At 49.7% G+C, this 120877-nt stretch overlaps 2 protein-coding genes across 5 annotated transcripts; one reads left to right on the top strand and one right to left on the bottom strand.

The window, feature by feature from the left end:
- Nucleotides 1-16152: 16152 nt before the first annotated feature.
- On the top strand, nucleotides 16153-32517 carry SKP1 (S-phase kinase associated protein 1). The gene is made up of 6 exons (XM_067731755.1): nucleotides 16153-16313; nucleotides 19042-19138; nucleotides 24983-25056; nucleotides 28427-28570; nucleotides 30846-30986; nucleotides 31631-32517. The coding sequence occupies exons 2-6, from the start codon at nucleotides 19042-19044 to the stop codon at nucleotides 31664-31666; spliced, it is 492 nt and encodes a 163-aa protein (XP_067587856.1). The 5' UTR covers nucleotides 16153-16313; the 3' UTR covers nucleotides 31667-32517.
- A 6545-nt stretch (nucleotides 32518-39062) lies between these two features.
- On the bottom strand, nucleotides 39063-71601 carry TCF7 (transcription factor 7). 4 transcript variants are annotated; one of them, XM_067731752.1, is made up of 11 exons: nucleotides 71243-71601; nucleotides 70984-71050; nucleotides 70350-70474; nucleotides 48785-48896; nucleotides 47839-47929; nucleotides 46138-46230; nucleotides 44787-44906; nucleotides 44198-44360; nucleotides 43979-44086; nucleotides 43409-43457; nucleotides 39063-40791 (listed from the first exon to the last, which is right to left on the bottom strand). In XM_067731752.1, the coding sequence occupies exons 1-11, from the start codon at nucleotides 71492-71494 to the stop codon at nucleotides 40769-40771; spliced, it is 1203 nt and encodes a 400-aa protein (XP_067587853.1). In that variant the 5' UTR covers nucleotides 71495-71601; the 3' UTR covers nucleotides 39063-40768. The 4 variants fall into 4 exon arrangements, with proteins under 4 accessions (XP_067587853.1, XP_067587852.1, XP_067587855.1 ...); XM_067731751.1 differs by having other exon boundaries at nucleotides 39063-40768; XM_067731754.1 differs by lacking the exon at nucleotides 46138-46230.
- Nucleotides 71602-120877: the final 49276 nt, after the last annotated feature.

Genomic DNA, 120877 nt, shown 5'->3' with positions numbered 1-120877 from the left:
TAGTGCTATCCAGTAAATAGGTTACAGTGTTCACTTATCAGCTGGTATATAAATTTGAGGGAAGGAAATGGATTACGGATATTTATAATATACAAATTTGTTTGAAAGTTGAACATACAAAGATGATAACTAAGAGTAAGTGGACTGGATGACAAACCCCAGATTCAAGGTTCCTGTCATACCTGGATGAGAATTCCTCTCCCAGGAATTGATAAGGGAGGAGGTTATAGCTCGTGATTGAATGCTGAAAAAAAGGCTGAGGTTGTGTTTTGGTTATTTTTGTTTCATTTTTTCATTTGTTGTTTTTATTTTTTCTTTAGGCAAAACACAGATTTTCATGGCTGCAATTTAATTGTAAGTAGTTTGTATCCTCAACAGGTTTGGGATAAGTGGGTGGGCTGTTAAGTTTTCTCTGCCTAAAATGCTGCTAATGGAGCAGACCACTCCATATGAATACTTAGCCACCTTAGGCCGCTTCAGATAGCCTCAGTCATCCAGATACTGTCATTGGGAAAGTCCATTTAGGCTTTAATGGACAATACCAGGTACATTCTTCCAAGAGATGATTTAGCAGACTTTTTTTTTTTTTTTGGCTGCGCTGAGCGGCTTGTGGAATCTTAGTTCCTCAACCAGGGATTGAATCTGCACCGCCTGAATTGAAACTGCAGAAGTCTTAACCACTGGTCCGCCAGGGAAGTTCTTAGCTGACTTATTAGTGTAGTGGTAGGTTATGGCCACCATCCAGTCTGTTGCCCATTGGTGGAAGTGAAAGACCAGAATTGTGTGATAGAAAAGGAAGTTAAGAGTGCTTGCTCTGCAGACGCTAGGAAGACCAAAGTGAAAGGTCTAATTAAAGCTTTTGGAAATGCCAGAGTCTGTTGAGCACTTCTGCTTCAAGGCTTAGCATGTCTTCTGAGCTGTAAGGAGATTCCATGGTCTATTATGGTTAAGGTTTTTGCAGTAGATCAAACAGCAGTGTTACCTCCAGGGCAGGGGCAAGGACTAGTAGTTAGGTTTTGTAAAGCCTGGTCAAGGGTGGGCCTCATGACTCTAAGGTCAGGTATGTCCAAGAGTGTTTCAGGAAAGAGCCAGTTTACAAGGTGTGGTGAAATATGCCAGATGTAAAAATGTGTGTAGAATTACCCTTGCTGTTAGGTCCAGCTTTCGTTTCAAGGTAAGTCCCTTGCCAGCAGCAGTGAGGATCTGAGTGTGTGTTGAATGTAGCAAGCAAGAGGAATGGGAGGAGAAGCTATATGATGATGTATTTGGTCTTGAGCAATCTTTGTTTCCCATAATCACGTGCAAAAGAAGAGTGATCTCTGCATTGCTTCAAATAAAACTACCTCTTTAATTTTAATCCTTTCAATGACCTGTGATTAAAAGACCACAAAGACAATAAGCCCTAGCTCACTACTCCCTCCCCATAGCTACACCAGAGCTGGTTGTAGAGAAGAGGGCTGGAGGGACTTCCCTGGTGGCGCAGTGGTTAAGAATCTGCCTGCCAATGCAGGGGACATGGGTTCAAGCCCTGGTCTGCGAAGATCCCACATGCTGTGGAGCACCTAAGCCCGTGCGCCACAACTACAGTAGCCCGCACACTCCAGGGCCCGAATGTAGGAACTACTGAAGCCTGCATCCCTAGATCCTGTGCTCCACAACAAGAGAAGTCACCGCAATGAGAAGCCCGTGTGCAGCAATGCAGACCCAATGCAGCCAAGGAAGGAAAGGGAAGGGGGAGGGGAGGGAAGGGATGGAGAGAGGAGGATCAAATATGTATGGACCAAGATCTTTGAGGTGGTAGTGCAGTAGCTCTCGTGTCCTCTGAGAAGCTCAAGGTGATAAGGGATCTGGTGATGGCCTCTTCTGGTGCCACTGCTGCATATTTTGTCCTTTGCTCTGGATTTTTTTTTAATTGATTTACAATATTGCATTAGTTTCAGGTGTTGGATTTCTTCAAGCAGAATCTTAATGATTGCACTGTAGGCCTGTGGGTATTTCCAACTTCACCTCAGATCCTAGGGAAAATGCCCTACTGCAGTAATCAGGAGGCAGGATTTTAAAAGTAGGGCTGGGAACCTGGATAGATGACTTGGGTGAGAGTATCTGTTTAAGCCATCTCTTGGAAGCACTTTGACATTTCCGCTTTCAACCTGAAATGGCAGATGGCCTGCATCATTAGGTATGTTTGAAGAGTGCTGAGTAAGTAGTCTGTGGCTTCTGAAATACATAATTTTGATGCTGCAGTCCTCAGAGCAGTAGCTGATGTTCTGAACTAAGTAAGGGTTCTGGTGTCATTTGTGAATAAGGAGAATAGAGTGCTGAAATGACCATTACTGTAAAGAGGTTAGTTGAATTCAGAGTGGTCAGGAGAGCATTAGGCATTGGCCCTTCAGGCCTTAAAAATGCAGAAATAGCTAATAGTGAGTAATGTCTAACACAGCATTTCCCATGTGTCAGACATTTTACATGGATTATTTTATTGAGTTGTCTCAACAGTTTAGGAGGGGTGGGAAGGTAAAGCTATTCAGGCAGTGTTACCCCAGAGTCCCTGACTTTCAGAAAGTATTGCCAAAATCTTGGCTGTGCAACAATGCCAAACATAAAGAAGGAGACAGTTACGGAGAAAAAAGAAAAAGTGGCTTTATTTCTTTGCCAGGCAGAGAGGGAACACAGTAGGCTAGCGCCCCACTAGTAGGCTAGCTGGAACTGTGCCTCACTCCCTGGGGAATAGGGAGAGGTTATATAATCAGGACTGTGGTCAGAGGTATGTAATAAAGGAATAGGCAGTAACAGTCTTGCATTCTCCTTCTGCAAAGTGTCAGAAGGGTGGGTTGCTGACAAGATTAGGGTGTGTGTGTGGGGGTCTCAGATGGACCCTTTAATCTTGCCTCAGGTGGTTTCTGGCTGCTCCTCCCTTGATTAGCAACTGTTCAGATCTGCCCTTTGGAACTCAGGGAAGGTCCTTTGGAGGCTGGACTCTTGCCTACAAGAAATGGGCAAAAATCCTCCATGCCCAGGAGACCCACAGGGCCCTGCTCGGCATCAAAAGCATTAGAGTTCGCTTTCCTTTGCTGAAATTTGTATTTAGTGGCCTTTGAAGTGTGGGTAAGAGCCTACACAGCTTTTGGGTCTAGAGAAAGTGATGTGTGTGTGTGCCTGACCCTGCTTCAGGTAAGCCAAATATGTGGCAGGCCCTTTGGGAAGCATAGTCAAGGAGGTTTGGCCCTCTTGAGTATTGGCTCAAGTCAAGTATCCTGGTCACTGTGCTCCTGAAGCTTATGGAATGACTTGACTGTGTGTCTCAAAGACACTTATATGGACTAGATTATGAAAGAGCTGAGTCTGATCAAGAAAATTATTTTCGACTCACCACCTGCCACCACAGCCTAATTGTTATTCCTGAGGATAAAGGAACTTTCACAGTGGACTTAGCTTGACAAACATATTAAAAATGAAAAGGAAAACCTATGGTTTATTTTAAGGAGGTATATATGGAGTGGGATATTCCATCCAATTTTTAAGATTTAAAAAACAAATTTTGGGGTTCACAGCAAAATTGAGAAAGTACAGAGGGTTTCCTATATGTCCCCTACCCCCAAATATGCATAACCTCCCCCATTGTCAGCAAGCCCTACCAGAGTGGTACATTTGTTAAAATTGATGAACCTACATTGACATAATCATCTGGAGTCTACATTAGGGTACACTCTGGTGTCCATTCTGTGGTTTTGGACATGTATAATGACATGTATCCACCATTGTATACAGAGTATTCTCACTGCCCTAAAAATCCTCTGCTCCACCTATTCACCACTCCCTCACCCCACCCCAGTCTGTTGCATCTGAGTGAAACAATTCCTCCTTTTCTCCGATAGCCGGAAATGATTTTTGAGTATTTCTGTATGTGAGAAATGCCCCTGGTATTTTACTCTTTGATTAAACATCCGGTATTTTGTATAAGACTTGGAAACTAGTCAGTTGTTTAGGCTTTAACAATGAGAGTAAATGGCACACACTCATCCTTGCTTTCCCCCTTTCTTCCCATTTTTGTCGATTTATTCCTAGCTTTATTCCTAGCTTCTGCTAGCTTTTCATCACCTGATAATCTCCCCACCTTTCTGAAGACCATTAATTTGTCATCTTTGGGAGGAGCCAGAAGCCAAAAGCAAATTACTTTCTTGTCTGGTCTCCTGGTGCCAGTTAACCATCCACAAATTCTGATAGGGAAGACCTGGCTCTACAAATGCTGCCCACCTCTGATCTGTATGGGTGCTCTGGCTTTTTTTTTTTAGTTGATCTTTTATTTTATTATAAAATAATACTTGTAGTAAAGTCAAGCAATAGAGATGTATACAAAAAAATGATCTCCCCCACCTTATGCCTGTGAAGTTCTGTTAATGATTTGTGGATACTTCACAGTCATACATACCAACACATAAAGCATGCCTTTGGTGTGGTGGTCATGCTCTATCATACTTACCTCATGATGATCATGAAAAGTAAATTGCCTCCCTGGGAGCAACCTAGGTTAATTTTACATGTGTCAGCACATAGGTACTCTGTGTGTGTGTTACTCCTGGCCCCTTTACAACAAATGATAGCGACACTGTTCTGTACATGGTTGGCACGGTATCCAGGCATCTTGGATACCATGCCAACCAGTATGAGCTTTTAATTATTTTACAAATAACAGCAGTGAGTTGGCGAAAGTATGCTGGGCCCCTAAAGTAGCTAAATTTTAAACAGGGAGGCAAAACGAAGTTAACTCACAGGGTTGTTTGAGTGTGGTCATAGTTGTGCACAGCTCCAACGTGGGGTGACGATCGTCTCGGCTCGCCAAGTACTTAAGGGTTTCCCAGGAAGCAGAGCTTTCAATTCTCAAACTGGGACAGTTAGTCCCCCCAGCATGGGGTTCTGTGCCTTCCTCTTGTAGGTACAGAAAGCCTTTCCCACCCTCACCAACTTGGCAGAATCGAGGCTCTGCTTTGGCTCTCATCTGAGTTTTTGGTGGAGGAGTGCCCGAGGTGGTAGCTGGATGAATCGATTCACACCTGAGTCCTAAGTCCTTCTGTTGCTTGGACTGGTCAGCAGGAACCAGTCTGCATTGAAAAGCCTATGACTCAGGACTTCCCTGGTGGCGCAGTGTTTAAGAATCCGCCTGCCAATGCAGGGGTCATGGGTTCGATCCCTGGTCCGGGAAGATCCCATATGCCGCGGAGCATCTAAGCCCATGCGCCACAACTACTGAGCCTGTGCTCTAGAGCCCGCGAGCCACAACTACCGAAGGCCGCGTACCTAGAGTCCGTGCTCTGCAACAAGAGAAGCCACCGCAGTGAGAAGCCTGCGCACTGCAAGGAAGAGTAGTCCCTGCTCGCCCCAACTAGAGAAAGCCTGCGTGCAGCAACGAAGACCCAACACAGCCAAAAATAAATAAATTTATATTTTTTTTAAAGTTAAAAAAAAAGCTTATGACTCAATTATTTGTAGTGAGGTGTTTGGACCTAGAATCTGTTGTACAGAGTGAAGTAAGAAAGAAAAACAAATACTGTATGCTAACGCATGTATATGGAATCTAAAAAAACGATACTGGTGAACCTAGTGGCAGGGCAGGGATAAAGATGCAGATGCGGAGATCGGACTTGACACAGTGGGGGGGAAGCGGAAGCTGGGACGAAGTGACAGAGTGGCATGGACATATATACACTACCAAATGTAAAATAGATAGTGGGAAGCAGCCACATAGCACAGGGAGATCAGCTTGGTGCTTTGTGACCACCTAGAGGGGTGGGATAGGGAGGGTGGGAGGGAGATGCAAGACCGAGAGGATATGAGGATATATGTATGCATATAGCTGATTCACTTTGTTGTACAGCAGAAACTAACACAACATTGTAAGGCATTTATACTTCAGTGAAGATGTGGGGGGAAAAAAAAGGCCTGTGACTCTAGGGCTTGCTGACTCCCCAACATTCCAAGCCTTGTGCTTTATTGATGGTCTTGTTTTATAAGAGAATTTCAAGGCTTTCCAAGTCTTGAGGCAAAGGACAGAGATATTTGTCTAAGGGGGAGATCAGAGGTAGGAATAAATCGACAAAAATGGGAAGAAGGGGAAAGCAAGGATGAGTGTGTGCTGTGGGGTGGAATAAGGTATATTGATTCTAGCAAGAGGGTTTCGTTCTCTCAGAGTGTAGTAAGGGGTTGCTGCCATTTGGGGGAGCATAGCAATGGGGAGTGAAACAAAAAGTTGTTGCCGTAGTGTTTGAGTAAAGCTCACGGGGTAGGTAAGCCACTGCCACACACTAGCTGAACTGAGTGGTCTGGTAGAGTGCGGCTAGTGGCTGGTTCAGGTGGTGTACCACAGGTACCTTGGGTGAGACAAGTGACAGGATGGCCTGGGCGGGCTTGGGAGCCATTTTGACTTTGTTACCGCACTGGGCTGTGTCCTATCCTCATAAGACAACTGCATGGTGAAGGAAGTGGAAGGGTATAGTGAGGACCCCGATGCTAGGTGTGTTGTCTTGGGTAACTGCAGCTTTGAAGTTTCTTCATCAGATACTTCTCAGTGTTAGGAGCCTTTTAAAATGGAACAACATTTGAAAGGGCAAGCAGAAGGAAGGAGATTTAAACACTCATTCAGTAATGAGTTCAGTAGTGCTTACATGCCAGGTGTTATTAGGCACTGGGAATAAATACAGTGGTGCACAACACCAAGTGTCTATCCTCGGAAGCTTACACTTAATGAGAGAAATATCAAAGTCAGATAGGATGCGTGTGCTATGAAGAGAAATAAAGGGGACGGGAGGGTAAAAATAGGTGCCCTTTTAGCCAGAGCCTGCATATACTTTTGTGCAGGTTGTCTGTTGCATGACTCAAGTTTATGAATTATGACAGTTTTGTATTAAGACATTTTGATGTGATGGCTTTTAAATTTTTTGATGTAGATAAATTTTCATTAAATTTAACCGCACTGATTGGGCTAGTAATGAGGCTGGTGGTTTCTGAGGAAGTGACTTTGAGCTGAGACCTAAAGGATGGCAGGAACTATCCCTTCTTACCAGTCTGTATTAGACACTATCTCAAGATGACACTTATTTTAAATTAGAAAACTGCAGTGTGGTTTGTAGAGCAGCACTGCCCATGACCTGACAACATCCCCAGAAATTTCTCTCTTCACCTGCTGGGGCGGGGAGGTCGGGGGCAGCAGGAGGGAAGCTGCTGGATGGGAACCTGTTGTAGTCTAGCCTGGGATTTTCTGACCAGAGCCTGGGGCTGCACCTGAGCAGCAGGACATGGCTAGAGAAATGGACACAACTATACTGGTAGGGACCATAGTTGCCACCAGACAATCCCCTTCGCTTCCTGAGATTTTGGTCTCAGCCATCAAAAGGACTCATGCAGATTGCCAGCATCTCCCTTCCTGAACTCTGATGACATTGCCTATTAACACTGCAGAGTCCAGTCAGACAAGATCTCTCTCTTCCTCCTGCTACCACCTCCATCAACCTCTCTGTCTCTCATGTTGATCTCCTCAATTGGATTATTCCCAGCAGCATAAACAAACATGGCTCCAGTATCTTCAATCCTAAAAACAAACTACTTTGACCTCATAGCCCCCTTAAGTGTCTCCCCCTTTTCTGTACTCTTCTTAGCAAAACTCCTTAAAAGAACTGTTCTCTATTCTGTCCACCTTTTCATATTACATTCCCTTCTCAGCACACCACTCCACTGAAATCATTGGCTTTATTAAGATTATTTTCATATTGCCAAGTATAGTAGATATGTTTTGAATATTAAATTCCAGTTTCTAGCATTTGAAGCAATTGACCAAAACAATTTCCTGGAAATAATTTATTCTTCCACCATTACTAGCATAGGGCAAATCTAGTGATTTGCTTGTTTTCCTATATTTTTGCTACTTCCCAGGTTCCTTTGCAATTTCTTCCTGTGCTCTAAACGTTAGGATGATTAAATGCTTAGGTTTCTGTTTCTCCTCTACCTAGGTGATCTTATCTAGTCCCATCTATATGCGGAAGAGCCCTAAATTTATATCCTTAGCCCAACTTCTCCCCTGAGCTCCAGAGTTACATTTCCAATCGCCTCCTTGATGTGACTCAATCTCTAACATACATCTCAAGCTGAATTCCTGATCTCCTCCCACACCAACTCCTGGTGTTCCCTTACCTCAGTAAACAGTACCACCATTCATGCAGCTATCCCTCACATGTACTTCATTAGCTATACCTGCAAATACATCTTTCTCCTCAACTCCATTGCCCCTGCGCTAGTTCAAGCCTGCTAAAAAATCTTACTACTTCCCTTCTTTCCCCCACTACAATCCATCCTCCATATAGTCGCAAGAGTGATCTTTTTGGGGCTTCCCTGGTGGCGCAGTGGTTAAGAATCTGCCTGCCAATGCCGGGGACACGGGTTGGATCGCTGGTCTGGGAAGATCCCACACGCCGCGGAGCAACTGGGCCCGTGCGCCACCAACTACTGAGCCTGCGCTCTAGAGCCCGCGAGCCACAGCTACTGAGCCCACGCGCCTAGAGCCCATGCTCTGCAACAAGAGAAGCCACCGCAATGAGAAGCCTGTGCACTGCAACGAAGAGTAGCCCCTGCTCCCTGCAGCTGGAGAAAGCCCGCGCACAGCAACGAAGACCCAACACAGCCAAAAAAAAAAAGTGATCTTTGTAAACTGTAGATCCCATCGTGCCACTTCCTGCTTACCCTCCCTCCCCTGAGGTTGCTAAATGCAAATAGAAGAAAATCCAACTTTCTTATAATGTCTTCCCTGCAAAGCTCTTCATGTTCTGGCCCTTCTCTGCCTTCATCTCTTTGCACTTTCCCCCCATTCATTAAGCTCCAAGGATGCTGGCCTTGTTGTTCCTGGAATATGCCAAACTCAGTCTTACCTTAGAGCCTTTGCGCATGCTCTACTTGAACACTTCTCCCACTTTTTTCCATAGCTGGTACTTTCTTCAGCGGGTTTCTGCTTAAATGTATCGCTGCCCCCCCTCTCCCCAACTTCAACTCTTATTTTCTTCACAGTACTTATCTATTTAACATTCCCTTATTTGTGTTGGTCACATCTAACCCATTAGAAGAGAAACTCCCTGAGGGCAGAAATCCTTTATCTTTCTTGTTTACCACTGCGTGCTGATGACATGGGGGTGGGGGGGTGGTTGAAGAGAGAGGGTACTAGATAAATACTCATTGATTAATTGACTGACACTGTCCACACACTGGCAGCTTTCTGGGCCAGTTAGTGAGTGGCTCAGTCATTGACTGAGTCAGAGATTCTCCTGGGGAAATCCTTGCTACTCAGTGGCCCCTTGGCTGACTGGCCTTCCTGCCTGGGCACTCAGTAGTCACAAACTGACACTTGCCTTGCAGGACATAATCAAGCTGCACTTGGCTTCACCTCACTGATGTCTCCCTGAGTCTGGCTCCTGGAATGTTCAGCATCTCAGGGCCTGGCCTGGAGCTCCACGGGCAGACAGCTAGCAGGCTAGGCTGCACACCTTTCGGACAGATTACCCTGCCTGGTGGTCTCTGCCCCGGTGTGCTGCCTCCAGATGTGCCACGTTGGTACTGGGGTCTTCTGATCTACGGAGGCAGACAGTGGGAAGACACAGCTGGAGATTACAGGTCATACCTGTCATGGTTTTGTCGTCTGCAAAAGAGCCCTCGATGCACTGCACTGCCCTGCTCCTCACTGAGCCTACTTGACTCCTGCTGTCAGGACTTCCTGTGTGTGAATTCGATTTCACAGAAGGACGCTGTGGCCCACAGGGTTGGAGTCTGCAACCACGGTGTGTGTGAAAAATCTGCACTGGCATTCATTCTCTGATGGCCAGACCAGGGATCTGGACAGGATTCTGGGTCCTGGAGAGGAGAGAGGGCAGCTTCTGGAGGCATCTCAGTGAGAGGGCAGGGCAAAGAGGGCAAACCTGGGAGGGGGAAGGCCTCCTTGGACAGCCATCTGGCCCTCTGGCACCATCTGCTGGCTGAAACCGATCAGTGTTGGTAGTTCTTGGGGATTGGCCAGGACCAGCCTGTAGGGCAACCCCATACCTGTGCCTGCCTTTGCTGGGTCCATCCTGGCCACTCTGAGCCCACAGGGGGCACCCATGTATCTCCATAGACTTTCCCTCTGGGAGAGGGGGTGGAACAGAGAATAGCCCAAGTTCTTCTGGGAAGCTTTGATTCTTCCGTCGGTGACTTTGAGTCGGTCAGATCTAGGTTCAAATCCCACCTCCCCACTTCCCTGCTATGTGGCTGGGGCAGGTTGCATAACCCATCTCCATCTCGTGGGCAGGTCACTCTGGCTTGACAACCCTCCAATCTAGCCTGGGCCCACAGCTGTCTGATGGTGCTGGGTACAGATATGGGTCAGGAAGTTTTCTCCTGCACCGTTTAGGTTGGAGGCCCCTTCTGCCTAGAGCTTCCATGGCAGCTTTCAGAGGGTGGGTCCATAGCCCACCAGGGGTGGGGGGTGCAGTGCACTGGCTGGCTGTGATAGAAGCAAGGAAGCTGATGAGGGGCCCTTTCTGCAGTGTTGTCTAAGGCCTCAGTTAGACTCTTCTTCCCTGAGCAGATAAGGCTCAGGGGCCTTGCAACAATCCCCGCCTTCCCTCCCAATGTCTTTCTTTACTCCTGCAGCCTTGGCTGTGGAGGGTTGGGCAGCCATGTGAAGGAGAGGCTACAGGGGCTCAAAGTTCCTTCTGGAATTGACCCTGGAATCATGCTAATTAACATCCAGTTTTACACTCCCTGCATTTTTTTTTTTTTTTTTTTTTTTTTTGCGGTACGCGGGCCTCTCACTGTTGTGGCCTCTCCCGTTGCGGAGCACAGGCTCCGGACGCGCAGGCTCAGTGGCCATGGCTCACGGGCCTAGCCGCTCCGCAGCATGTGGGATCTTCCCGGACCGGGGCATGAACCCGTGTCCCCTGCATCGGCAGGCGGAATCTCAACCACTGCGCCACCAGGGAAGCCCTACACTCCCTGCTTTTTAAACTGAGTTATGACTTGTAGGCAGTACACAAATGATTATAGCTCAGTGAATTTTTATATGTGCATACACCCGTGAAACTACCACCTGGATCAAGATAGGGAATCGCCAGCATCCCAGAGCTTCCCTCTTTGATACCTGCCTCCCTGGCAAAGGGAACTATTATTCTATCTTCTCTAACCTACACTAGTTTTTGATTTTAATTTCTATGGACTCATAAGTACTCTTGTGTCTACCTTCTTTCACTCAACATTGTGAGATACATCCATGGTCATATCCATAGTTTCCTTTTCATTGCTGTTTAGTATGCCATTGTATGAATATATGACAATTTATTTTTTCATTTTACATTTGATGGATTTGTTACTTCTAGTTTTTTTCTCTTATGAATAAAGTTACTGGGAACATTCTTAAACATATTTTATGGATATGAGGACTTATCCCTGTTGGGGATTAGTCCAGAGTTGGGATTACTGAGCCACTGGGTATATGCATGTTTAGTTTTAGTAGATACTGTCAATTTTCTGAAATACACCAATTTGTACTCCCACTAGCAACATGTGAGAGTTTCAGTTGTTCCACATCCTTGTCAACACTTGGTATTGTCACTCTTAAGTTTAGCCATTCTAGTGATTGAAATAATTTTCACAAAAATCCTGTGAGGTAGGTATTGCTATAAGCCCCATTCTACAGACAAGGAGACTGGGGTTAGAGAGGGGAAGCCACACATCCCACCCAGATCACACAGATGTGAGCAGCAAGTGGGCAGCAGCAGGTCTATATGATTCCTTTGCACCATGGCTGTATGAAATTTTAAAGTCAGAAAATTAGGGTGTGCGAATATTATAGCTCTTTTACTTTCTATAGTACCTATTTCCAGATGATAGCAAAAATATAATCTGGTCACTTCAATCAAGTGGTTGTATGATCACTGTCATTTCAGGGGTACACTCAGTCAAGTTGAGGGTTTTGTCCCTCTTCTGCTATCCAGGGTCAAAACTACAGTCTGAGCTTATATGATCATGGCATGGAGTGGGAGTTGAGGGGGCTGGAGATTGTCTGGCTCTTGGTCATCATCCATCTTCCTCTACTACTCAGGAAGGCAGGTAGACTTGACCCCTGCCAGTTGTGAACTGTCCTCCTTGATTTCTGCTGTGCCCACGGATGTCCGTGTTTGTGCCATAGTCTCTGGCTTGGACTGTCCAGATTCTTCTAGGTTCATTTGATTCCGTTTATTACATCCCACAAGCCCCTTGCTGCTTATCTAGCCCCTCTTTGAGCAACTTCCATGCTGTTTTAGGGTCTCAGGACATACTTCAATGCTCCTCACCAGCCTGAGATGCTCCCAGGCCCACTTGCCTAGGCACACCCAGGTGCCATTTCTGCTTCACTGCTGCCATACTTTCTCATCATGGAAGACTTTAGACCTTACTCACAGACCAAGGCACAGATTCTCTTCACTCTCGGAGCTCCCAAACCTTTCTGGAGGTCCTAATCTCTCCCTATTCCTGGGTAGAGGGGATCAGGGGAGGGAGTGAGAGAGAGTCCCTTCTAAGAGGCCCACCGCAGTAGCTAACTGCAATGCTCACTTTGCCTTGATTTTTTCCCTACCCCCAGTGTTTTAGAAAACTAGCTCTGGTGTCGTCATACCTTCTTCCTCACTATGCTGTTGCTGATGTAAAATTTAAGATATGAGTCCTTCAGCCTCTTGGACTTTCACTGCTCAAAAAAACTTCTTGCATTAAAAATCTTTGGGGGACCTCCCTGGTGGCGCAGTGGTTAAGAATCCGCCTGCCAATGCAATGGACACGGGTTTGATCCCTGGTCTGGGAAGAGCCCACATGCCACGGAGCAACAAAGCCCGTGTGCCACAACTACTGAGCCTGCGCTCTAGAGCCTGCGAACCACAACTACTGAGCCTGTGTGCCACAACTACCGAAGCCCGCGCACCTAGAGCCTGTGCTCCGCAACAAGAGAAGCCACCGCAATGAGAAGCCCATGCACTGCAACGAAGAGTAGCCCCCTCTCGCCACAACTAGAGAAAGTCCGCGTGCAGCAATGAAGACCCAATGCAGCCAAGATAAATAAAATAAATAAATTTATTTAAAAAAAAAAAAAGCTTTGGGTTTCAAGAGAGCATTTTGCTAATCAAGATCCAAGAATTTCACTCTTTATTCTTTGCATTCAGCACTCTCTCCTCTGGAGTAATAGGCAGTCTGATTTTAGATGGAAGGCTTAGAGTTTGACAAAAGGGAAGAAGGAGTGGCTAAGCAGAGGAACGTGAGGCTCAGAGAGGTGAAATAAGTTGCCCAAGATCATATAACAGTCACTGTGCTTACCACTGTATCAGGGGAGAAAGACTGAGAAAGTTGACACAGCAGGAGAGTACAGCCAGGAGATCTCTGACCATGTAGACTGGATTACTTCTTAGCTTACATGCTGTCCTATGGGCTGGAACACACATCCAGAGCCTGAGGTCTTTTCCATGGGTAAGCGCCTGACAAACGGAGTGTGACTGAATTCTGGGCAGCAAAGTTTGATTTTAGATCCACCGAGAGGGCCGGTCCTCATAGGAATGCTCCTGTGAGCCCTTTACATCAGTGAAACTCTATTTACAAAGGGTGATCATCTCTGGAAATGAATTCACCATAAAAACCAGATTTTCCCACCTGGACTGCTTGAATCCCAGGAGTTTAGCTCCCCTGGAGGTAGTATGCTGGGAATAGTTAATCAGAAAATATTCCTGGCATTTGAGGGATGGGGCTAAAATTCAGTATCTCGGCTGTGGTTGCAGAAGCAGAGCTGGGGCTGGAACCTCAGCCCTGCTCTGCAATGGCTTTGTGACACTGGAAAAGTCCCTTCTCTTTGATTTTATTTTCTTCCTCTATAGCACAAGGAGTTTGATCACATGGTGTGTGGAGTGACTGAAGTAAGGATGAGACCTCAGCCTTCTTAGGGCTAGCTCCAGGATCAGTAGAACCACCGCCTCCCCACCCCCTCAAAAAACACACCCACACCCACATACCAAGGGGACTCTGTCGGGGCCAGTCCTTTTTGACCTGGGCTGGTGATTACGGATAAATGAGTGGGGATGCATGTTCCCCAGCCCGCACCCTGCAGTCTTGCAACTGTCTTGTGTCTCCTGAGTGGAGGGTATGGTGGATTCAGAAAGTGTGAATCTAAATGAGTCACCTTTGACAGACACTGCTGGCCCCTTCTTGGCAGTGCTACTATAGTGGTTTCTCAACTTACCCTGGGTTTAAGAATCACTTGGGGGAACCTGTTCAAAGGCAGAAAAGCCTGCCCCCAGGGAGTCTGATTCATTACATCAAGAGCGGGCCCAGGAATCTGTATTTTTCTTGACCTGATGCCAATTTTTTTGAAGTAAAGAAAATTTTGAATAGGTAATACATACATATGGATCAAAATCCAAAAGGTAGAAAGGGTATAAAGTGAAAAATCACCCCAACCCTCTTCTCCAGTCACCTAGTTCCCCTCCCCTGAGGCCAAAAATTACTTGTGTATCTTTCCTGAGATAATCTATGCGTACAATAGCTGCATGAGTAAATAAAATGTGCTTTTTGAAAACAAGAAGCTCTTGGTGACTCTAATATTGGGGGACCACAGACGTGTGGAAAAAACATACACCTAGTTTATGCCAGGCCCCGTGCTAGACCCTCAGGCTAGATGTGCGATGTGGCACTGCTTACGATGCTCAGCAAGACTTTACAAGGTGCCACCTTGTATGCCATAGGCTGGGGAGCAAAGGGGCTCCAGTGGGTCTTGAGGAGGAGACCTGAAGCTTGAGCTGCTGCGGGCAGGGCGGTGTTGTGAGACCAAGTCTGAGAGCTGTAGGTCCTTTCATCTTCCTGTCATCAGCTGTGGCACCTGGCAGACACTGGATACCACAGCTAGTAGACAAAGACCTGGTAACCCAAGGAGCTGCTTGGCCTCCCTGCCCAGTCCCTTCCCAGAAGAGCTGTAGGCCTCTGATTTCTTTAGGGGGCCCTCTGTGGAAGTGTCTTTTGTTTCTTTGGCGTCAGGAATACCATCACGTGCCTGTTGGTTAGCTGAGCCTGGCGCCTTCGTCTCCTAGGGAGGGGTGGCGATGTTCCCTAAGCAGAGCAGGGTAGAGCTGGTCAGTCTCTGACTGGAGAGGATGGGGCGGGGGAGGGCGGGGTCGGAATTTTCAGACTAACCCCTTTCCCTTAATGGTTGGCTTCATCCTAGGGAGACTATCACACAGCCCTCAGGAAGCATCCCATACAAGAGTTCTGTGCAGGCTGGATCCTGGCTGCAGGATCTCGCCCGGTGGCTCTTCACCGCCCCGCTCCCCTCCACGCCCCCACCCCACTTCTGCTGAATGAATGGATATTCACTGGCAGAGAGAGGCCTCCTCTATACACTTGGGGTTTCTCTGCAACAATTGTTACTTTGGACTGGAGGCCTCTTCAGAAGTCAACGATAGGCAATAGGGGTTAAGAGGATCAAAAAATCCTTGCTCTGCCACTGAACCGTTCTGAACCTGTTCCCTTACAAATAAAAAAGGGTAACGATACTTCACCGCACGGATTATTGTGGAGAGTGAGCTAACTCCTATTAGGTTCAGGGGAGGATACTGAGACCCTGAGCAGAATCTCACAGCGCTGACTGGAAAGGCCAACTGCCATTCTTTCTCGGAGTCCCAGTTTCCCCGTCCTGAAAGGGAGCCGTAGCCCCTCCCAAACCCCATCCTCAACACACACGCGGGAGAACACCTCTCTCTCCCTCCCCCCTCCCCCTTCCTCCCCCTCCCTCCCCCTTCCTCCCCCTCCCTCCCCCTCCCTCCCCCTTCCTCCCCCTTCCTCCTCCTCCTCCTGCGCTCGCGGCTTCCAGGCTTTTCAGGTCTGGGGTCTTTAGTTCAGCTTAGGACAGCCCCCGCCTGAAGGACCCTCGCAGGCCGTGAAGTACCACAGCCAGTCCTCCGTTCCCGCTTTGAGGAGACCGAGCCTAGCTTTCGAGGGAGGGGGTGAGGATCAAGGCCCGCCGCGCCTCGCCTCGCCTCGCCCCGCCCTGCCGCGTCTCCGCCTGGCCCGCCCGGCCTGCCTCCGCCTGTCGTCAGGCGATCTCGGCGGCCAGCCCCGCCGGCTCTGTGACGTGACGGGCGCAAGGGTCCTCGGCGCCTGCGCCCGCTCATATATAGGTAGACGCCGCGCCGCTCCGCAGTGTTGGCCTTGTTCTCCGCTTTTCTGTGTTTTTTTTTTGCAGACGCCGCCCTGCTCTCCTCAGCCTCTGGCCCGCCATCTCCTTGAATCCTAACACTGTGAGTAGCCGCCGACGGAGCTGGGAGGGGCGGTGGCGCCGCGGGTTGCGAGCTGGTGGCAGCACCGCTGGTGCTTTGGCCCTGCTGGAGGCGGGAGGCACCTGGGCCTGGCCTTCCCTCAGGCTCTTTGGAACCCGTTGTCGGCCTTGTTCTCCCACCCCGCCCCTCGGCTCGGCGAGGCCTCCTCTAGCCTCGCGTCTTCACGGCGCCCCGTGGGTGCCCGGGCGGGCGGGAGGGAGAAGGTGCGAGCCGAACCCGAGATTAGGCCTTCTCTTCACGGGGCGACCGTCAGCCGTGGCGGGGCTCGACTGAGGGCCCAGGCTGGGGCCGGGGGCCTCGCTCGGCGTTGAGCCTGCCAGCCACTGGCAGCCAGGGCGAGGGTGGCGGCGGGGCTTTTAATGGAGTTCCCGGGGCTGTCGTGAGCGTGGGCGTGTGTCCGTGTTTGTTGTTTTGGTGTCCGGAGGAAGCGTGGCGGTGGTAGTCCGGGAGCGCAGGATTCTTGGCACCCATCCTTTTCTCGCCCCTGTATCTAGCGTCGCTAGTCACCGGTCCTGGCTGACTGTGCTGGGTCCGAATCTTGGCAGAGAGCCGCCTGCTCCTTCGGAATATTTCTCTCCCATTACTTTGCCACAGCCTGGGCTTGCTGAAACTATTGTTGTAATAGCAGATGCCATCGTCATAGTGGTGTGGCTTTTAGGTGCTCTAAGTCCTAACTCGAGGTGCCTGGTTTTTGAAGGGGTAGGACATTCACCTGCTTCGGTTTACTTTTTAATGGAGACTTCAGGTTTAGGTTTTGGGTCATGATTTTTTTCATCAGAGCGTTACAGTAGAATGTTTCTGTGTCATAGAGCAACGCAGATTTCACTCTACCCTCTAAAAAGAGGTGTCAGAATTTCGGGTCACTTAAAACAGGTTTTTTTCCTTTATGGTGTTGATAGAACCCACTCAGTGATTTACAAGTACTGGAGCATAAGGAATTGAAGGAATGGTCTTGAAAGCATGTCAAACAAAATTTCACCCATCATTATACGAAAATTTGCTCTGAATTCCAGCTGTATAACACTAAAAAAGTTGTCTTTGAGTACCAAGTTTAGCGTTACAAAGTGCATCGAATTACAGATTAACCGATGGTTTCTCTGCTATTTATTAAGATCTCAGCTCCCGTAGGAGTAACCTAATAGACGAATTTGACTATGACTAAGCAGATCTTGCTGTTTATCAAAAGTTATTTGAAATATGAAATGTTCGTCTTGCTTAAAAGTAATTTTATCAACTGTGTTGCCAGACTCTTGATTCTATAATGTTCGCTCCAGTACTGTGGAACATAAAAAGATCATAGAATGTTTCATAATTAAAAATTGAGCTCACGTTAAAATATTTCTTTTGGGGATACCTTTTGTTATTGCCTTGTCACAGAGAAGGTTCTCTGCTCTGGGTCTTTCTCCATGGAGCAGGACAACTGCATTATTGGCAAGTACTGAGCAACACGGAAAAGCAGACATATTTGTGAACTGTAAAATGAAATCTGATTCTCTCCACCCATGGATGGGTGAGAGCTGGATATTTAAATGGCTGCTTTTAAAACAGCTTTACCTTTTTGCTTCCTTGCCTTAACAACTTGTTGTTTGGGAAATGGAGACAGTTGTCTGGGGAAAGCAGAATGAATATTTTAGCTGATTTAATGGGTCTTAAGTCTTGGGACCTAAAAAGGTTCGATCAGTGTTTTAAATGCCAAATTCTATGTTTTTAAGTTATAACGACATCGCAGGATTATGATGGACCTTTAAAAAATCTATACTTGAAATTTAAAGAGGTTTTGAATTTTTACAGTCAGGTATTGTTGCCGTTCCCCCCTCCCCTGCGCCACTCCCCCAAGAATCTGAATATGGTAAGAAATTGCTGGCTTAGAAGCTTAGAACTTTTAATTTTAAAGAGGTGTTTTTTTGTTTTGGTTTTTTTGCCAAAACTCAAGTCTTTTGAAGTTAATTGCTTAATTAACTTTTATGTAAGAGGTGTCTTTTTCCTAATGACTCATAATTAATCTGAGTTAATAAATACATTTTTGGCGCAAGTAATAGGTTATTACTATGAGGACTTTGGCAGGAGATCTCAAACTTGGACACCTGGACAGTCAATAATGAAAGGTAAAAAGGACTCTGAAATTTACTAGGTTTACAACATGTGCTTATCCTTAAAATATTTTATTCTTTTGTGTATGGTCTTGCATTGATCCAAACATAAATAAGTATATCCTGATCTACTCTTTGGATTTGAACTCATTCTTCACTGGTAAGTCTCACTGTGGGAAAATTACTGTCTTATCTGGGTAGCTTTGTTTATTTTGGACTCACCTCCCTCAGGTTTGCAGGTGGAGTAGTCAGTGTTCAGTGAGAGCAGAAAGGTGGGCAAAGAATAAGTCCATTTTAGATACAGTTTGCATCAAAAATATAAAGTGTTAATTCTAAAACTTACACTAGTAATGAATTCAGTAGGGCAGGCTTTAAAAGCTTCTGTTCCTAGGAGTTATACTTTCACAGAATTTTTATAGAAACACTTGTGTGCTAGCATGTGAATAATCACTTAGTGTTTTATAGGGTTATATACTATAGGTCCTTAGGGTTTTACGGTTAATAAGTTAGAAGGTGTCTAACAGACTGTAGTTTGAAATGTAGTTTGTATAGAAGTAATATCTCTTAAATTTCAAATTCAATATAATACCTTTTTTTAGATGCCTTCAATTAAGTTGCAGAGTTCTGATGGAGAGATATTTGAAGTTGATGTTGAAATTGCGAAACAATCTGTGACTATTAAGACCATGTTGGAAGGTAAGTTTATTAGAAAACGTGGGTCAGAGGAAAGGGAAAGAAATGAGTAGCTTGATATAACCTGTGAACATCAAATCTACAGAAGTAACAGTGTCAGAAAACTCTCAGGGGTATGAAGGGGTAAAGTTTACTTTTTTTCTTTAAAGTATTAACTGCATTGTTTTTGGTACAGGTCAGTTTTTTCTGCATTTTCTGAATTACTGAGTTTTTTCCCTTATTAGGTAGATAATACCATAAGCTAATACTGAAATGACTTCCAAACCTCAGACAATGGCCCATTTCTCTTTCAAGTAAATTTGCGTTCGTAATTTCTAATGACAAAAAGTAAAGCCTTTGGAAAAGAGATACCTTATATATGGTAGCTAAATAGAACACCTTGTTTCAACAGCCGGAGTAAGCTGAGTAGATTGTAAACTGAGTAGATGTCTGTTTCTTTCTTTTTTTTTTTTTTTTAACCAAGTCTTCCTTTTGTCTGTTTTGTCATTCCTCTGAAACTGCTGCAAAGCATGTATGCAGTGCATCAAAGAAGGAAGGCAAGAAAACAGGTCCTGAAACGTTTTGAAACTTTTACTAGTTAACATGGATCTCTCTCTTCTTTTTTTTAAATTAATTAATTACTTTTTGGCTCAGTTGGGTCTTCGTTGCTGCGCGCGGGCTTTCTCTAGTTGCGGCGAGTGGGGGCTACTTTTCCTTGTGGTGCGCGGGCTTCTCATTGCGGTGGCTTCTCTTGTTGCAGAGCACAGACTCTCGGCGCACAGGCTTCAGAAGTTGTGGCTCGTGGGCTCTAGAGCGCAGGCTCAGTGGTTGTGGCGCACGGGCTTAGTTGCTCCGCGGCATGTGGGATCTTTCTGGACCAGGGCTCAAACCCACGTCCCCTGCGTTGGCAGGTGGATTCTTAACCACTGCACCACCAGGGAAGCCCTGGATCTCTAATTAGTATTATCAGTGGGTTGGTAGACATTAACAGTATATGGAGACTTACAAATCAGTTTCTAGAATTGGTGGGAAAAAAACAGTAGTAATAAGAATGTTCTTCAGTACATTTGTCTCCATATCTGCAGGGGATTGGTTCCAGGACCCCCTATGGATACCAAAATCCATGGATACTCAAATAACATAAAATGGGGTGGTATTTGCATATAACCTACATACATTCTCCCTTATACTTTAAATTATCTCTAGATTTTTATACCTAATAACACCATAAATGCTATGTAAATTCAAATTTTAGCTTTTTGGAACTTTCTGGAATTTAAAAATTTTTATTTTTTAATACTTTCTATCCACGGTTTGAATCCAAGGATGTGGGACCTGCAGATACGGAGGGCTGAGTGCATTCAAATATCAAAAGTTTTTGTTTATCTGTAGCTTATAGATATTTAATTAAAGAGTTGTATGCCAAGCATTAGCAGGAGATATAGTAGTCAGTGTTCAGTGAGAGCAGAAAGGCAGGCAAAGAATAAGTCCTGGTGCCGGTGAAAAGAAGGTAAGTGAGAAGTGGTCTTTGCTCTTGAAGGATTTATAAACTAGGCAGGGAGATAGACACCAAACAAGGCTAATGGTCACATGGTATAATTAGTGCATTAATAAAATTGTGCCAAGTGGTGCTATGGGAACTTGTTGGCTGATGTTATTCTTTAGGCTTGTGGAGAGTGCAGTGTGTAGTACTAGTGAGGTGATATTTCAAATCTAGTAAAATTAAGATGTTTTGGGAGATCATTCTGAGGTAAAGTAGACAGGATGTGTTTAAAAGAAATTGAGGTTTTTAATTGGGGTTGTGATTGTGATACTTGTAGTTGATAGAGCTGAGCAACAAGTTTGAGAGGAATGGAAAGAAAATGACTTTGAGCTTGAAGATGTTGTGTATGTTAGAGATTCTCTCAAAAGATCTTTGTAATAAGGTACTAGTCAGTTGAGTATGTGGATCTTGGTCCCTGAGTTGTAGGCTGCTGGGGATAGACTGACTTTGTATGGTGGGTTATAGGAGTGTATATATATATATATATATATATATATATATATATATATATATGGAAGTAAATGAGCTTGGCAGGTGGCCATGTTGGGGCAGGATGGGCTGTTACGAGTGAAGTCAGAAGTAGAGAATATGTGGAGTAGGAAGCCAAGGGAAAAGGGAGGCATTTTGAAGTGACCAGAGTGATTATCAGATTCATATACTGCAGACTGGTCACTTAGGATTTCAGGGATAATAAGTTAGAAGACTTCTAACAGCAAGTATTAGGTGTGGTAGAGGCAGAAGCTGAGCTGCAGGTTTGTCTTCTGTTTTCTAATAAAAAATAAAAGCTGAACATATTCTTTTCGGTTTTCTTTTTAGTTATTTTCCTGGTTTCTAATAGAAAATAAAAGCTGAACATAAAGTTGTTTTGGGTAATTGACACCAGTTATGTGGCACTTACAGTCCTGCACCCTGATGACTTACATAGATTACTTTTATTAAGTTGTAAACCCCTTGGTACAACCCACAGTCACTGTTCATCAAGTACGTGTTGAATGAAGAACTATAGTATGGTCACTGATAAAAGAGTGTGAAAGTTATCCAGGTGTCCCTAAAGGCAGGTGAGTAAGGCTTTATCTAGAAGATGTAGAAACTGATAACAAAATTGCTGCCTGAATACTTGCTTTATTTCATCTTAGTTGGTGCCTGGCACACTAATCTCTCCTGTGCTGCTTCAAAGAAGCATTTGCCAGTGTAGGAACATAGGGCTGCTTGAAGGTTTTCTGCCAACTTTGATCACTGAAGCAAGTGGATGATAGATAGCAACAATTAAAATGTTTCTTTCCTTTCATAGCTTTGGGCATCAGAGGTGAATGGCTTTATCTTAAGTACCAGTGGTTTATATAGAATTCTAGCCTCTTGAAGACTGGAGTGTATTGAAATAAAATCTTCTAATCAGTGGACAATCAGAAGTGAAAATCTTGGCATGTGTACACATGGATTGACTCATTTCTTCAGGTCCAGGTTGTGGTATCAGGATACAGGTGTCTTTCAGAAGTCCTTGAAACTAAATAGCTTAAAGGAATGACTGTTGGTACTTGTGCATTTAGTCTAAAAGCAAAAACCATTTCAAATCCTCGGTTTAAATGCTGGAGAAGTGATCCTTTACAACTGTAAGGCCCTTATTTTTAATGTGACTTAAGCCTTCTTCCAAATAACATTTGTATCTAAACAAGCTGGTCTTCTGTATTTCATTTCCTCTAATCTGTTCATTTCCCCAAACACACGTATTTTCCATAGTATAACTTCTTTTTCTGCCCTCTGAGTTAAAAATACTTCATACTAGTTCAAGAAAAGCATAAGTGGCTTGATCCAAATTGAAATATTGTCATTTTATAGTTTTACTCTCAGCAAAGATGGGATCAGGTAAAGGCATTGGTGGGGAGGAATAGAGGGGAGATGAGTGAATGTACCCATACAGGAAAATACAATACTTTTTGAATATACTCTCATCTTTACCACTTCACTGGAGAAGCTTGTTAAACTCATTGATCTCCATGTTGTCAAGTGCATTGTTTCATTTCTCATCTAGACTTACTGATAGCCTTTGACAGTAGATCAGTCCCTTCTACATTTGGCTTTCAGGATACTTAATACTTAGCTCACTGACAACCTGTCTCCCCATCTTTAAAGCCTTCTCCCCATCTTTAAAGCCTTCAGTTCCCGGGAGTTTGCTTAATGATTGTACCTCTTCACTGTATCAATACTCAGTCAGTCCCTCAGCTAGAATCATAGTGTTATAAATCATTTATACATCATTTCCCAAACTTACCTACAGTTCTAATCTCTTCTTTTGATTTTTAGACTTGCATATTTAACTTCTTGGTCAACCATTGAATATCTAATAGATATCTCAAACTTATTAAACTAGAATTGTTTTCTTTTTTAAATTTATTTTTGGCTGCGTTGGGTCTTCGTTGCTGCGTGCGCGCTTTCTCTAGTTGCAGCGAGCGGGGGCTACTCTTCTTTGTGGTGCACAGGCTTCTCATTGCAGTGGCTTCTCGTTGCAGAGCACGGGCTCTAGGTGCGTGGGCTTCAGTAGTTGGGGCGCGCGGGCTCAGTAGTTGTGGCTCATGGGCTTAGTTGCTCCGCGGCATGTGGGATCTTCCTGGACCAGGGCTTGAACCTGTGTTCCCTGCACTGGCAGGTGGATTCTTAACCACTGTGCCACTAAGGAAGTCCCCAAACTAGAATTCTTGATTCCCTGCCCTCTAAAACAAGTTTTCTGTCAACTTTCCCCATATCAATTAGTGGCAACTCCAATGGCAGCTCCATCCGTCTGGTTCCTCATGTTATAAGCCTTAGCCGTCGCTAACTCCTTTCACATTCTGCTTTCCATCTGTTGGCAAATCCTGTTGCCTCTCACTTCAAAATGCATACAGAATTGGACTATTTCTTCTTCCATAGCTATATACCTTGTACAAGCCACTTGTACTTGCCTGGGTCATTGCTAGCCTCATAATTGGTTTCCCTCTTTCCCCTCCTGCTCTCTGCTATCTCTTACCAATATAGTAGCCAAATTGCAGAAGGCCCTATTAGGGCCCTGTCTTCTCCTTTCAACCTGGCTAACTCTGCTCTTGTAACACTAGATTCCTTAGTGTTTTTAGGACACTATCAGAAGGCCTTTGCATTTGTCATTTCCTCTGCTTAGGTGTTCTCGCCTTTAGAATTTTAATTAAAATGTCATCTTCTCTGTGAGGCATCCTGAGCAACTCTATCTAAAGTTGCAACAGTTCCTCCCATCCTCCTGTATTCATTGCTGATTCTTCCCTGCCTAGCACAGCTATATATTAGGGACTCAAATGTATGCCTCAGCACTTAACCATGTCAATGTAACTGGTGCTGTGCTACAACCAGTATAGCAATGCAGTACTTTTGACCCCTGATCTTGGTACTTCTGTTACATAAGTGTCTTTGGCAGCTCTTTTTTAGTCCTGTAGAAACTGAAGGATGGACCCATTTGGTTTGAAAAATACTCTTATTTAGAATCTTTAAGTAACATGCGGATTTTAAGTTTTCTCTTTGGAGCTCAGCAACCACTTTGATAATCTAAAAGTTAGGACTTTTTATTAGAGAAACCTATATATTCAAAATTATAAGTAGTATGTATGTGATGAATAACACTAAAGGATATATGTTGAAACTACGTCTCTCAACCCATGTTCTCATTAACTACCTTGGACATAATATTAACAATTCCTTGTATATCCTTTTGAAGATATTTTAAATATAAATATAAGTATATTCCCATTTTTATTCAGGTAACACTTACCTTTTATACTTGGCTTTTAAAAACTTTAATCTTGAAATCATACCAGTATGTATGGAGCTGCCTGCCTTGTTTTTTGTCAGTGGCTGCACGATCTGTTGTGTGTGTCTGTGTGTGTATATATACATTTTTGGGCTTCAAATTTTAATAGATTGAGATTCTGTTACTTCTGCAATACCTCACATTGTTTTATTTTCCTGAGTGCAGTCCATTTAGAGTTTGGTATAAAGAGTAAGGGTAAGCGTCTAGCTTTAATTTTTTCCCAGGTGGTTGCCCAGTTATCTCAATCCCACTTATTAAATCACTTTTCCTCCTAATTAAGAAAACTCTTTTTATATAATCCTGTATTTGTCTTCTCACACATTTTTATATAGTTTTGGGTGGTTCATGGAGCTGTTGCTAGGAACTGCCGGTTTTAAATACTTTCAAGAGAACTATTCTTAGTAAAGTACTTTTTATAGTCTTTCAGATAACATGTCTTACAAGTTACTTGTTTGAAACAGCCTGGTTGTTATAATGGGGCTAGAAAATAATGGCAACTCTCTTCTGGTTTACTTAGATTTGGGAATGGATGATGAAGGAGATGATGATCCAGTCCCCTTGCCAAATGTTAATGCAGCAATATTAAAAAAGGTAAGGTAGCAACTATACCCTTATATATATATATATATATATATATATATATATGTATATATCCTTTTTCTCTTTAACAATTTCCTGGTGATATTTCTAATTGATATATAGATAGCTTCCTTAAAAACAAAACAAAACAAAAACAGTAACTATATAGTAAGATTATGACTAAGATATTTATTTTAGTTTAACCAGGCCCTGTGAATATTTAAGTTGTCTAGTCTTTTTCATTAACACATTTAAATTATTGAAATATAATGGTATGTGCTTAGCAAAAAGGGGAGTTTTTTTGTATTGCTTGTCTACTGAATGGTATGCCTCAAAAGGAGTTTGAGGGACTTCCCTGGTGGTCAGTGGTTAAGAATCCGCCTGCCAATGCAGGGGACACGGGTTCGAGCCCTGGTCCAGGAAGATCCCACATGCCACGGAGCAACTAAGCCCGTGCACCACAACTACTGAGACTGTGCTCTAGAGCTCGCGAGCCACAACTACTGAGCTCACGCGCCTAGAGCCCGTGCTCCACAACAAGAGAAGCCACCATAATGAGAAGCCCGCGCACCACAACGAAGAGTAGCCCCTGCTCGCCGCAAGTAGAGAAAGCCCACACACAGCGACGAAGACCCAATGCAGCCAAAAATGAAAATAATGTAAAAAAAAGGAGTTTGAGAACAAGATATGTGCTTTTTTTGGTTTGTTTCTTTTTTTTTTAGTTGATCACCTTACCCTGTGTCTAAGCATAAACAGCCCTCTACATATTATTATTTTTTTGGCTGCACTGTGCGTGGCTTGCAGGGATCTTAGTTCCCCGACCAGGGATTGAACCTGGGCCCGTGGCAGTGAAAGCACCGAGCCCTAACCATTGGACCACCTGGGAATTCCCCAGCCCTCTACATTGAATAGGATTTTAGTGTTTCAGAGCATATGGCTCCTTAATAGAGCCAGCTGTTTAACTGAATGCTCTTCTGAAGAAACAGCAGCCAGTTTCCACATTGTGGGGAAGACTGGCTAGGCTTAGAGATGGGAATGGTCGTTTCCAGTTGGCCCCTTCCTGAGGAATTTTCAGAGTCATTGACCATATGCAGTTGCATTTTATGCTTTCTCTTGACCCTGGCATGAGATACAGCTGCATTGCATATTTTTCCATATTCTTACCATGATTGGCTATTACCAGTCTTTTTAATATCCCTAGTCCGGGTAAAAAGCCCCTTGTAACCACTATTCTGTATTCTGTCTCTGTGACTTTGACTATACTGGGCTATCTCATAAAAAATGGGATCATAGGATATTCTTTTGTGTCTGGCTTATTTCGCTTAGCGTAATGTTTTCAAGGTTCATCCATTTTGTAGTCTTAATAGGCTTTTTATACGAGTTCTTTATGTAGTTTTTACCACTTTGTCTTAGGTCAATTCACAGCTTTATATTTTTATCTAGTTAGATCTCCTTTTTTTATTACTATTTTTTATTTATTTTTGGCTGCGTTGGGTCTTCGTTGCTGCACGCGGGCTTTCTCTAGTTGTGACGAGCAGGGGCTACTCTTCCTTGCGGTGCACGGGCTTCTCATTGCGGTGGCTTCTCTTGTTGCAGAGCACGGGCTCCAGGCAGGCAGGCTTTGGTAGTTGTGGCTCACGGGCTCAGTAGTTGTGGCTCGCGGGCTTCAGTAGGTGTGGCACACGGGCTCAGTAGTTGTGGCATGTGGGCTCTCTAGGTGTGTGGGCTCAGTAGTTGTGGCACACCAGCTTAGTTGCTCCGCGGCATGTGGGATCTTCCTGGACCAGGGCTCTAGCCCATGTCCCGTGCATTGGCAGGCGGATTCTTAACCACTGCACCACCAGGGAAACCCTATATAGCCTTTTAAGACTTTTTAAATGCCATATGTTACTCATAGGTTTCTTTTTTTCTTTTTTTTTTTTGCGGTACGCGGGCCCCTCACTGTTGTGGCCTCTCCCGTTGCGGAGCACAGGCTCCAGATGCGCAGGCTCAGCAGCCATGGCTCACAGGCCAAGCCGCTCTGCGGCATGTGGGATCTTCCTGGACCAGGGCACAAACCCGTGTCCACCGCATCGGCAGGCGGACTCTCAACCACTGCGCCACCAGGGAAGCCCTGGTTTCTTTCTTATACTACTGGAATACTACTTCTTTTTTTTTTGCGGTACGCGGGCCTCTCACTGACGTGGCTTCTCTGGTTGCGGAGCACAGGCTCCAGACGTGCAGGCCTAGCGACCATGGCTTACGGGCCTATCCACTCCGCGACGTGTGGGATCTTCCCGGACCAGGGTACGAACCTGTGTCCCCTGCATCGGCAGGCGAACTCTCAACCACTGCACCACCAGGGAAGCCCTGGAATACTTCTTAAAAAGCTATTTAATTAAAGCCCTTTATGCTTGGCTTTTTCTTCTAGAAGTAGTTCTTTTCCTTTTTTGTATCCTTATAGTATGATTTCTCAGTTCTCCCATTTTCTCTCAGCATTGTTTATTCCCCCAACATTATAATATTAAAAAAAAAAAGTTAATCATACAGAAAAGTTAAATTATACAGCAAACACCCATTTTCCTACCACCTAGATTCTGTAACTTAACACTTTCAGTGTAGATTGTGGTCTGTATGATGGTGCACAGTCTAGCTAATCAGCTTCTAGAAACTTTAATGTGTTCATTCCATTACTAAGGGAACTTTGGGCTTTGCCTGCATTGTTCTTATACTGGGTAGTGTTGTGCATGTGTCTAGGGTGTTTAGAATTGCTTGGTGATAGTGTATGCACATATTCAGCTTCCCTAGGTACTCCTAGGTTACTTTTCAAAGGGATTATACCAGTTTACACTCTATAGTGGAAAAGTTCATGTTATCCTCACACTGTTGCCAATGATTAGTATCGACATCTTGATTTTTATTTATCTTTTGGGGGTACAGTCTAAAGTAGTATCTGTAGTGTTAATTTTGCATTTAATGAGGCTGAGTATTTCCTCCTTTTAGACTATTCATATTCAGATATATTTTGTAAATTGCCTGTTCATATCTTTAGCCCATTTCTGTGTAGAGATTGTTAAGATTTTATATTTTATAAGGTAATCCATTGCTGGCATGTACATATTGCAGGTATTTCCCAGTCATTGTCCTGTCTGACTTAATGTGTTTTTTTGCACAGGAGCTTTATTAGTATGGTCAAGTATAGTAATCTGTCTTCATGGTTCGCTGTTATCTAAGATCTTCCATGAACTCTAGGGTTGTGCTTTTCAAGCTGGGCTACTAACTTTACTATTCAAGTTGACTTACAGTTAGTTCTTAGCCCCGTATAGGAATAACCTTGCCCCAGCAGTGGAACGAAGTACCTTGTTATAAAATGCCATATAGGAATGAACTTTTGTTGTTGTAGGTCATTCAGTGGTGCACCCACCACAAGGATGATCCTCCTCCTCCTGAGGATGATGAGAACAAAGAAAAGCGAACAGATGATATCCCTGTTTGGGATCAAGAATTCCTGAAAGTTGACCAAGGAACACTTTTTGAGCTTATACTGGTATGTTTTTAATGCATAGTATAAGATATTTCTAGTCCATACCTTTAGCACTTTTCATAGAGTTAAATTTGTTAAATTCATTGATACTGAATTTTAACTCTAAACTCTGCAATGCTATATTTAAATCCATGTATCAATAACCACGTTAAATGTAAACAGTCTATAAACACCACAATTAAAGGTTAGAGGTCATCACATTGGATAGAAAAGAGTTAGCTATTCTGTCTACAAAAAACTCACTTTAAATATAAAGACACAATTAGGTTTAAAGGGTGGAATAAGATAATATTATGCTAACAATAATAACCAAAAGAAAACTGGAGTGACTATATTAAAGTACATTTCAGAGTGAAGAATATTATCAGGATTAAAGAGGGTCATTGCATAATGATAAAGTGGTCTGTTCATTATTACGAGGACATAAGAATCCTAAATGTTTTTCTACCTAAAAGCAGAACTTCCAGAAAGTGAAACAAAAACCAATAGAACTCTAAAGGTTAAGTAGGCAAATCCACAATCATAGTTAGAGATTTCAAAACCTGTCTCTAAATAATTGATAAAACAAGTAGACAGAGAATCATAAGGATGTAGAAGACTAATGACAGCAGAATTCATATTCTTTTCAAGTGTATACTTCCAAGATAGACATGTTGTGGGCCTTAAAACAAGTCACAGGGGAACTTCCCTGGTGGTCCAGTGGTTAAGATTCCTGCGCTTCCATTGCAGGGGGTGTGGGTTCAATATCTGGTTGGGGAACTAAGATCCCACATGTTGCGTGGCACGGCCAAAACAAAACAAACAAAAAAGTCTCATTTGAAAGGATTCAGGTTACACAAAATATGTTTTCTAATCACAGTGGAATGAAATGAGAAATCAGTAACAGAAAGCTATCTGGAAAATCTGCAAATATTTGAAAACTAAGTAACACATTTCTTAGTAATCAAGAATGATTACTGAAGAATGAGTCAATGAAGAAATCACAAGAAAAGTTAGTATTTTAAACTGAATGGAAATGAAACACAACATACGAAAATCTGTGAGATTAAGCTAAAGTAGCATTTAGAGGGAAATTGATAGCCCTAAACACCTATATTAGAAAAGAAAGGGGCTTCCCTGGTGGCACAGTGGTTAAGAATCCGCCTGCCAATGCAGGGAACACAGGTTCGATCCCTGGTCCGGGAAGATCCCACATGCCGCAGAGCAACTAAGCCCATGCACCACAACTACTGAGCCTGTGCTCTGCAGCCCGTGAGCCACAACTACTGAGCACTTGTGCCACAGCTACTGAAGCCCACGTGCCTAGAGCCTGTGCTTGGTAACAGGCCACCACAATGAGAAGCCCATGCACTGCAACGAAGAGTAGCTCCCACTTGCCGCAACTAGAGAAAGCCCACGTGTAGCAGCAAAGACCCAATGCAGCCAAAAATAAAATAAAAAAATAAATATATTTTTAAAAAAAAGAAAAAAGAAAAGTTTCAAATCAGCAGTCTAAGCTTTTTTTTTTTTTTTTGTGGCACGCGGGCCTCTCACTGCTGCGGCCTCTCCCGCCACAGAGCACGCGCGGGCCCAGCGGCCCCGGCCCATGGGCCCAGCCGCTGCCGTGGAATCCTCCCGGACCGGGGCACAAACGCGCGTCCCCTGCATTGGCAGGCGGACTCCTAACCACTGTGCCACCAGGGAAGCCCAGCAGTCTAAGCTTTTACTTTAAGAAACTAATGAAAGATGAATTTCATCCCAAAGAAAGGGAGTAGTAAAGATAAGAGCAGAAATCAGTAAAATAGAAAACAGGTAAACAATAGAGAAAATCAAAGAAACCAAAAGTTGAATCAGAAGGTCAGTAAAATGTAATGCTATAACTACTTACGGGATCTTAGTTCCCCAACCAGGGATTGAACCTGGGCCCTTGGCAGTGAGATCGTAGAGTCCTAACCACTGGACCACCAGGAAAATCACTGAATTCTTTAAATATTTTTGTCAAACACAAACTTGTGTTTGTGTGTGTGCACGCGTACACAACTGCCAGTAGTGGCCATTCTTTGACATTTGAGGTAGTGTAGTTTGCTGAATGTAGCGCAAGGACTCAGTATTACAGAGGTATAACAAAGAATGGGACATACAATAATCTTTCACAGAAGAATTTGATTTATTTATTCATTTAATTTCTTAAAATTAACTAGTATTTTAAGCTAAGTTAGATATGGATTGTTAGTCACTGATTCTGGATTTAATTTAAAGCATCAAGTATACTTTAATGAAAACAACAATTACTTTACAGGCAGCAAACTACTTAGACATCAAAGGTCTGCTTGATGTTACCTGCAAGACTGTTGCCAATATGATCAAGGGGAAAACTCCTGAGGAGATTCGAAAGACATTCAATATCAAAAATGATTTTACTGAAGAAGAGGAAGCCCAGGTAGGTGGCTAACAGCTTGTTCTTGATCAAATGCTTTTCAAGAGAGACTGAAACCCATAGCATGCTAGGAAAAGAGGTATTTATATCAAGGAGTCTTGACTTGACTTGAGGGAAAATAGGTACCTTCTGTATGCTAAAAATATTCTGGTCTGTCTCTTAGTCTAAGCACTTAGATGATACTGTTCTTTTATAAGCATAAGAACAATTAGTTTTCATCCAAAGGTGCTGTTTGATATTTGTTCCTTAGCAGGTACTAGTTTTGGCACCTGGGACCTTACATGTAAGCCATCAATATTTGACTTCAGAAGAGCAGGCCCTATGGATTATGTGCCAGGATACTTCAGAGCAACTTAGTGAATGGGGAAGAAATGAATAGATCAGAATGATTTTGTTGATGCAGGTTGTCTCTGGTGGCTAAAGCTGTAATTGCCCATTGTCTTTGCTTTTCTTGATAATTTCGGCAGGGCACAATAAAAAACTGGGGAGGGAAAGAATGGTAACCTGGAAGCGTACTGTTAACTGGGTTTTTCCGGTTTTCCATCTATTTCCTTCTGACCCACCTCACAGGCTATTGATGAATCATTAGATAGTAGTCTTAGAAAAGACTACTTAAGGTACTTCCTTATATCTGTCTCTTCTTCTAGGTACGCAAAGAGAACCAGTGGTGTGAGGAGAAGTGAAATTTTGTGTCTGATGCTGTAACACTGTAAGGATTGTTCCAAATACTAGTTGCACTGCTTTGTTTATAATTGTTAATATTAGAAAAACAGTCCACAAATGCAGCAGCAAATCAGTTGTATTAGCAGAATGTTGTCCTCATTGCATGTGTAGTTTCAGTACAGATTCCAAACTTATGGCTCAGTTTCTTCTAGTATGATCAAAAGTTCTTTATTCTTTGCTCTGAATAAAATTAAACTGTGGGTTCTCTATAGAAAGTGGCATTTTGGGCTTTCCCTCTTTTTGTAAAGCAATTTATGCCTAGTTTATTGTCCAGTTAACTTTAGTTTAGTGACTTTTAAAAGTTGGCATTGTAAATAAAACAACTTGCAAAAAATTTTCTGAAATAGAATTAACAACGTATTATCTTTTATTCATGAGTTGGAAACTGGAAAAAGGCTAATTGAGGTAAATGTTATCAGAGTGGGGTTATCAGAATGTCTTCCAGCTTCCTGGAGTCCACTGGTATTGATTAACCTGTATGTAGCAGGGCTCCCTTTATTGGATCTGAGGACTTATTTTTGCATTTTTAATCCTCTCAGCTTTGAATATGTTGGCTAGAGGCTCATTTACCACTCAGTTTGTGGTTTGGGAGGAAGCAGAATTAGACAGTTTGCTGGCTTTTCTATTAAAAGAGACACTTAACCCCATGTGGTGTGTCATCTTTTTATAATCAGTAATCCTATGTGGGGAAAACCATAAACACTACTTGCATGTAAAAAATAATTTAACCTTTAATGTTAAAATGTATGGCGTTACCCAGAAAGCATCAGTCACAAATGCAAGATACTTCCAATAAAAAGTAAGTTACGTAGTAGGTAGTAAATGGTTTGCTTTTTGTGTATTTAAATGTTTCTCTTCACTTAATATTAAAAGTTAAGTTTACGTATGGTTGTTCAGTTGGAAAAGACTTGCAGGCAGTTCATGTCCTAGCTCACTGGAGGCTGTGACATAACAATAAGGTTCTGGTAGACTCTGTTCTAATTGTCTTCTAATTTTTTTTCTTTCCTCCTTGTGTTCCCTTTTTACTTACTTTCCCAGTTAGAATTAACTATATTCACATGTAGTCTTAATGTGTTCTCTTCATGTTTACTGTGAGCTCTTCTGGCTCAGATTATTACTTGACAGTAGTTTGCTTTTACTTCAACTCTTATTTGTCCCAAATCTACCTTTATAATAAAGTTTCATGTGCTGTCTCACATAAATCCCCATTTGTTGTCTGTACCAGAGATAGCAAACTACAGCCTGTGTGTGGGTGAAATCTAGCCTACAACCTGTTTTTGCAGTCTGTGAGTTAAAAATGGTTTTTACATTTTTAAAGGATTGTTAAAAAATAGACACACAAAGAGTGTATTTGACCAAAAAGCCTAAAATATTTACTCTGGCTCTTCACAGAAAAAGATTGCAAACCCTTCGACTACTTCTGAATCCCTGATTCCCTTTACTCAGAAGTAAGCTTGTTTTTCCATTTGTTCTGGTTTTAGTGGGGAAGGTAGCAGCATTCACTCCTAGCTGGAGTGTCTCTTTTCTGCTATTTCCCAATGGTCAACTCTTGCCAAAAGTTTAACTACCTCAAGTATATCCCTCGCAATATCATAACAAACAAATCTTTCCTAAAAGTTCAGGATTGTTAGCATATGCTCTATTTAGTTTGGAAAGGAAGTATCAGCTTATAGGAAGCGGGAGCCTATTATTATTAGCTGTTGATCTGTAACCCCCAAGAATTGTTACAATTATAGGACTAAATATCATCACTACCCATATTTAAAGGATACTGGGATCTTTCTGAATATGTAAGATTGAGTGGACAGACAATATAGTAGTTTAAAATTTTGTTCTCTTCTTGACTTTCTGTAGACCTTGGCCCTTGTCTTTAAACAAACAAAAATTCCTGATAATCTGAAACTCTCATGTTTAATAGAAATCTGACAGCTCATCCAAGAGAAAATAGGCAATTTGTGGACATTATATACCCAAATAAATCATAGGCATATTAAGAGGCCCATCAAACTGGCTGTAACACTTTCCTACCCTTTTCCCTCTTCCCTGTTATATTCTATTTCTTTAATATGTCTACCAAGAGTTTTCCAGGTTCTCACCTTGTCCAAGGAAAGTGAGTGGCCCTTTCCCATTATCCATAATAGCAAACCTGTCTTCAAAGACACACTCTCTCCTGTCTGCCCTCTCATTTCCCAGTTATTCTGAGCTAATGCTGTAGCATGAAGTCAAACTGAGGCTGGAGTCCTGCCTCTGCCTCTTAGTGCCTACCTCGTCTTGGGTAAGTTGGAAATTGTAGCTACCTGCAGTGTGGTGCTCTTGGTGGTGAAGACTCCTCTGTGACAGTCCTTTGGCTTCTCAGCTTTTCATTGATTCTCTGGGTCACTTGTGATCGAAAGTAAACCAGCCGCCTTCTGAATGTTAGCTTATTACTTTCTGCCTAACATTGTCACGGATTAAGGATGTGTGCTCTCAGTTTCTAATAATTCTTAACCTCTTTCGAGGTGCTGTTATATTTTATTAGCTCACCTTCATAAATCTACTTTTAATATACAAAGTAGGTATTGCTTTACAGTTTTTATATTTTTCCAAAGATTCACAGGCATCCCTTTAGGTTACAGATCCCTGAAGTGGCATTATAGCTGTGATTTATTCTACAACTGTTTGAACACATCAGCTGCTGGAATTGATCAAGCAAGATCTGTATTGTAATTTGGTAGACTGCTAGGACTGCAGCTCTGTAACATGGTGCCATGGTAATTCTGAGCTTAGTCTGGAACTAGCTGGAGAAGGAGGAGAGTAGCAGTGAGTCACTATAGGCACATGACTCAGGGCAGGCAGATACTCCAAACCACGTGATTTTTTTTTTTTTTTTTTTTTTTTTCTGGCTGCGTTGGGTCTTTGTTGCATTGTGCGGGCTTTCTCTGGTTGCAGCTTGCAGGGGCTACTCCTTGTTGTGGTGCGTGGGCTGCTCCTTGTGGTGGCTTCTCTTGTTGCGGAGCATGGGCTCTAGGCACGCGGGCTTCAGTAGTTGTGGCGCGCGGGCTCAGTAGTTGTGGTGCATGGGCTAGCTGCTCCATGGCATGTGGGATCTTCCCGGACCAGGGATTGAACCCGTTTCCTCTGCACTGGCAAGCGGATTCTTATCCACTGTGCCACCGGGGAAGTCCTGCCCGGGCTCTTAATACGGCAGTTTGAACAGGGAGACAAAGTGGTTTCACCAGGGAAACAGAGCAGCAGACCCTTTGATCTGAGCACAGCCTTTACCTTATCCACATCCATCAGAATCTCATCTTTCAAAGCTTAACTTTTGGTTGCCACCAATTCCATTTGAAGATGTTTCTGATTATTTTTATAAAGCTCAGTATACATTGAAATGGGAAGGTACCAAATAAATGTTCTCCTATGAGTTGCTTGTGCTTTAAAAAGGTGATAATCTTCAATTGTCTGGATTTGTATGAAAACCAGGAGGGAATAAGGGAGAAGATTGCAAGTAAAGGGTAAGCACATGAAATGGTTAAATCCCTGAAGTGTAGCTCCTGGCTTCTTTGTAGGAAGTATAAGACATGGTTGCCTTCTTAGGAGATTTTGGTGTAGCTTAGGAGGCAGAGATAAATACTGCTGGGAGGAAATGAATAATAAAAATGTTCTGAGACAGAACATTAGTGAGCGAATTGGGGCTGCAGAGCTGGAAGGGTCTAGGAAAGGTTCCATGAAGAACTTGGTTTCAAAGGTCAAGTTGGATTTGGTTGGGGTGGAGGGATGCCAAGGTGAGGGAGAAAGCAGTGTGCTCAGTCTGGAACTAGTAGCAGAAGTTGGGTGTCATTAGGCCTGCTAGAGAATATAGTCTGGAAAGAGATATTAAAGCTGGATTGGTGAAAGAATTTTGGTGACATTGTAGGAAGAGTATTCATCAGACTCATGTTAGGCAGTGCAGTTCTTGAGTGAACCAGAATGTTTTTATTATTATTAAAGTATTCTGAATATTGAGGACTTTACAACTAGAGTCTTGATGCCTTCTTCTTGGTTACTATTGTTAAAAGTCACTACCTTCAAAAAACAGAATGAGTAAGAACTGTATGTGTACACAAGATGAAGAACGATGTAAGTTTATAACATGTCCCTTAGCCCAAGATTTAGCCATTTGAACACCTAAGCAGGTAGGCTGAATGCTACCCTTCCTGTTGAGTTGTCAGTGGATATCGGCATTGTTGGTGGCATAACGGTGTTGGTGAAGGGGCTCTTGTTTGAGCAATTTCCAGTGTGGGACTTCTTTTGAGTGACAGTTTAACTTATGGATAACATACTTGCTTCCTTGCAGTATTTTGCACTGTTGGCTATATCTGGTCTGTGTGCCAATACTGAGAGGCATTTTGTAGGAGGAATATAGTTGCTCACAACAATACCTGCTTCCATGTCTCTAGTTCTCATGACCTTCTGACACTGCTGAACTTGACATGTTCAGGAGTCATTTGCTCAACTTATTAACCTGCCATATGCCGGCCTCTTCTTTCACTCTGAGGATCAGCCTGTTGCATAAAAGTACTCTCACCTTCAGAACCTTCCACCTGTATATGTTGCAAATTGGTATTTTTCCTTTGAGTGCTGAATGTGCCATTTCACATCCTCTAACTTTTACCTGCTTCAGATGCTTTGCAGATATTTCTGTCATAGGAGGCTTATAGGAAGGGTGGGGATACAGAAGAAACTCAGATATATATATATTCAAGAGGGGTGTGTGTGTGTGTGTGTGTGTGTGTGTGTGTGTGTGTGTGTGTGTGTGTGTGTGTGTGTGTGTGTGTGTGTGTGTGTGTGTGTGTGTGTGTGTGTGTGTGTGTGTGTGTGTGTGTGTGTGTGTGTGTGTCTAGAACCTAATTTCTACTCCTCCATTCCCCGCCCCGCCATTGACTGCACATGCCTGAAAGAACAAGACTTCAGATAAAGGAATGTGAGAACACCTGAATAAAAAAGGAACATCTGGTCCAGAGCCCCGGGTGAACTTTAAAGAAGTGTCAGCCTGAACTAGTAACTATCTCCCTTATAATTCATAGCTGCTGAAATATCCCTTACTTTAGGTTGCTAGTGACCTAACTCATGGGGACTGCTAGGGATAGGATAGTTCCTACCCCTACCCTAGGACAGAATTATGCCCTTTCCAGTTAACTCTTTGTCCAGTCCCATAACTGTTCTTAACAACTTCAAAATGTCTCTTGATCTAAGGTGGGCTTTTATTCGAGGGAATTGACTATGGGAATATCCCCATCTATATTCTCTGTTGTAAAACTCCCTGCTGTACTCCCTGAGTACATTCAGTTATAGCTCCTCTCAGACCCCCACTGCCCAGTGTGGACAAGCAGACCAGTACAGACTTTGGGAGCCTGAGTTAAAAAGAAGCCCATGGTGATTTGAGATCTGAAACAGAAGGTGATCGCAGTAGTTGGGATTGGGGGAGTTGACACAACCTAGGAACCAGGTTCTGCTTTGGTTGCCAGCTGTTTCAAGGACCCTTGGTGAACTCTTAAACTCTCAAGAGACCTGAGAAACAGGCATGCTAAAGCAGCTTTTCTAACCTCATAGAAAAGCCAACTCAGCTTTAATATAATGAATTAGTTTTTGGTCTCAAATCTTATAGGCCTGGCAAGTCTGTGTTACCCTTGTTCCTTCAACGCTGTTTTTTTCCCCCCCCCCCCCGTAGAAATGCATGCAGGAACTGATTCCTTTCTTATTCTTTGGAACAATGTAAAGAACCATTCTGCTTCACTGCACATGTGGCCTTCCTAGCCAGGCTTATGGTACACTGAATAGAGCTGGGCAGCTTCTGGGCCATCCAGAATGTAGTTACAGTTCAGAAGAGAGTCTAGCCACAGAGCTTCCTGTAAAGGGGGAAACACCCTCAAATTGGGAGACCTGGGAATGCGCTGCTAGCTTGTTGGGCTGAGCCCTCACCATGTCTTCTGACTTGAGGGCAGGGGGAGCAGCCGTAACAGGGGAGGGATCAAGATCTGTATTTCAAGCAAATCTGCCAGTTGTCTAGGAATGTGTAAGGGAGGTTGGGATGTCTTATGTCTCAGAAAACAGCATGTTTTTGGCTGGAAATGAGGTGGGACTGCTGTGGTATTTGAAGTTGAATTTGGGGCTACACTCTCAAGTCACCCCATGCCCTCACAGGAATGTGCTGGTATGATCTAGGAAGATTTGAGTTTCCTCTTTGAAGTCAGTTTCTTTTAAAAGGCTGGTTTGATTTTAACAAAGTTGCCAAAGCCCCCCTCTTTACCCTCACATACACAAAGAGTGCATTGTTCATGTACCCCCTGTGCTGTAAATAAGACACCAGATCAGATGCAGCAACCCAGTCTTGCATAAGCCTTGGTTAAAATGTTTTTTGAAACAACTAGGCCAGTAGCCAGAGCGGAATTCTTTAAATGGGACAGATGTCAAGAGAATGGCTGGTCTCCTCTAGCACCCTTGCAGAAAAAGGCAAGTCTAGGATTACAACTTTCAGTGGCCTACTTTAAATAGACACTACTCTGGAAGATGACTTTCTTTATATTTTTAAACATAAAATCCAAAAAACTAACTCTGTTAAGTGAAAATTACAATACATTATGGTGACCCAGCAGCTGGCTGTTGTAATACTTCTTGCCCACCATTTGTACCTAATGGTTGACTGACCTTTTGAGGTGGCTTTGTGACACCTTTTATATTCGTGATGGGTCTCAAGAAGTTTATACTTAAACATGATGGAAACTGCTGTGGAAAAAGATTGTAGATTTATCAGTCTTCAGTTTTGTATAAGAATATGACTACCTCAAGAAATATTTCATGTACCTTACAGTCTTTGGGAGGAAAGGGTGCTCTTAAAATACCCATCTTTTGGATTTTATGATGATACCAGGTTATAAAAGATTCCTGTGTGTTCGTTTTCCTCAAAATAGGCTATGTACTTCTGTCTTTTCTCTCTGCCTTCAGAGGAAAATGGAGCCCAGTGATGATACGTGCCTATTTCTGGTTGGGTTTTCCTAGGGGCTGTGGCGGCAGTTTCCAGTCCATTCTCATATGAGCAGTGGGGTAGGTTGGCCTGTGCCTGCATCAGGGGTGAGCTCAGAGGACTGGGGGGTTAAGATCAAGGCTTGCAATGGGAACTTATACCTAGCATGAGCCCCGCTCTCTGGGTTGGAGCAGGGCCCAAGCCCCTTAAGGAGAGATGACAAGTCAATCCCTGGCTTGTGTAGGTTCAACGTCTTGAGAACATGTGTACCATAATAGAGAATAAACTTTGTGGCTGTGGAAAAGAAAAGGAAAGAGTGTTATACTCTGTCACTGAAACAGCTTATTCCTCAGAGTCAAGCTTTGAAAAAGAAACCCAGTAAAAAGTATCTTTATTCTCATATCAGAAAAGTTTTTCTGTAATATGCATTAACAATACAAAAATATTTTGAATACTACAATGGTCCTTTTTTCTCTCAAGACTTCTTGCAACACTACACCAGAACATACGATCTTTGGATTCTGAGAAGCCAGTGGCTAAAGTAGGAACTAAAGGCTTTTGTTGAAGGTGTGTGTGGGTACGGGGGTATAGCCCTTTCTCTTTGGACTCAGGCTATGTACAGTGAAGAGGAGGCAAAAAACCCAACTAAGTTAAATTAAAGATTTGTTTTGTAAGGCTCAGGGTTGAAGCTTGGCTCAGAAATGGGTTAAAGTAGGCTGTGGTGCAAACCCGATGTCCACCACTAGAGGTTTTCTGGGCTCCTTGCTTTGGTTGTAATAGTCTTTCTTCCTGCAGCCCCATAGGGAAACTGAAGCTGGCCTACTTTCACGCTGGAAGATAGACACTGGTTGTCCTGAGGTTTGGCTTGCCCTCTTACAACTGTCTGAGAGCTGGCTAGAATGGTGTGGATAGGCTGGAACTGGATCTGTGAAAAAGGCTCTCAAGAGCAGGTAGGGATGCACACTGGATTTTGAGCCATGACTTACTTGAACTGTTGACTGCAGCCACTAGTGACTGAGGCATTTGGTATCAGGGCTTCTTAGGTGGTTGAGTTCCTTAGGAAACATTTCTGAGTAATTTGAACTAGAGCCACATACCCTCACCACCCACACTTGCCTTTAAGGTGGTGTCAGGTTATTCCTGTTGGCTAGGGTGATAGGCCTAAATTTAACCTATTCCATTCACTCCTCTTCTTGTAAGCTCCAAAGAACGTGGCAAGAAGCTTCCTTTGGTCCAGCTTACAGATAGCAGCTGGTTTTCTGTAAACAGGGCTTCTCCAGGCCCTTAAGAGAGAAACACTGTTGTCTTAAGCTTTGTGGTTGTGACCATGCTTACATATTGTTTGGTAAACCAGCTTGTTCTTGGTCCATGAAGTATCTTGTATGGGGAGGGTGTGGCAGTGGTGGGGTTGGGTGGGGGAAGTAGGGAAAGCAGTTGGGCTCAGTCCAGTCCATCTATGACCTATAGCAGAAAAGCAAGGGAGGCAGGGAGGGGCATCTGGCTAGCAAGACAGATGGTAAAAAGAATAGATCCAGTCTGCCATAGGCATGAGGGGATGCCCTTAATCAAATGACACAACGCAGATCTAATTCCCACCACTTGGAGCAGTTTGAATTGATGGCCCCATGTTCAGGCAGAAGATGTGCAGCCTCTGAAATCTCCAGGGCCTGGACTCTGAGAGGGAGCCAACAGGGCCCCTGGCCGGTTTCCACGTGCTTTGGGGCTCTGTCGTCTCCTCTCAGAGGGTGGGCCCCTGGAGGAAGCCATGTGTCCTGTGCATGCTAGGCTGCCTGTCTCTGAGATTCCTGTTGCTGTACCTGTGTACTCTGCAGGTTGCTGTGAGGAGCCTGAGGGGGCCCAGGGGTCTGGGAGGCTGAGAGTGGCCGAGAGACCTGGTGATGTAGGCGCCAGTTCCGCAGGGCTAGCAAGCAGTTCTGTGGGGAAGTGGGGCAGCAGGAGGTACGAGGGTGAGTCCTGGGGAGCTGGGGACCCGGGGCAGCCTAGAGCACTGTCATCGGAAGGAACGGGGCTGGGGCAGCGGCCTTCTCCGGGTAAGTACCGAATGCATTTCTTTTTCCTCCTAGGAATAGTGAAGAGAGTTATCTGTAAACAGAGGGTGAATTCATAGTCATACTCCACAACCAAAAAATGCTGTCCTTGCGTAGGCCTAGCTCCCCATGACTTAGGTGATATGTCTGTGCCTTCATGCTTAGCGCTACAACTGCTGAGCCTGGCCCAGACCTAGGGACAGGTGCAGCTCCCAGCAGAACCACAAGGTGGCACAGGGACCTTTTGTAGCTTGGCCTGTGGGCTGCCTGCTATCTTCCAGGGCAGCTATCTCCTAGTCTAGGCTGTTGAGGCTCTGCTTCACATTTGGGGGGCTCAGATCTGATTAAGGAAGCGGCGGGGGGTGGGGTGGGGGGGCTGCAATGGGCTTGTGGCTTCTAGGGCTGAGCAATCCAAATGCTCAGAGCTAGGCTAGGGGCAGAGAAGGGAAAGAACTGGACAGTGACTTGTCTACCATCTTATTCTCTGGACAACACTTTGTTTCTGAGTAGCGTGGAATGGATGGAATAGGGCCTCCTCTGAGAACAGGGTTGCCTCCCATCATGTGTACACACACACACATACTTATTTCCCCCAAATAACTCTTTGCCCTTGGACAGGGAGTATGGTGGGCACTCATAGGGGCTGGACAAGTATTCCCTAGAGTCAGTGAACTTACTGCCTGGAGCAGCCTGAGCCTTGGCTCTAGCAGGCCTGGCCTGAACCTCAACTAGGCAACTTTAGCCATTTGGTAGGTATACTTTCTTTTCCCATACACAAATATTTCTCTGTTGTATGGTGAAACATATAGGTTTAATGCCACAGGGTCTGAGTATGGCTACCAGGGGTACCTCTGTTCATCTCCCTACCTCTCTGAGCCCGCTGGTCTCAGCAGGTACGTGATATAAGTCACATGGCCACTGGGCATTTAGGTTATTCAGGTTTTTCTCTACTACAGTCACTTCGTTATTCTTAGGGCTCGGTATGGTACAGCAGGGATCCCAACTGGAAGAAGTGAGGGAGCTGGTGGACCATGATGACTTTGAGGCCTGGGAACAGGGGCTCAGGCCATTTAAATGCTGTGTGTGTGATTTGTCTGCTGAGGACCTGCTAGGCCTGATAAGCACCAGACCAACATTACCAGGGAACCCTGGGCACCAGGTACCAGAAATACCTTCTAAGTCTGCCTTTCCTTTCCTCCTAGAGCATTGTCTCTCCTCCTTCCTCTTAGACCCAAGTAGTCTTCCCCACGAGCTGTTGTGTTCACTCCCATTCTTAGGAGGCATGGGCTCCCCAGTCTGCGGGTATGTTGGGGGCTAGGGGCCAGAGGAGGGCAGCAGGCCCAGCAGAACATGTGCAGAGAGTAAGGGAAGCAGCTTGAAGCAAAGGGAGGACAGTGGTGGGGACAAACCCACCTGCACGGACCACACCAATCCGTCTGCTGGTTGAGGCCAAAGCGAGCACGGCATTTCTTAGGCGAGCCAGGGTCTGCTCACAGCCATGCCAGAGGGGCAGAGCAGGGCAGAGGGCGAGCAGGCAGGCAGCAGGGCAGAGCAGGGCCCAGAAAGAAGAGGTAACATCAGTGTTAGCCAGTCACAGATACCCCACAGTCCCTACAGGCAAGGGCTTCTCCACGGCACAGCCAGCCCTAGTGGGAGCCCCAGGGCCCAAAGCCAAGGTATCAGGAAAGGGTGGCACCCAGCTGGCAGTGTAGAGGCAGTGGGAAGAACGGCGGGGGTGGGGAGGGAGGGGACCCTATCAGACTGGCTCCTCTCTGTGGCTTGTGGGGCCCCTTGCAGCAAGGGAGCTCAGAGAAGAACCTGGGGGGCCCGTGGGGATCAAGCCTCTTCTGCCTTAGGGCCCCACCCCCACCCCGCCAACTCCCTGCCCATTTTATCCAGTTTTTCTTCATCTTTGCCAGTGTGCAATCTGCCTGACCCATATCCCCTGCGGCTGTAGCTTAAGCCTATGCTAATACTTTTCCAGAAGGAAAGTAAAGCCCATTCTTCAACCTTAGAAAAAGGACTGAGGACTCTCCCGTGCCCCAGTCCTAGCTTCCAGCTTCCCTGTGTGGGGCAGCACAGCTGAGAAAGTCACTCGTGGATGCGGAGTGTGAAGTATCAGAGTTGGGACAGGAATTCACCCAGAGGAAGACTTGAGGCAGGGTGCGGCCTCCCGAGTCCTCTATACAGAGCACTTTGCGCCTCCGTGAGAACTGGGGGTGGGGCGATAGAGAAATTGCTAGGCACCAGCCAACAGGCTGTGTGACTGCTGGGCTCAAGCATGGGGCCTGGCTCAGCCTTCACCCAGACAGCCTGCTGCTCACCTCCGCAGAGCTAACCAGGATGCAGTATTTGGGTTTAGTCTTGAATCAAACAGTTCCTCACTAGCTTCTCTGGCAGAGGCTGGCCACTAGCAGGGCTTGCAAGGGTGTGTGTGTGGCGGGTCACAAAGCACTGCTCTAAGAATTGGCTTCTGCAGGTCTTCCCTGGGACTTAGTGTAGCTGTTCCTCCTGTGGGGGGTTGACTTGTGAGATGCAGGCCTTGTTTCCAGAGGGCCCAGGCCCTAAAGGTTCATGGCTCAGTACTCTGCCCCTCTCTTGGGCCAGAGCAGGGCCGCTCGTGAGCTGGGGACCCGAGAGGAGCCTCCACTACTGCTGAGGGAAGGCCTCACCTGTGTTGGATTCTTGGTGCTTTTCCCGTGACCGCCTCTTCTTCTTCCCCTGCAGGGAGCAAAGTGGAGGATGCTCAGAGGATGCTGGGAGGTGGACACTGTAACCCCAGTGAGCGAGTGGTTGGGACACCTGCAGCCTGCTGCCTAGTCTGGCTGCCGCTGGGATTCCAGGTCCACAGTTCCCTCTGACTTGGGGGCCCTGGTGTTTCTTGATTGCACTTTTTGCTAGGTTACCACGGAGCAGTTGGGGCCTCCTCCCTTTCCCACACTGGTCTCCTTCCTGAATGCAGGAGGTGACTTCCGGGCCCTTTCCTCCGCTTGTGCTGATGTAGCCCAGTCAAGTACTGGACAACAGCCCTGTGTGGAAGTACATCCTGGGGAGAATGAGCCTGCCTTTAGGGGCAGCTCCCCTCATCTGATCCTCTTCTGAGCTAGCCATGGGAGGCCTTGGACCCTCTATTCTACCACCTCCCCTCCTCCTCTGTGCCTTCAGGACAGTAGTCCCAACTTCCCTGGTGAGACTGTGGCCTGGCATCTTGAAGGTTCCCCTACTGCGTGTTGGCCACTCACGTAGTTGTCCCGCGCCGACCAGCCTGGGTAGAGCTGCATGTGCAGCTGCCTCTCCTTGCGGGCCAGCTCATAATACTTGGCTTGCTCTTCCCGGGACAGTGCGTGCCACTGCAGAGGGGAAGGGGAGCAGATGGAGGTGCATCAGGGAGTCAGCAGGCTGCACCGGGGTGAAGGTAGTCAGGGCCCACCCCTACCAGCCCACCTGCCCCGTGGCCTCACCCTACGGCCCAGGATCTGGTTGATGGCAGCGCTCTCCTTGAGTGTGCATTCTGCAATGACCTTTGCTCTCATCTCCTTCATGTACAGCATGAAGGCATTGAGAGGCTTCTTGATGGTTGGCTTCTTGGCTTCCTTCTCTGCCTTGGATTCTGCCTGCGTCTTCCTGAAGGACACATGAACAGATCACTCAGGGGCCCCCACGGTGTCCTGATGCTACCACTCTCCTCTAGTGTGTCCAGTGTATGTGTAAGTGCCTGGATACTAGGGTTTTTTAAATGGGATCTTTTTTTTAGCTGCCCCAAAGTAGGTGAGCAGAGCTAAGTAACTTATAGTTCCTTATAGGAATTTTGCAGCTAAGTAAGGAGAACCCCTCCCCTCTTGGCTCAAACTAAATCCACCCACTCCCTTCCTGCTTCTGAGGATCAAAAAACTGGTCAGTGGCAATTGCCAAAGGACGGCTTGGCCAGAGGCCTCCTGGCAGTCCCTGGAGCTTCCAGGCAGCAGGCTTGGGCCTGGGGGGAGGAATGTGTATCTTGAGGTCTGCTTACCTGTCCCACCCCCAGTCCCCATTGAGTGTCTTTTCACTCACAGGCTGCGGTCATAGGGCTGCAGCTCCTGCTTCCCTGAAGGGGGCACAATGGCTGGGTGGGGGATGGCTGCGGGGTGACCAGGTACACCGGAACCTAGCATCAGGGGTGGATGGGTGAACCTAAAGGCAGAAGAAGAGTTAACAATGAGCCAGGTATGTACGGGCCAGATCTCTGGACACAATACAAGAGGGTGAACAGATACCCACCTCCACTGACCTGCATACAAGTACACAGAAATACATACAAATACCTGCTCCCAACACACTGCACAGACACGATGCAAAAATCTACATGTATGTCAAATTCAGGTGGTTACTGAAGCTCTGAATAGCTTTTGAATCTGTCCCCTTCTTACCTCCTGCCCTCACCAGCTCAGCCTCAGCCTGTGGCTGCCCTTATTTTCCTCCTTGACCCCTCAAGGCCTCTCTCTATATAACAGCCAGAGTGACCTTTTAAAAACACCTGAATGCTCTTGGCCACTTCTGTTGAAATTCCCCCACTGCCCACAGAATAAAACCCAGGCTCCTCCCTAGGGCTTGCACTGTCCTGTATGGCCATCTCTGCTGACATTTCTAGCCCCACCCCCCCACCCCATTTCCCATCACTTCCCACCCCCAGCCATCTCCAGTTACTGATGTTCCCTTTGTTTCCCTCACTCAAGAGATGTTATCCTCTTCATGAAGCCTTCCCTGACCCATCAGACATGGCTGGGGTCTCCTCGGGGCTTCCCCATCACCCAGCTAGCCCATTCAACTGCTGCTGCTGTGTCTATACCTCCCACCCTGGGGCTGTGGGCTACAGATGTCTGTTGAATTCCTTGTTCCATACCTGCGCACAAGCCTGTCACTGAGGGAGTGAGCCAAGTGAAAGGACACACATATACACATAGCTCCCACTTTACTTTCTTGATGTTCTATGGATACCAATCTGTCCCTTACTGCTTGCACAGGTATGGAATAACTGAGCAGGTGGCCCCTAAGGGCCAGAGGTTGGAGATGCATGTAAAAGTTTCTGCCTCAGCTTGGGCAGAGCTCAGGGGTTGCTGTCCTGACTCATCCTTTGCTCAGCAGGATGCACAACAGAGGTGACTGCACACACACCTGCACACGTGTACATGCACTGTCTCTGGCTGCTCTGTTGTGCTTTGCACTGTATGGCCTGGGCTTAGGCCTCCTGCACTCCCACTGGCTTCATTCTCAGGTATAGGGCAGCATGGGGCTGGAGAATGACAGACGGACGGATGGACAGACGATTGACACAGGGCAAGCACTGGCCTGGGCGTGGCCTCTTGTGGGCACTGAAGCCTGGGCAACAGGAAGCAGGAGCCTAGCTGCAGGGTAGGGGACTCACCTGGGGTAGGGGGCGCCAGGGGCTGCGGTGGGGGCAGGGAAGTGCTGTCTATATCCGCAGGAAGGGGACAGGGGGTAGAGAGGAGGGCTGGGCCTGTGGTTGGGAGAGATAGCTGTTAGCAGTCTGGCTACTTGCCAAATGTGGGGAACGACTTCCCCACCTTGCTTGGGCCTGACCCCTAGTGTAATAAGGCAAATTGGCTTCTGCTTGGACTACTCTAGTGTATATTTTAAACACGTGCCACCAGAGGGCAACCTTTCCCTCTACAGCAGCGGTCCCCAACCTTTCTGGCACCAGGGGCCGGTTTTGTGGAAGACAGTTTTTCCACGGACTGGGGCTCGCCCTGCCGCTCACCTCCTGCTGTGCGGCCCGGTTCCTAACCCCTGCTCTACAGGCTTACCTTCCCTCTACTCATGTATAAGGGGTAGAAATGGCAGCATTCTCCTGGGACCCAGGTTAGTAGGTCCCTGGGGTCCCTCCAGCCTCACCTCCTGAAATTCGGGCTTGATACCTGCATACCTGCCTTAAGACCTTTGCACTCACTGTTGACACTGTTAGGACTGTTCTTCTGTCCCACTTTGTTTCAAACTCCTGGTCATCTGTCAAGGTCTTGCTTGGCCAAAACACCCTTTCTCCTGAAAGCCCTTGAGATCCCAAACTGGATGAGGTGTCCCTCCAGGCTTCTACAGTCCTCAAAGCACTGCTAACAGTGCTCTGTAATTGGCCTCTTGCCTGACGTGTGCACTAGGTGGACTGAGTTCTGAGAGGGCAGGGACCGGAGGATCAACCAGCTTCAGCAGTGCTGCTCTGGTTCCCAGAACCTGCCCGGTGCACTTAAATCCTGCGGGGACTCGTAAGGGTAGTCCTGATTTGTATTCAAGGTCGAGCTTTATCCAGAGACAATCTGGACAGGGAAGAGTGAGCTGAACGTGGATAAAGGGCAAGTAGGAAGGGGCAGGTGGGCCCCAGGTTGGGCTTCTGGCCTGCTCTGCCTTCCTGGGAAGCCAGGCTTTCCTGCCTTTGGGTAATTGCCCCAACCTAGAGAGGCTAGAGACCTGCCTAGGTCAAACTGCGCACGATGAACAAAGGGTCACGTACTCTGCCAAGGCCCAGCTCCAGCTGAAGACGGGCCCTTTGGCTCACAGTTGGGCCTGCCGAATGAGATCCAGGCTGTCTTTCCCTGGCCCAGCCTTAGCAGAGTCTCCAAGCAGAATGCCAGGGGCTTGGACTGAAGCAGGCACCATAGGGGCAAGAAGGACCCTGCCCTTCAAGCAGCTCAGCCAAGGAAGGGACCAGCCAGCAGTAGACACTGAGGCAAGTGGGAACTATCCCTCTGTCCACCAGGCCACTGAGAAGCAACAGCTTCTCTTGTGGCCATGCATGCTGCCACGTCCCCGGTCAGGCCTACTTTTTCTTCCTCACATACTCATATGGCCCTGAACAGCCCAGGGTTCTCCCGTCCAAGTCTTAGACGTTACGGCAGAGTGTGATAGGGCTAGGACCAGGGGCTAGGTCTCCTGCCTTCCCAAAGGGAGTATGTCTGGCTAGCTGAGGCATGGATAGAGCTGCTGGCCAGCCCCTGGTACCTGTACAGAGCTGGCATCTGGGTGCTCAGCACAGAAGGGTGGAGGAGGAAAATGGAAGGGCAGGTATGGGTCCAACCAGCGCAAGGTGCCCCTTTCCCACTGGGCCCTCACTCACCAGCTTACAGTGTGCGGGAGCTGTCCCATGCTGCCTGAGGTCAGAGAGTAGAAGCCAGAGAGGTCAGGGGTCTGCAGAGGCCTGTGAACTCCTGCAGTGGAGAGGGGCCGAGTAAGTGAGCCAGTCTGACCTGGAGGCCACTTCAGCTAGTTACTGCATCCTGGAGCCTCCTGTGGGGCCCTCCTAGGATCCCATCTCCGTGTGCTAGAGGGAGGACCAGACATACTGGTTTGTTCAGGACTATCCCAGTGTGATAACAGTGCCCCATTTACAGGCTAGGGAAATCAAGGGCAGAGGGTTTGGGTGACTTGCCTACGGGACAGTGGCTGGACAGTGGCAGAGTTGGAGTCATTCAGGAGTGGGAGGCCAGACCTTGCCACACCCTGGTCCAATGCTGGTCTGTAACTGGGGCCTCTCTGCTGGGGGCTCTAGCCTGGCTTTCCGGGCAGGAGGCAGACCCCCTGGCCTGGGGAGCCAGGGCTCCACCCATCCCCCCGTGCCCCCTCCTCCCCAGGGTTGAGTCAGCAGGTTTCCCACAGCCGACAATGGCTGATTTCAGAATGACTCTGCCCGAGGCTGAGGTGAATCAGCCATCACAACCACCACTTTCCATTTTCTCACTGGGGGAGGGAAAGACTACAAGTTTTATATTTATCAGTTTTACACAGAGGCCTACTCCCATACTGGTATTGGGTAGTCACGCAGGATTTAGGCTCCTACCTCAACCTGAAGCCTTCAGATTTTGACCAGGTACCACCTTCCCCAACCTTTGGTGCCCTCAGGCTCCTCAATCTGTTGGGCATGTTCGAGGGGCCCTGAGTTTGCACAGCCCCAGGTTCTCCACTTACAAAAAGGGTCTAGCCACCTGGTCTCAGAAGGCTGGGACTTGATCTCCCCACTCCCCGGCTCTGGGTCTTGTTGGGCCATTCCCATCCAGGATCCATACCTTGCTTCTGGCTGATGTCGGCTGGAGCAGGTGTGGGGTGTGGGCTGCTGAAATGGTCATAGAGAGGAGAGAGTTGGGGAACGCCGTGGGAAGGCTGACTGGCCTTGTTGTGCTGAAAAACGAGGAGGGTGGGTGAATGTGGGGGACCTGAGAGAGGAAGGCACGAGACCGGGGTGCACATACGGGAAGAGCCCCAATTAGCTGTGTGGCGGCAGCCCAACCACCAGAGAAAAGTGGAGGTGATCAAAGCCACAGGCTGCACTGGACAGGACCCCACTCAGGCCACCTGGTGTCCAGGGGCCCTGCCCCCCCCCACCCAACTTTGCCCAAGCAGTCCAGTCTCCTACTAGAGAGCCTCTCGGTCTTTCTTGGCCCTCAGTTCTAGGAGGCGTTTCCCCTGCCCAGGAAATTCTTCCTGCCTCCTGGTTTCAGAGATCTCCCCGTTTCTCTGAGGCCCTATGGCCTGTCTGGGGAGCTGCTCACAAGCCTCCAGCCCTAAGCCTGGAGCTTGCTGTCCCCCTCCTCTAGCCCCCAGATTGAGGGGCTTGAGTCTGACCCTCTGGAACCACCTCAGGCTTAAGAGGATTTGTTGACATAGGGAAGGGGCCCCCTCAGCTCTCTAACTCAGGGGAGGTGGGGCAAGGTCGTGCCAGCTGTGGCCAGGCTCCCCCCAGGGCCAACCCACCCAGCCTCCACACTTCCTGTTTCCTCAGCACCGCAGGACTCTTACTTTTCACGCTAGTCACATGGATTTGTCATGAGTTGACTCATATTCAGACTGGGACGGGGGCTCCCCTGAGACCCAACCACAGGGAGTTTGCGGCTCAGGGCCAAGGCCTAGCTCTGCATATCCTCGGTGCACACCTTTGCAGGCCAGGGCCCTGGAGACATCATCTAAAACTGAAGGTCAGCTTCCACTTGGAAAAGTCCACCTGTGGGGATGCTGCTGGCTGGGAGCACAGATGAGTGACTTCTAACCCACGACACAGAAGAAATGGGACATCTCTGGGGCAACAGTCATGAGAGATGGTAGTCTGGGCTCCTTCCCACCCTGTAGGTGAAATTTCTCACTGGCTGAATTTAGCCAGACTCCTTAACATCTCTGGGCTTCCTCTCCTGTGTAGTGGATGGGATTCATGATCCCGTCATCACCAGGTTGGAGGAAGGTGAAGGTAGCTCTTGGTGAGGAGGCCTGGCACCGGTCCTTCGGCACTGGCTGTTGGGGGTCCAGAGTGAGGCTAGAGGGAAGGGCAGGTATGAGCCACACTGTAGCCATGGCATGAGGCTCCCGGGTGGGCACAGGATCCCACACCTCCCAGCAACAGCCCTGGCCACCACCTTTCCCACATTCCTGCCTCCAGGGGAGCTTCAGGCTGGGCTACAAGCTGTACCCTTCCCCTCAGGGCTTGGTAAATTGCTCACACTGCCACCTGTCAGTCCCCTGCTCATCCATCTGCCCACCAGGAGGAGTCTTGGATACCAGGGATGATAAGCCTGCCTCCTGTCCTCAGGCAGACAGGAGTTAATGCTCTAATAGTGGTGCCTCCTTCTTTGCGGCTGGCGTGGATCTGGCATCACAGCCACTTCCTGAGGCCGATGCCTCACCTCTGACCAGAGGCCTCTCCTGGGGCAGCGCAGGAGAGCTTCCGAGGACTCGCCACTGTGGGCTTGAGGAAGAGTCTGCCAACCACGTTCAGTTCCTGGATCTAATTTACTACAATACCTGAGCACCTATTACCTTGTCTCAAATGGCTCCTGTGAGGATAAAGCCAGGAGCTCAAGTAGTCAGGTGTCAGGTAATGAGGAAGGGGCATGTAAGAAGCCCTTCATTCACCCTGAAGAGTGAGGAGGAAACGTTACTTAGAGTGCTTCCCTAGCCCCCTGGTGCCAGGCCTCACATGGGCCAGACACTTTGATCTTATTATGCCAAAGGAGGTCTGCCTGGAGATGGCAGACACGCCTGGCAGCCCACTGGCAGCATCACTTGTGAAGAGTGAAGACAGGGCCATGCTGTTCAAAGCTTTGGTTGCTGGGACCTTCCTGTTGCTGTGTGAAGGCTGGGCTTCCTGAGCAAGCTGGGGGAAGCTCCTGTCATTCCCAGGCCTTCTTTTATCCCCAGCACGGACCCAGACTCACCTGTGACAGGTTGGGATCGTGCGGGGGAATGGAAGGTGGAAAACAGGACCCTCAGGCCTGCAGGTGACCGGCAACAGAGAGAGGAGTAGACTGGGATAGTAGGTGTGGGGTACGGGGTGTGGGGGAATGTGACCCCTTCATGTACTGAGTACTTGCCACATGCCAGGCACTGTGCCCAGCACTTTGCAAGCCCAGTCTTATTCCCACCAGGGTACCAGCAGGTTGCTATTTCTCGCATCTGTAAGTCCTCCAGCTGCCACCTCGTGTCTTGCTCCCCTTTACTGCAGACCTCAGCAGAGCTGTCCCCATTTGCTGCCTCTAGTCTTCAGCTCTCATTATCCCTTCATCCAGGCCAGTCTCTTGCCCCATCACTTCCCTAGGTGACTCGTCAAGGTCCCTAGGGACTTCCATGTTGCTGAACTCAGCGGTCAATTCTCAGTCTGCATTTTACCTGACTTCTCAGCACACTGAACACAACTGATCTCTCCCTCCTCCTTGTGGTAGTTTCTTCACTTCGATTCCAGAATGCCACACTTCCCTGATTTTCCTCTAACCTCAGAGACCACTCCTTCTCAGCCTTGTTTCTGGCTCTTTATCTTCTTCCTGACCTGACCCAAGCTTGGCCCTCAGTTCTCTATCAATCCTCCCCTCCCAGGCTGCTCTCATCCAGGCTTACGGCTTTAAACGTCTTCATCTGATGACTCCACATCTCCAGCCCCCACTTCTAGGAACTCCACTCTCCAAATGCTCCCCAAATTCAACATGTCCAAAGTAGAACCTTTGACTCCCTGCCCCAAACATTCCTCTCCATCTTCCTCAGTTAATGGTAACTCCCTCCTTCCAGTGGCTGAGACCAAACAGCTTGGAGTCACCTTTGACGCTTCTTTTTCTCACACTCCACCTCCAATTTGTCAGCAAATCCTAATGGCTCTACTTTCAAAATATAACAGAATCCAGCCACTTCTTTCTTTCTCCCTTTCCCCACCCAGTCCAAGCCACAGTCACGTCTCACCTGGCGACTGCAGCAGCCTCCTGCTTCCTCAGTCCTCCATCCAGCAGCCATAGAAATCAGATCACGTCGCTCCTCAGCCCAGGCCTATGGAGCTCCAGGATCAGGCCCCCAACTACCTCTCTAACCCCAGTACCGTCCTCGCTCCTTGCTCACTATGCCCAGCACTTCTCATGGTTGTTTCAGCCTCCAGCCTCTTCCTCCAGTTACTCCAGTGGTCATTTTTAACTGTGCCAGGATGGGAAGTGGGTTGGGAAGTACAGCTCTAGGCTTGCTGACCTTTTTCATTGACCTTTCCTCTATAGGACCCTGGGCCAGTATGCCCCTTGTAAAATGAGCATGATCATATCAACCCTGCCTACCTCATTGGTCATGGATGCAAAGAACCCTGCTTTATCCTAGAATTTTTGGGAGCAGGAGCCAAGGGCCTATGAAGGTGGAAAGCTTTCTGGAAACCTCGGGGGCCTTTTTACCCTGATAAGTTCCTAGGACAGGGATTAGCCAGATCCCAGGCCTTGTGGCACACATGGAGATGAGCCTCAGGGCCCACTCCCTCAGGAACCTGGGACCCTGGTGGAAGGCATTCCACTATTCGCCATCTAAGGGCACAAACGCCTGGAGCCCTGGTGCAATGGGTGGAATGAACACCCTCCACAGGGCGCTGCAGACCACAGAGCTTTCAAATCTAAACTTCTGCTTCAGAGAAGGCCCTGCCATTCAGCCTTGGCTCTGGCTTTTCAGCTCTCAGAGTTATAAGCCTGGCTGGTGGAACAGGCAGCTCTGACCCTGGGGAATCTTAGGAGCAGAGCCTGCGGTCCAAGGTGCCAGCTCTAGGAAGACAGTCCCGGAGTCCCACTCTGCCCAGGGCAGGGAGAGGGTGGCTCCACAGCAGGTTTCGCAGCACACCACCTTCCCCGGGGAAGGCTCGTTTGGGCCAGGAAGCCCTGTCACCTGAGGGACAGCTAGAGCTGACCCTCCTTGGCCAGGTTGTTTAAGCTCCATGTTGTAACACAGCTCATTCTAGGTCTAGGAAACCTCAGAATCCAGCTCAGCCTATAGCCTCTGGCCTGGTTATGTATGTGTGTGACAGGAGCAGATGGACAGAGGGCTCATCCTGTCCCCCAGCCTTCCCTGGGAACTGGGGAAAAGCCTCATTAGACGGGGGTCTGTGGCCAGGCCACAGGAGAAGTGCCAGGTGGGTGGAGGTGGGGCTGAGAACCTGCCAGCAGGTGGAGGCCCTGAGGTGCCAGGGCTCCAGGGCAGAGCACTGAGGGCCTGGCCAGTCCTTCCCACGTTCGTGCAGGCTGCCTCTCAGCCTCACTCCCCAGCCCCCTGCATGCCCGGTGGTGGCAGCCAGGGGAAACTGTCTGGCGCAGGACCTGGTGCCCCACGCCCCTCTCAGCCAAATGGAACGTCCCGCTCCACGGCCTCAGCACAAGGCTGTCCCAGGGCTAGGCTGCCCAGCCAGCAGGGTGGAGTTGCCTGGGGCCTGGCCTGTGTCTGGGGAGCCCAGTGACTGGAGCTCTGCTCCTCTCCTCCCCTGATGGTGACTGTGCCCTGCCTCCGAGGGAAGGAGGCAGGCCTGGGTTGATCGTCCCCACCCGTCCCTGAGTATCTCGACGACACAACCTCATCTCTTACCTCTGAGGGCAGAGTGCCAGGCATAGCGCTGGGCACTCAGTAAGCGCTCCCAGCATGGTGGGATGTATAAACAAATGAAAGACCTAACAGCAGACCATACTCCTTGATCAGCACACTCCAAGACCCCTGTTCTTGGCCTTTGCATACAGCCCCTTTCCCCTCTCCCCCTCCAGACTGCAGCACTCCAGGACGAGTCTAGACTCTGAGACCCTTGGACTGGGAACAGCCTTAGCAGAGGCGGTCCTTCCTGCCACAGCATTGCTCTTACTGTTCTTCCCCATGCCGGTTCAAAACCTATCGTCCCGAAGGCGGTCCTCATCCTTCTGGGATCTTTTCATTGGCCCATGGCTGGAAATTCCTCACTCTGGTGCCCCAGCATGCCCTCCTCTTGCTGAGCAGGCTGGAGCCAAGAAGGGGCCCTAGGGCAGGGCCAGGCAGGAGGAGGTGGAAATGAGGGACTCCTGAGGTCGGTCTCCTCTGCTCTGAAGTCGGGCTTGGGCCTGGCCGGGCTGCTCCCGCCTCCCTCTTCCCCAACCCCCAACTTCCTGCAGGCTCAGGTGAAAAATAAACATGGTCGGCATTTTCCCTGCAGACCGCAGAGGTCGGCTTACAGGCTGTGTGCACCCTGAGAGCCCTTGCCACTGCCAGCAGAGAAGCTCCCTCGCCTCTAACGGTTGACTCTGAAAACCCCCAAACGCTTAAGAAGCCGCACAACACTTTCTCAGTGAAGAAAGCTTCTGCTTCCTCTGGTCTCAAGCCTGGAGGGTGGAAGCCTGTGAGGCTGACAAGGCCCTCCCAAGAAGGCCTCCCCTTGGCAGGGACTGTGCCAGGAGGAGCACCACCCCGCAACACACACATACACACACTGCACCAGAATTCGCAGTTGACCACTATCAGCAGACACAGTCAGTCAGGATGTATTTACTAAGCTCCTACAATGTATCAGGCAGAAGAATGTTTCAGGCCAGGAGATCAGCATCTGCTAATGACAGCTGATGGTTTATACCCTGTGCGAGGCATAATTCTGAGCACCTTATAGAGTTTAACTCATGTACTCCTAAAACCTATGAAATAGGTACAATTATTATCCCCATTTAATAAACGAGGAAACTGAGATGGAGACATTACATAGCTTGCCCAAGGTCACACAGCTTGTAAGTGGCAGAGCTGAGATTCCACCAACTGTACTGCAAAGGCCCTACGGTTATCAAGGACAGAACAAGGGGGAACAGGGGAAGGAGTCCCAGTCCTAAACTCAGTCTCTCCCTTCTTCAGCCTAGTTGGTCAGAGTCACCTAAGCCAGTGCTCCCCTGACCCTAAAGATGCTCCAGTAAGTTCTGGGACCCTGGGATTGGGGTTCTAGCTATACCCCATGCCTGCTTGCCTGCCAGGGCTGTCGGCACAGGGAGCTTGCCTGATGGCAGTAGTTGGGACATGACCCCAGGTCCCCAGCCCACATCTCCCCGACTCACTCTCGCACAGCCACACCCCAGCCATACCCAACCACGCAGGCCTGCCTCTCTCTTACCCAGGTGTCCAGCTCTTCGCCTCTGCACCTTTATCCACCCCTTACACCCTCCCCTCCCAGCTTTCCACACTTCCTCCTACTCTTTGCCATACTGATTCCTTCTCATCCTGACCTCAGTCTAAGGGCCACTTCCTTAGGACTGTGACCTGGGTGGGGTTCCACCAGCCCAGCAGGCAGAGCTGCCCACTTGCTGCAGGGGTTGTTGGCCTAGGGGTCCTGGAGGGCAGAATCGGCTTGTTAGTCATCTCTGCCTCTCCAGGGTCTGTGCTTGGCATGTTCATTAAGACTTGCTGAATGAAGGCCTCTAGAATACCTGATGCCCCAGAACCCGTGCATGCCTACCCACTCATCCAACCATGGACCTGACTTCAGTCTCTTGGCTCCTAGAAGGGGGGGGGGGTTATTCCTGATGCCCGCTCTGGAGCTGCGGAACGGCCCCTGGGATGAGTCCACAGAAGGAGGGCAGATCCACACCTCGAACTAGACAGAAGGGTGGGCTATTGATAGTTATTGTTCTCTCTGCCAAGTGCACAGATGTGAAATTCAGTATTGTAAATGCCACATGTGACAACTGATTTGAGGCAGGCATTATCCTTCCTGTTTTACTCATGAGGGTCGTGAGGCTCAGTGACGCTGAGAAAATTGCAAGTCAGTGCTGGGGACCCCTTTAAGGTCTCTCAGGGTCTTCAGGCAACACCAGACAGCCACATTCTCATCTCTCACCTCCTCTCCCTCTGTGCTCCAGCCACTTTGGCTTCAAGGGCCATGCTGTTGCCTCTGCCTGGAGAGCTCTCCCACCACTTGTTGGGCTCTCAAGTTAGGTCTCTAGCAGTACGTGTAGGTAGGGCCCAGTGTGAGCCAGTGTTTAGGGAGCATGTGGCAGCACTGGACAAAGCACCCTGGCTGGGGCTGGGCATGGTCACAGCAGCACACAGGAGGCTGGGAGGAACTGGGGCCACTGCTGGGAGTCAGGGACATCCTGCCTGGCAACTGAGACCCTGTGCCTCCTTCTACCCCATCTCCTCCTTCCTGTAACACCTTGGGAGTCAGAATTCACCAGACAGTCAAAGCCAGGGCTACCACTAGTTCATATGGTGCCTTTGTGCTAACTAGAAAAAGTACCCTTTCCTCTGGAGAGACAGCCAGGCCCACACCAGGGCACGTGGCTTGTGGAGCATAGTGCAGGCTAGATTTCAGCTCCTTGGCCCGGATTCCCTGCATAACCCCACACAGTGGCCCTGCTCAAAAGGTCCTCTCCAGTTCTCACTTCTCTTCCCTGCATTGCCAGAAACCAGGCCACGCTCCATCCAGGGTCTGCCACTCAACTTCTGCTCTGGCCTTGATCAGTTCCTCTGGACTCCTCTCCCAGCTCCAGGGCCCACTAGTGCCCACCACACACAGCTCCCCCAGTCCTCTAGGTCTGGAGCTGGGGATCCACTGTCCAGCACCCACGGTGCTTAAGCACCAAGGAGTCTGGCCAGTTTCTGAGTGGGAAGCTGCCCCACGGCCTGGGACCACGAGAATGAACTTCCCAGAAGGAAGCAGGTCCTCCAAAGGAGGTTCGCCTGCATATCAGCCAAGCCGTGATGTGCAGGCTCCCCAGACCCCACATCTGCAGATATCCCCTGGCTGGGCTCATGCCCTTTTATTGCCAGCCCCCGCTGCCCAGGACATGGTGCTCTCCAGAGGACGGCCCTCAAGCACCCCGCCCACAGCGTGCTGGACGCCTTGTGCTAGACGCCCACCGCAGAGCATGGAGCCGCGGCCGTGTGGCCAGCTGAGCTGGAGGGCTAGGGTATGGCTGGGCTACACCCTTGCGGACCAGGAGGCTTTAGTCCCGCCTGCCAGCACAGGACTGTGGCCAGGGATGCACAGAGCCCTCCCAGGTCCACGTGGCCAGTCCACCAGCTGCCTGGCCTTGACATCAGATAGGGGGTCCTGCCACAGCAGAGGCAAGGACTTGAGTCCCTGCCTACAGGCTTGGCAAACCACAGGCCTGCTCTAGACCCAGCCTGGCCCCGAGGCACCCCCGGAGCTAGCGGAACCTCACTTAGCTGAGTGGCCTGGCCCACAGCCTCCAGCGGTTTCTATGCATTCGTTTACTTTTGTTTTCCTTCTTCCTCTCTGAGGTAAACGCCCCTCAGGACAGGATGTTTTCAGAGGAAAATATAAGCTTCCGGGAGCTGCTGCAGCCGAGCTGCTAGTTGATGCTACCGACACACTGTCTGGGGACTCTGCAGCAGCCTGGGGGCTGGGCATCCCCTGTCCAGGCAGTCGCCCTCCCAGCTCCTCAAGGCCCAGCCCTCCGGGAGCCCATGTGCCTGAGGCAGAGGCCAGGGCACAACCTCGGCTCAGGCTGTCTTTGGCAGTAGGGAAAGCCAGGCTCTGGGAAGAAGGCATTTGAGGAGTTCAGAGGTTTTGTTCCCTTGGGAGCAAAACAAAAACGCTTTGTAGAAAAGGCATGAAGAAAGCAGTGGAGGTGCAGATTTAGACACGGCAGCCGCCACCAGTGGCCGCCTCCTGTGTGCCTAGCACCCTGCAGGGTTCGCCCCCCGCCCCCCGAATCCCACCAGTCTTCCCAGCCACTTTGTGACGTGTGTACAGATTGTGCGGATGAGGAAAGGGTAGCCGGGAGAGGTTAAATGACTTGCCCAAGGTCTCAGAGCAAGTAATGAGACAGATCGGGATTTGAATCCAGCCCTTTGGGGTTCCTGGCCAGAGATCTTTACCACTCGGTGAGAGGCCTCCCAGGCCAGCTGGTAGCGCACAGCAATGGAGACCACACGTGTGAGGCGCAGGAGCCGAGTGGTTGCCAGGTTCTCCCCCCTACACTGGGTCTCCTCACTAAGACCTCCACCTACCCGGGACCCGCTGGATTTTGCCAGCAACACCCTGCCCTCATAGGAGGTGATGTGGGTCCTCAGTCGTAAATGACTAAAGGAACCGTGAGAAGTCATTCTTCCCACCAGGTCTGGCCTCTTCCCAGTCCACGTGCATGCGGGGTGGATGGCCACCGCAGAAGAGTTAGTGTGCTGCCTAGGAGCGAGAGCTAGGGCGGCCTGGCGCAGGGCCCAGAGAGGCGGAGGCTGATGGTCAGCGACGGCTCAAGGGTGGGAGGCAGAGGAGACTTGGAGATCTCATCCCCAGCCTTGGCACTGCATTCCTGCCCCGATTAATTCCAGCCAGCTTCTGAGGAGCAAAGATAAGATGGGGGTCTCTGAGTTACCTGGTCTGTTCAGCTGCCTGTACCAGCCCAGAGGACAGTTCTGCTCTGGGGCCACAGTCAGGAAGCTCACTTGGGTCTAACCCTTGCAGCTACTGCCAGTTAAGGAAGGCCCTTGGGGCTCTGCCTGGACTCAGTCCAGCCGTTTATCCCAAGTGAACAAGGCAAGGAGTGGAAACGAGTTGCTGGAGGCTTCAGGCCCCAGGATGCTCCCACCCAAGCCCCTCACGCCAAGTGTAAGCAGACGGAGGAGGGCAGGGCTGCTGCAACTGTCACAGGGGCCCTCTTGGGGTGGAGCCCTCTAATGAGGTTGAGTTAGGGGGTTCCAAAAACCACACCAAACAGCTTTTACAGATACACACCTGGGTCTAACACTATAAAAATACAGGAAGAGGGTGAAACACTAAATTCCTGGCGGGGGTGAGGAGTGGGGATGGATGGGATGGGGGAGCCAAGGCGACCCAGCTGTAGCTATAAAACCCAACTTTTCAAAAATGAGTGGATAGATATGTTGTCTGAGAGGCAAGGTAGCAGGTGGTAAGGGCAGGGAACACAGAGGTAGATGCCTGAATTCACATCTCTCCTCCAGCACTTGCAAAGTGTGTCTCTCTGTGCTTCAGGTTCCCCATCTGTACAATATCCATATCTCATAGAGATTAAATGAAGTAATATTTGTGTGTGCTAATATTTTTTAAAATTAACGAAGAAGAAAACAAAAGACAAAGGCGAGCATGTTCCTAGACCAAGGCTTTTCAGGAAAGCCGGCTTTTGTGCCAGGCCAGGGCTGCTGGCCCTCGATTTCCTTTGGACTACGGCCAGATTGCTGTTGGGCCAGACTCCTGAGCTCCTGACTAGCCCTCAGTGACCAGAGCCAGGGCAGGGGCGGGGGAAGGCGTGGGGGGTGGCACGGGAGGAGCAGAGGAGGGCAGTGGTAGAAGAAGAAACCCTCAAAATGCCGCAGCAGGGTTGGGAGGTGGATCTGGTTTCCAAGGGGTTTGGGGAGGGGACACCCATGTGCAGGGATGCCCTCAGATTCCTCAGTCCAGCCATTCCCATTGTCTCCGAGCCTAGGACACCCTCTAGCCCATCCCTGGACCACACAGAGGAGGGCACCTGGGCCAGAGAAGTCCAACAGTGAGCTCCAAGCTAAGCCAGGACCAGGACCAAAGTTAGGAAGGAGGAATCAACCTATACACAGTTCTTAACTGTCCTTGCATCATGCATCAAACCTGATGTAATCTTTTTTTAAAAATTTAACTTAATTTTTGGCTGCGCTGGGAGGCTCGCGGGATCTTAGTTCCCCAACCAGGGATTGAACCCATGCCCTCGGCAGTGAGATCGCAGAGTCCTAACCACTGCACCACCAGGGAATTCCCAAACCTGATGTCATCTTAAATGTCATTTATAAACACTTTTCCAGGTAATATTTATTCTGAAAGCCCTGAGGTCCTGCTTTTAACCAAGAAACAACCCTTTTGGCCCCCGATAGCATGTGGTCCAGCCCTGACCCAGGTCCAGAGCTCTGAGGTCACGCCCAGGAGGGGCAGTAAGGGCCAAGTCTTTCCTTGAGGCCAGAGGAATTCAGCTCATAAACTCAACAGGAGTGGGTTCAGCTTTGCAGCCTGCAATGCTCCCAATGAGCTCCACACAATCGAGACCAAAGGGACAGAGCAGAGCCTGGGCTTTGGGGTAAAACAGACCTGAGTCCAAGTCCTGACTCTGACAGGTACTAGCAAGTTCTTAACCTCTCTGAGCCTCAGTTTCCCCATCTGTAAAATGAGAGCGATAATAGTATCTACTTTCTTGGCTTCTTGTAAGGATCTTGCTATTAGGATTAAGTCCCCAGCACAGGTCTGGCACTTGGGAAGTTCTTGACACATGCACTATTACTGTGGCTGTTGTTATTCTTGCAACAGTTTATGAGCACCTACTATGGGTCATGCGCTATGCTGGCCGCTAAGATTCTAGCAGTGAAGAAGACAGATGTGGCCTTGGCCCTGTAGATCCTCTCCAGCCCTTTTGATCCCAACCACCATCCCTTAAACCCCACCTCAACACGGCCATCAACGCTTGTGGCCTCTGCAATCCCAGCTTCATCTGGCCCCACACCCTTTGGTCTGTGTTCACCCCCCAGCCCCACCCATGGGGTTGCCCACCACAGCTGGGGGGCTCCCAGGCTGTAGCCTGCTTCAAAGCCTGTCGGCAAGCTCTGGGGCGGCTGCTGCAGCCCGGCGCACACTTGGGGCCGCCCCGCCTGGACCCTGGCTATAGCCGCAGAGACCTCACTGCCGCTGCTGCAGAGCTCTCCACAGGCTGCTTCTCAGCGTCCCTAAGTGCCCACCCACCCCCTGCCTGCCTGGCCACCGGGCCAACCACAGAGCCATCTGATTTGAATGAAACTTCAAACTTAATGACTTTCATGCTGGTTATTTAAAACGCAATGTAATTTTCTTAAACACCCTATTATTTCCTTTGATAGCTACAAAGCTTCCCCCAATCCCATAAGCATGTTTATTTTTAGGGAAAAGAGTGGTTTTGCAGTTGGTCATAGAGACTATAGGGAAAAGGAGCCTGCAGAAAGTAGGGCAAAGAGTCAACCGTAGCAGCCTGGAGACCCACAGCTGCCTTGCCTTCGTGCTGGGGCAGACTCCACCGACACCACGGGGTCCAGGGCAGGACCCTGCCCTTCTCATACCAGCACATCCACCAGCGGCCCTCCTGTCTACCATCTGACAGTGGCCAAGTCCCCCTTCCTGTGCTTCCCCTCCACAGGGCCCCAGTGTCCTCATCTGTAAGATGGTTCCACTGGCTTCCCACAGACATGCCAGGCAACTATGGTCTGGGGAAGGGGTCCTGCGGCCACTGACATGCTCTCAGCTGCCTCCTCCAGACATTCTGCCCTAGTTAAGGCCTTGAGGCCTGCAGCTTTGAGCAGCTGGACGAGATCTGTGCCCAGATAAAGTGGCCTCCGGCAGTGGCTGCCCACACTGGGAGGGTGGGTGGGTGTGGCCCTGCCAGTCGGGGGCCCCCTGGCAAGGGAGGTGGCCTAGTGGTGGGTGTGCGTGCAGAGGTCAGCTGAGCCCCGCCAATGCGGGGTGTCCTCTGGGAATGGCTATTTTTAGATCCCAGGCTTTCATGTGGCCGAATGATGTGCAGTTTACAAAGCATTGGTAATGCGTTTCAGATGGCGGCCCAGCGGACCGGGAGGCTGGGCCTCCTGCCACCAGAGCCAGGTCAGAGTTAGTCAGAATACCCTCAACTGGACTTCTGTCACCTGTCTCTCCCTCCCTACAATTCCTTCTTGCCTGACAGGGAGACCAGGCCTGGAGCAGTCCTTGCAATACCCACCAAAGACCCCCTGAGGCCCACCCGAGCAGCAGGCCTCCCCAGCTGACCCTCGTCTGAACTTCAGAAATCCTCATGTCCGGAGCTCCCCACCCCCGTTTACAGAAGGAAATTGAGACCCAGAGAGGTTAACAGATTTGCTTGAGGTCACACACCCAGGGGAGGAGGTGGCCTTGGTCCCTGGCTTCCTTACCCATCATAGCCCCCTCCCCTCATGGGCAAATTGGGCTTCCTGGGAGGGGTGACCGGCCAGCCCTGGCTAGGCCACCCAGACACGGTGGGCTGGGGCAGCTGTAACCATGCACCCCCAGAACGCACTGTTCCCTGGGGCCTGCCCATCCACGCCTGCAGCCCCAGCCGCACACTCGCCATCAGCTGAAAGCAGAGAGTGTGGAGCCCAGACACCTCTCCGGTTCGTGGAGAGAGAGAGAGAGAGATGGTTGTTTTAACGGGAGGGGTAAAGGGGTTGGCAAAGCATCTGCTTCCTCTGATCTCCAAGGAGCTTTGGCTGTGGAGCTGGCTGTGACATGAAGGCTGTGTGTCACCATCTCCCTCTGGGCTCTAAAGCCATATCTGCTAGCACAGCCCAGGCAGGCAGGCAGGCAGGCTCCATGGGTGGGACAGGCTACATGGCTGCCTCCCCACAAGAGAGGGCCAAACTCACCAAACTACTACCTTGGGCCAGGGACCCTATCCAGCAGGGGACAGTCCCTCTACCCACCAGGGGACTGAGCCAACGGGAGCCCCATGTTCTGCAGGACCAGAAGGGGCCAAACCCTCTGACCAGGACAAACCCTCCCGGGCTGCAGCTCAGAGACTACACATGCCAAGGCTGATGTGGGCCACACCTCTTTAAGGGAGGGAGGCGGCACCCACGTCCAAACCCCAAGCATCAAAGGTCTGCGAGCTGAGACAGCAAACTGCCTGAAGGAAGAAGCTAACAATGTCCTGGGGTCTCAGAGACCCTCCATTGACTCCTGGGGCCTTGGAGTCCTGCTAGAGACAGTGCTGAGGAGACGTGTTCTCCACACCCTGGCTAAAGCACCAATGGGCTGCACACCCTGACCTCTGGGGTTCAGCTCCCCTCAGGAAACAGCGGACAAGACCCTGGACTCATGACCCTGGAGTGAGACTGAGAGTCAAAAGAAACAACACAAAACTTCCACCTCTGAGGCACTCCTGCCTTGCATGTGCCAGTCCGCTCGGGTCTGCCCTGCCCAAAGCCCACCCCCTCCCTTGCATCCCAGCATCCACCTGCCCCAGCTGCCGGCTCTGCCCGCCTCACCCTCTATGTTCAACTCAAACCATCTCCCGTGGGCACCACACTGCCCTTCATGCTGCCAACACACTGCAGGTACCCACCAGCCACTCCTGGGCTCTGGAACCAGCACCCCCGGGTATTAAGGTCACGTGCTGGGCCTTCAGTGCTGGCCCTTCTCCAGCCTCACAGACCCTGGGCTTCGGGTGGCTCTTCCAATGACCAAGAACATACTAATTTCTGCCTCTCCTCCTCTGCTTGAGCTGTGCCCCCGACCTCGAGCATTCTCCCACTCTCACCTTCGCAGGTTCTGGGCCAGCCAGAACTCTCCCCTGTCAGGAAGCCTTCCTGGCTGCCCCCACTGGCCTCCCTCCCTCCTCAGTGCCCTTTATCCAACACGGCCGACTCTGAGCCCCAAGGAGAGTCTCTTTGCCTTGCCAGAGCTGAGCTCTGCGGGGTGGGGCAGAGGCAGCCGTCCCCTCTGAGCTGAGCCAAGGCCAAGTGGGGCTCAGTAAATACCGGTTAAGAGTCTGGATCAGGATTCTAGGTACAGCTGGCACTATGTCGTCGACCAGCTGAGGGCCCGAGGGCTGGCTGGGCCGGACAGCTGTCCTCTTTGCTCTGCCCCAGGGGAACTGGCTGCTGAGCTGAGGACGGAGAGCATCAGGGGCTTCAGTCCAGCCGCACCTTCAGGAGCACTGCACCTACTGGACCGGCGTCCTTTACAAGGGCCATTCCCACACAGTGTTAACAATCCCTCCCACAGTGGCTTCCACTCAGGAAGCACCTACTATGTGCCGGGAACTCCACATCCACTATCTCGCTCCACTCCACAGTAACCCAAGGAGGTAGGAACCTTCGCTATCCTCATGTTTAGATGAGAAAGCTAAGGCCCACAGGAGTTAACTTACCCAAGGCCACCCAGCCAAGGAGTGGAAGATATGGTATTTGAGGGCGGAGCTTCCCGACTCAGGCCTTCCCCCTTCACTCCTCTAAGGGGCCTTGGATAAGTCCCTTCCCTGACCTGGCCTTACTGTCCCCACCTGCAGAGGAGGGCTGTTACCCAAGGATCTGTGCACTGTACCGTTCGGGGAGGGGGAGCCCTGTGACCTGATAAAACACCTGTTTCCTCCAACAGAGTCTTGTTTGTACACAGTGGCAGGAAGCAGCCAGTCACAAGGTATGAGGGAGTGTGACTGTATGGCTTCGGAACCGCAGCTGCCCGAGGAGGCTCAGAGGGAGGCTGCAGCTCCCCTCATCCCCTCCATGTGGCTCTGTGCCCACCCTGATCCAGCCTGACCTCAGCAGTTATGCGACTTGAAACCAGTGCCCCTGCAGCCCATTCTTGCAGCTCCGCTAAACCTCCCTTCATGCAGGAACGGGGGTTGGGTGTGATCTTAGGAGACCCAGGAGGGCATGGTCTGCCAACTGGCCATGAGAGGGGACCACCAAGGCCCCCCCTTTTCAACTCCACTCACGCCTAAGTCTTGGAGCACTTGGGGAAGTAGGCAGAACTGGTATGGATATCCCTGTTTGCGGGCTATGGAAGCTGGCTCGTTGAAACCCTGCTGGGGCCGGGGGAGAATACCTGGGTCCTGGTGACCAACTCCGGGCTCTCTGTCAGCCTCTCCACCCTGCTAAGCTGGAGGAGTGGATGGCAGCCCTAAAACAGCAGCCCCTGGTGACAGGGTGGGGCAGGGGTCTGCAGGATAGGCCTCCTTCAGGGTGCTTTCCTGGCCCTGAAATGCATCAGGGAAGCCCCGAAAACGAAGTTTCACCTTGGGAGCAGCTGGCGGTGAGGGGGTTGCTGCAGATTTTCCAAATACCACACAGCCTTCCAAGTCAGGAAGGAATGCAAGTCAAAGTTACTTTTAAGTCTCACTGCCCACCACGAACCTATAAAATGAACAACAAAAAAGGGGAAACTCCACGTCAGCTATGCTTGGGCACCGCAAGGAACCCTCAGTGAACTGGGGCCTTGATTCTTCCTACCTCTTGAACCCATAATTCTCTTTGAACATTATGCTCCAGGAAAATAATCAAAACGGAAACCAAGGAGTGATTTGTATAGAGCATCATTCCCGCTGGTAAAGAAGGCAAGCTGCGAGCAAACTAGAAGCCACACGAGGGAGAGATGAATAATAAACATGAGGGAAAACAAGCAAAGAAGCTGTGCATGGGCACTGCCTGGGGGCCTGCACACCAGGGAAGCGTCGGAGCAAGACACAGGGGTGTTGCACACGGGGCACCATGTGAGAAAAGCTCTGGGAGTGGCTCAGAGGCTAATGGCCATGAAGGTCTTTTCCCTTTTTTTCTTACAAAATAGCTTAAGCCCCTAACATCTTGTGTAAAGGGCTTCTATATGGCTGGGGAAGGGGAGCCTCTTTCCGCAAAATCTCTGGGCGGTGGGAGAGGATTCTCAGGATGGAATGAGTGGCTATGGCTCCCAGTCTGGCCCCAGGAATAACACTTTTCCTCCCAAGAATGCCTGGGTGAGGCAGGCATTGAGGAGGGGGCCTGTACACCTGAGGGCTGGTCCCCAGGGTTCAAACCCCCAAACCCCGTGGCCCAAAGTGGAGATATAGTCCTCCAGACAGAAGTGCACATGGAGCCTACCACTGAGCCACCCCTGGTCCCAGAGAAGCCAGGACAGCAAGGGAGAGGGATCAATTGTGGCCAAACCCCGACCCCCAAGCCCAGGCCACGCTGGCACCTTCCTGGGCACGTCCCTGGTACTGCTGCCTCCAGTCCTCAGTCCAACTCTGGGAGGAGGGCTTGCCACTCCCATTGTGCAGATGAGGAAACTAAGGCTCAGACATACTTCTGACACATGGGCTGTCTCTGGACTAAGCATGGCAAGTGCATCATAAACCAGTGCCAACCACCTTGGCCTGAAGAGCTGCTGGGGTGGGCAAGGCAGCCGAGGCCCGGTGGGGGATGACGGAAGGCCCCACTTGGATGGTCAGAGCAAGTCTCTCTGAGGAGGTGACATCTGAATAAGCCCTGAGTGAGGAATGAGAAGTGGCAGCTAGGTGAAGAGCTAGAGAAGAGAATGCCGAACTGCGGGAACGAACGCAAAGGTCTTGAGATGGAAAGAACTTGGTGGTTGTAAAACCTATCAGGCCACTGAGGTGGCTGCTTTTTAGGGAGAAAGGAAGAGTATGGTGCAGACGAGGAGGGGCGGTCAGCAGGGGCTGGCCACCCAGGCCTTCAGGCCGTGGTGAGTGGCTTAGATTTTACTTCAAGAGCAATGGGAGCCTCTACAGGGCTTCAACAGGCGAGAGGTGGGATCTGACTTATGTTTGGCTGCTCTGTGGATCCTGGATTGAGGGTTAGGGTAGGGTTGTGGGGAGGGACCCAGGTCCTGCAGGGACCCTAGTGGAGGCTGCCTTCCTGGGGGAGGGATGGTGATGGTTGGGGCTTGGAGGCAGCGAATGAAGTAGAGACGTGGAAGATTTGGGATGTCTGGAGGGAGCCCAGATGCCTGCCAGCCCCCTATTTGTCTTCATCTGGCAGACAACTCTACTCCTTCAAGAAGCTGCTCAGCAGACCCTCCTCACAGCCTAGGCAGGGGCCAGGTCTTCCCAGGACACGCCAGCAGGACCTTTTGTGACAGTACTCCTCTGGCCAGGGATTCAGGTCTATTCATCTGTCTCCTCCACTCAGTTGGGCACTCCAGGGGCAAAGGCTGGTTCTGCTCTGTCTGGTGGCCAGCCTGGTGCCAAACTCTCTCCTAACAGGCTTCATCCCAACCAGGGCTGGTGACCAAGCATCACTACCCCTCCTCCGTGAGGCCCCACTGCTCACCCTCTGAGGGGTGTGGAGGGTTGGGTGGGTGCATCTCTGCAGAGCCCCCCCGGACCGGCTAGCCACCCGTCAGCAGCACTTCCTTCCTCTGCTCAAGTCCTGCTCATACCCTCACCTCCTGCTCCCCCAGGGCTCGCTCCCCTCACCTGTACCTCAGACCTTGGAGTCAGAGAACATGAGCCCGATGGCCAGAAGCCCACTGCTTCAAGTGGGCTCCTTCACGTCAGATGTCTCTGGGCATGCCCAGACACCAGGACGGCACAGGGAAACAGCCCCAAGTCCCTGCAAGAGCCAAAAGGCTCAGCTCAGCTATTTATTTTTTAAATTGAGATGTAATTCACATACCTTAAAATTGACCATTTTAAAGTATACAATTCAGCGGCTTTTAATATATTCACAAGATTGTGCAACCATCACCACTAATTCCAGAACATATTCATCACCCAAGAAAAGAAACCCCGTACCCATGAGCAGTCACTACCCATTCTCCTCTTCCCTCAGCCCTCGGCAACCACTCCTCTGCTTTCTGTCTCTATGGACTTGCCTATCCTGGGCATTTCAACTAAATGGCAAAAGGCTCAGCAGCCTTCCAGGCCACAGATACCAAGCAGAGCCCATAGAAGGGGTCAGAAGAGTGACATGGCCTCATATCCTTTTTGAGATAGGGATTTGCACCAGACTGTCAGTTCTGCACTAAGACTCTGAGTTTCCCTAAGGAGTGATGCCTTACTCATCCCAGAAATCCCTCAAAGTCTGGCGCAGGACCAGTCATTGCCCCTCCCCACCTCAATCCCAGAGCGGAGCAAACAAAACAAACCAATAGTGGCTACTGGTCTAGGCCAGTAACTGTCTGCAAGCCTACATTAGATGCCTCAAAGACATCAGCTATGAAATTAACTTTGACCTAATTTCCACTTCCAAAAACAGAGTTTGCAAGAAACCAAGTACCAAAAAGAAGGAACCTTTTGGGAAAAAAATCCCTCTGCCCCCCTGGCAGTTGTCTGTGAGGTGGTCATTTGGCCCATTGCTCCTGACAACGTTCAAGTCTGCCTGCTTTAAGGTGTCCAGCGTAGTAGCTGCGTGGGTATTCCACTTACACAAGGGCAGATGAGGTCCCTGGCATGGGTTTTCCCCACTGTCAGGGGAGGTCAAGCGTTCGGCCCTGAGCTCCCCCGCACAACTGTTGACCACTTGGATTCTCTCAGAAAGTGCAAAGAGCAAGAGGGGCCAAGTTCTAAGGCTCACGGGGAGGGGCTGGCCAGTGTGTCATCTGTCCCCTGAAGAGGGGCTCAGGAAAGCAGAGCTTTGGAAAAAAACTTCCAAAGGTGATTTTCCTCAGGTCCCCTACAAGGGACTCCTAACCCATCGTAAGAGTTTCTTTTCTCATTCCAGACACATGAACCTTGGATCACATGATAAATGTGCTCCCAAAACATGGGGTCAATTAATTTTGCTTTTTAAATCCTCACCATATTTTATATGTCCACACAACTCTGAGTAACACAAAGAACTACTACTCTTATTTGCTATTTGGTTGTAAGTATCAGATTTGCTTAAAGGAGGCTCCCTTATATTCACGTACATCTTCCTCACCCAGCATCTCCCTACCTTAGGCCCTTGCCTCTGTCCTTGTCCCCAGCCCCACGGAGCAGCCGATGCCAGGGCACAGAAAGTCAGCTCCAGAGCCTGCCCTCCTCCTGTGTTCCCATAAGCCAGGCTGCGGGAGGCTATAGCTGTGTGGGGAGGAGGACAAAGGGATCTGCCCCTATAAGAGAGGGTGCGACACATAGAAATGCATCTGCTGTACCTTGAGAAAGAGCCCAAAGTTGAAAAAATGAATGATCTAGGCCAGGGGAGTGATGGTGTGCCTGCCCTAGTTCCTACTCCCCCCACAATCCTGACTGCTAGAGGCAGCCATCCATCTGCCTACACTTTGACCAGTGTAAGCTAAAGGACACCAAATGGTCCCATCACCACACCCTTACGAAGAACGAGGCACTCCCACTCTGGGCACTCTCCTACCACTTGCCCAGGCTGTGAAAGAAACTCAGAAACACCGCCTTTTCCCTGCCCCTCTGGGTAATCATAAGATGCTGGAGGGAATCTGCCTGCTAGGTCTGCTTTGGGTCCTAGGCCTTTTGTTTAGTCATGATTATCAGGGACGCCAGCCCCCTGTCAGCAGCTCACGTGCCTGTGGTTTGGCAGTGGTGGGTCAGGTCCCACCACTTGGCCCCAAATCTAAGGGTTTACACCTTATAGGGGGCCCCCAAAGCATCCTTCAGTATCAGCTCATGGAGGGTAGAGGTCTCTGGGGAGAGCTGCTGCGTCAGGTGGCAAGGTCAGAAGGTGAGCCCCTTGCCCCACAGACTTGGAAGGAAGCGAGTACCTCACAGATGGAGCCACCCCAGAGCAGAAAGCCAGACAGACCACTCAACCAACATGTTCCTTCACAGATGAAGGAATGGGGGTCCAAAGGGCAAGGAGCTTATTTCTAGTCAGCTGCCTACTACCAGGTTTTCCATCCTGGGTTTCTGGAGAGAAGGCTCAATCTACTTTCTCATGTCCCACCAGCTTCAGCATGAAACAGCTTTCAGAACCAACCCTCCTCACTCCTGATCTGACACAGCCTGGCAGTCACTCTCCGCCCTCTCAGTGACCCCCACCACTAGCCATGTGAGCCTCCTACTGCTGGCCTGACCTGCCCTGGGTCTATCTGCACCCAACACCCACCCACCAAAAACCCCAAACCCTTACATGAACTCTAGAAGCTCTCCTCTCACCCCTGACTTCGGCCAGCTGAGCACACTCGGAAACACTAATCTGAATTTTTCGTAAGTGCAGCTTTACCGCTGCTCTACAGCATTCAGAAGAGGCTCTTCACACCTTAGGTCATCTGCACCAGTGGGCAAAAAGCATGGTTTGTAATGATCATGGAATCTTCTCAAAGCACTGGGGACTTAAATTTAATTTGCAAATTCATTAAACAGGCCGCTTACTGACACTACTGATTTGAAACACCTTTGCAAACCCTTCCTGGTGCATCTGAGACCAAGCCAGCTTCATAAAAACCCACTTTCCACACATCGTGTTCGGGTTGTTTCTCTGGTAAGGCCACATTCATGCCAATAAGGACAGAGCGAGTAGAGCATGTTTCTCCTGTACAACCAGGAGACCTGAAGCAGACCAGCTTTTCTGCCCGTTCCTCCGAACACTGAGGATTGGGGCTTAGTGGGGGAAGGCTAACAGCCAAGCTCACAACTCTGAGCACACCACACACACCACCGTCAGGAGGGGTGGGTGGTCTCAGCTTAACCGTTCTCCAAGCCGACTCCATCCCAGCACCACCTAGCACCAGGACAGGGCCCACGCCTGCTCGTGAGCAAGCTGGAAGACAAAAGCCAACCGCTGGAGGCAGGTGGGGTGCCTAGGGCAGCCCTCCTTACTTCAGGAAAGTTCTCCTTCTGGTTCAGATCCCGCTGGGTGTGGATGGGGAAAGAGACAAGAACAGAGTTCTGTATCCATTTTGTTCTAGGCAAAAGTCTAGTCTTGCCCATGCCTCACATACCTGATCAGGAAGGTAGCAGGCACAAGGCGGGCTGGGCTGCTGGGGCCACTTACCAGCGAGGGCTGCGGCTGGGGGTGCTGCCCTGCTCCCGAGGGGGGTGGGTAGTGCATGAGCAGATTGAAGGCGGAGTAGACGGTGTCTTTGTACATGCCGCTGGCGCACTCCGGGGTCTTCAGGCCTGGAAAAACCACAGCTGGTCAGAAGCGCCAGCCCGGGCGTCTCGGGCTGAAGGATGTCTGCTCGCTAGAGAGAAAATCGGAATTGCCAAGGGGTCCCCTTCAAGTTCGTGACTTGAAGGGCTGGGGGTGCCCGCAGTGCCAAGTTTCGACGAAGGACCCCGAGTTCGGGCCTCCCTTTCTCGGCCCCCACTCCGCCCTCCCGCCAAGGAACCTTGGCCAACGTTTTCTCGTCAAGTCGGGGGATTAGTCAGTCACCTGGGCAGGAGGGGAAGCGGAGATGGCGGGGGTCTGTTTACTCCTATAAAGGTCAGGGCACCGGAAGTGACTCGAGCCCGGCGGCGCCCGGGAAACCCGCCCCCCACTCCCCCACCTCCTCGGTTTTACCGCCTCCTCGAGCTGCAGTTGGGGGGAGGCACCCCATCGGCTCCCTCCCGTCCGCAAAGGCCCCGCTCTCCCACCGAGGCCGGGCCTTAGCGGGAGGAGGGGAGCCAGGCCGGCAGAAACTCACCGTCTTCCAGAGACTCTGGAAGTTTGTCGGGGAAAAGTCTCTGCGAAGTGTGTTCCCGCCCGAGGGCCTGCGGGGAGATCCAGAGGGGCCTTGAGAGGGCTGGGAAAGCTGGGGGCTCGGGGCCCGGGGCAGGAGGGGTCTGAGGGATGCGGACCCCCGAGGGCCGCGGGAGGGAGGGGCGGGGTAGCGCGAGCCGAGCGCCGGGGCCGGCGGAGCGTGCCGGCTGCGGGGGAGAAGCGGGGCGCGGGCCGGCGCTCACCTCGGCCCCGACCTCGGCCTCGCCGCGGGCACCGGCGCCCGCCCCCGGGACCCCCGCGTCGCTGGCCGCGCCCTCGGACTCATTGACGAGCGACGACTTGAGCTCGGCCAGGTCGCGCTCGGGGCCCGCGGCGCTGTCGCGGCTCTTGTCGTCCTGCTCCTCGCCCTCGTCCTGGAAGGCCAGCAGCTCGTCGGGCGCGCCGAGGTCGTCGCCGCCGCCCGCGCCGCCCCCGCCCGAGTCCAGCTGAGGCATGGTGCGCTCCTCCCTCGGGGGCGCGGGGCGCCGGGGGTGCGGGGCGCGGAGCCGGCCCGGGAGGCAGCGAGCCCGGAGTCCGGACCTCCGAGCCCGGAGCGCGGCGGGCGGAGCGCGGGCTGACTCCGCCTGGGCGGGCTGCGGGCGCGGGGCGCGGACGCAGGGCTGAGAAGCTCGGGGAGCTGGCGGGTCCGAACATCAAAGGCGCCGCCGGCTGAGTGTCGGGGGCGGGGCGGGGACGCCGGGGGCGGGCCCTGTCGATGGGCGGCGCCATATCGCCCCGCCCCTCCTCTCCCGGGAGAGGCCGGGACGTGCCCAGTGGGTAGAGACTTAAAGGGCTCGCTCTCCCAGGCATAACCTGGGTGAGGCGTCGGAGGAGCCTGAAAAGCATCACACTTCTCCTGAAATGCGGGGACTCTAAAGGAGATTCTTGACCTTGATTCCTCACCTACAACAAGGGAGTCCCTTCCTGCGCCCAGGTTTCTCCGCCAGCTGCGGAAGGCACGGAGTTTGTGGGTGCCTTGGAACGGGAGCCAAGGTGTGAGCAGAGTCTGTGCCCCGGGCCCAGTATGTCCTGGGCTTGGAACTGGGGGCTTCCTAGAGCTCGGGGGCTGCTCGAGGCTGTGCTCGAACACCGGGACGGCAGAGTTAGGACTCCTCAAAACTCCATTCTCTGAAGCATCTTGCAGCCTTCTGCCAATCTGGGCCCTCCTTCCAGGTCGCCCGCACACAGTGCTAACGCAAGCATATACCCCTCACACATTTATTGAGTGCCTGTTGTATGAGGGACTCATACATTACACATATGTGATGGGCCTCTCAGCCATGTGGCGGCTCCGAGGCGCGAACACAGCCAAGAGGGCAGGGAGGAAATATCCCGCCAGACCCCATTCCAATCCTCCAGCCCCACCCCCCAATCCCACCCCCAACACCTCGCTCAACTGAGTTCCCTGCCTGGAACCTGCGGCCGGGGGAGGGGAGACTGTGGGCAGCTACGTGGGCCACGGGATTCTGACGAGGGGTCAATGGTCCCAGCAACTTAACCGGGAAGTCGCATTCCCGCAGAGCCTATTGACTCTGAGCCTGGCGCAGGCGGACCCTCGCAAGATCTAGGCTGCAGGGTCTGTAGCCGGAGGAGGGCGGGAACGTGAGACACCTTCCATCGCATCTACCAGGCACCTTGTGTCATGTCCACGCGGGCCTCCTCAGCACACTTGACCTCAGCTCAGCCACTGCATCTAGGAAAGACACCGGCCCTTTCGGATCGCGGTGCAGTAAATCCAGCAGGTTTCGGTGCTGGATTCAGTGTAGACGTTCCCACGTCTCCCGAAAGCAACTGGTGCAGAGGGTATTTAGGAGGCCAGAGCGTCTTGGACGCGTGTCCGGTTCAGAGTCCCACAGGAGTCCTGTAGCGGCGCAAAGCCTGGCCGGAAGAGGGCCGCGCCGCCCCTGCGGGTCCAGGCCCAGCCGCGCTGGCTGCGGATCAAAGAGCCACGGCCGCCCTTCTCTGCGTTCAGATCCTATCTGCACCCGCCCAGCGGGGCGCCTCGGCCCCCCCACCTCAGGGCTAGAGTGCCCAATTTTCCTCCCTTCCCGGTGCTGGAGGGGCGAGGCGGGGTGGGGGTGGGGGTCGGGGGGAGGGGGTTGGGCACTGGTGCTCAGCTTGGTGACGGAGATGTGGGAAGACCCTGCCCGTTAGGTCTCCCCTGGCTCCTTTCCTGGCTGTGAGCTTGCTGCTCAGTCTCACTCATCCTCTCTAGAGTGTGTGTGTGGGGGAGGGTTGTTCCAGCCTGACTTGGCCCAGTTGAGAGGGGAGAGGGTACAGGAGGAGGGGCCCACAGCTTCCCCCCATCCCCTGCCCCTGAGGCTGCAGGGTCTGGTTTTGGATTGAGCGTCCTCTGGGAAGTTGAATGGGAATACAAATCTGCCTAATCCAAAGGCTTTGGAGGTCCTCCTCTGTTTGCGGGTGACCCCAGCTTAGCAGGAGCCTCCTTCCTCCAGGAGAAGGTCCGAAGACCCATGCCGTCACAGTGGACATAGGCCAGTGGGGATTGAAGTTTTCTCCATGGAGAAAGGAGAGAAGTCAGGGCAACAGTGAAGTGGTTGGTTTGTTTTTCTCAATAAGGCTAAATTTTTTTCAGCTTAAAGTATTAGCCTTTAATCAGAGATTATGAACTTTCTGTTCTATTGGGATGAAAACAGCCTTTCTTTACTAAAATCATAGTAAGAATTGATTTTTTAAATATTCTTATTTGGCAAAAGAAAAACTTGGCCACTCTCTGTTCTCTCTGCCACCCCAAATTTCTTTGGACATTGTATAGGGCTGTGAAATCCTAAGGTCTGGGATCTGCTGCCCTATGGGGTCATGGCCCCAACCTCTTGCCCTGCTGGGTGGAACCGGGGGAGGGGGGTGGGTGAGTAGGGAGAACAGAGGGGTGAGGTGGGGTAAGGTTGGGAGAGAGAAGCTGAGGCTCAGACATCCACAGCCACACTGAAATCAGCCTGAAGGCTTGCTGAGGGAGCCTCTACCCTATACCTGGACTCAGGCTGTGGAGAAGGGAGGGGCTGAAATGAGGACTTGCCCTCCAGGAGGCATTGACTGTTTGAGAAGCTCAGAAATTACTAGAGCCGAGTTTGTTACTGTATTAATCTGTACAGATGATGGGCAGAAGGAGCTCAGATATGGGGAGATCAATGTGGCTGGAACGGTCAGGCTGGTTTCCTGAAGGAGGCGGATTTCGTCTGGGCCTGGAAGGCTCTGTAGCGCTTGGAGAGATAGAGAGGAAAAGGTATTCAGGCTTGTCCCCATAAGATATATACCCACCTCTGCAGCAGCCCCTTGTCTGGTCAGCGCTGAATCCATCATCCACACAGTGACTTCATATTACTGAGTGATTGCTATGTGCCGGGCATCATGGCAAGAGCTTCACACACATTATCTCGTTTATTCACCATATACCAATCCTATGACATAGGGACTATTATCCCCATTTATGAATGAGGAAACTAAAAAGCTCAGAGAGGTTGAATAAGTCATTGCAGGTCTCACGGCTTAGAAGTGAGGGTATTAGTATTCTGAACCCTGGCAGTCTGACTCCTGAGCTACCCTAACCACCACACTCTAGTGTGGTGACTTCTAAAATTCCAGAGGGTGTCCTTATCTGCCTTGTGATCTTTGCAGACAAATGCTGATGAATGAGCTGTCACTAATAGAATCCCAGCTTTCTGGGTGGCTCACGTTGCATACAGGGGCCACCAGGAGGATTGGGGAAAGTTCCTGGCTGGTCTGAATAGGGTGGCTCAAGCCCTTTGCTGGTTGAGAGGGCCCAGAGCATCTGCCTTGAGTCAGACAGACCTCAGCCCGTACCATCTCTCCCTTGGGCTCGCCCTAGACTGCTTGCTCTGGGCGCTGACTCAGATCCCAAACAGAGATGATAGGCCCTGGGGTTCCTCTGTGGTGTGGTGAGTGGGATCTGCTGTGGCTGCCCCTCCTGGAGGTGACCAGGGAGTTTGGGGACCAGGGCCAACTGCAGGGAGGCCCCAGAATCTTCTGGACTCACGCAGCCCAGGCTTCATTTTCACACAAATGAACCAGGTGGATCGCGCTGTCATCAGATGCTGAACGCAGGACAAAATCAGAGCTCTTAAGGGTTGAGGGATGGAACAAGAGAGCTCTAGGTTTGGATTTAGACAGACCTGGTTTCCATCCCTGCCCTGTCATTTATTAGCTGGGGGACCGCAGATAAATCACCGACCCTCTCTGAGCCTCAGCTTCCTCAGGGGTAAAATGGGTGTCACCCCAGAGCCTGCCTCACACTGTGGGAGCAAGGCTGAGATGACTCATGTATCCTAGGAAAGAGCTTAGCACAACACCCAGCACATTCCAAGCACTCTAATAAATGGGTGCTCTTGAGCTAGATATTTTTCAGAAGTTGTTAGGCTAATTGGCTCTTCATGTAATGTCATGTAAATCATCTAAATGTTCTCATGGCCTGAGCTCACTTAATCACAACTAAGGCTGAAAATATACATTTCCTTTCCTTTTCTTTCAAGTTCCTTTAACATGAAAGGCCCGCATGAACTCTCTGACCTTTTCTAACAGGGAGACCCTTGAAATGTGGTGTTTCCAGAAAACAGCTCAAAGGAGCCCCAGATGGATTTGGTAAATTACAACGGGGAGAGAGGTTCAGAGTGGGTCTCTTCCTGCCCGCCAGCCGCCTGGCATCCTGTCGGGGCTTGCTGAACGCTGCCTGGAGGCTGGGCTGCTGGCTCCAGGCAGGAACACTTCCCATGGAGCTTTCTCTCTCGGGGCAAAGCCTGGTCACACGTCCTAGAGTCAGACTGGTTTGTTACTAGAAACACAGTTTGCTCTCTGAAAACTCTGTGTAGTTTCACTGCACGTCTGTGCATGTGTGTCTGTACATGTGGGAGGTTGTGGCCTGCAGAATGGCAAAGACACACAATTGCTGGGATGTGACTGCTCTGGCAGCTGCCTTTAAAATGAAGCAAGAGTGGTTAAGACTCCGCCTGACAATGCAGGGGACACGGGTTCGAGCCCTGGCCCAGGAAGATCCCACATGCCGCGGAGCAACAAAGCCCGTGCACCACAACTACTGAGCCTGTGCTCTAGAGCCTGCGAGCCACAACTACTGAGCCCACATGCCACAACTACTGAGCCCGTGAGCCACAACTACTGAAGCCTGCGCGCCTAGAGCCCGTGCTCCACAACAAGAGAAGCCACTGCAATGAGAAGCCCGCGCACCGCAACGAAGAGTAGCCCCCACCCACTGCAACTAGAGAAAGCCCGCAGGCGGCAACAAAGACCCAGTGCAGCCAAAAAAATATATATAAACGAATACATTTAAAAAATAAATAAATAAAATGAAGCAACAGGGTTTGGGGTCATTTTTTCCATCTTTATAATCTTCTGTGTTTCTCCCCCAGACCCCCTCCCCCGCAATTATTGCACTAACCGAGAATTACTCTTTTTTTTAAAATATAAATTTATTTATTTATTTTTGGTTGCATCGGGTTTTCGTTGCCGTGCACTGGCTTTCTCTGGTTGCAGCGAGCGGGGGCTACTCTTCGTTGTGGTGTGCAGGCTCCTCATGGCGGTGGCTTCTCTTGTTGTGGAGCACGGGCTCTCGGCGCACAGGCTTCAGTAGTTGTGGCTCGCGGGCTTAGATGCTCCGCGGCATGTGGGATCTTCCCATACCAGGGCTCGAACCCGTATCCCCTGCATTGGCAGGCGGATTCTTAACCACTGCGTCACCAGGGAAGCCCGAGAATTACTCTTAAAATATAGTTAATAATGAAGCTCGATGTTAGCTTTTCCTGATGAAAACCCAAGGAAGTTTGGCCAAATTGGCTTGAGGGGTCGTAGTGGTGGTGAGATTATAAAGAGAGCTGCCCCACAGGTTCAGAGGGCTCCTTATGACAGTTTCCCGGGGCTAATTTCCCACATGGGACCAGCTATTGTTCCCAGTGAATGGGGCTGGGATTTGCTCACCCAGAGGAATAAAGAGTCCTGGGTTTCCACAGGAAGGGGTCTGGAGTCAGAGGCACCAAGGTGTCAGCAGCAAAGGCAAGCTGGGAGTGGCTGCTGCGTGCCAAGCACTGTGCAGCCAGGGCGCACTGGTCTCCCGGGAGCTCAGTAGTGGGAGGCTGTGTCCCGTACCCAGCTCCACCCCTGGCCTGCTGGGTGAACTGCCTTCTCCGGGCCCAGTGCCCCTTACCTAGTTTCAGGGATGCAGTGAGGAGTCTGTGGCGATGAGTCCAGAGGTGAGAGACAAGAGGCACTCCAAATGCAACAGGAAGTGAGGGACACTGAGGCCCAGTGTCCATGTGAGAGTCGCCGGCAGTTTCACGGAAGAGTGTGCCCACGTTCGCTCCTGTTTGGGGTGTGGGAACGGCCCGAGACACGTGGACGTATGAACGTCTTACCAGGAAAGTACCATTCGATGTCTCTTTGAAACAGGGCTGTCAGGGCTTTGCTGCTTATCACTAGGGTGTGACACAGAGCTGGCGAACTGCAGTGCTCAGACATTTTTGGATGGATGACTTACTTGATGGGTGGATGGATGAGTGGGTGGATAGATGGATGGGTGACTCATTCACAGCAGTGACCACTTAGAATTCAGGGAGAAAGTAGCAAGCCCAGTACCCGCTTTCTAGGAACTTGCCGTCTTGCGGGGGACATCAGGCCAATAGAGTTCCCAGGAGCCAGGGGTTTGGAAACATGGCTGTTGTACGCATGTCATGGTAGACACGGAGGGCTTCTGGAGGATGAAAGTCAGCCTAGGAGGCAAGTAGAATTTAGGAGGTGGGGCAGTAGCCCACACTCTGGGTTGTGATGAACTTTGACCCCATAGGGTCTCTGGGGCCTAGGTGAGCCAGGATCCTGGGGGAGAGTTTGGCTATCTGTTGAGCCTTGCCCAGAATGGCACACCTTCATGCCCCAGTTCCTACAGTCCCCTCAGCCCCCCACCAACTGGGACAATTTCTCCCAAGTACTACCTCCCCAGACACCAGCTCTCCCTGTTTACCTCCTCTCCTAGGACAGACTACTTCCTGGGTGCGTCATCCACCATCCTGCACTGGGCTTCAAGGCTTTCTGGCTCAGTGCCCCAAGTAGAGTGCCCCCTCTTTTCTAGCAGCTGGGCGGGGGGAGGAGCAACAGGACATGGGAGGTAGGGAGGATTAAAGGGGACCTGGGCCAGACCCTGGAGTCACTGCCAGTCCCAATGTACACGGCCAGTAAAGATTCTGAGAAGTCCTGCTCCAGGAAAGTCCTGTCTAGCCTTCTTTGGTTAAGTGCCTTCCAAACTTATCTGACCGTAAAACTATTCTTCCATGTATGATTTTCCAAAGAACGTGGCTCCCCTGAAAGTCTTTTGGGAAATGCTGGTATCCCTGGTTTCAGGAGGCAGAGATGGGCACTCCTTATCCAGAACATGTTCCAATTTGTGTCCCTGATATGGAGGAAATTAGCAACACTTGCACCCCAAACTGGTCTTTACAGCTCTAACCAGGCTTCACTCTAGGCCTACTGGAGTCTCAGCTTCTTGGAATCACGGAACCTTCATCTGTGCCATTGCTGAGTGCTAATATGGACCAAGCATACTGTGGCGCTTAATAAATGCCTGCTGCCCATGGGATGGGGCTGTTGGGCAAAGGTCCAACCCACCTCAGTTCCTCAAACTCCCAGGGGCTATTCCCATTGGTTTGTTAGCTGGGAATTCTGCAGTGTCTGAGATGTCTTGCTTTTTCAAGGCTCATCTCTGGTCTCTCCCTTATCCAGGAAGCCTTCCCACTTACTTGGGTCCACAGGGATCTCTCTCCCTTCCAGACTCCCATTGCCTTTAGAATTGGAACCCCTCAACTGCTCCTGAGCTGTTCAGTCTCTGTTTCCTGTGAGTGAGTCTCCTGTCCCTTGACTGCTGTCTGTGTTGTCTGGTGGTCAAGAGAGGGGCTTAGAGCTCACAGCCTGTGTGTGAACCAGGCCTTCTGCAATTACTCATTGTGGGTGGGACCTTGGGCAAGTCCCCTCTTTCTTGGAGCCTTCGGTTCCTCATCTGTTAAGTGGGCGCAATGATAGTATTGTCTCAAAAGCTGGGAAGATGCGATGAGTTCCTGCTTGTAAAGTACTTTGCACAGTGTCACGTGTGGAGTAGGTTCTTGCTAAGTAGCGACCAGTTTCAATTATTATTATTGATCCCAGCCAGCAGGGCTGAGCTCAGGACCAGCCCTTCAAAGTGCTTAGCAGAGGCTGTCCTGCCATCTTGCAGTCCTGCTAGTCATGAGTGGAGAACAGGAACCAAGGTGGGGAAGGCACCAGGAACCCTGCCTTTTGAGGCCAGGCCGAGGCCACTGAGTGTTCAAGTGGGGACTCCTGAGTAGGGACTCCTCCTGCCAAGAGATGGCCATCTCCAGATGTCTGCAGGCCGGAGGGAGCCAGCTGGCCTGTGGCGCCTGAGGGCAGAGGCAGGACTAATGGGAGGAAATTACATGGAGAGATTTCATCTGGCTTGAGGAAGCACGTCTACCAGGCAGAACTGGCCAATCGTGGGCCGCCCAGGCCACCAACAGAGCAAGTGAGCTCTCCCTGTCACCAGAGGTGTATGAGCAGAGGCTGGGGGCTTCCAAGGGAGGGAAGCCACTGAGGGCATTTCTACCCTTGAGGCTCCTCTGAGGCTGTGGGCAGTCCCTTGTACTTCCTGAGTGGGCCTGCCCCTCCCTGGCCCATCTGAGTCCACCGCAGGTGTCTGAGAGTGAGAGCAAAAGCTTGGATACTTCTGGCTCCAAACTGGGGCTGGAGGCTGGAGGGGAGAGGGTGTTGCTGTAAGAGGCTGATCTCAAGGGGGTTAATAACCACAGAGTCACCTTTCTGAGGCAGCAGCTTAGTTCAGTGGCTGACATCATGGAGCTGGAGGCTGTTCTGTGCCCAGGTACCTGCCTTAGGCCTGCTGGGGTCACGGAGGACAGAGCTTGGTGGTGGGAGGGGTCTTATTCTTAAATCAGCCTCCCCTCTCTTGCTGCAACTTCTAAAACCAGGGGCTGAGGAGAAAGACGGGAAGAAGCAGGAGAGGAGAGAGCCTGGGTTTCAATATTGGTTCTGCCACTTGGTAGCTCTGTGACTTTGGACAAGTCACTTAACCTCTCTGTGCTTCAGTTTTCTCTGTAAGACGGAAAGATAATAATACCTCCCTCATTCGGTTCTTGTGAGGATGAAGTGAGTTATTGTTTGTGGTCCATAATAGTCCATAGTAAGTACCATGTATTTGTTAAAGAGATAAAAATTAATTGATAAACTCACCTATGCCTAGCCTAGTACCGTGCAAAGGTCTTTATATCAATCACCTTGTTTAGTCTCCACAACAGCCTAATGAGGTTGAAACTACTATTATTAGGGAAATTAGGGAAAGTGAATCTGAGAAGGTGAAGTTCCTTGCCCAAGGTCACACAGCTGATGAGAGGCAGGGTGAAGGTTTAAACTCTGGGTGGTCTGGCTCTCCGTCACTCGGCTCTGCTGCCCCACGGGTTTGCAGCCTCTCTAGGGAGGTAAGGTGCCAATGAGAGCAGGGTAACAACAGATCAGTGGGCAGGAAGGGGTCAGAGGCGTCCCCCAACCCCCATCCGCCTTGGTCAGGCTGGAAGCCCCCTCTCGTGGCTGCTGCCTGGGAGAGATTTCTCTGACTAATTTGTGGAAACGTTGCTGGGTGACTCCGATTACAAATTACAGCCCTGCTTCCTCCAGCTGAGTAATCTCCATGATGGGGAGGAGGGGGCCTGGAAGTAGCCAGAGTTCTGGGCTGGCAGTGTTTGCCTTGGCGGTGACACTGCTGAGGGAGCTGGGCCACCCCAGACAAGCTCCAGGGACAAGGGACAGGAGCTGGACAAGGACACAGTCTCTCTGGGTGGTGTGGGGCTGTGGGCCTAAGGTGTCCTGCTCACTCCCATTTTCTCTTCTGTCCCAGCTGGACTCCTCTCTCTTGCTCATGACTGTGTGCCCTGGGCTGAGCCAGGGCCTGGCAGAGAACAGATGTCCAATAAATACCTGTTGGATTCCAGAAGTCTCCAGACACTGCACTTCACTGTTTACAAAATTCCCTCCCCTCTGTTATCTCATCTGATCCTTACAACAACCCTGAGAGGTAGATGAGGAAACTGCGGCTCAGAGAGAGGAAGTGACTTGCCCAAGGTCACACAGCTCAAACCCGGGTTGCCGGGGCTCCAAATTATCAGTAACTCCGCAGCCCACAGAGACATCTCCCCTGTCCTTGTGTGAGGACAGTGGGAGGACAGAAGGAATCCCTCGCGGTTGGAGGCTCCCCCATGGCCTCCTTCGGCACAGAAGTACTCCTCAGAAACCGTCAGGGGAGATGGCCTTATTGTCTACTGGGACACAGAGCTACAGCCTCTGGGGCTTCTGACTGGGATGAGGAGGCTCAGGGATGCCAAGCTCTTTCCCAGCCTCTCCTGGCTGTCAGATAGACAGGTCCATGCAGTCAGAAGCTCTTTGCCAGGGAGGTGATTCCAAGTCACTGTCCCAAAGGCCAGTCTCCATTCTGCAGCGGTGAAAGTACATCTCTTCGCCTCTGGATCACTGGTGGGCCTCTGATGACAACTGCGGTTTTCCTTGTCAGCTCTGCTGTTTTTACTTTTTGTTCACTGCTCTATTATTACTGATATCTTAAAGGGTTTCCCCTTCTGGTCAAGCTTTGTCTTTAATAAAATTTTGGAACTTCTCTCCTCTCCTCTTTTCTTTCTCCTCTCAGCCTGTGGTTTTGGAAGATGCTGAAGCAGGAGGTAGGTGGGAGGCGGTTTAAAAGCAGCTTCCCCTGCCTCCCTCCTCTCCCTGTCCCTGCCTCTAACAGGCTTGAGGGGCCACCAGGGTGGACCCAGCTCTGAGGGCAGCACTTGGGGGAGAAGGCACCCCTTTGAACTGGGAATTCTTTTTCTTGTTCTAAGTGGCTTTGGTTCTTCTAGCCCTGCACATACAAGCCCCCTTGGTGCCGTGACCCACCCCTTCTCTTTCTCTCCAACATTCTCCCCCTTTCGGGGCTGTCCCCACTGCTGAGGGAAGCTTCTAGCACAGCTGAGACCACTGACCATAAACAAGTCAACTTACTTCTTGGGGCCTGTAGTGCCCTGGGGAAATGGGCACATGGCAGAGCCTGACAAAATAGGGGATGGGAAAAGGCTTTCGTGGGGCCCCTCTGCTCATCCTGATTCATTGCGGGACTAGGTCTAAGCAGAAAACTCCCCTTCCGAAATTTGCAGCTGCTCTGGCTGGGGCGGGGGTTTCTGCAGCTGCAGCACTTGGGCCATAGCCACTGGCCCATTGCAGCAGATTCTGGGCCTTAGGCAGGGGCTGGGATGGCCCTTCCATCCTGACGGTGGGGCTAGCGCTTGGCAGCCAGTTTTGGGAGGGCAGGACTGCAGAGCTCTCAGAGATTAACTTGAATTCATACCTCCACCTTGGAGCCAGAGAAATACTCCTGGCCTCCTGCTGAGCCTTGTACGCGGGACCCCAAACCGGGAAGGACAGAAGTTCCAAGGCTTTTTGCTTCAGCTCCTCCCCCTCCAAAATAGTAGGGGCGGGACCTGGCTGGTTCTAGAACTACTCTTGCTTTTGTGGTTGAGCTCTAATTTTTCGTTTTGTGTTCAAAGATGAGATTCAGATCTGTAGGGGGAAAGCACTTGAAACCCCTTTGGTTGCTGAGACCTGTACCTGAGACAGACCCACGGCATACCAGCGTGGGAAATGCTGTCTTGGTCTTCCCTTTACACCCACAGAAAGTCCCAAAGGTGCCCAGGGGTCACCAGCTCACGGGCTAGTCAGGGAGCTGAGCTGTGGTGCCGGCACAGAGAGGACCAGGACTGTCTTGTTGACTGCCGGTGCCAGAGCCCCCAGAAAATGGGGGATCGTCAGTGGGAAGTTAAAGAGTTCCACTGTATGGACGAGGGCCTGGTGTAACTCCAGGCCCCAGACAGCTGAATCTAGCTGTGCAGGCCTCAGAGGGTAGGAGAGCAGTGAGGACCAGAGTGGTCAGGGAGGGTCCCTGGAGGAGGGGTCAGAGCTGCACTGGAGGGCAATGAGATGGGAGGCAGGGACGGGGGCCTTTGGAGCAAAGGTTAGGAGGTGCTCGTCATCCTTTCTTCCCTGGACCAGCCCTGAGCACTGAGGAAAGCCAGATGGCTAGAGCTCAGAGAGACTCAGGAGATTGCCAGGACCCCTGAATGTGCAGGCAGGGAAAGAGGCCCAGAGAGGCAGGTCTCACAAATCATTGGCGCTCCTTCCTCTACTCCATAGCTCAAAGAATTTAGGAGCCCCCTGCCCCAAGCTCAGGACATCGTGAAACGTGCAGCAAAATAAACAAAAATCCAAAGCACACATTTAGTATATTGAGCACGAGCTGCTTTTGTAATAAAAAAATAAACCACTTAATGTCATTAAAAAAAAATGCAGGTGTAAATAAACACTTTCGGGGTAGAGTGGGGCTTGGGAGCTTGCTGCATTACAAGTAGTTCACGCCCTCGCTGCCCGGGCCGGCTCGGGTGACCAGGCGGCTGCTTCCACAGCCTCCTCCCTCCCAGTGGTGGGGAGGCTGGATCCTGCTGGGGAGCAGCCGGACCCGCGCACAGCGCCCCCTGGTGGCTGGATCTGGAAGAGGCTGTGTCTGAACGGCAGGGGTGGGAAGCAAGGAGGTTGGCGCGCGGACACTGGATCCCCGCCTCTCGCTATAGCTGCCCCCACCGAATACTAGAGTAGAGGACAGACGCTCGGTCTCACTGGCATAATTCACCTCCCTCAGTTATCAGGGAGCTGTGACAGGGTTCTCACCTGGGCTCTGGAGCAGGCCTGGCGGCCGGATGTGCAGGTTCAACTGAGCCCCAGAAGGGGGTCTTTTAGAGCAGAATCGTTCACACGGGGCCTGACGGGGGTGGCAGGCTGCACGAGAGCTTGGAAGCCTCCAGTTGCTCCTGAGCCTCGGTCTGAGCCCCACCTTCAGTGCTGCTGACAGACCTGTGGTACACAGCTGGTGAGGTCCCACGGTGAGGGCTGCCCCGAGAGTGACAGGGCCACGAGGCCCGGCTCTACCCCGGCTCAGCTGCTCAAGCTGGAAGGATAGTAGCAACAGTAATGGCGGTAAGAATGTCACCTGGCATTTACTGAGTGCCTCCTGTGGGCCAGCACAGCCGAAGCCTCACAACAGCTCCATGAGGCAGGTGGGGTCTTCTTTATACTGAGAAATCTTAAAGGTAGAGAGAATTGTATAATGAACCCACCTATATCCCATCGTCCCAATTTCACAATTATCAAGATTTACCACAAATGTTTTGCTTTTCCTCCCTCCCTCCCCCTTCCTTCCTTCCTTCCTCCCTCTCTCCCTCCCTCCCTCCCTTCCTTCCTTTGCTTTCTTTCTCTCTTTTTAATTAAATATTTTAAAGCAAATCCCAGATATAATGTCATCTCACTCTTGCATGCTTTAGTATGTATTTCTAAAAACATGGACATTTTGTTTTTTGTTTTGTTTTTGCGGTACGTGGGCCTCTCACTGTTGTGGCCTCTCCCATTGCGGAGCACAGGCTCCGGACGTGCAGGCTCAGCGGCCATGGCTCACGGACCCAGCCGCTCCGCGGCATGTGGGATCTTCGCGGACCAGGGCATGAACTCGTGTCCCCTGCATCGGCAGGCGGACTCTCAACCACTGCGCCACCAGGGAAGCCCTGGACATTTTCTTAATAACCACAAAGCTGTTATCACATACAAAAAAAAATGAGTAATAATTCCTTGGTGTTATCTAATATCCAGCCTGTGAGGCAGGCACTCTTATTACCCCCATTTTATTAGATGAGGAAACAGAGATTCTGAGGGGACCGGTAACTTGGCCCAAGGTCACAAAGCTTGTTAGTGATGGGGATGGGACCTGAACCCACAGAATCTGACTTGGGAGCCTGCCCTCTAAGTCACTCTCTCTGGTCCTCAGTTTCCTTCTCTGTAAAGTGAGGAACAGTAATGACTGCCTTCCTACTTCACAGGATAATGCATGAGTGTACCATGTTATTCTTGCCTCTAACAATAACAATGAAAATAATAACGACATAAAGTAATCAGAAGAATTAATAGAACGTTGGTATGACTGCAAATATGGCAATTAAAGGAAATTAAGGTCTGCTGAGTCCCCACTCATCCCTCAGCTTGTGCTTATCTCATGGAATCTTTACTCCAAGCCTATGTTTCCTGATTAGCAGCTTCATTCTGCAAGTGAGGGAACTAGAGCCTCAAAGGGAGGAAGTGCCTTTCCAAGGTCAGGATACTGGTAGCTGATAGGAGAAGGATTTGGAGCCAGGCTGCTCTCTTGGGGATGGCAGACATCACTGGGGTGTGTCAGGAGCTGAAGATGATCTTTGCTAAGGACTTCAGGGCCTTCTGCCGTCATGGGGAATGTGCCAGTTGGGATTACTGCTTGTAAGCAACAGAAATCAGCTTTGGTAATTTGGGGGCAGAATAGGAGTTTATTGGAGGGATATGGGATGGCTCACAGAATGGATTAGAATGAGATATCCAGGCTGGGAAAAGATGAATGTGAAGTAGCCCTGTGGCCTGGAAGGCAGCAACTGCTCAGAGGTCTCAAATGACCCCCCAGCTCCTAACACACATCCTGGGTTAAATCCACTTCTGCCTATTTCTCTGCTCCTACCCAGAGGCCCAGGAGAGGGCATCAAGGAACCCAGCCTGGTGGCACAGCCCCTGCCCGTCATGGCTGGGAACGCATGGCACTTTCCTGGAGGGTTCCAGAGTGCTGGGTGGTGCCAGGGCTTTTTAAAGGAGTGAAACAGAAGGGAGCTGGAGGGGATTCCCCAGAAAAGGCTCTGCTATCTCTGGTTTTCACACTGTAATTTTGCTTTTAGTGCTTGGTGTGTGAGTCACATGTGAAAGTCTCTTGTTTTTCAAGGCCTGTGTCTGCTGCTGCTACCACCTTCACAGTGGCTGCCACCTCTAGGTAGGAGGCCCAGATCGCAGGCAGGATCCTCTGCCTACCACTGGGTGCTACAGATATGGGAGCAAAGCATTAGGGACTGTAATCTTGGGGCCCACTGTTGGGGAGGGGTTTTCCACCCTTTGCATTGTATGCAAATAAATGCTAATGCTATGCAAATGACTGGGTGCCCTCAAAGCCCAGCTGAGTAAGATGTGAAGGCAGGGGACTTGGCTCTGGCTGGCTTGTGTCCTCCAGCAAATGCTTTCTTGATCCAGCTTGCCCCCAGAGAGAGCCCTGGCTTTGGGCAGCTCTTCTGACACCTCCTTCTAGAAATGTGCCCTGGGCAGTGTCAGAGTCTGTACCCCTGGGCACTAAGTACTCCCTGAGGGGCCTCAGATCCTTATGAGAAGTAGGTGGGGAATAAAGTCTAAATTAATAAATGAAAGACGCCACCTGTGGCCTATGCACAGGGCTGGACGCACAAAGCCTGCTGGATTGGCCCAGGGCCAGCCAAGGGGCCGGGCTGTACCAGCAAGGCCTGGGAGATGTGGGACAGCCCCCTTCCCACTGGGCCTGACCCCTGGGCCTTGGCAACAGTTTCTGGTGAGGTGAGGGAGGCAGCTGGGAAAGGCTGACTCCAGGGAGAGGGTGTGAAGGCTGGTTAACAGCTGGCAGAGCCCCTGGAAACTTCCCAGACAGGATGCCCTGCTCTACTCAAGCTGTGCCAGGTAGTTCAGATGAGAAGATGAGCCAATGGGGGAAGTGGAGAGGAAGGGAGTGAGAGGGACCCCCATGGGCCTTCAGGGCCCCAAGAGGCAGGAGGCCTTTAACTTCTGGTAACGTAAAGGGCTGATCCCTTCGAGGGGCAATTCTGCGCTGATTAGAGGGCAAGCCAGAACAGTCCCCTAAGCCAGGCTCAGGCAGATGCTGACTGGCCCAAATTACAGTCTCCCCAAAAGCCCTACTTCGAAGAGTCTGGCCTCAACCTGAAGCACTGCAGGCTCTGAGCTGGTGAGTTTCAATGAGTTCTGTCTTTCCTGCCTGTCTGTTCACTTCCCCTCCTCCTCTCCTTTCCCTCTCACGGCTTCTTTTCATGAGGCTCCATTTCTCCTTGGCCTCAGAATTTTACCCCCGCTGGGGCAGCCTCAGCAGCATCTGACTGTCTTGCTCATCATAGCTGCAGGATCTGAGCCTGGAACCCTGTCTGGCTTGCCCCCTGCTCCTGAAGAAATATAGGCCCCGGAATCACAGGCCCTCAAACACAACTTTGAATCCAGTGCGGCCCACCTGGGCTGTTTTCCTGTCCCTTATGGACCCAAACTTGGCCCCTTCGGACTTGGCTCCCTCCCCAGTGCCTCAGTCTCTCTGGGGGAGACTCCAGGAGTGAGAGTAGGCACTGAGCCTGCCCTGGTCACCATGACTTGAACCCCCTACTTATGCAGGCTGCAGATACCTCCAAGGATAAGGTTGGGCCGAGCTCATTCAAGAAGCCTCAGAGGCCTGGGGCCAAGGATCTTCATGTGATGGAGATGGGGCTGGTGGTCAGGGCCACACAGGGGACCACCACCTGTCCAGGCACAGAGGATTGGAGGGTGAGAGGGGAGCAGTGTCAGAGGCTGGCAGAGGATTGTCCAAGAAAAAGAAATCCTTGTGTTGGCGAGACCTGTCCTGTGAAGGTTCCAGTGGGAAAGTCCCCAGGAACCGGAGCCCCGGTTGCAGGGGAAATGAGACAACTATCTCCCTGATGGCTGTGACCCTTATTCCGGACAAACATACACTGCTGCTCCTGTCCCGCTACCACCCAGAGGGGCACCGCTGAGGTCCACCCACCAGCAGCCCCTCCATAGGTGGGGGTGTGTAGAGCGGCAGGGACCAAGTGCACTCGAGCCACTGGAATGAATGAACTCTCCCTGGTGAACCGAGGAGGCTGTGGGCTTCCAGGAAGAGATGGCTTCCCTATGCCTGTGCCTAGCTGCCAGTGTAAATGCACCCTCACCGTTTCATCATCCAAAGATTTATTTAAAAGAGTTTTGTGTTGTGGCTGTTCTGGGTGAAGTTCTCAACGGTCTGATTTTAAAAGCCTTTTTCTCCGCCTGGACCCTCAGTGAGTACCAGTAGGGATACTTGAGAAGCAAAAACAGAGCTAATGAGCTTGGTTGTGCCCTTGTGATCCTGAATGTTTTCCATTCTGAGCCCTTAACATATAATTAAAGATTATTTAGCACGGACTTTTTCTTTTATTGTAAATTAATTTCAAAACCAAGTTCTGAGGTTAAATAATGATTGTATTTGTTAATCAATCCAACCTGGGTTTCCTTCCAAAAGAAAACAGGATGCCATTGTCGAAACGCTGGGAACGGGACGTTTGAGAACTTGGGGGTTTCAGTGATTGCAGCGATGTTAAGGGTTCTGACAGTGTTGATATGTGTCGAGGTCTTCTCGTTAGACAGGGATGGGCTTTGGGAAAAGGTGAAACTGGAGAAGCTGATGGGAATGTGAGCTGGGAGCTGTGAACCTCCAGCTATAGTCTGGGCCCCAGGAAACTCACAGCTTCCTGAGAGGGGGCCGTTGGCCCCTTGGCCAGGCCACAGCTTGCCTGCTGGAGAGCCCATATATGTCTACTCAGACATGGAGAGGTGGGTGAGAAGGGGTTGCCACTCGGCCCGTGGGACAGGCTAACTCGGCTTGCAGTGCCTCATGCTGCCCCACCCCAGTCTCTCTGTTAGAGAGACTTCTGACGTTTTCCTCAGGGTTTTTCAGTCTCGGCACTACTGACACTTCAGCCAGATAATTCTGTGTTACCAGGGATTGTCCTGTGCATTGTAGGATGCTTAGCAACATCACTGACCTCTACCTGCTGGATGCCAGTAGCCCACATGCACCCCTCCCCCACTGTTGTGATACCAAAGTGTCTCCAGAAGTTACCAAATGTCCCCTTGGGGACAGAATTACCCCCAGTTGAGAACTGCAGAGTTAAAATATAATACACATTCATGATAGAAAATAAGATAAAAATAATCTATAGTTCCAGTATCCAGAGTTGGCCTCTTTTAAGGTTTTTTTGTTCGCTTGGTTTTTCGCCATGCCATGCGGCATGTGGGATCTTAGTTCCCTGACCAGGGATTGGGCCCATGCCCCGTGCAGTGGAAGCCCGGAGTTTTAACCACTGGACCGCCAGGGAAGTCCCCCCCTTTTAAGGTTTCGATGTTCTTCTTTCAGACTTTCTTTTCCATGCATATATGCATTTTGGCTTTTTTTCTGAAACCGAGGCCATACAGTACATTGTTTTGTCACTTGCCAAGCCATGGGCTACACAATGGATATTTCCCTTCACCGCCAGGTCTACTCTACTGCACCTCTTTCCAAGCTCCGTTGGAAGCATCCCCCTTCAGTAATGGGCTGGAGCGCCTGGAAGTGTGGTATGAAGCTCACCACGATCACATCTTAAGCTTTCAGGGCCCAGGGGATCAATGTGCTCATTCCCCCAGAGGTGATGTGTTGTGGGGATGGACCCACACTCACACCAGTGCACTACTTACCAACAAGTCACCCCAGACCCACTTCCACCTGGTCCAGAGCCTGGGTTGTGCTCTGTTGGGCTTGTGTCTTAATGGGTAGCCCTGGTGGAGAGCCCACCTTTCAAGGAGGGAGATGGAGGGTAGGCCAAGGCAATCAGAAGCTGTCAGGTACCAGGCAGCAGGTGGAGGAGGGTTCTGAACTTGTGATGGATTGTGGCCCCTTTGAGGACCCGTAGGAGCCTTTCTCAGGAAAAACAGCCCCATCTGCCTGGTTCTGCTCCAATTCCATAGATCACCGGTTAGGAACCTCTGAGGGCAGCGATTTTCCTGAGGACTTGTGGTGACCTACAGGCTTACTCCTCTCTCTTCAAGGAATATATGTTCAGGTCCTGGGAAGGCTGTGACCTCAACCCTTCCCCATTACACAGGACAGGGCGTCCTTCATAGGACAACAGGCAACAGATGGATGGATGGGTAGATGGATAGATGCACACATGCACGGATCCGGAGAACTGAGACTAAGATGTGAGCTTCTCCAATGATAATGTTGATCAAAGCTAGCATTTGCTGAGCCTGTATCATGGGCCAGGCTACTCATCTAATATGCTCGACTACATCCAATCCCATGGAAAGGAAGGTACCATGACTATAAGTGAGTTGACATTTTACTGAGCTGGAAACAGGCTGAGACTTGCCCAGGGACATACAGCCTTGTGAGTGGAAGGCTGGAATGTCCATGCTCTCAACCTTGAAAATATGCTGCATGTATGGAGGACAGGATGGGGTTGCCTGAGCTGTGAGTGGTGTGTGTACACTGTGCCGGGACCCCCTGGGAACTCTGGCCCTGGGCCCATCTTCCCAGCAGGGATCATGCCTCGGGCATAGAAGCAGAATGTAGAAAGGTGGTTGCCAAGGGCTGGAGGGGAAGGAGGGGGAGATCGGTTTTTCATGGGCATAGAGTTTGAGTGTGGAAAGATGAAAAAGTCTAGAACTCTGTTGCAGAATAATGTGAACATTCTTAACATTACTGAACTGAACACTTAAAAATGCTTAATATGGTAAATTTTATGTTATGTGGTTTTTACCACAATAAGAAAATGTGGGAAAAAAGTCAGTTGTGGAAATCTGAATGCTGGAAGAAAAGAAGAAAAGTCTGCTTCTGGCTCTGGCCTTGTCTCTTTCCCCTGAAGGTGGGCAGCACCCCACTCGTTCCTCCATCTGAGTTCCTGGGGGCTGTCTCCACATCGTCTGCAGGGTCTAATGGGGCCAGAGGGAAACTAGCAATTTGGGGGAAATCTATGAGAGGGTGGAGCTTGGACCAGCCTGAGGGCTGAGAAATGGGAAATGTGCACCCCAAGGGAGCTTTATTATATTTTATTTCATTTATCTTTTGAAAAGACTACATAAGTAGTGGGAAAAACTTCAAAAGGTACAAACAGATATACAGGGAAAATTGTCTCTTTTCTACCCCCTTGCTTCCCCCATCCCCTCCCAGAGGTAGCCATTGCCATCACTTTTCTGTATATCTTTTCAGAAGTAGTCGATGTACCTACAAGCACATACGAATGCAATTTTTTTCTGCCATAAATGGCATATTAAACATATTGTCCTGCACTTTGTTTTTTTTCACTTAACAACATATCTTGGAGATCACTTACTGTTAGTATAGGGAGACGGCTCTCAATCTGCTTTAGTAGTGACACAGTATTCTACTGTATGAACCATATTCAAACGGATCAGTCTTTTCTTTTTTTTTTTTTTTTTTTTTTTGCGGTACATGGGTCTCTCACTGTGGTGGCCTCTCCCATTGCGAAGCACAGGCTCCAGACGCGCAGGCTCAGCAGCCATGGCTCACGGGCCCAGCCGCTCCGCGGCATGTGGGATCCTCCCGGACCGGGGCACGAACCCGTGTCACCTGCATCGGCAGGCGGACTCTCAACCACTGCGCCACCAGGGAAGCCCGATCAGTCTTTTCTTGATCATCATATGGATTGTTTTGGGTATTTGTGGTCATAAACAATGCTGCAGTGAATGATCTGGTACATTCACCCTTTCACACATAGGCAAGTGTATCTGTGGGCTAATTCCCAACCGTGGAAGTGCTGGGTCAAAGAGGATGCGTGTTTGTAGCTGTGATGGCAATAACCAAGTAGCCTTCCCACTTAGGCAGGTGCCAGGCCCACCACTGCCTCACCAATACTCAGTGTGATAAAAATGTGTCAGTCTTTCCTGTTCCCATGAAGAAAGATGGCATCATGTTGCAGTGCTCTTTTAAGTTTTTATCTGTGTCCTCTGTGTCCTTATGCCTATTTTTTCCTTTGGGTTGTTGCCTTCTTATGAGTTTATAAGAGTGCTTTTTGGACTACAGGAGTATTCCTGTGATTCAAATCGTGGCTTTTTAGAGAAAGAGCTGAAGAACCATGAGGCTCTCGGCCTCTCCCAGCCCCACGTCTCCTGCTAAAGGTCTGTGCTGGGCTCATTGAGGAACTGGCTGGGGCCGGACTCTGGGTTGAAGCAGCAGCTCCTGGGGAGGAGGGGCAAACTCGCTGCGCTGCCGTGCAACGCAGACAGCGAGGCTTCTCCTCAGGATGTGCCCTCCCATCAGCCTGGTTCTGGGGTTGCTGCATGTGGTCAACAAGCTTAGCCTGCACAACTCCAGGAGGCGTTGTTTATGTGGACTGTCATGTGAATGGTGACCCCGGGAGTTCTGTGACATGGTGGCCCTTTTGGGGTCCAAATGGAACCAGTGGTAGGCGGCTAAACTGGTCTCTACTTTCTTGACGTTGAGCAGACCGTGTGACTTCCTGAGCACCCGGGTCTGGGCAGGGCCAGTCCACAGCCATGTGTGCACTGACCTACATCGAGGCAGCACAGGACCACCACGTGGGGTGTCTATGTTGTCGCGGGCTTGGCTTCCTACAGAGATTAGCTCCCCAGCCTAGCAAGCTCCCCCGGAGGGGAGTGCCCAGGATCCCTTGTCCTGGGACAGGGCTGACGCCCCCCGGGGAAGGAAGCCTTAAGGGGAGCCTGGAGATCTGAGGACAGGCGCAAGGAGCCTGAGGAGATCTGGTGGCTGCTCTGGGCATTGCATGGAGCCCAAGTCCCCAGGGAGCTGAGAGGGAGGGGCAGATTGTCCAATCCCTGGGTCTGCAGTGTCCCTCGGCAGGGAGCGGGCGGTGCCTGGGCCTATTCCCGGATGTACTGAGGAAGCAGCGGGCAGGGGTTTGGGGCACTGCTTGCTGGGCGTCAACCCCCAGACCAGCTCCCCGACCTCCCAGACTTCCAGCCTCAGAGCAGGACTGGCCTGGGCAGCAAGGAGTCTGGAGGTCCCCAGGGAAGACAGCCCCTTTCTTGGTTTCCCAAATAGCCAACATTGAGGGAGGCCTGTGGTGTCAGCCTGTGGCATCGCCCTGGGGGAAGGAGGGGCGTGGAAACAGAGTATCCCTTGTTCCCTGGATGAAGGAGAGAGCTGGGTGCTCTACAACTCCCACCCCCAGAATAGGGATTTGATAATGCTGAGAGTCCTGGCAGAGAAAGCTTCTGGAACCTGCTCAAATCCCAAAGCCAGGGCTGCTCAGTCAAGCTGCTGGCGTGGGGCCTTGACTGGGGGTAGAGGCAACGTTTTAGTTGCCTTGTCACCTGGCATGGAGGGCATCCCAGGACTGGGACTCCTCTGGGGAGCATGGGTGTGTGTGTGTGTGTGTGTGTGTGTGTGTGAGAGAGAGAGAGAGAGAGAGAGAGAGAGAGAGGAGCACAGCCCCTCCTTCCCCATCCAGCAGCAGTGAGGCCTGGGGAGGAGTTGGGAAAGAAGGCCCTGGGAGGGAACAAGAGAGTGGCAGTCAGGCCCTGGGTGGAGGAAGTGTGCCCCTCGCTGCCATCCCCGTGAAATCCCTGTGAAATACTCGGGTAGAGGCTGCCTCAGTGGCCGGTGCCCCATGGCTGTTCAGGCCTCAAGGGAGGCTTGTTCTTGGCTTCCTCGATAGGGCAGAAGTCCAGAGCTCTTCTCTAGAATTACTGTGTGGCTCTGGGCTGTCTCCTAGCCTCCCTGAGAGTCTCATCAGCACTGACCAATAGAATTTCCTACAGTGATGGAAGTGTTCTCTGTGCTGTTCAGAAAGGTTGCCACTAGCCGCATGTGCCCACTGAGCATTTAAATGGGGCTAGTGTATAAAATAGGTAACTGATGAGAACCTACTGTATGGCAGAGGGAGCTCTACTCAGTGCTCTGTGTTGACCTAAGTGGGAAGGAAATCCAAAAAAGAGGGGATATATGTATATACGTCTAGCTGATTTACTTTACTGTACAGTAGAAACTAACACAACATTGGAAAGCAACTATACTCCAATAGAAATTTTAAAAGAATGGGGCTAGTGTGACTGAGAAGCTACATTTTAAATTAAATTAAATTTTAGTAACTTAAAATATAAATAGCGGCCCGTGGCTAGTGGCGACCTTCAGGACAGTGCAGCTCTGGTCCCTGGGCCCCATGAGCCTCCTGCAGCTCACTGGAGCCCCTGTGAGTGGGAGCGGATGGCAGTATCAAGTATGGAAGCAGGTCCCCCAATGATTTCAAGAAACCACAGTCTTGTGATAAAGTCCATGAAACACCCTAATCTCTCCTCCTCTTGGATTTTTGAGATGCGTATTACCATGTGAAATAAAGGCTCTGAGATGTTTCTGCTCAGAAGAAACCCATTGGTTTCATTTAAGCTCAAAGGTTCCAGATGCATGTGAGCACAGCAGCTTTTTCACGTGGCACATCTAGTAGTATTCTGGGAACCCTTTGAAATGCTGCGAGAGGAGGCTAGACTCCCAGAGGAGCTAACACTCCCAGATGGGGCTACTTCTGGTTCAAGCACCGTGTGTAGGGAACCTGGAGCTCTTGGTTAAAATTGAAGATGTTCCCATGGGTTGCCCCAGGGCTTCCCGGCCTGGGCAGGAACCCAGCAGGGACCCTGGGAGGCTCCATCACTGTGTGATGCCCTGGACCTGGCAGCTGCAGGCCAGGGCAGCCCCTCCCCACTCCATCCATTGGCCTTAGGGTGTGGGATGTGGGCCTCTTGGTGGGGTGCACAGAGGCAGCTGCCCCATTTCATGTCTTTCCAACCTTCTACTGCTTTGACTGACCACGTGTCTGGACTGGGAGAAGCTCTGTTGTTGTTCTAGTTTCTGAGCTGGACCCTGATGAGAAGAGAGGGGAGACGGGGCAGGTGTCTGTCAGGGGGCCCCTCCATCTGCCCAGGTAGGCAGTGATCCAGAGCCGGCCAGGACTTGCACCTCCGCAGGGAGACTCCAAGAGCTCCTACGGGACACTCTCCATGCTGATTCGATAAGCCCTGTCACCTGCATCATGCCAAGCAGGGAGGCAGCTGCAGCCCACTCCCACTCCCCATGGGCCCCAACAGTCTGGTCTCTGGGGCACCTCAGTGGGGTTGGAGCTCTGCAAATGTAGGAGACTGACAGTTACTCTCTGGTGAGGCAGGGCATTCCTGCTGGGGACATTCAAAGGTTTCCTACGTGCTTATCAGTGTAGGAAACTGGCCAACAGGAGAGGGGCTGCCATGGCCACTTTCTATCTCTCTCTGCAGGACTGTGGCCCAGCAGCCGTCTCTCCTTCGGGGGATGGCTCAGTCCTCTCTGGGCAGCAGGGAAGTGGGCCTTCCCCCTGACTCCCCCTAGAACTCTGTGGGTGCAGGTCTCTGCCCTGCATGAAGGCCTATTCTCTCCTACTCAGATCCATGCTTTGAGCTTGATATGAGGAGCACTGATGGGAGATCTGGAACACTTCCTGCTGCCTATTCTGGGAAGTCTGAAGGCACGTCTGGGAGGCCTGGTCGGGCCCTGTGATAAGATATCACCAGCCACCTAGGCAATTACAGGTCTGTAGGGCTTGGGCTGAGGTGGGATGCTCGGCTCTGCCCCAGCCTGGAGTCCTGCGTCTGGGCCCGTTTTCTGTGGGCTTACTGGACACACATGCAGGGCTACCATGGAACAACTCTGGGGGCACCACTCACAGGGGACCCGTGTGACTGTGCTGGGGACACACACATACATACGTGTCAGTCTTGTCACCATGCACACTTCCTCACCACACCTCAGCATACCCACTACACAAAAATCCGACTTGATTAAAAAGAACAGGCAGTGATCTTGCCCACCCTTGGGAATTAATGGCTTCCTTCAGGGCATTTGAAGTGGGTTCCATTTACATCTAACTTTGCAGGACCACATCCAGCTCTGTCAGGTGAGGTGCACCTGGGCTCCAGTGACTCGCACATACGTTCAGGCTTGCCAAGGGCCAGGGCAGCTGCCGTTCCCAACTACAGCCGATCGCTGGTAGATTTAGGAATCCATAAATCACTTTTATTCCCTGGAAGGATGATTGTGTGTTAGATTGAAAGAGGCCTTTGCCACAAGTGTCTTTGGCAAACCCTGGTCAAAGCTATTAGCCATCATAAGGAAACTCCAGCAGTTCGGCTGGTCCCTGAGAAGTGGTAAAGCGCTAAAACCAAGAAAGAATTGGATGCGAATCTGTGATAACCTAAGCCCCAGGAGAGAATCTACTGAACTATGCAGCAATGCTACAAGTACAGTACCTTTCTTCCATCCTTGTGGTGGGCCAGAGGGGGTTGGTGGGGGGAACTGGCATGAGTGGGGGGACTCTAGAACCAGTGTTGGAGATCACCCAGAGAAACCTGCCCATCTTCTAGATGAGGAAACAGATCCAGAATGATCAAGATGTTACCCTAGCATTTAACAGAACATGAGGGGCAAAGCCAGGACCCCAACCTTGGCCTTCTAAACCTGACCCCTGTCCTGGAGCCCTCCCACACACAGCTTCCTCTCCAGAACAGAGAGAAAGCCAAGACGGTGACTCACAACCCGCTTGGCAGTTTTGCTGATAAATTCTTTGTTTTGAAGCGAGATGTTCTGCCTCCATTAAAGTCTTTAGGAAATTATAGTGATTTTGACTTTTTGAGACATGTTTGAATTACTCACAGTCTGGAATTCCCAGGCAGAGGGTGAAACCCAGAGAGGCTGCAGAGAAGTTAGGGGCACAGGATCCGGGGTCAGATGGATCTGAATTCAAATCCACACTCTGCCACTACTGTGTGAGTTAACCACTCTGAGCCTCAGTTTCCTTGCTGATTTTGGTAACTAACACCAGGATCAGTTCAGGAGTTGCTGGGGGACTAAATGAGGTAGTGAGCAGAGAAGGCTTGGCTCCCAAGAGACCTGAATAAATGGGCAGTTGGGTTATTCCCTGACTGAGCAGGAAGGGAATAACCCCTGGGGTCTTGCTCAGCAAGCACAGAATCAGCCTGCACTGAGACCTCGAGCAGAGCCTGCTCGGCCTTATGAATCACAGGCAGGGCTGCCTGAGTTCATATCCAACTCTGTCACTGACCTGGGGCCAAAGGACTCGTCCTCTCCGAGGCTGTTTCCCTGAAGGAAAAATAAAAGCGGATACTAATAGCGCAGGTCTGTTGCAAGGACCTCCATGTTCAGGGCTTAGGACTGGTGCCGGGTGCTCATGGATGGTCGTTTTATCACTGTCCCTATTCTTTCTGCCTGCGTTTCCGGCAGGGCAGTAACGGCTCATACAGTAGTAGTGGGAGAGTTTCCATAGCTCTGTTTCTGCCAAATATGGTGCGAATTTGAGCTTCTCTTGTTCAGTACGTGGCTGAGCCTTTGCCCATGCTGTTCCATTGCTAAGAAGCCCCTCACTTCTCCATCCCTATCTATTAGCATCCTTCCAAGGCCTAGCTTGCAAGGCTGTGGGAAGAATGGGAAGAACTTTCCTGATTCCTCAGTCAGTATATTCATTGAAAGTTGAACAGATATTTACGGAGTGCCTACTCTGTTCAGCACCGTGCCGGTGGTAACTTCTCCATTCTTTCTTCCCAGCCCATTTTTGCACTTGAACACTTGTGTATTCTGCCTTATCCTATAGCATTAATATTTTAGAAGGCAAAGGGCCTTAGAAAACTGCATAGGGTTTGAGGGCCAGTTTGTACCCGGCAACCTCTCTGTCTTTTCTGACTTTTTCTGACTTTTCTCCCTGACCACAGACTCACCCAGGGGGCAGATGTGTCAGTCTTCCAACCCCAGCCAACAGCAGATAGATCTGAGCATGCTCAGTAGGACCGTAGGGGGGTACCACCACCCAGTTGGGGATTCAAAGCCCGTGACAGGTAGCCCCCGAGGGAAGATGAAGGCTTTAAACTGTTATTGTAAGTGTGTCTTCTCTCCGTGGGTTGCATGGAGATCAAAGTCTGAAGGAAGTAGAAGGTTGCTGTCTGACAAAAACACCATATTTTTAGAAGCGCTTGGTGGTTTAGGATGTTTGCCCCAATGCTGCCTTTCAGTGGCACGGGGTGGGGCTGGGGTGGAGGCCAAGGGATACGAACTCAGGCTGAGGGTTGGTGGGAGTGGGTTTCCTGGCAGCAAAGGGCCTGAGGGTGGAGGCTGAGGGTGGGAGGACGTTCCATCATCACTTATCTTTCCTGAAAACCAGAGCCCCCAGACCTTACACTTGGGGAGCGGGCAAGGGAGGGGGGACCTTCGAGGCCTCTGACTCCATCTCCCTTCAAAGATGGGAGCACAAAAGCCCGGAGAGGAGCAGAGAACTGGCTAATCTCCACCTCCCCACCCCCTCCATGCTTCCCCATCTGGGGATTTGGGACTTGAACACATGAAACCGTTAAAGAACAATGTATGCATTCTGTAATCAGCGCTAATTGGTGTGGTTCAGAGGGGGAGGAATGCCAGGCATTTGGGGGCAGAACATCAGTGGGTCTCTGAACCAACTGCCCACGAATAGTCCGTGGAGAATTGGAATAACTCTTGGGGTCTGGGAAGGGTAAAGCGTGGGTAGCTGAGAGGACAGCCCAGCAGTATGGGCAAAAGGTAGGAGGTAGAAACTCACTGGGCCTGAACATGCGGAATGATGGGAGTCTCCACGCTCCCAGGGCTCGGAGCCTGCCTCACTACGTTCTGTTGAGCCTCATTTTCAATGGTGGTGGGGAGAGGTGAACTGGCTACTCCCCGCACCCAAAGGGGAGCAGGGAGAGACATGTTGGGGGGCTTCCCAGCTCTCCCCACCTCCCCCCAGGACCTCTACCTTATAATCAGGGTGGCCCTTTCTTAATGTTTATGCCCAAATCCTAAACAGCCAGGCTGGGATGGTGAGCTATAATTTATATCATTTTTCATATGGGTTATGGGCTCCAAAGGCTCAGACTCCTTCAAATGGGAACCACATTGAAGAAGGGGTAAACCGATGTTAAGAAATCTGGTCCCAGGAAGCCACCTGCTTCTCATTTGGGATGTGTCTGGGTTTATTGTTTGTTTCCAAGGCCCAGCTGGTTTCGAGAGACGGCAGGGCAGCCACGGATCACTACCCTTGCCAGGCATCCGTGCTGAGGCTGGGCTGAGCCTCTGCTGTGAGTCCCCCCAGGCTCCAGCGTGCCCCCACGTGAAGCTCTGCGGGGGAAGTTGGGAGCACACTGCTCTTTGTCTTTGCCTGTCCCCACAGAGCAAAGCCAGCTGGAGACAACCGAGTCTGGGCAAAGCCCCATGGCCTGTGGGAGGCCTGGCGCCCCAGGCTGGTTCAGGGGAGCGAGGACTCTGGGCTCCCCCAGCCAACTACCAAGAATCAGGGCACCAAAGCAGGCCAGGAGGCCGGCTGCACTGAAGATGAATGACCCGAAGCTCCACACAACAGCACAGGTGGATCTTAAACGTGTGGTGTTGAGTGAAAGAATACGAATGAGGGACTCCCCATTCACATACAGTCCCAAACCAGGTAAAACTATTCTGTGGTGTTAGAGGGGTAAGCTTAGGAGATGAAACTAAAGTTGGAAGGGATTACCCTGGAGGTTGGGATGACGGTAGCCTTCAGTGAGGAGGTTGGGGACTGGACTGGGTGGGGCGGGGGGATTCCAGGGGGCAGGCCGCGTTCTAGCTCTTGATCCTGAGGTAGCTACAGGAGCGTTCTCTACAATCATTCATTAAGCTGTACATTTATGCTTTATGGACTTTCTGAATGGGCTATTTCTCACGATAAAAGAGGCTAAGAGGGACTTCCCTGGTGGTCCAGTGGTTAGGACTCTGAGATTCCACTGCAGAGGGCATGGGTACGATCCCCGGTCTGGGAAATTGGCAGGCCGCGTGGTGAAGCCAAACCAGATAAAACAACACAACGACAAAGAAGAGTTAAGAAGACAAAAAACAGGACATGAACGAGGGAGCATGGCACCCACTGCCCTCCCTGGCTTGTCTCTCCTTTCCATCCCACTTTGTCCTCGGGGCCCTGGAACACTCCCTCCCTCTTCTTCCCCACTCCAACTCCCACCCCATGAGCCAGCGGTCGGCCCCTTCCCACTTGTCCTACCCAGCCTGGCTTAGGCCCAGGCCTTCCTTGGTGCTGATGGCGTCACAGGTGAGGGGGACTTCCTGATCCCCAGAGAGCCCTGAAGCCCAGGGGGCTGTGGAGTCCTCTTCTCAGTAGCCCCTGCCCACTCTGGGCCTAGCCCAGCACTGGCCCCTGGATCGATTGGCACGACTTTCCCGGCTCTGAGAGATTCCGCATGGTCGCTCATCAGGTCGGGAATCGTCAGAGCCGCCTGGACTTCCCTGCCTCAGCTTCTGCAGGAACAGCCCGCGAGCTGAGTAGCTGGTCAGAGGACCTCTGTGGACGGTCGTCGGGTGGCCTCTGGTAACAGGCCTGCCCTGGCAACCTCAGCTCTCTCTGAGGGATGCCCTGGGGCACCCTCACTGTGAATGAAGGGCAATCTTTAGAACAAGCATAGTTTTTGAAAAAAAAAATCTCTGATCTTCAAAGTTCTGTTTGCTCTTTTAAAGGGCATTGCCTTTTCACGGGTGAAATGGATCCCTCAAAGTGGATGCCGAAGAAACTGTAGGAGAAAATGAGAAGCGTGGGGTTGGGGTCCCTAAGTGGGAGGGGCCGGACTCGGGGGTGGGGGGGGGGACTGGCTTCCTCCACACTCCTAATTTCTGGGAGCAGATGACTCTCCCCCAGGGTGCCCAGGCCTCGGGGCTCTTCCACAGAGCTTTCAGGTGAGAAACTTTCCATTGTTGCCTTATCTCGTGGCAATCCCCGCCTCGCTGCCCCAGAAACCACAGGTGCGTGCAGATCTGAGGCCCTGATCTGTTCCATTCTCTTTGTGCCATGCGGAGCCGGGGACGTGAACCCCGGCATGAAACGGCGCCCACAACCGCAAGGCCCGCTGTGCGCCCTCTGAAACTGTAGGTAAAGACAATTACCGGCAATTTCCACAGCATGGTTTGTTTTTTGTTCAAAGGCCATGAAGGCATTCTCAGCAGCGGGCCCAAAATATAGTATTCCCACCGCACGCCGCCCTCGTAAATGTGCGATAAAAGCTGTGGTCACTTTGTCCCGGCTCTTCCTTTTCACAGTCAACCCTTCAAGTCTGATGTTGAAACTGCTTTTTTCTTAATGTGTACTTTGATGGCCCAGATAACGCTCCATGATAAGGAACTGCCTTCAAAACTACTCACTGTACCTCGTGCTCACCAGTAGGATGTGCGTCACAAGAGAAAATCAGGTGCCCGAACTTATGAGAAGTGGGATAGTAACGTGCTGAGTCTGTGAAATTCTCCTCTCTGATGCCTGTATTGAAGATTTTGCAAAGAGGAGAAAAAAAAAAAAAAAGAACCAGGCACCGATCTGAAGAGGAGAAAATGGTGGGCCATGTCCTAGAAAGAGCTATTTCCCCTTGACAACAGTGGCCAAGAATCTGTGCACTCAGGCCCATCAGTTTTCCTTAACGGAAAAGACTCCGGGAGGCTGCTGTTAAGCGGCCCAGAGAGCTTGGGTATGTCGGAGCTCTCCTGGGGGAGTCTTGAGGTTTTGGATTCATCAGGTGTTGCACCTCCTGTGGTTGACTTTAAGCTATTCCCTTCGCTCATCGGTATTTGGAATCTACCAAGAGCTGCCCACGCCTGGAGTCATTACCTCACAACTGGAACAGACCCTTGTGTTGTATAAGCAATGCTTGCTCTTTTCAAAGCACTTTCATGTCCGTTATCTCATCTCCAAACCCATGGAGAAGGTTGACATCAATATGGCGGCCAGCACAAACCCCAGTAGGGTACTAGGCCCATTTTACAGAAAAGGTAAGAGTGACTAAAGTGACAATTGCAAAAAATACTCCAAGGCCAAGAGAGGGGCTTTTCAGTGGAGGTCTCATAATTGTGTTTGCAAAGACCAGGCATTTTCAAAGACTTCTAAGATTCGGGCTAAAATCAGTGGCTTCTCAAGTCACTTAAGAGAGATCATCCTGGCTCTTGACTTCATTTTTAGCTTTGCCTTGTTCCCAGGGACCTCAAAGATCCTCAGCCTGGGAGGCAGAGGGATTAGAGCTGGCTTGGATCGGACAAACTGAGGCTTGAATCTGCTTAACCAGCTGTGTGACTTTTGGTGAGTTACTTTACCTCTCTGGGCCTCAGTTTCTTCATCAGGAAAATACAGGTGTCATGGTTAAAGCTCTTCAGGGTCCCTGCTAGGCATGAGTGTCTGTGATTTTGTGATTCTATGAATTACCTGAATTTGCATAAGCATAACATCTTATAGGTTTCGAAGCACTTTCACATACCTTTTAGCAGTTCATTTGATCTCAGCCACAGCTCTGTGGGGTAGGCAGGCAGGCATGCCATATTTTCATATCCCCATTTGAGAGATGGAAAAGTTGAGGTACAGAAAGATTAAGTAGCTAGCCACAGGAACTCTGGCAAGCTGGTGCTGGCCAGGACCTGAGCAGACATGTGGAGATTTCTGGGTTGTCTGTGGGCAGCCCCTTCTGTCCAGGGATCCCTACTGTGTCATCCTGGAGGGGACTGAGAAGCACCAGAGCTTCAGGGTCTGGCTTAGAATGCCTGGCCCTCTGGACCTCCTTATCATGTGCAGCTTCAGTGGCTGGACCCTCGGCCTCACACACAACAGCTGGCAGCATTCCAGGAGATGCTTCGGGAGGCAATGACAAAGGTCTTTCAGAGGCGGAGGCAAGGGAATCACTGCTCTAGCAGAGTCTTCTCCCTCAGCACCTCGCCTGTGTGTCCACGCCCTCTGCCTCGGATCACACAGGTTTCCCCTCCTGGAATCCCCTCATTCCTCCTGCCAGTCAAATTCTTAGCTATCCTTAAAGCCCAGACCAAACAGCCCTCCTCTGAGCCAAGTGCTCTACATACATTTTCCTATTTAATCCTCTCTGTTTCCTTGCCTGTAAAATGGAAATAGAAATATACACAGCCAACATCATTTATCACCCATTTTGCAGATGGGGGTACTGAGGCTCAGAGGGTTAAGCCACATGCCTGAGGTCATGCAGCTGATGGGGGCTAGAGCCTGGATATGAACCTTATGACCTAAAGCACTCAGGGTTGTAGGCACCACACAGCACTGACTTCTTTGTCCCATTCACAAAGCACGTGGGGACCACCCCTCCATCTTCTGAGCACTCCCATCCTCGCTGAGTGTGTGTTCCATGGATCTCACTTATCTCCCTCTCTGGGCTGAGCCTTGCAGGTCAGAGGTTGCATCCTATTCAGCGCCATCCGCTCCGCATACCTGCCTGGCACATAGTTGGTCTTGGTAAGCCCTTGCTAGTTGAAGGTTCAGAGAGTGAAGGCACCTGGTGTGAGGAGGGGTACCAAGGCCAGTGGGGCCTGTAAGACTGGGGGCTGGGACTTCCTTGGTGGTCCAGTGGTTAAGACTGTGCTTCCACTGCAGAGGGTGTGGGTTTGATCCCTGGGGGAGAAGATCCCACATGCCATGCTCCTGGGCCAAAAAAAGACTGGGGGCTGCTTTTCCTTCCATCTGGTCCCACCGGGGGCCAGGCTACTCCAGTGCTCTCTGGCCTAGCACTTAGAGCACAGCATTGCAGTACGGTGACCCACTTTGTATTTCTCACACTGCCCACAAACTTGGTCCTGACTCTTCTAACAATGTAGAATAATGTGCTATTTAAAAGCACAGGGTCAGTGTTGGACGCTCTGTCCCCCATCTACTGTATGACCCAGGGCAAGTGACTTCATGTATTTTATGAATCTGATTCCAGCCACCGTAAGGTGTACCATATTTTATGTCCCAGCAAGAAAGAGAAAAACACTCCCTGCCAGTTAAGCTATGCTAAGCCACCAGCTGTAAGATGTATCTCAGCTTCAGAGATATTAAGATTTGTCTAGACACTTCACAAAAGAAAATATTCGAATAGCTAATAAGCACATGAAAAGATGCTCAACATCATTAACCGTCAGGGAAATGCAAATTAAAACCACAGTGAAAAGTTAAACATATACCTATTATATGACCCAGACATTCTACTTCTAGATATTTACCAAGAGAAATGAAAACACATGCATACAATAACTTGTACATAAATGTTTACAGCAAACTTGTTTTGTAATAGTCCCAAACTGGAAACATCCCAAATGTCTACCAACAAGTGAGTGGATAAACAAATTGTGGTACATTCATTCAATGGAATAGTACTCAGCAATTAAAAGTAGTTAACTATTGCTACATGCAACAACATGGATAAAACTCACACTAAATATGTTGAATGAGAAAATCCAGAGAAAAGAGAATACATACTGTATGTTTTGATCTGTACAAAACTCTAGAAAATGTAAAGGAATCTACTAATAAATTAACAGCAAGTAGGTCTGTGGTTGCCTAGGGCTGGGGTGGAAGGAGGGAGGAATGGATTACAAAGAGGTAAGAGGAATCTTTGAGGGGGTGATGGGAATATTTGTTAAGTTGATTGCATGGGTATAAACAGGTCAGAACTTATTAATTGTACACTTTAAATATGTACAGTTTATACCTCAATAAAGTTGAAAAATATGTGCATTTAGGAGAGAATGCTTTCCTTGTTTGTAACCCAGGAATACTGTTATGAGGCTTAAATGAGATAAGGCATTAGCCCAGTATCTGGTGCTTTACCTCTGTAGGTGGCTTGTAGATTTTTATTTCACTGTGAGGTCCCTTTAGAGACAGGGACCTGGGGTGGGAGAGTCCAAGGACCCTGCCCTAGGTCCTACAGGGGGTTGGTACAGCTCAGGCCAGCATTCCCAGTCAGAGTGTGTCCCCGGTCCCATGCATCTTGCACTGGCCCAACCCCAAGCAGAGCAGAAGGGAACAATGCCAGCCTCCAAGGGCTTGAGAATGGTCTGGCTGGTGGGAGCCAGGGCCACTGGGGACTGTGACTTGAGAAACCCTCTGCATCTGCTCTTGGGTCCTTCTCCAGGGTGACTGCCTGCTGCGCGCAGAGTGGATGTCACCCACCCAGCCACCTGCCCACATCGACGCAGTGGTCCTTCTACACAGCCTGCCCTGGCCGGGCCCCAGGTCCCCTGCAAGTGAATGATTCAAAACCGCTCTTCACAGCAAGTGTGAGAAGCCTCCGCCGCAGACCACCTTCGCCTTCTGGGCGGGCCGAGATTCGACATTACTCACAGCTTCCAGTACCTGCCTGAGTTCAAACAGGAAGCCTGGTTTTCCCTCTTGGGTCAACAACAACCCTTCTTTCTCTCTTTCTGTTCCGGCCTCTGGGCTCTCCTGTGGAGTGGGTTTCTTGGGGTGAAAGTGGGGGCGTCAGTGGGCCCCACCAGCAGATGTCAGAACCTCCTCACCTGGGGAAGCTTGGAAGAGGGCTTTGTGCCAGCAGGCTGTGAAAATGACCTAGCTCATCTACGGTTTTGTAAACCAAGGGAGCACCTGGCCAGGCACATAGTAGGCCCTCAATACATGTTTGTTCGACTGATCTAGATTGAAATGCAGTATGTCTCCAAACAAATGCAGCTCCTTCTAGCTTCCTGGCTCAGCAAATATCACCTCCTCCTGCTCCCTTGGCCCAGACACGCTGGAGGTACCTCTCTGGCTTTTCTATTCCCTCATTCCCCACCCCAAGTGGACACTAAGTCCACCTGTCCTTCTACCTCGATGTTTCCCAAATCCATCCCCTCCTCCCCACACTCTCTGTGATGGTCCCCTTCTGGCCCCTGTCACGCGAGGCTGTCACTTTCTCCTCTGTCTCACCTGGCCCCGTTCCACCCACAGACCACACGGCCACCAGAGCCATCCTTCCTAGACGTTTGAGGGACCACATCGCAAATGGATCTTCTTTGCTGACTATCCTTGCACACCTCGTGTGGCACATCTAAAGTCCCTACAGTGGCCTACAAGGCCCATTTCTCAGAACTCATCCTGCCCCCAGGGCATTCTCTGTGTGCTGAGGATACCCAGCCACTTGGGGTTCCCTAAGCAAGCCTGAGTCTGCCTGGCCTTCTGGGCTTTGCACAGTGCTCCGAATAGGCCCCTGCCAGCCCCTGTTCTCTCCATGCCAGTGCAAATACTCTCACCCTTCAGCTGAATTCCCACCAACCCCGCACCACCCATTCCCTGTAGCCTTTCCTGAGGGATAGTCAGAGTTCGTTTCCCTCCTGTGCATGTGTGCGTGTGCAGCTTGGTTTTGCATGCATCACCCATGTATATTTCCAGGCTCTGAAGGCAGGGGTCCAGTTTGTCTCTGTGTCTGCAAGCCAACCCAAGCTTGTTGGGTCAAGGAGGGTCCAACGTGGAGCAGGGGCTTGGCAGGTGTGTGCTGGACAGCCATCCCTTTGTGCACTTCTTAACCTCAGGGGACCTGACTCTAGAAGCAGCTGGCAGGTGGCAGTGACTCCCCAGTTCTCCCTTGCTCCCCAGGCTCCCTGATACAGCTTGCTTTATAAGGAACACGTTCCGTGGCACTGATAATTAGGGGCAGGGCCAAAGAGGAAGGATCTCTTTCTAGGGCAAATTTCCACGAACATTGAATGCCTTTTGTGTCCATCTCCGGCTTTAGCTGGAGATCTGACCTGTGGCCAAGGCTGGGACACTCAGACAACCACATTCCATTTTTGTCGAGTTCTGAAGACAGTATTCCTGGATTCCTGGAGAAATGGGCCTCCCTGGGTTGGGTGGGTTCTAGGAAGGCAAAAGGGAGGGCTAGTTCTTCTCTGTGGTTATCGTGAGGATTAAATGAGTGAATATACATGAAGCTCTTAAACAGAGAGGGACACACAGTTAGTGCTCTGTGTGTTAGTCTTGGTGATGATGATGTTGATGATGATGACGACGATGGGGGTCCGTGGGTGCCCCAGTGTTGTGGGAAGTGCACAGATCCCAATGTGGGGAGGACAGGCTTCAAGTACATGGGCCTGGGCCATACATCCCTCTCTCATGAAGGCTAAGCTCTGTGAGGGTAGAGGCTGCATCTGGCACATGGTAGCTGCTCAGTAAGAGTTCGTTGAAAGGAGTTAGAGTTTTTGTCTTTTTGGACCAGATGGAGGTGAAGGATTTTTTCCTGTGTCAGGGAAGGCAGACTTTGTGAAGCAATTGAGAGTAAGGAGGTTTAAGGACGAATGTTTAGTCTCCTAAAAGGAGAAACACTTTAAGTGCTTATTTTACAAGGGTAGTGCTAATTAGGAATCATTATTATCTGGTTATTAAGTCAAACCTCCCCCTAGAACTGTTAGGTACCCACACAGACCCAAACTAAGCTAAGAGCAGGCAAACTGCATTCCTTTAAAACAACCTGACTCAGCTCCCAGAGAGTCAGGTTCTTGTCTCTCCTGCCTCTTCAGCCTCCTGCACCTAATGGCCCTGGGTCTTTGGATGGGATGATGCCCCACAGAGGCCATCTGGTCCAGCCCTCTGCCTCACGACCAGATGCACATGGCTACCATGGAGGAAGGGCCATGTCTCGAACACTTTGAAGGTTGCTGTGCTGTAAGAACTCTCAGCCCGGGCCTGGAGTCCCCTCACCCCCGACACCACAGATCCTCCTTGGACCTGAATCCACTGGGTATCAGGTTATGCTGGGTGCTGGGGAGAGAGCAATGAGCAAAACTGACTCATCCCTGCCCGCATGGGACTCAGCGGGGAGGGGAGACAGGGAGACAGACATTGTACGAACATTAGACATATATAAACATCATTGCAACATGTACTACTTACAAAGGAAATGGCCAAGATGAAAATGAGAGCTGACCTCAGCAGGAAATGACCTGGTCTGAGGGAAGCCCTCCCCAAGAAGTGAGGCTTCCACAGAGATCTGAAGCGAGCATCCAAGTTGTCTTTGTGAGTGGGGATTTGGGGAGAAAGCCTCGTAGGCCTAGGGAACAGTGTGTGAGAAAGTCCTGGGACCTGTTGAAAGACAGAAGGGAGGAGGAGCTGCATGGCTGAGCAAGGTTACAGGGGATCTGAAGGAGGGGTAGGGACCCACCCATGATGGCGCTGTTCGCTCTGTCTAGGTTTCCACGGGAAATGAGTCTCGGATGGTGGACGTTTTCACAGCATATGTGAAGACTATCTAATACCAAATCTCCGCTCGCCGGCTTGGAGTTCCCTCCAGCAGCCCGAGATCCTTGCAGGGTGGGGTGAGCATTGTTCTTCTTCAGGTTTCTTGAGAAAGGGGAGCCAACAGTCCTCCCACTGTTGAGCGGTTGTGGGTGAGGCTGCTACAGACGCCTTATAGGTTAGGTTGACATGGCCTGACTAGCAGCCCCTCGGGCAGCAAAACCTCCTGCTTTCCATTTGCACCATCCGGTGCTTCCTCCCTTTCCTCTCCGTGCCCTGGTGTCTGTGAGCCAGGGTGGGACCTCTGGCACCTGACTCCCACCCAGGCTCTGTGCTGACGCCGGCTTACAGGAACCCCACCTCAGCATGCTTGCTTCTCAAGGTAACATCCTTTATCAAATTAGATTAATTTCAAAATTTTTATTCATTCTTTAAAATTGACTTGATGGGGCCTCCGTGGTAGCGCAGTGGTTAAGAATCCACCTGCCAATGAAGGGGACATGTTTTCAAGCCCTGGGCCAGGAAGATCCCACATGCCGCGGAGCAACTAAGCCCGTGCGCCACAACTACTGAAGCCTGTGCGCCTAGAGCCCGTGCTCCGCAACAAGAGAAGCCACTGCCATGAGAAGCCTATGCACCGCAATGAAGAGTAGCCCTCGCGGGGCTTCCCTGGTGGCGCAGTGGTTGAGAATCTGCCTGCTAATGCAGGGGACACGGGTTCGAGCCCTGGTCTGGGAGGATCCCACATGCCACGGAGCAACTAGGCCCGTGAGCCACAACTACTGAGCCTGCGCATCTGGAGCCTGTGCTCCGCAACGAGAGGCCACGACAGTGAGAAGCCCGCACACCGCGATGAAGAGTGGCCCCCGCTTGCCACAACTAGAGAAAGCCCTCGCACGGAAACGAAGACGCAACACAGCAAAAATAAATAAATTAATTAATAAACTCCTACCCCCAACATCTAACTAACTAACTAACTAAATAAATAAAATAGTTGCGTAGGAAGATATCACTCTAAAAAAAAAAAAAAAAGAGTAGCCCTCGCTCACCGCGACTAAAGAAAGCCTGAGCAGCAATAACGACCCAACGCAGCCAAAAATAAATAAATAAAAGTTCCCTTAAAAAAAAAAATTGACTTGATGATAGTAATACAGATATTGGAAAAGAAAATAAACAGCATGGTTAGAGCTAGAGTTCCCGCATCCCAGGACCCTCCCTGGGGGCGGGTATCAGTCTTTTTCAGTGCATTTTTATTTATATGTCTATAGATACAAAGACACTTTTCTTTGGTGTACATTGACTTTTTTTTTTAAATTGAAGTGTAGTGATTTACAATGTTGTGTTAGTTTCTGGTGTACAGCAAGTGATGCAGTTATACATATATATTATTTTTCATATTCTTTTCCATTATGGCTTATTACAGGATATTGCATATAGTTCCCTGTGCTATACAGTAGGTCCTGGTTGTTTATTTATTTATTATTATTATTATTTTTTTTGCGGTACGCGGGCCTCTCACTGTTGTGGCCTTTCCCGTTGCGGAGCACAGGCTCTGGACGCGCAGGCTCAGCGGCCATGGCTCACGGGCCCAGCCGCTCCGCGGCATGTGGAATCTTCCCGGACCGGAGCACGAACCCGTGTCCCCTGCATTGGCAGGCGGACTCTCAACCACTGCGCCACCAGGGAAGCCCCCTTGTTGTTTATTTTATATATAGTAGTGTGCATCTGTTAATCCCAAACTCCTAATTTATCTCTCCCCCACCCTCTTTCCCTTTGGTAACCGTAAGTTTGTTTTCTGTATCTGTGAATCTGTTTCATAAATAAGCTCATTTATATCATATTTTAGATTATACATATAAGTTATATCATATGGTATTTGTCTTTCTCTTTCTGACTTAGCTCACTTAGTATGATAACTTCTAGGTCCATCCATGTTGCAGCAAATGGCATTATTTCATTCTTTTTTATGGCTGAGTAATATTCCATTGTATATGTACCACATCTTCTTTATCCATTCATCTCATCTCATAGTTTTCTCTGGATATATGCCCAGCAGTGAGATTGCTAGATCATATGGCAACTCTATTTTTACTTTTTTGAGGAACATCCCTACTGTTTTCCATAGTGGCTGCACTGACGTTTTTTAAAACATACATCTGAGTTCTTTGTATTGTTTAGCAACTTCCTTTTTTACTTAATAGTACATCTTGGAAATCTTTGCACATCAATGTATGTAATCCCACAATGTTCCTTTTTAATGACTGCACAGTATTCTCAAGTGTATATTCCCAAAGGTGGTTTACCCATGTTCTCACTGATGAACATTCATTCACATTGTTTCCAGATTGTCACCATCACAAGCGAACCCTTGTGTGGGACCCTCAGTCTAGCTCAACACAAGGATAGCTGTCTTGACTGGTGATGAGATCTCCATCAGAGGTGGTATTCAAGTAAAAGGTGAAATAATGTCTTCCTCAGCCCAGAACAGTGATGCTTAAACTTTATTGTTTATGAGAATCACTTGGAGAACTTTTTAAGCTACAGAGTGCTGGGCCAGACTCCGGAGTTGCTGATTCAGGAGGTCTTGGATGGGCCTGAGAATCTGCATTTCTAACAAGTCCCCAGGTGAGGCTGCTGGTTCAGGAACCCTGCTTTGAGAATCATTGCCTCAGGGTGTTGGCTACTCAACCTCCTCGCACTTGAAGAGTCACCTCACCCTTGGGAAACAATGTTCAGGGAGAATTCACCCTGGGCCCCTCCCTCTATTGAGAAGTGGGTTTTCTACCTGACATCCCTCTGGGAGGCAGGGCCCTTCAGGGCTCTGGTTATGGGTCCAGAGGTCTGGCTAGCAAGGTTGTTGGGCAGATGTTCCAGCTCGGTCTGGAAGCCCAGGGGCTTCTTGACTGGACACAGCCTGCAGCACCAGCCTTTTCTGGGCACCACCCCCCTACTCCTGACCTCACCCCATTCTTCCCGTGGAAGTCTAATGAAGAGCTGAGACTGGCGGTGAGCTGTTTACAGAGAGTGATTGGGAAGTGCTCTGGGGTTTTCATAAAAGAAACAACAGGAGACCACATTCCCAGAGAGGGTCTTCTAAAGGTCTTGAGGTTTCAGGACCCTAAGGCACTCTTTGTTTCCAGCTGGACTACAGGAGGTCACACTGGGGTTGGGGGAGAGCATCTCTGGGGTAAGTGTGGGTGGACCAGGAGCCTGGACCTTAGGAACTAAAAAGCATCCCCCTTCCCAGACCTTCCTGGTGGCTTTGAGGGGGACACTTCTGCACCTAAGGTTGGTCAAGTTGCAGGCTGAAGGTCAGACCCCAATGGGCATTTGGCTCATACCTCCACCCAGAGCTGAATTTTGACACCCTGCCACTCACCATGCTCCTTGCCCTTTGACCTTAAACATGCTGTCCATAAACATTAGCAGCCTGGGTCATCAGAAAGTAGCTTCCTCTAGACTGCTGGCTCCTGTGTTTGCAGGTAACAGAAGGGAGGAGGGAAGATGCCTCAGCCACAAATCTGCTGATTTGTGGGAGGGATGGGAGGGCCTTTGGAGCTCAAGGAGAGCTGCTCCAGGTGCCCTCGTGGGGGCAAAGTTTAGACCCAGTTCTCCTCCCATGCAGGAGTGCTGTTTGAAGCAGGCTGGCATGCCTGTGTGCTGCTCTCTCTGGGGCTATGTCTAAAGTCTTGAATGTTCTACCTGATTTGTTTGTAGTTGTAATCCCAGCATCTAGCACATGGTAAGAGTCTAACAGACCCTTGTTGAATAGATGAACAGATAAATATCTTAGAAGGTGTCCGCAGGATGGGCTCAGGCTGCTCATTCCCTGGATGTGAGGCCAGACCCTAAGGCCAGCTATTCAGCTATTTGAGGCCCTTTCTGCAGCACAGCAGCTGCGAGGGGCTGGTTCCCACCACAGGTACAACCTCTGTACAACCTCAGGTATGAAAGGGGCCCTGGGGAAACTCTGCCTCCTATGCAGGGCTTACCTTGGGACAGGCCAACCGCGGAGGAGAGTGTGGAGAGGAGGACTGGCTTCCCGTTTCCCGTGGGGGAGCGGCTGGAATGATCTTTGAGCCCGGCCGAGGTCTGGCGGTGCACGCACAGGGCAAGGCCAGGCTCCGTCCAGGGTCCCATCACCCACCCCTCCACCTCCCCTCTCTCTAGAACTTTACAGTAATATTGGAACTGGGGGGTAAAGAGAGAGACTTTTCATCCTTTCAGACTCAAAACTTAATTTCTCATTTCTCTCAAGATACCCGCTCCTAACCCAAAAAGCGAAAGCGAGGCTGGGGGAATCCTGCTTGGTGGAAAAGCTCAGTGTGTTACTTTTGGTCTGGGCGGGGCCGGTCTTCCGCGTTCACAACCCACTCCTTGCACCAAAAGTGCCCTAGGCTGAGGGCACCGAGGGTCTGCGGGTCGGGTTCCTGACCCGGGCCGAGCGGGGGGCCGCGGAGGAGGGCGCCCCCCAGGGGCTGGGCGAGGAGGCTGTCTCCACCTGCACCGCGTGGCACAGCTCGGCCACGAGTGACCTTCGCGGCCTCGTGGGAAGGAGCGCATCCCCTGGAGGCTTCCCTCTGCGGCTCCCCAAGCCGGGCCCCTTTCTCTGCCCGCCCTAACGGAACGCTTTGAAGTGGCCGAGCTCGCAACCCCGGTCCCCAGCGAGGCGCCGCCCCCGCTGCGCCCGCACCTTGGCAGTGGCCGAGTGCTTTGCATGGGAATGGGCCCCGTGGCACCCGCTGGGCACTCTTTGTAAATTCATCCCCATCCCCAGGCAGGCCCGGCCAGAGGCCTCTGGAGGAACTCGACTCCCGGGTCCCAGGGCCGAAGGGTGTAGGCTTAGGCTCTTGCAATCCCCCAGACCTCTTTCAGGGTTAGATAACTCCTCCGGACTTGGGGTGGAACAGTCAGAGCCCTCACAGGTTCCTCTGGGGGAAGTGGGGCGGGCTGGGCAGGACCTAAGCGCTGAGGAGTCCGCCCGGGCAGGGAATCAGTGCAGGAGTTTTCAATGAAAATCCAACAGGCTGTTTGGCAACATACTTGTACCGGTGCTTAAAAACGCTGCAGACCTTTGATCCAGCAGCTCTGCTGCTGCTGAGAAAATAATCATAGATCTGTGCAAAGATGTCCGTACATACAACACATTGGAGCGTTGTTTAGAACTGGGGAGCTGTGAACATATAAGCCGTAGAGATTGCTTACACTCATTAATGAGTTCAGTTTACCATGGGCCAGTTACTGTTGGAGGAAATCCGTGATTTCAGATCATTAGCAATGATGGTATAGAATATTTACTACAAAAAAGTGCTCTTAATGTTAAATTAAGGCACCAGTTATGGTATATACGTGTATGGAAAGAAGACTGGAAGGTAGAGGATACCAAATTATTAGTAGTGCTTTTCTTTGGATGCTGAGGTAAAGGATGACTGTTATTGTCTTAGGCTTTTCAGAAATCTGTTATAATTTATTCTATAATCATGTATTTAAAATAAACTTTATTTAAATAGAATTTCAGTTCTAAGAATTTAAAACAAAATTTTGCCAGCCTTCTCCATAATCTCTGAATTTGAACAGCACGCCGCAAGACTCACAGCAATTTAACGTGTTTTTCTCTTTGGTTTTCAAAATAGGCCTCCAGCCCCGAGGTGAGTGGGCAATTATTGTTATCCCCATTTCACAGAAGAGAAGGCTGGTGCCTTGGGAGGCGATGGGTGGCTTGTAGGTAGGAGGCAGAGCAGGGCCAGGCACCAGTCCTTCCATAGTGCAAAGCTCCTTCTAGTTTGCAGAGCGTGCATGGAGTCATGGAGTGGAAAAGGGGGACGGGGTGGTGTGCAGAGCCTCCTGAGCAGGCTCCCTCGGGCTCTACCTGCTGCAGGCCAGATGCCTCTTCAGGGTGCGGCCAGGACCCAGGCAGTCTTGGTTTCCACGCTACCATCAGCATGCAACATCCCCACCCCCAGTTGCAACCCAAAGCCTTAATGGTGGAGAAAATGAGATGTGTTAGAAGTGTTAGTAGACAGGAACATGACCCCCAGACCGTAGTCTCCCAGAGGTCCTGGGTCTGGTTCTTTTCACCCCTCTCTTCCCTCTGATGCTCCTCAGGCGCCCTGAGGTGATGGAAGGGATCTTCTACAGGACTTGGAGTTGTCCAACGTTCAGCTTTCTTCTTAAAAGGCGATGGTTAGCTAGCTGTGGGAGAATCCCTCCACCTTTGTGTGGTAATCCCCCGACCTCCAGTAATCCATTCATGGCTGGCCCCTCACGTGTTAAAGAACAGCCCTGAATTATTAGGGCATGGGTGATGGGGGAGACATATTGAGGAGAGGTCTGTTGCCTTGGGATGTATTCAGAGGGCTGGAGGCCAACTGAAATGGCTACTGTGATTGAAATGTGTGTCTCAGTCTTCCCCATAAAGTTTAGAGAACACCAAAAAAATTGCTCTTTTCTCTAGTTAGCTTTGGTGTTCTTTTGATGTTCTTGTTTCTAACATGGCAGTTTAGTACTCTAAGTCATTCTATGCTTCTGGTTTCTTTAACATTCATCTTTGTTTTCTTCTGGAAGCCCAGTAAAACCTGGGGGGTGGCTGTGTGGGCCGCAGTTCTGCTGGGGCCCTCAGGGGTTACTGCTACTGAAATTTGGTTTACTAAAACACACAAAAACTACATCCCAGAGAACTTTTTTTCTGTTCTAAATTCACTTTAGACGAATGTACCAGTCCAACACAGAGATTTTTAAAAGATTGAAAATAAATGAGAAAAGGAGACCAAGACACACAGAGGATAGAAAAGCAGGTAAAATACCTCTAATGTGAATTTCAGAAGATGATAATGGAGGGAATGGGAAAGAAGCAGTATGCAAAGAACTGACAGCTACTAATTTTCCAGAACTGATGGATACACGAAACCTCTGACTGAGAGGCACAGTGATTTCTGGGCAGAGAAAATATAAATCGTTCTATACTTTGCCCCATTGTAGTGGAACTTCATGACACCAAAGATAATGAAAAAATCCCAAGAGAAACCACAGAAAAAAGAAAAATTCTCTGCAGAGAAATGATAATGAAACAGCAACAAAGAAGGTGAGAATACTAGCTTCAGAGTGCTGAGGGCAGAGAATGATTATCCTCAAATTCTATACTGAACTACTTGTTGTTCAAGAATGAGGGCAGGGCTTCCCTGGTGGCGCAGTGGTTGAGAGTCCGCCTGCCGATGCAGGGGACACGGGTTCGTGCCCTGGTCCGGGAAGATCCCACATGCCGTGGAGTGGCTGGGCCTGTGAGCCATGGCTGCTGAGCCTGCGCGTCCGGAGCCTGTGCTCTGCAACAGGAGAGGCCACAACAGTGAGAGGCCCACGTACCGCAAAAAAAAAAAAAAAATGAGGGCAAAATAAACACCTTTCAAAAAAAGACCAAGAGGGCTTCCCTGGTGACGCAGTGGTTAAGAATCCGCCTGCCAATGCAGGGGACATAGGTACGAGCCCTGCTCTGGGAAGATCCCACATGCCGTGGAGCAACTAAGCCCGTGCACCACAACTACTGAGCCTGCATTCTAGAGCCCGCAAGCCACAACTACTGAGCCCATGTGCCGCAACTACTGTAGCCCACATGCCTAGAGCCTGTGCTCCGCAACAAGAGAAGCCACTGCAATGAGAAGGCCATGCACCGCAACGAAGAGTAGCCCCCACTCGCTGCAACCAGAGAAAGCCTGCGCGCAGCAACGAAGACCCAATGCTGCCAATAAATAAATAAATAAATAAGTAAATTTATAAAATTAAAAAAAAAAAGCAAACTGACAGAATGCTTGAGCAAGGAAACAGTTGTGTACTCCATGGTCTCTTTTCATTCCTGAGGCAGTGTTAGTAAAATCAAAAGAATGAAAAAGTTAATTAAAAAAAAAAGCAACAATGGTAATATCGGCAACTGATTGCAGAGGGGTTAAAAACAATAAAAAAAAAGTACTAGACAATGAGACGGAAAAGGTAATTGGAGGAAAGCATTCTAGGATTCTTTTGTTATTTTGGAAGAGAGTAGAGCAGAAAGTGAATTTATCATGAAGCTAAGGAAGCATAAACTGCAGGACTAATTCTTTTACTCTTTTTAATTTTTTTCTTAAAGAAAACTCCGAAATTGAATAAACTTCAGGTCCCATAAAATCTGGATCTGCCTCTGGGGTATGGTTAATGTTTTAATATTTATATTTATATTTTATTAAAACAGTATGTTTGTAGAGACTTCCCTGGTGGTCCAGTGGGTAAGACTCTGTGCTCCTAATGCAGGGATCTGGGTTCAATCCCTGGTCGTGGAACTAGATCCCTCATGCTTCATGCTGCAACTAAGAAGTCCGCATGCCGCAACTGAAAGATCCTGGGTGCCGCAACTAAGACCCAGCACAGCCAAAATACATAAATAAATAAATATTTAATTAATTTAATTAATTTATTTGTGTATTTATTTCTTTTTGGCTGTGTTGGGTCTTTGTTGCTGTGCGTGGTCTTTCTCTAATTGCGGCGAGTGGGGGCTACTGTTCGTTGCTGTGCGCGGGCTTCTCACTGCAGTGGCTTCTCTTATTGCAGAGCACGGGCTCTAGGTGCACAGGCTTCAGTAGTTGCGGCACGCGGGCTCAGTAGTTGTGGTGTACAGGCTTAGTTGCTCCGCGGCATGGAGATCTTCCTGGACCAGGGCTCAAACCCGTGTCCCCTGCATTGGCAGGCAGATTCTTAACTACTGCACCACGAGGGAAGTCCCATAAATATTTAAAAAATAAATAAAACAGTATGTATGTAAAAAGTTGTAAATACAACTACTAAAAGTGTAAGAAACTAAATGTGTATTTTCTAATGTGGTAGGGAAATTAAGATAAGAAAATTTGATCAAACCAATGAAAAGTAGGTAAAGAGCGGGGAAAGAAACAAAGAAAGCACGTTATAAATAGAAAACACAAACTAGAATGGCAGATATAGCCTAAATTACTATTTAACCCTGATATCTGGTCCCCCTTCTCACATGGCAATGTAATTTTTAGTCAAGCAGTTTAAAATCTACATTTCTCATCCACCCTTACAGCTGGATATGGCCAATGGTATGTGACTAGAAGTGGTGTTGCAGCTTGTGGGTTGCCATTAAAAGGAAGGGAAATTTCCTTCTCTTTCTCCTTCTATACTTCCAGCTGACTGGAATTTAGATGTACTAGTAGGAGCTAGATAATCTATCTTGTACCACAAGTGAGTAGGATGCATATCAAGGATGACAGAGCAATAAGAAAGAAGGAGACTGGCCCTGATAATTTTGTGGAGAGCCATCCTACCAGCTAGGACTTTTATGTGAGAGATAACTTCCATCTTGTTTAAGCCATTGTCCTTCGATAGCTTGGCAAAAGCAGCTGAACCAATATACTGACTAATTTAGTAGGTATAAATAGAAATATGTTAGAAATCATAGTAAAAGTAAATAGATTAGACTCACTGGTTAAAAGACAATGATTTTCAGATCAGAATAAAACAAGCAAACAAAAAATAAATGCAGCCACATTCATTTGTTACATGTTGTCTCTAGCTGAGGTATATTGACAGGATATTGCCAGAGTTGAATAGTTGCAGTAGAGACTGTATTGCCTGCAAAATAAAAAATAATTGCTACTTGACCCTTTACAGGAAAATTTTGATGACCCCTGAACTAGGTCATAAAGCAAATTTTAACAAATATCAAAGAATAACTATCATACTGACTGTATTCTCTGATCTTAATGAAATAAAATGTGAAGTCAAAAGCAAAGAGATAGCCAAAATAACCTCATTACATTTGGAAGTGTGTTAAAGAATTCACAGGGTAGGGCTTCCCTGGTGGCGCAGTGGTTGGGAGTCCGCCTGCCAATGCAGGGGACGCGGGTTTGTGCCCCGGTCCGGGAGGACCCCGTGTGCTGCGGAGCGGCTGGGCCCGTGAGCCATGGCCACTGAGCCTGCACGTCCGGAGCCTGTGCGAATTCACAGGGTAAAGAAGAAATCATAAAGGAAATTATAAAATATTTGGAAGTGGAGAACATTGAAACACAATATAAGAAAATTTGTGGAAATCAGCTAGAGCAATGATTAGACATTTATACCCCTTGAAATATATATTAGAAAAAGAAAAATACTAAAAATTAGTAAGCTGAGTATGCTCAACTCAAGAATTAGAAACAGAATAATAGAATAACCTGAAGAAAGCAGTGAAAAGGAAATAAGAATGGACGCAAACAAAATAAAAAACGAAGAAACAATAGAGAGATAAACAAAAGCAAAAGTTAGTTCTTTGACGAAACCAAGTCAAACCTCTGGCAAGATGCACCAACAAAAAAAAAAAGAGAGAGAGGAAAGGAACAAATAATAATAGGTTAGTTTACTAAATTAATTTACTAAATGATTTAATTTAAAATAATTAAAAAGTGAATGTAATAAAAGGTACTGTAGAGATTTTTTTTAATTATGAGAGAGGACTCCAAGCAGCTTAATGCTGACAAATTTGAAATTTCAAAAGAAATGAATGATTTTCTAGAAACGTGTAAATGTCCAAAACTGATTTGCGAAGTTGTAGAAAAACAGACTAATTCTCTATCCTTTGTATGAGTTACCTAGTGCTAAGTAACAAAATCACCCTAAAACATAGTGTCTTAAAACAACAACCATTTTATTTGCTCATGATTCTGCAGGTCAGCAGGTTAGCTAGGCACTATGGTAAGAACAGGTCTTCTGCTGGTCTTGCCCTGGGTAACTCAGGCAATGGCATCCATCTGGCAGCTCTACTGGGTCTAGATGGTTCAGGATGGCCTCCCTGAGATGTCTGGCAGTTGATATTGGCTGTCTGCTGAGTCATATGCCTCCATCAGGTTATTCCATGCTTCTCATGTTAGCAGAAGGATTCTAAGCAAGCAGCAGAAAGGGGCAAGCTCCAGTGCACAAGTATCTTCAAGCCTCTGCTTGTGTCACATTTTTCCGTGTCTCACTGGCCAAATAATAACAAATCGTGGCCACAGCAAGTCACTGTGTGAGGGATTATACATTGGTAAGGATACAGGGATAGGCATTTATTGGGGGCTTGTTTCTATAACAATCAAAAAAAACTGTTAACTCCCTAAATATAACATGGTATTCCACATTGGATGCTGGAACAGCGAAAGGACATTGTGGAAAAACTGGTGAAATCCAAATAAAGTCTGGAGTTTAGTTAATAATAATGTACCAATTTTAGTTTCTTATTTTGACACATGTTCCATGGTTATGTACTCTTATATTAACATTAGGGGAAAGTAGGTAAGAGTTATAGGGGAATCCTCTTTGCTATCTTTGCAAAACTTTTCTGTAAGTCAAAACTTATTCCAAATTAAAAAGTTTATTTTTTAAAAAAACAATAACCCTCCAACATACTGAAGTGCAACTGGCCCAGATAGTTTTATGGGTGGTTTTTTTGTGTGTTTTATTTTGCGGTATGCGGCCCTCTCACTGTTGTGGCCTCTCCCGTTGCGGAGCAACAGGCTCCGGACGCGCAGGCTCAGCGACCATGGCTCACGGGCCCAGCCGCTCCGCGGCATGTGGGATCTTCCCAGACCAGGGCATGAACCCGTGTCCCCTGCATCGGCAGGCGGACTCTCAACCACTGTGCCACCAGGGAAGCCCTATGGGTGTTTTTTGCCAGGTTATTTAAGAAACAGATATCCTTCTTTTATTTATTTTATTTTATTTTATTTTGCGGTACGCGGGCCTCTCACTGTTGTGGCCTCTCCCGTTGCAGAGCAACAGGCTCCGGTCGCGCAGGCTCAGCGGCCATGGCCCACGGGCTCAGCCGCTCCGCGGCTTGTGGGATCTTCCCGGACCGGGGCACGAACCCGTGTCCCCTGCATCGGCAGGCGGACTCTCAACCACTGCGCCACCAGGGAAGCCCGATATCCTTCTTTTATTTAAACTGTTCCAGAAAATTGAAAAAGAATGTATGTCTTGTAATTAACTTTATGAGGTTAATATAGTCTTGATATGCAAGCTGGTTAAGGACAGTATGAGAAAAGAAAATTATAGGCCAATCTCACTTATGAAGAGAAAGGCAAAAATCTTAAGTCAAATATTAGCAAGTTGACTATATATGTAATTGATCCAGCAGGGATACAAGAACAGTTTAAAATGAGAAAGCCCAAATTAACCAAATTAACAGAGTAAAGAAGAAAATCCAAATAATCATCTCAATAGATGCAAAGGTAAAAAGCACTTGATAAAAATTTAACATCACTTATTATAAAAACTCTTGACCAACTCGAAATTGAAGGAAACTTCCTGAACCTGTTAAAGTTTGTCTAGCAAATACCAACAGCAAACAATATCCTTGATGGCAAAATATTTGAGGGATTTCCTTTAAAATCATGCATGGGAGAAATCTACCCGCTATTGCTGTTACCATTCAACGTTGCACTACATGTTTTAGCTAGCAGACACAAGAAAAAGAAATAAAAAGAATAAAAATTACAATGGAAGAAAAAAATTGCAGTTTTATGTACAGATGACATGATTATCAACATAAAAAATTCAAAGAAATCTACAGGTAAACTGTTTGAAGAAAGAAGCGTTAAGTAAGATGGCTGGATATAAGGTCAATGTACAAATGAGATATGGAAAGCTAAACAATTGTCTCCAGGAGGAAAGATGGGGAACAGGACGGAGCATGGGCTTTAGACACATGTGTAATGTATATTTCTTTTTTAAAAAAATTCTTTTAATTAATTTATTTTTGGCTGCATTGGGTCTTTGTTGCTGTGTGTGGGCTTTCTCTAGTTGCAGCAAGTGGGGGCTACTGCTTGTTGTGGTGCACGGGCTTCTCATTGCGGTGGCTTCTCTTGTTGCGGAGCACGGGCTCTAGGCACGCGGGCTCAGTAGTTGTGGTTCACGGGCTCTAGAGCGCAGGCTCAGTAGTTGTGGCGCATGGGCTTAGTTACTCCGCGGCATGTGGGATCTTCCCGGACCAGGGCTCGA

The sequence above is a fragment of the Pseudorca crassidens genome, chromosome 3 (assembly GCF_039906515.1).
Source record: "Pseudorca crassidens isolate mPseCra1 chromosome 3, mPseCra1.hap1, whole genome shotgun sequence".
Taxonomy (NCBI): Eukaryota; Metazoa; Chordata; class Mammalia; order Artiodactyla; family Delphinidae; genus Pseudorca; species Pseudorca crassidens.
This window is presented reverse-complemented; position numbering and strand designations above follow the sequence as displayed.

Coding starts and splice junctions, on each gene's coding strand:
- SKP1 (XM_067731755.1), top strand. CDS start 19,042: ATGCCTTCAATTAAGTTGCAGAGTTCTGATGGAGAGATATTTGAAGTT. Junction 25,057..28,426: donor ATGCAGCAATATTAAAAAAG/GTAAGGTAGCAA, acceptor TTGTTGTTGTAG/GTCATTCAGTGGTGCACCCA. Junction 28,571..30,845: donor CACTTTTTGAGCTTATACTG/GTATGTTTTTAA, acceptor ATTACTTTACAG/GCAGCAAACTACTTAGACAT.
- TCF7 (XM_067731751.1), bottom strand. CDS start 71,494: ATGCCTCAGCTGGACTCGGGCGGGGGCGGCGCGGGCGGCGGCGACGAC. Junction 70,475..70,983: donor TCCAGAGTCTCTGGAAGACG/GTGAGTTTCTGC, acceptor TGGTTTTTCCAG/GCCTGAAGACCCCGGAGTGC. Junction 47,930..48,784: donor CGACATCAGCCAGAAGCAAG/GTATGGATCCTG, acceptor TCTCCACTGCAG/GAGTTCACAGGCCTCTGCAG.